The sequence below is a fragment of the Oncorhynchus clarkii genome, chromosome 5 (genome assembly GCF_045791955.1).
Source record: "Oncorhynchus clarkii lewisi isolate Uvic-CL-2024 chromosome 5, UVic_Ocla_1.0, whole genome shotgun sequence".
Classification (NCBI taxonomy): Eukaryota; Metazoa; Chordata; class Actinopteri; order Salmoniformes; family Salmonidae; genus Oncorhynchus; species Oncorhynchus clarkii.
Window position 1 is genome coordinate 45104159 of NC_092151.1, and position 144179 is coordinate 45248337.

At 43.9% G+C, this 144179-nt stretch overlaps 4 protein-coding genes across 4 annotated transcripts in view; all 4 read left to right on the plus strand.

Annotated features, from left to right (window-relative positions):
* Nucleotides 1-331: 331 nt before the first annotated feature.
* On the plus strand, nucleotides 332-38400 carry LOC139408907 (SH2 domain containing 3Ca). Its single transcript, XM_071153357.1, has 11 exons — nucleotides 332-522; nucleotides 19377-19505; nucleotides 22380-22532; nucleotides 24593-24870; nucleotides 25789-25916; nucleotides 26147-26688; nucleotides 27127-27242; nucleotides 31519-31690; nucleotides 31781-31892; nucleotides 32132-32350; nucleotides 37170-38400. Exons 1-11 carry the CDS (start codon nucleotides 442-444, stop codon nucleotides 37343-37345), a joined length of 2106 nt encoding a protein of 701 aa, XP_071009458.1. The 5' UTR covers nucleotides 332-441; the 3' UTR covers nucleotides 37346-38400.
* Nucleotides 38401-43035: 4635 nt separating this feature from the next.
* LOC139410060 (ubiquitin related modifier 1) lies at nucleotides 43036-57946 on the plus strand. Its single transcript, XM_071155496.1, has 5 exons — nucleotides 43036-43103; nucleotides 48470-48540; nucleotides 55461-55542; nucleotides 56597-56645; nucleotides 57053-57946. The coding sequence occupies exons 1-5, from the start codon at nucleotides 43069-43071 to the stop codon at nucleotides 57119-57121; spliced, it is 306 nt and encodes a 101-aa protein (XP_071011597.1). The 5' UTR covers nucleotides 43036-43068; the 3' UTR covers nucleotides 57122-57946.
* A 41121-nt stretch (nucleotides 57947-99067) lies between these two features.
* On the plus strand, nucleotides 99068-113656 carry LOC139408908 (procollagen galactosyltransferase 2-like). Its single transcript, XM_071153358.1, has 12 exons — nucleotides 99068-99386; nucleotides 100013-100123; nucleotides 102384-102501; nucleotides 102767-102901; nucleotides 103028-103232; nucleotides 103414-103533; nucleotides 103671-103747; nucleotides 103916-104022; nucleotides 104184-104316; nucleotides 108208-108335; nucleotides 108602-108808; nucleotides 111750-113656. Exons 1-12 carry the CDS (start codon nucleotides 99184-99186, stop codon nucleotides 111979-111981), a joined length of 1776 nt encoding a protein of 591 aa, XP_071009459.1. The 5' UTR covers nucleotides 99068-99183; the 3' UTR covers nucleotides 111982-113656.
* Nucleotides 113657-122278: 8622 nt separating this feature from the next.
* LOC139408909 (sarcosine dehydrogenase) overlaps nucleotides 122279-144179 on the plus strand; it is a 124975-nt gene continuing 103074 nt past the window's right edge. The window contains exons 1-7 of the mRNA XM_071153359.1: nucleotides 122279-122684; nucleotides 125995-126149; nucleotides 130980-131157; nucleotides 131834-132012; nucleotides 135993-136172; nucleotides 141613-141736; nucleotides 142076-142176. Coding sequence (XP_071009460.1) covers nucleotides 126000-126149; nucleotides 130980-131157; nucleotides 131834-132012; nucleotides 135993-136172; nucleotides 141613-141736; nucleotides 142076-142176 — 912 coding nt within the window. The 5' untranslated portion in view covers nucleotides 122279-122684; nucleotides 125995-125999. The remainder of the gene's footprint in view (nucleotides 122685-125994; nucleotides 126150-130979; nucleotides 131158-131833; nucleotides 132013-135992; nucleotides 136173-141612; nucleotides 141737-142075; nucleotides 142177-144179) is intronic.

Consider the following 144179-nt stretch of genomic DNA (forward strand, 5'->3'; position numbering starts at 1 on the left):
GCCTGTGCGTAGCTGAGAGAGAGAGAGAGAGAGAGAGAGAGAGAGAGAGAGAGAGAGAGAGAGAGAGAGAGAGAGAGAGAGAGAGAGAGAGAGAGAGAGAGAGAGAGAGAGAGAGAGAGAGAGAGAGAGAGAGAGAGAGAGAGAGAGAGAGAGAGAGAGAGAGAGAGAGAGAGAGAGAGAGAGAGAGAGAGAGAGAGAGGCGAGGCGAGATGACAGTAGCAGCAGAGTGCGAGGGGCTGGAGTCCTGACCAGCAGTAGCAACTGTAGTGTTAGCTAGCGTTAGTAGCATAGCAGCCACACGGTTTTGAGTGAGATGAGCCGCTGCCGGGGCTGCTAGCGAGGAGCGCTGCCTGCCTGCTGTGGGACAGTGACAGAGGAGAGCTGGTGCTGGGGTCCTCAGGGTGGGGTACAGCCGTGAGCTGAGCCGTAAGGAGAGGAATAATGACTGAACGCTGTAGCCTATGGAGCGCCCTGTCGGCAGCCGCCTGCTGTTTCTACAGAGGCTCCTTCATGCAGGTGCAGGTGAGTGTGTGTGTGTGTGTGTGTGTTTGTGTAGGTGTGTGTTTGAGAAATGAAAGTGAGCGGTTGTGATTCAAAGAATGTGTTTTTGTTGGAGAGTTTTGGGTTTGAACAGAATCTGTATATTGGCTCGTGAATTTCTGGACATTTCTGTTAGCGGTTTTGTCTTTGCGTGTGAGAGTGTGTACGGGTTGTGCTGGAGTGTGTTCATTCCTGTTTTGGACCAGCCGCTAACTGGTGATATCATAGATACGATACGACACGGGCAGGCATATCTAGTTGTGCTTGTCTAATTTAGAAGCCAGGGGGGAAACATGAGGCTGGCTGATTCCTGACAGATGATCTAAGGGTTGTACTGTTGGCAGGTTGTGGTCAGATCATCTATTGTAACAGAGGTGGACAGGAGAGAAGAGCAGGGAGGTGAATTCCATTCGATCACCACTGAAAGTCATACCGTTTGGATCTGATGGCATGAAGCATCGCTGAAGTATGTTGTTATTGAAAGTCATGCCGTTTGGATCTGATCGTACAAAACCTCAATGTAGTATGTTGTTATTGAAAGTCATGCTGTTTGGATCTGATCGTACAAAACCTCAATGTAGTACGTTGTTATTGAAAGTCATGCCGTTTGGATCTGATCGTACAAAACCTCAATGTAGTACGTTGTTATTGAAAGCTTTTGTATGTGATAGTATGAAACCTCACTGTAATATATTGCTACTCGCTGTTTAGTTTTTTTTGTTTTTCATCTCTTATCTGTGTGTAGTCTCTCTCAACTGTTCCTTGTCTGTTGGGAGACTCTCTGTGGCAGTATTCAGAGTTTGGTAACAGGATTTATAGCAGTGTGTACGTGTGTGTTGCTTTGGTGCAGAAAATGGGAGTATGTTCAGTGAGGGGGCTCATTTTGGTATTTGTAGTTGGGCCACCAGCCCCAGCCACTTGAGTCTGATAGATGGTCTGGTAACATCCTCCGTCTGTTGACCTGTGTGTCCTGTTTACATCACCTGATCTCAGACCAGCACCAGGACAGGAAGAAGTGCTGAGACACTGTCTGTCAGTGACAGTTCGAGTTGAAAAGAGCCTCGACTCCAGGGCGATGCTGGAGCATTTCAACCACTACATTCTCAAAAATAAGAATCTGATCGAGGTTCATTTCAGTGCCCCGGGCCAGGGAACAAAATAGCAGGCTTTCAACACTTCAGTTCAACCATTAGCTTGTTTTCAATTTCCAGCTGATATGGTGCTTTAAACTCCCAGCAGAGAGATTACTACTGATCGTATGGTCTATGAGTCTATGGGAGTGCGGCATGCTGGCATTGCTACCATTGTGTCTGTAATTAAGACCACTGCCGTCCCAGTCGGTCTCTAACTGGGACATTGTGACGTTACAGCCCTGTTTGTTCACAGAGCAGATCAGCGCTTGAACCCCATCTGCCCCTCGCTCCCCTCTCCATGCAGTTTGCACTTTGATGGTTTTCTCCTGATTTTTAATCCCCCCTTTCTGTGTCTGCCAGCCAGGCTAACTCCAACCATCCAGGCAGCGTAACCCCAGTTTATCTCCAAAGTGACCCAGCTGGGATAGGCTGGCAAGGCCACAGAGAGTGTCTGTCAACCCCAGAGGCCATGGCCTGGCACCACGGCCCCCAACCAGTGGGGCTGGTGTCACTTTAAATTGGAGGACCGGCTCAAAGGAATGAATGGTATCAAACATGTCCTCTGGATTCAAGTGACACTGTAGCACCTTCAATCGTGACGGGAGCTCTAAGGGCCACCACAGCCACCAATTATCCCAGGGCCCCGTACCACCAGTTACCGCGGGGGCTCTTTCAACCTCCACATAGTCAGTTAACCATGTTCAACCCCACCCGTCTGACATACGTAGCAGAAGCGGTAGCTGATACTGAAACGTTTTTTTTTGCGTTAGCGACGTTAGGTAGCCGATTAGCCGTAGCCGATTTGGCGTGCTGGAGTATTGTAATATGCAACCCTCTGTGTAATCCCCCCCTGCGCCACTCTTCTTGTGTCTCGTCTCGGGCGCTCCTCTCCTCCTCCGAATCCTTTTCACAGCAAATCCTCTTTGCAGCGCCTGCCTCGCCTCTGCCTCGCCCGCCTGCCACTCCCCCCGGGACAGCGAGGGGCTAAGCGTCTGTTTAACTGCTAAAGTTCAAGAGAAAATCAGCCTGTTACTGAGAGAGAGGAAGCTAATTACACTGGGATGTTTTCTCTAGTAATGAGACACACTTAGCCTGTTTTTTTGTGGGTTTTTTTCGGTTTGCTCGGAGTCCTAACCATTAGTGCCCTTTTCCAACAAAAAAAAACCTATGCCAGTGCATTGTAGCCTGGGTGCCAGTCTGTATCTACTCTCTTGTCATGAGAATTCCACAAAACGAGAGCATAAACAGACTGTTACCCAGGCTAACTGCTTGGAGTTGTAGCTGGATACAGCGAAGAGGGTAGACAGTGAAGCACAAGGGATTATACATGACCAGAGACTGAGGAATGGTGAGGAATGGTGAGGAATGGTAGGGGTGCTGGGATCTGAGCAGAGCAGAGACACTTCCACAGATCCATAGCCCCAGGTCAGGATTAGGGTCGGTAGCTGCTCCCACTCACTGGTTCTCACCTTTCTCCCAATTAGCCAATCTCTCCTTTGTCAGTTCAAAAACCTTCAGTTTCTTGTCGTTGGCTCTTTTCAAGCTTTCATGTCAGAACGTAGGATGCGGACTGCGTGTTTTAAGTGCCATTCGATAGTACCTGAAATGTATCCCACAGGAACCTTTTGATCCAAAGATATAATGGACCGATCCACCTCTGAGTATTTAGTAGGGGTTTAGAGGAGCTGAGGAGGGTGTCACCCTGGACTGTACTATAATGAACCAGTGGGAGGGTGGTTGCAGATGGCATTTTGGAGGGCATAGCTAACAGCAGAGAGAGAGAGAGCGAGAGAGAGAGAGAGAGAGAGAGATAAGAAGGGCTGAGGCACTGACTGGTGAACATTTGTAAATGAAATAGGTGTGCTGGATACTGCTGGAACCGGGATATCTACCACTGTACCAGGTAGAGTTGTGGAGGTGTGAGTGTGTTGACAGACAGACTAACCTCAGTCACTCTACTCACACTACTGCTACCCACACTAACTGCTCCACTCCAGAGAGACTGTGTGTGTGTGTGTCTCAGATCCAGGTGCTACATAAAGGGATTGGAGGTTGTTGCATGCTTCCGTGTATGTGTGTGCCATACAGAGAGATCTAAAGGACCCCTCGTGGTGCCTGCATGGTTCCCCCTCAGAAGTCTTTGTGTGTGTGTGTGTGGCTCTTTTAGGGAGCAGAGCAGCACAGCACTGCTGAGATCACAGACTTGGTCTGGAACTTACTTCTACCCCCACCTGCTCTGTACACTCCCCAACCCCCGCTCTCCAACTCACTATACACGGCCTCACAAGCTATTCATCTACCAGTAGGTCTATATCCTGTTAAATTCCTCATTATTGAACATTGATAAACATCATTTCATTGTTGACGTGGTAGACCGTTTGCTGCTATGGATGTCAGCGGACTTCTGATCCTGTATTTTTCTGACGGCGTTCGAGAGCGAGAGGGAATCCGGGGTGAGGATTTAGGCAGGAGGGGTCAGGGGGAGGGGTTCTATTGTGCGTCCACTTGGCCTTTGACCCCGGGGGTCAACGGTTTTCGGGGTCGCCAGCAGGAGGCCAGAGTTCAGCCGGACAGATATGACTGAACCACCCCTACTGAGCCTCTCTGGTGAGCGCAGAGGCCTGAGGATAAGTGGGCCGAGGGTAGGGAAGGTTATGGTAACCTGGTGGTCACAGCTCTCGACGTGCTTCTTACCCGTTTCTGTACCTCTTCGGAGCACCGCTTGCATTCAAACCAGCACTGTACACGGCTTTAGCAGTAGAATGGGTTGAGGTGTAGCAGTACATCAACTACAGATGTCGGGCCCATGCTAAGGTTTAAGGCACGAGTAACCTAGGTCTTGTCTTTGTCTGTTGGGTCTCTGATAAGATGGGTGTGAGGATTTAGTGGGTCAGCCAGGGGAGGATGAGGTGACGTGGTCCCAGTACTCCTCAGGCTAGCATTGTTATTTATGGCACGACGGGACACCAGGTCTCCCCTCGTGAAAGACCGTCTTCTAACATCAGTGGGATAGGTAAAGGTTGAACAGAAGGCACGAGTAACCTAGGTCTCCCATTTACGCTGTAGGTTCTCTGGTATCAATCTACCTCACTGGCATTTATACCATAAATAAATCTTCTTCCTCTTCCCAGCGATGGCCCCCCCAAAAAAAAAGGTCTTTGTGAGTTACTGGGTACCAGAGTCCCGGTGGAATTCTTAATGTTTCAGTTTACTTTATGAAAGGACCCCAGGCAATTAAAGTGCAACTAGGTGATTTGCGGCGTAGGACAGAGAATAGCTCCACAGCAGCAGACAATATGTTTGATCATGGTGGAAGAGAAGATATAGGAGATGGAGAATGTATGTTTTTCACAGACGGTTACTGATAACATCGAAATAAAACTAGTAGAACCATTTTGAAAAATGTAAATCAGAAAACGTTTAAACAACCGTTTCTGTGATGGATTCAATTTCATTTAGAAAAAGATGAGACTAAAGATTAAAATGTTGACGATACCCAAACGATTAAAGTAATCGAATCTAACATAAAGATACGTTAGGGATTAATGAATAACGTTTCATTAGTTCTCCAAAGATGAAACAATTCAATTTGAAAAGCTTTGAATGCAATTCAATTTAGATGAGACTAAGAATTAGACTATCCTTGATTAGATCGTGTTCGGAGGGAACACACACACGGAGAGAATTACCCTGATTAGATGGTTTTCAGCGTTCAGAGAGGCAACGGTATGCTCTGCTGAAGTGTTGAGCTGACTCTGAACGTTTAGGACTAATTTAGTGTGACTGAACGGCAGACGCTGATGCTGCTGGTACACACACACACAAAAGAAAAACCATGGCATCTTCATGAGCTGTGCCATAGGCTACACCATCGTGGGGGGTGGGGGGGGGGGGGTCCCCTCATGCTCCTGAAAAGATGAAGAGACTAACCACATAGCAGTCTCAACATAGAGATGGAGGGATAGAGAGAGGGAGGGATGACTGTCCGTCTCTTTAGATACAGTATGTATGCGTCTCATCGGAGCTTAGGCAACAGCAACTACAGAAAACGATTACATAATTCTCTGGATGAAAAAATGGACAGAGGAAGGTGAGAAAAGGGGGGTGAGAGAGGGAAGAAGGAAGACGGGTAAGGATGACACCACAGCAGGGTATCACAGGCTAATTTCCCATGAGTGTCTCTCGGAATAACACGTCGATCTTGTGCAGGCAGGGCTAGTGTTTCCCCCTGGGAGTGTACACACACACACACATACACACACACACACCCACACATATTTTAGGCTGCTTTCGGTGTGCTATGAGAGTCCGGACATGCAAGGGCATTGCTGATCTTAAGGGATGTGTGTTGTGTTTTGGAAGGCTCTCCCCCTCCTCCCTCCTCTCCAACAGCGCGAGTTCAAGCCAGCAAGAAGGGCTCCATCTGAACATCACCATGGTGACAGCCTAGTACACACACAAGGACAACACCCACCTCCCCGATATCCCTCTATCCCTACCCCCATCAATGATTATACTGTCTGTGAGGAAGAAAGAGCGTGTGTGTGTGTTTAGGAACATGAGTACTGTACCAATACTATCTCAGTCTGTCAATTTAATGGCCCTCTGTGTCGGAGGTAACCGAGGGGTTACTAGCTGTCCATCAAAGCTTTGCCCCGCCCTCAGACACTGTGCAAGAGCTGTACCGTAATGTGTGTGTGTGCGCCCGTGTGTGTGTCTGTCTGTGTGTGTGCGAGATGTGTGGCAGCGGGTACACAGAGCTCTGCTCACTCTCTCTGCTCTGTATGAATGAAAGTGATACCTCAGCGCTCCCGCACTGTCTAGCCTTTCTGCCCTGCCAGCCAATAGCACTCAGCGCTACCTTGCCTCCTGGAAACAATGACATCATCTCTAGCCAATAGCATCGCAGCTCTGGGGCTTGCTGCCTGCTGCAGCTCCAACGATGATCAGTTGGGACAAGGGGAGAGGGAAGGATGGAGAAAAGAGAGAGACTATTGTACTGACAGTGCAAACGGAAGATAGCAGGGCCCGGATTTGAAGCAGGCTATAAGGCTCAGAGGTATTCCTGTGTGCACTCTTCAAAATAAAGGTGCCAGTTGGAACCGAATAAGGTTTGTGAGAGCGATGCCATAGTGGAACCATTTTAGGGTCTCTGAAGCACCTTTTCATGGGATGGTTCTTTTGAAGAACCATACAAAAATCCATAAACCAGACAAGTTTCGGCCCTCCGGGACCAGAATTCCAGAATTCGATATCCCTGCTGTAGGGTTGAAAGTCTTAATTGCATATTCATATTGCATATCCTTGGTGACTTTCGAGTTAAATGTAATTATTCGAGACAACACAATAGATATTTCATAATGCCTTCTTGTGAAGGCGTAGTTTTACCATAATACAGTGGCCTGAAACTCTTGGTTTACAGGCCACATCAGGCCTGCAAGCCACATTATGCCGGCTAGCAAAGTGATGTGTAATTTCTATTGGAATCCAGCCAGAGTGGGGATATCCAACATTTGGAATTTTGGGAAGACTAAGATATGAGACTACCTTAAATATCCAAACTGGAACAACCATTTTAGTAACTGGTGCAGTAACAGATTGGTATAGTTTAGGAAAATGTATGTCATTTATATTTGAGTAGCGTGAGATTAATTAATCAATCAGTGTACATGCAAAAACAGAGATATTAAAACACAACAATTCTTAAAATCAACTTACAATAGAGCATGCTGGGAAATATGATAAGGATGGGCGTGATTAGGCTTCCTCTCTGGTTATTAACGCCAACACTGGGGTACTTTTACACCACTGTGTTAATTTAACTATTGAATCAACGCTAGAAATATTACACTGAAAAAGCAACACTAGTTAACATAGTGAAAGGGACACATCTGCAGGCTCCCATACATTTCAAGAACCTTTTAGAATTCTGAAGAACAGTGGATGTCAAGAACCCCACACTCAATGTTCTTTATCGGGACCAAGACATGGTTCTATCACGGCCACGGATACTATAACAGCCAGACAGGGCTGTGTGTGTGTGTGTGTGCGTGTACTCGGCCCATCAGAGGGCCTGGCTAATTCACACCCCTGATTTATATGCATCACCAGTCCACCTATCAGATCAAACGCTGCCTCATTACCATATCATTATCAGCAGTGGACATGGGGAGAAGAGACCGTATGTACGTGAGGACTTTCTCTAATCTGTTTATTTTATATGTATCATATAGGTATGACAGCTTTTATATATTTAAAAAAATATTTTTTAACCTTTATATTTAACTAGGCAAGACAGTTAAGAACAAATTCTTATTTACAATGATGGCCTAGGAGCAGTGGTTTAACTGCCTTGTTCAGGGGCAGAAAGACTGATTTTTACCTTGTCAGCTCGGGGATTCGATCCAGCTACGCTCTAACCGCTAGGCTACCTGCCGACGTCTCTCTGGTCCCCCCCCCCCCCCCCCCCCCCACCCCGTTATCTCTCTCCCTCTCCTCCCCGTCTCTCGTACGACCCTGGTCTGTGTGTTTGTGTGCAGAGCCCGTCAAGCCCGTCAATAGGTCACCCTGTGTTTGTGTACTGACAGACTGAGGACTGTATAGCGTTGGGTGTCCGCGTCTGACTGTCGACTCCGGGCGGACCACGTCTAGTCAGCGACATTGATGCTTTTCCTCTTTTCGACCCTCACAAAGCAAAACGTCCCACCGCAGGGTGTGTCCAGGTATCGATTAGACTGGCGTTTGCGTGTGTGTCTGCGTGTTGTGCATGTGCTTGCCTGTCTCTTCCTGTGTGCTCATCAGCATGTATACACACACACACACACACACACACACACACACACACACACACACACACACACACACACAGGAGATATTTTCCAACGTTAGCCTTTTGTATGCACTGGAGGGCGGTTACACCGTCGACCCACAAAGGCCCTTGACCACACCAAAAGCATAAAAGCACAACTGAAAGTAAAAGGGTGTGACGATCCGCTATTAAGACTATATCAAATATCAACACTTACAGCCAAAGCTACAAATAATGCTGAGGCCGTCAGGGGCTCCCTATATTAAGTCATATTGCTTTGTATCTGCTGTTGTCTTTTGTTGTGGCGCATCGAGACTACTGTACGAGCAACAATAGGCGTGCTGCTGTTCTCCGCTGCTGCTGTTGTGGTTTGATGTGATGGATGATGATTGATGTGACAGGCCCATCCCTCCGTTCTCGCTTCCTTTCTCTCCTCTCCCTCTTTTCCCTCCGCTCCTTCCTCCTCTCTCTGGTCCATCCTTTCCCTCAGGCCTGAAGCCAGTGGCTGGGATTGGGAGTGGTCAGTCATTTGATGAGGGATGAGATGAGGGAGGGATGAGATGCTGTTACGATGCTCTCATCAATTTCCTCTGAAGGATGGGGATGGGGATGGGGGCAGGATATATTACTGACCATCAGAGAAGAGCCATTCATTCGGTGTCTGAATCAGAAACAATCCTTCAATCTGTGTTTCGCAATCTATTTATCCTTAATTTCACCAGGGAGTCTCTAGAGATTTAAATTTTTTAAAAAGGGTTTCTTAAACTATGGGTCGGGACCCAAAGTTGGCCCTGGGCATGTGAGAGATGGTTTGCGGGTTATGAGAATACATCTATAATACACACTATTTCGACTTAATTTGAGTCATTAAAGGATGATTTGGGTCACAGAAGGATGGTCAATTTCTCATTTGGGTTTCAAGCTGAAAAAGTGTACGAACCCATGATAGACTGATAGTGTGGTAGGCCGATTTGTCTCTAGCCAGCCCCTTTGCTTCACCATGAAACGGTTCAGTTTGGATTCCAGGCTAGCCAGCCCCTTTGCTTCACCATGAAACGGTTCAGTTTGGATTCCAGGCTAGCCAGCCCCTTTGCTTCACCATGAAACGGTTCCGTTTGGATTCCAGGCTAGCCAGCCCCTTTGCTTCACCATGAAACGGTTCAGTTTGGATTCCAGGCTAGCCAGCCCCTTTGCTTCACCATGAAACGGTTCAGTTTGGATTCCAGGCTAGCCAGCCCCTTTGCTTCACCATGAAACGGTTCAGTTTGGATTCCAGGCTAGCCAGCCTCTTTGCTTCACCATGAAACGGTTCCGTTTGGATTCCAGGCTAGCCAGCCCCTTTGCTTCACTATGAAACGGTTCAGTTTGGATTCCAGGCTAGCCAGCCCCTTTGCTTCACCATGAAACGGTTCAGTTTGGATTCCAGGCTAGCCAGCCCCTTTGCTTCACCATGAAACGGTTCAGTTTGGATTCCAGGCTAGCCAACTCCTTTGCTTCACCATGAAACGGTTCAGTTTGGTTTCCAGGCTAGCCAGCCCCTTTGCTTCACCATGAAACGGTTCAGTTTGGATTCCAGGCTAGCCAGCCCCTTTGCTTCACCATGAAACGGTTCAGTTTGGATTCCAGGCTAGCCAACTCCTTTGTCGTTGCCATAAACGCTATGTAAGATGGTGACAAAGGAGTTGAGTCTAAAACGGAAAGCGATCTTGTGTCTGTCTGGCTGTAGCATCAAAGGGAGTCCGTTCAGTCAATGTCTGGTCTCATCTGCTCAGTCTCTGTCTGTCAGATCCCTCATGTGTTCCTGACTCATCATCAGGGACATAAGTCTCTGTTTTTGGGAGGAGATGAAATCTCCCATCTTTTATTGGCTTTCTACATCTTCATAATTCCAGCCCGCTGTGTCTTTTAGGCAGCAACAATTAATTCAGGCCTGGCGTTTATCGATTAATCAATGGAAGGGATGCAGCATCTCTGTATTTCTCCACCGCACACACACACACACACACACACACACACACACACACACACACCACACACAAACACACACACACACACACACACACACACACACACACACACACACACACACACACACACACACACACTTTCTGCTCCTCTTGACTCTTTCCTCCTGCTGCTTCCTCCTCTCCTGCCTTGGGGTGGTGGGGAGAGAGAGGAGCATCGTGGGACTTGTGGTTTATCTGACAGTGTAAAGGCCTCCATTTATAAAGAACAACAAAAAGATCCCATGGCCTCGGCTTAGCACATTACCGCTTGTCACCGTGGTAACAGATAGCCTCTGGCCTCGGCCTCTGGCTCCCAGCCGACACACCACACACACACACACACACACACAACGTCCCACACACTGACACCGCTGGGCTAGAGGAGCAGAAGCAGGTTAGTATTGATGAGGCACCAAGACCCACAATCCATCAGGGCCCTGACCCCTGACCCTTGAGAGCCTTTAAACTGGCCATTAATGGGCCATTCTTTCAGTGTGTGTGTGTGTGTGTGTGTTTTTCTGTGTGTGAGGAGAGGGGCTTAAGCACTGTCTATTCCTGACTACTCCTACATGCCAACACACATTTATTTTGATATTCATCTCACACAGACGGGCAGGTTATGCTTTCACCCAGCAGAGTGTTATATAATTTCTGCGGTCGATATGTCTGTAAGCAAAATGAATCCATACCAATTTGTGAACCGGGAATCTTTCTGAATAGGAAAAATATAATAAATCCCAGTGAGAGGAGGTTTGTGGGTTTTTGGGAACCTCATATGACCTGAACAATGAAATTCAGCCGACAGCCATCCAGGGTTTAATCCGGCCAATTTTCTCATTCTCTGGTGTGTGGATTATCCACCCGTATCCCTGTAAGCCTGTTCGCTCTCCTCCTCCTCTTCCTCCTCCTCCTCTCCCCCCTTCTCCTTTCTCCTCCCTTTCTCTCCCCGGAGCCCAGTCATCAGTGTGTTGCTCCTGTTCTTGTCAGTGTAATGGGCCGACCAGTCTCACTGCTGCACCAAACACACACACTCACTCACACACACACACACACACACTCTGATACAGGCTGCTACACCGAGCACACACACTGACAGGCAGGGAGCAGGTGGGAAAGATAGATGGGGGAGGGAGGCGATAGAGAGACAGGTGGAGAAAGAGAGGAGGATGAAGGAAAGTAGAGGAGGAGAGAGAGAGAGAGAGAGAGGAGGAGAAGGCAGAGGAATGGAGAGACCCGAAGCAGGTAAGTGAGACAAGTGCCCTTTCATTTGCCCTCCCTCCATCCTTGCCGTTCCTGGCAGATTACTCACTGCCTGTCTGTACTGAGGAGGTGGACCGGAGGCTGTTGCTGGGGCTGGAGGCTGGGCAGTGACAAAGCAAGGTTTTGGGTAGAGGAGACGGGGCCGTGTTATCTCAGTGCTACAGAGAAGTCGAGTAGTTGAGATATGTTGTTGGTAAATGGAGGACCAGGGAAGTCTTATCGGGTCGTATTGTAGTGCCGCGGAGAGAGCTGTACCTCGGACGGTAGTGTTATGAGTCCAGGTTGACGGTGCATGTATGTAGTCTACTGTTATTGGTTAGTGGAGACCCAGACCATGGGGTAGCAGATCAGAGGATAGCGTTGGCCACACCCAGCTGTGTTTTCCCCTTCAGTTCACCCCACTGCACATTGCAGGATCGTCCCCAGCCCGGCAAGGCCCAGCCCGGCAAGGCCCAGCCCGGCGTGACGGTGCACATGAACCCTTTCAGTCTCCTCTCTACCAGCTTCGAGGGAGGAAGGTAGGGAGGAGGGAGCCACCATGGAGTGGGAGGGGTTACCAAGGCAGTGTCTCCCAGGTGTGGCCCTGCTGAGTAGGCTAGGGAAGGGAGGGAGGGAGGAGCCACCATAGAGGGGGAGGGGTTACCAAGGCAGTATCTCCCAGGTGTGGCCCTGCTGAGTAGGCTAGGGAGGGAGGGAGGGAGGGAGGGAGGGAGGGAGGGAGGGAGGGAGGGAGGGAGGGAGGGAAGGCGGTGGGTTGGTGGTAGGTGCTGGTTCATGATGGAGTGGTCGTGCTGGGTCTCCTGAGACGGATAGGGAGGAGGGAGGAAAGGGCTTGGTTGATGATGGTAGATGTGTTGCGTGAGACCTCTAGCCTTGCGTTTTGTCAAACCTCTCAGCTGTCCTCTCCTAATTGGGTAGTCATGCCCTGATGGAGCCTCCAGTCCCCAGTCCCCAGTCCCAAAACCCCAAGCCCCCTCCCTGTTCTTTCCCCAGCCCCTGACCCCATTGTGGCCTTGCCTCAGTCTCATCCAGCAGCCCCCAATCTTCCAATCCTGGTCTTTCCCCAGCCAGCAGCCCCCCAGGGCCAGGGAAAGGATGGAAGGGGGGGGTCAGTGGAGGGAACACAAAGTGACTCCCACTGTGGGGTCTGTGGGGTGGGTGGAGGCTGTAGAGTAGAGGCTGATTGCCCCTGACAGGTCTGGCTCTGTGAAGAGTTTATCTAAACGCAAAAAAGGACCTGTTCCCTTTTGGTAGGGTCACAAGGCTGCCTAGCATGGACACACACAGACACACACTCACACACACACACACGCACAGACGCACACAAAGAGTGAGTTAAAGATGACCTATTTTCTATACCAATATGTTTCCAGATGTAGGAGGGAAGCAGCTTGGGGGCATGTTGTGGCCATCCAGAGGCATTCTTTTGGGGGGGGGGGGGGGGGGGGGTGTGTGTGCGCGTGCGCCCTTACCTCTGAACATACTATGCTACCCTACAGGCGTGTTTAACAGTAAAAACAGAGGTTGAGAGTCAGGGGGAAGAGAATCAGCTCCGAGACATACTTGCAGTCCGAAATCATTAGAGCTGAGTGCATCTCTGTACCTCTCTCACGTTGTGTGGTAGTGGGGTGGGAGGCACACACAGCAACTCATTCTTACCCGCTCAGTTAATATTGTCTTTTCCTTATCATCATAAATCACACCCATCAGGTGCAGTATCTTAATCAACTGTCATTAAGAAACCACAGAGTGGGACAAAGAAGGCTTTGATGAGAGAGAGAGAAGGGGGGGGGGGAGAAAGAGACAGACAGACAGACAGAGAGAGAGCGAGAGGGAGGGAGATGGAGAGAGGGAAAGGGAAGAGAGAGCAAAAGAGAATAGATGGATGGTCCACAGTGGGAGTCCAGGAGTGTGTCATATCCTGTGGCCCAGCTGTCAGTCAGTGTGGGGGTAGAGGCACTGAGACCATGCTGAGTGACAAGCTCTAGAGGGGATTGTGTGTGTGTGTGTGCGTGTGCGTGTGCGTGTGTGTGTGTCTGAGAGCTAGCACTGAGCAGCCCTAAGGGGGGTAGACAGGGCATGACAGAGGAAAGGAATGAGGATTTTTCTGCCACTCTGTCGCAAGCCAGTAGCTTTGTGTGTCTGTGTACCAGCAGTAGTAGGTGTGGTGGAGTCGGTGTTGACAGCGGAGGTCCCAGTTATCAGTCCCACCTCCAGACCCCAGCCTGCAGATATATCAGCCAACAGAGGGGATGTAAACTATAGCCTGCAGAGGTGATCCCTACAGAGGGGGGGGGCACAGTCGGACAAGACACCCACGAGGAGTAGGGGTCGACCGAAGAGTGACTGGAGGATGGAATTCATACAATGTAACTAGATGTATATCTGGTTGGCGGGATAGGAGGAGGAGGGAGGGTGAGGGATACGTTGCTCCTCTGCGATTCCTTAGCTAAGCGTCTACATGGCGCAATTACTGTATGTGAATGACGTTACCGGAGAAATGAATCAGATGAGCTTTGGTGGTTATCATAAAGCTATGGGATTTACTTTGGGTTACAGTCTGTGCCAGGCTAACTTAAGCCTTGTATGTCCTTTTAACATTCCTGACACTGCGACGTGGCTTCTCATAGTACCGCGAGTCTGTGGAAGGGGAGTGATGGTGTTTAGGACTAAGAGACTAGGAGGAGAGAGAGGAGATCAGGTAAGATAGGAGCATGTGAAATAATGGGATACGGCTGAGATGGTGGGAGACAGGGTTGGGTGGGAGGGTTTTAAGCAGTAATCCAGGCCCCTAAACCCCTTAGAGGGGGGCAGATGGAAAGAGGGAGGGAGGGATAGAGGGTACAGAGAGGGACCTCTGCTCTGGCCCAGCGGATGGGGAGGAGGTGGGGTCCCCCAATCTCAGGCTGCTACCATAGCAACGGGGCTGGGGTAGGGGCAGGGGGAAGCTGAAAGAGAAAGGCTCTACATTCTATCATGGGTTTGGATCTAAGAACACTTCATGTCTGTTTCAGTGCATCCCTTATTCCTTGCTTTGCATTGTACCATTTGGGCCAGAGAGGGGGTTTGTTTTTTTTGGTAGTAGATTGCATTTGGTAGATTGCGCCTGGTAGATTGTATGTATCTTGGATCCAGTCGAAATTTCTGTGAGTTTGACTGATGGTAACGCCACCTCTGGTTTGGTGATCTGCTGGAGGGAGTGGGGGATGTCATTAGTTGGTGCGATTTGATTGGTCAGCAGTGAGTAAGTGGGAGGGTAGTAGGTGTCTGGGTAAATGAGGTGATGGATCATCCGGTGTTATTATTCATAACATCAAGGAGTGCAGGGACACAGTCCAACCCTCCACCTGCACCCCCATCCATCCCCAGCTAACCCCCGTATCTCCCACCTGCACCCCCTAACCCCCCCCCCATCTCCGTCCGTCCCTAGCCCTGCGTCGCACACCCAATCTCCAGCCCAACCCCCATATCCCCTAATGTCCTACTCCAGAATCAGCTGGGGGAAAGAACCAAGACCCAGCAGTCTGTCCCTGTCCTAACTATCCCACCTCTTCAATAAACCTGACACCTCTGTGCCTCCAGTCCACAGACGAAATGAGCAACTTAAAAATAATGATGAAGTTGGTATGCACTGTAGTCCGTTGTTTTTTTACCTCCAATGTGATGTATTGTTAGTGGTATGTACTATAGGTCGACCAATTAATCGGAATGGACGATTATTTTGGGCCGATTTCAAGTTTTCATTACAATCGGAAATCTGTATTTTTGTGCGCAGATTTGACGATTAAAAAAAATATATATATATTATTTTTTAAATTGTATTTTTATTATTTTTTTACACCTTTATTTAATCTTTATTTAACTAGGCAAGTCAGTTAAGAACATATTCTTATTTTATTACGGCCTAGGAACGGTGGGTTAACTGCCTCGTTCAGGGGCAGAAAGACAGATTTTCACCTTGTCAGCTCGGGGGATCCAATGTTGTAACCTAACAGTTAACTAGTCCAACGCAATAACTACCTGCTTCTCTCTCGTTGCACTCCACAAGGAGACTGCCTGTTACGCGAATGCAGTAAGCCAAGGTAAGTTGCTAGCTAGCATTAAACTTATCTTATAAAAAACAATCAATCATAATCACTAGTTAACTACACATGGTTGATGATATTATCTAGCATGTCCTGTGTTGCATATAATCTGACTGAGCATACAAACATACAAGTATCTCACTGAGCGGTGGTAGGCAGAAGCAGGCGCGTAAACATTCATTCAAACAGCACTTTCCTGCGTTTTGACAGCAGCTCTTCGTTGTGCGTCAAGCATTGCGATGTTTCTGACTTCAAGCCAAAAACTTCTTAGCTGGGAATATTGAAGACTCATGTTAAAAGGAACCACCAGCTTTCATATGTTCTCATGTTCTGAGCAAGGAACTGAAACGTTAGCTTTCTTACATAGCACATATTGCACTTTTACGTTCTTCTCCAACACTTTGTTTTTGCATTATTTAAACCAAATTGAACATGTTTCATTATCTACTTGAGGCTAAATTGATTTTATTGATGTATTAAATTAAGTTCAAATAAGTGTTAATTCAGTATTGTTGTAATTGTCATTATTACAAACACATGTAAAAAATAAAAAATGAATCGGCTGATTAATCGGTATCGGCTTTTTTTGGTCCTCCAATAATCGGTATCGGCGTTGAAAAATCATAATCGGTCGACCTCTAGTATGTACAGTAGATATTACTGTATGGTTAGAGTGTTACAGTAAGCCAGCCAAAGCTAATGGCTTTCTGGCTCAATATTGAGGTGAATGAGCTGCTGTGTTTAACATCTTATATACATGAGGAGGACTGTGTGTGTGTGTGTGTGTGTGTCTCAAGACTCCCAGCTGCGTGCTGTTGGAGCCAGGAATGCTGCACTCACTGTACATCGCCCGGCACCTGGCCTCTTCACACACAATGAGACGTTTCCATAGCAACCAAGGCTGCAGTGGGGGGGGGGGGGGGGGGGGGGGGGGTTAGATGAATGGCATAGTCTTTCGCACTCCATTGTAGTTCCTCTATTACTCTCTCTCTCCCTCTACCCACCCTGTATCAATGAATGTCACCTGGCTATTCTCTACTTCTCTGTCTCTCTCTCTCTCGCTGTCTCTCTCTCACTGTCTGTGTCTGTCTGTCTGTGTCTGTCTGTCTGTGTCTGTCTGTGTCTCTCTGATGTTGCATTAACAAAAAAGTATTGGGTTTGTGCTTTCCAGGAAAGTAAGGAGCGTGAGGCTGTTACTCCAACCCACCAGGGAGGCACTGTAACTGGGCCACAGAACATGGGGCTCAGCCAGAGGTTGGATGGGTGTACCACCCCTCTTTGGGAGTCGGAAGAGAAAAAGTTTGAAACACTGTTTCTCTCTCACACACATCCTGGTCCCTCTGACTCTTTCTCTCTTTCTGCCCCTCTTTCTCTCTGTCGCTCTCGGTTTGTCAGTCGGTCTGTCTCCGTCTCTGGTCTCAGTCATATCATAGAGAGCCTGGCTATTCCAATTTGCCCACCACCTACTCACCTACACACACACACACACACACAGTGTGTGTCTACTGTAAAACCCAATTACAGGATGGTCCGTCAGCTCAGCAGCAGGGCTAGTCTCTCCTGGGTCACCACAGAGACGGGGAAAAGCAATAACTCCGCACTTGACCCTGCTGCTCTTTTATTGCCCAGAATCCCTTTCACACAGACACACACTTCACGCCCACTTCACTTCAGAAACGTGACGTCAAATCTAATCTGAGTGGAAACTGCTGCGGTTTTCCTGCCCTCCTCCATCCCTCCATCCTTCCCTAGAGGAGGAGAGGCGAAAGAGGAGGAGGTGAAGTAGAAAGTGGGGGTTTAATCAACTTATCTCAGAGAAGAGGAGAGAAGGGGGCGGGTGACCAGAAGCATACAGTGACCCGGGGCGATATGGTATTGATTGTCTGCCTTCTGGAGCCCCCTCATCTCTTTCTCTCACTCATACAGACAGATAGACAGCTTCACTGATCATGGATGGATGGATGGATGGACGGACACACGCGCGAAGAGATGCAGTACTTTCAATGATAGTCTCACTTGTAGTTAAAAATCCTGCTTGTACAGATGTAGGATCTTAATTTTCTACGGTAGGAAAATAATCCTGCAGCAACAGGAAATGTGAATATTTACATGGATTATAATTAATGGAAATGTTTGTAGGGATTGTTTGTCACGGCTGTTGAAGGAAGTGGACCAAGGTGCAGCATTTTGAGCGTACATTTTCTTTTGTTATTAAAAATGATGCCAACAAAGCGCCAAATGAGAAAACAACCGTGAAGCTACATGCTATAAACAAAAGTCAACTTCCCACAAAGACAGGTGGGAAAAAGCTGCCTAAGTATGATTCTCAATCAGAGACAATGATAGACAGCTGCCTCTGATTGAGAACCACACCCGGCCAAACACAAAGAAATAGAAAACATAGAAATAAAGAAACTAGAATGCCCACCCTAGTTGGCAGCTGTCTATCATTGTCTCTGATTGAGAATCATACTTAGGCAGCTTTTTCCCCACCTGTGTTTTGTGGGTAGTTATTTTTTGTTTTGTTTTTCTGCACCTGACAGAACTGTTCGTTGTTATTTTGTTCAAGTGTTTTTTGGAAAATAAATCATGAACACTTACCACGCTGCGCTTTGGTCCACTCCCTTTTCTTTTAACGGCCGTGACATTGTTACAGTTTCTGAAATGTCAAAGTGGAAAGTGGAACTTTAGAACCCTTTTTAAAACTCAAACACACTACAGGAATAATCCCTGTAACAAAAGGGTGATCAAATTAAGATCCTACACCTGTAGAAGTGTACTTGGATAGTGTTTACTCCCAGTGGGTGTCAGATAACGTCATATCTTTCCATTTAGCATCTCATCCCTGTGTCCATAGAGACCGTGTTGTTATTGTTTGTTTTGGTGGTTGTGCCTCTACTGGTAGTATAGAGATGCTGTCAGTGTGTTTACTCCTCTCTCTCATCTCTCTCTCGCTCTCTGTGTCTCTCTGACTCACTCTCTTTCCCCCTTCTCGCTCTCATCTCCCACTCCCTGTCTCTCTCTTTCAGTTCCTCTCTCACTCTGACCCTCTCTCTGTTCTCCCTGGCCGCGTATTTCCTCATAGATCTGGACTCGAATGTAAATGTCTTTGTCGTCATGGTGATTTCAACATAACTTCAGAACAGTACTGTTGAAATGTGTAATACTGTAAAGTCTTGCATTCTGATTGTGTAACTACGGTTGTTGGTGGGACTGTGGTGCGTGAGTTACGCTGTGCTGTGTTTGTGTGCGTAGGAATGGAGGATGTTAGGTCATAGATTACTATATAACAGACATTTTAAAGACAGGCAGAGTACTGTAAGCCTACACACACACACACGTAAGAAAGAGTTTTATTTAGAAAGGTTTCACAATGGGGGAAATCAGACCTTCTTTGAAATCAGGTCAATGAGTGTTGGATTCCACGTACTACATTGTACTGTGTGTGTGTGTGCGTGCGTGCATAGTACCAGTATCACTGCTGTCCTGCTAGCCTGAGGGGTGAGCAGCTGTCTCACAGGGGTGTGTTTCCTGTTCCCTCTAGTTCTCCAAGGAGAAGTACCTGCTGGAGTCTCCACCGGAGAAACTACGGAAGGAGCTGGAGGAGGAGCTGAAACTCTGCAGCAGCGATATCAGGAGCCATGGCTGGTACCATGGACACATCCCTCGAGAGGTACACACACACACACACACAGAGAGTACACATACAGAGTACAAACACACACAAAGAAGAGTGGTTATCTACGTGCATACTGTTGTCTTCTTAGTTAGTGATGTTTCATGCACAATAAAAGTCCCATGCGTGCATTTCTTTGCCAACTTATACCTTCCGCTGTAGTATTTATTGACATTCTTACTGACTCATTTGCATAATGAACAGCCTTCCATATGCTCTTAGTCCAAGACAAAACGGCAAAATCCTGAACTTGTGAAACGTTCCACACACACACACACACCGGTGTGGCCGCACAGTCCTCCTGACACCCATCCGCACTCCTCCCTCGCTTTCTGTCTGTAGTGTGAGTTAAACCATCTGTGAGTCTGTCTGTCTCCCTCCCTCCGTCTGCGATGCTTCAGCACATTAACATAATGCTACATTCACACTGGAGTAAACAGACAGAACAGGGGGAACCCGTGGCTCACCCTCACTGCTAAAACAATGCACTGTCTCCATGGTGATGGGCTCCCACGCAGCCAGCCACAAGCAGCAGCACCCCTGTCTGTGTCTGTCTGTCCCTGCTGGTGGTGGTGGTGGTGGTGGTGGTCTGGCCTGTAGTAACAGCGCTCCCTGCTGGCCATATGGAGAAAGGCTTTACTACGGAATTATACCTTTAGACATTGTGTACTCCTATTATAGCATGCCTCTTCATAACAGTTCTCACAGGAAATCTTAGTTGTGTATAAGCTGTTTCCACACTAGATGTGTGCTTAACATTGACTTCGAGTCACTTTGTGTACTTTTCAGGCGTATAGAATAAAGGGTACCAATGTTGTACAGTTGAAGTCGGAAGTTTACATACACTTAGGTTGGAGTCATTTAAACTCGGTTTTCAACCACTTCACAAACTTGTTAACAAACTATAGTTTTGGCAAGTCGATTAGGACATCTACTTTGTGCATGACACAAGTCATTTTTCCAACAGTTGTTTATAGACATATTATTTCACTTATAATTCACTGTATCACAATGGGTCCAGTGGGTCAGAAGTTTACATACACTAAGTTGACTGTGCCTTTTAAACAGCTTGGAAAAATCCAGAAGATGATGTCATGACTTTCAAAGCTTCTGATAGGCTAATTGACATAATTTGAGTCAATTGGAGGTGTACCTGTGGATGTACCTTCAAACGCAGTTCCTCTTAGTTGACATCATGGGAAAATCATTAGAAATCAGCCAAGACCTCAGAAAAAAAATTGTAGACCTCCACAAGTCTGGTTCATCCTTGGGAGCAATTTCCAAACGCCTGAAGGTACCACGTTCATCTGTACAAACAATAGTAAGCAAGTATAAACACCATGGGACCACGCAGCCGTCATACCGCTCAGGATGGAGACACATCGTGTCTCCTAGAGATGAACGTACTTTGGTGCGAAAAGTGCAAATCAATCCCAGAACAACAGCAAAGGACCTTGTAAATATGCTGGAGGAAACCAGTACAAAAGTATCTATATCCACAGTAAAACGAGTCTTATATCGACATAACCTGAAAGGCTGCTCAGCAAGGAAGAAGCCACTGCTCCAAAACCTCCATAAAAAAGCCAGACTACGGTTTGCAACTGCACATGGGGACAAAGATCGTACTTTTTGGAGAAATGTCCTCTGGTCCGATGAAACAAAAATAGAACTGTTTGGCCATAATGTTTGGGGGGAAAAGGGGGAGGCTTGCAAGCCGAAGACAACATCCCACCCGTGAAGCACGGGGGTGGCAGCATCATGTTGTGGAGGTGCATTGCTACAGGAGGGACTGGTGCACTTCACAAAATAGATGGCTTCATGAGGGAGGAAAATTATGTAGATATATTGAAGCAACATCTGAAGCAACATCAGTCAGGAAGTTAAAGCTTGGTCGCAAATGGGTCTTCCAAATGGACAATGACCCCAAGCATACTTCCAAAGTTGTGGCAAAATGGCTAAAGGACATTAAAGTCAATGTATTGGAGGGGCCATCACAAAGCCCTGACATCAATCCTATAGAAAATGTGTGTGCAGAACTGAAAAAGCATGTGCGAGCAAGGAGGCCTATAAACCTGACTCAGTTACACCAGCTCTGTCAGGAGGAATGGGCCCAAATTTACCCAAATTATTATGGGAAGCTTGTGGAAGGCTACCCAAAACGTTAAACAATTTAAAGGCAATGCTACCAAATGCTAATTGAGTGTATTGTTACGTCCATCGTGGAATGAATGAGACCAAAGCGCAGCGTGGAAAGTGTTCGTGATAGTTTATATTTAGTTGGTGTTTCATTATTAAATGAACGACAAGTTCTGCAGGGCTAGACAGCTACTGTGCAAAAACAAGATCTCAGGTGGAAAACAGGCTGCCAAAGTATGATTCCCAATCAGAGACAACGATAGACAGCTGCCTCTGATTGGGAACCATACCAGGCCAACAAAGAAATAGAAAACTAGAACGCCCACCCAAATCACACCCTGACCTAACCAAATAGAGAAATGAACAGGCTCTCTACGGTCAGGGTGTGACATGTGTATGTAAACTTCTGACCCACTGGGAATGTGATGAAAGAAATAAAAGCTGAAATAAATCATTCTCTCTTCTATTATTCTGACATTTCACATTCTTAAAATAAAGTGGTGAACCTAACTGACCTAAGACTGGGAATTTTTACTAGGATTAAATGTCAGAAATTGTGAAAAACTGAGATTAAATGTATTTGGCTAAGGTGTATGTAAACTTCCGACTTCAACTGTGGATAAAACAGTCTTCTAAAAATGTCACTATAACAATGTTATGGACCTCATAACAATCTAACAATGTTATAAGAATGTTATGAAATAACCCTCCTAATTCCTTTCTGTCAACCTCCAGCTATCGGAGACTGTAGTCCTGCAGAACGGAGATTTCCTGATCCGTGATTCGCTGATTAACATGGGCGACTACGTCCTAACGACCCGCTGGAACCACGAGGTTCTGCATTTCAAGATCACCAAGGTCCTGGTCAAGTCCAGCACTGAGTCGAAGGTATGTATTGTAACTTGCAGACCTGGGTTCGTGTACTATTTCAGGTATTTGAATGACTTTTCAATACATTTCAAAACAAGTATTTCAATCCAATGTATTTGAAAAACAAGTTGCTGAACATGTAAATGCATTTGAAAATACTATTTGAAAAGTATTGTTATGGATTTACAATTCCTTCAAAGACATATCATTGGAAGTGTTTGAAATACAGTATTTTCTAATAAATATTTGATTTAATTTTATTTGAAATAACAAACAATTTACAATTATATAGGTCTATTTTCACTGTTTAACCTCTAGCGTCGAGCAATCCCGTATCCGGGAGCGTAATCATAGCCTCAAGCTCATTACCATAACGCAACGTTTCCTATTCATGAAAATCGCAAATGAAATGAAATAAATATATTGAAACACAAGCTTAGCCTTTTGTTAACAACACTGTCATCTCAGATTTTCAAAATATGCTTTAACCAAAGCTACACAAGCATTTGTGTAAGAGTATTGATAGCCTAGCATAGCATTAAGCCTAGCATTCAGCAGGCAACATTTTCACAAAAACAAGAAAAGCATTCAAATAAAATCATTTACCTTTGAAGAACTTCGGATGTTTTCAATGACAAGACTCTCAGTTAGATAGCAAATGTTCATTTTTTCCAAAAATATTATTTGTGTAAGAGAAATAGCTCCGTTTTGTTCATCACGTTTGGCTAAGAAAAAAAAACGAAAATGCAGTCACTTACAACGCTACAACTTTTTTCCAAATTAGCTCCATAATATCGACAGAAACATGGCAAACGTTGTTTAGAATCAATCCTCAAGGTGTTTTTCACAATTCTATTCGATGAAAAATCATTCCTGGCTTCTGGTGCGGCTTCTTCTGCTCATAAACAGTCAGGCACTTCTCAACTACTTCTTTCAGGTTTTTGTTATACCTGGTAAACCAATTGGTGAGATGTTTAGTCAGTCCTCTGATGCATGGAATGATGTAGCTGGCTGTGACGATATCAGATCCTTGCACACAATCTGTGGCAACCTCAAAGGGGGTTAGGATGTCCCCAGCATCAGCACTGACATACTTCTTGTGCATGGATAGCTTGGTGACAGGCGGTGTGTTATGCTTTCCTTCATCCGCATTGAGAGAATCATTTTCGGTTGAGTTCCACCTTGTGACAGTGGCTGGTTGGCAGACAATTCTTCTCTTTCAGGAGATCCTGTGCAAATGTTAGTGGGAGACAATGTTGGAGGATTTGGAAATGGCTGTGTTGAGGTTATCTGCAGATTTAAGCCATATAAACATATTCAAATACACAGAAAAAAAGTATTTTAAATAACAAATACTGGTCACCAGGCCGGTCAAAACTCCAGCCCATCAAAACAGGCTTTTCAAACAGCTCTTACACTAAAAGGGCATTATCATAATTTTCACAATTTCAGAGTGTTATTCCAACCTCATCATGTGGAAATACCGGTCAAAAGGTTTAGAACATCCCCTCATTCAGAAGGCACACCTGTTAATTGAAATGCATTCCAGGTGACTACCGCATGAAGCTGGTTGAGAGAATGCCAAAAGTGTGCAAAGCTGTCATCAAGGCAAAGGGCGGCTATTTAAAGATTCTGAAATATTAAATGTATTTTGATTTGTTTAATACTTTTTTTGGTTACTACATGATTCCATGTGTTATTTAATAGTTTTGATGTCTTCACTATTATTCTACAATGTAGAAAATAGAACAAATAAAGAAAAACCCTTGAATCAGTAGATGTTTCTAAAACTCTTGACCGGTAAGTGTATAAAACAGGAAAATCTAGTTTTTGACTGCACTTAAAGATTTAATGACAAGTCTAGTGAGTAAGGTGACTATGGATAAACTATTTATATATTTTTATGATCTATTGATTATTATTATTATTATTGTATATGAATTGTATATGAACTGTTGACTGTTGCTGTTTTATGCTGCTATCTGATTTTACTCCTTATATTGTTGGTCATTGTCTTTTTGTCCTTGTGACTGTGTTGCAATGATTTGACAACTAAGTGTTTCTTATTTTATCTTAAGGTCCAGTACCTGTTAGAGACGGACAGCTTCGACTCCATACCTGAACTGGTGAGGTTCTACGTGGCCGGCCGGCGGCCTGTCTCCCAGCCCAGTGGAGCCCAGATCTACTGTCCAATCATACGCACCCTACCCCTGCGCTACCTGGAGGCCACATTTGCCTTAGCCAATAGCAGGCACAGCCTGGCCCACTCACCGTCCAGTCAGAGAGGAGCGTACATCAAGAGGCGGAGCGTAACCATGAACGACGGATTGACCACAGAGAAGCTGATACCTCACAGGTGAGAGACAGACTGACATGGTATCATTGTTATATTATTTTCTACGACATTCTTGTTCTGTGTGTGTGTGTGTGTGTGTGTGTGTGTGTGTGTGTGTGTGTGTGTGTGTGTGTGTGTGTGTGTGTGTGTGTGTGTGTGTGTGTGTGTGTGTGTGTGTCTCTCTCAGTGTTGTAAAGCAGATGTTTCATTGCCCATTCATTCCCATTGTGCGGTCAGTGATGTGGAGTCCATCAGTCCAGTGGAACCACCAGTTCTCCCAGTACCAGTCCCAGTAGCTACACCCGTACCAGTGGTACCAAAGCCAGAAGTGAAAGCTGCTGTCGTGGGGTGCAGGTGGTGTGTGTAAGCCCATTTGGGTCAGAACACCGGTGTTATGACAGAGTACTGACCCCTTCTCACTCTCACCCCCTGCCTCTGATTCACTGAGAGCATGCTAGATCCGAGCCATACTTTAGACTCTGCACAATATGGCTCGGTGTTAAACTAGTTGCTACACCGGTCACTCTGACACTGAACTGTCTGCACATCCTTATAACGCATGACTGTCTGTTTCCTCCTCCTCGGCACAGCAACCCGAGGTCAAGCTTAGCCTGGTCACAGATCTGTTTGTGCTTCCTTCAAATCAAACCTTGTCAACTCGTATGGTCATTGTCATGCCAAACATGACATGACATGACAGTGACCATGTGGCCATGCAGCACAAACAGATCTGGGACAAGGATAAGGTTGACCTGTGTTTCACCTCTTCTTAGTAGACCAATAAGGGAAAAATGTTTATCTGGCACTTAAGGTAAAATATAGACTTTTGGGGCATTTAATCAAATCAAAATGATCCTATGACAACTCTCACACGGTTCATGGGAACCCAGCCACGTTACAAAACAATTGGAAATGACTGTGTTGGTTTGTGTTTTTCAGCCCTTCTACTATTCACAACCACAAGGATGCGATGAGGAACTGTGCCGTGAGTATGGATCAGATCCAGGAGTATCGCTGTCCCCTGTCTCCAGTAGGAGAAACACCTCTCTCCCCAGCATACAGCCACAGTGAGTGTTTCTGTCATGGAGATATTTTACAAGGTGGTGCTGTGGTGCATTTGATTGAGCATGCCTGTCTACAGTGTAAGATGGGTAGGATTTGCACTTTTGAGACAATTCCATTAGCTCCATTGCCCCCAGGCGAGCTCAATCAAGCACAGCTAAACAGAAACATTACGAATTGAACCCTCATATTGAATATACAATACATGTGTCTAACCCCCTGCTTATCTCCCCAGTCCACAGACACAGAACCCAGTCAGGGGGTAGAGTTCTGGCAGTGGTTCCCCCCTCACCAGTCCTGAGACGCTCCAGCGAGCCCCAGCTCAGCCCTGGCTCCAACAACAACCTACCCGACATGCTAGCTGCCAGCTCCCACTCCACCCCGGCCCACTGCTCCTGCCCAGCCCCAGCAGGGGGCTCTGGAACAGAGGGAAGCTACTGCGACCTCAGGCCCTCCCCGGCCCCATGTCCCGGGGCTCCATGTGCCGCTGGTATGCCCCCCACGCCTCCAGCTAAGAGCTACGTGGAGCGGCTGCGTGTGGAGGAGGGCCGAGGGCCTGCCCCAGGGAGGGAGAACGGAGCAGGGGCTGGGGGAGAGGCGTTCAGCGCCCCCCTGGTGGAGACTGCCTCCTCCTTCAGACCAGGGAAGTACCTGTCACCCCTGATCCCCCAGGAGAACAAGCCCTTGGAGATGAGCGTGCTGAAGCGAGTCAAGGAGTTGTTGGCTGAGGTGGACGCTAGGACGGCTGCTAAACACATCACAATGGCCGACTGCACGGTATGGACACACGTGCATACAGTATGGACCCATAGGACTTTGAATAGGGTTATAAGAGCAGCATTCTGGCACTGTGCACCTTGGACCCCTGAACGTAACTCAGTGATGTCACTAATCCCTTACGGTCAGCCACACTACTCCGTCACAGAGTGTTGCTCAATTAACTCCTGTTAATGGTAGAGCAGCAAAGAGCAACCTGAGGTTAATACAGGGACGACTATGCTACTCTCAACACTATTTACTCAACTCATTATTTGAATTTGAATTAAGAGCCAATTAACCACATGTTGCAGTGACCATGAATACATTAAGATAGAAATGACAATAAACCCTTCCTATCTCCTCTCTCTCTCACCTCTCCTATCCTTCCCGACCTCTCTGCTTCCTTCACTCACTCCTTCCCTCTATGTTGTGCTTCCTCCTTCTGTCTGTCTGCAGGTGGCAAGGATACTGGGCGTTACCAAGGAGATGCAGAGGATGATGGGAGTAGGTTCAGGACTTGAGCTTTTGACTCTACCTCACGGACATCAGCTGAGACTGGACCTACTGGAGAGGTAAGGGTTAATATTAATATAATATGTAGGGTTGTGGTTGAGGCTAGGGTTGAACTGGGATGAAGACATGAAGTTAGAGTTAGGGTTGTGATTGAGGCTAGGGTTGAACTGGGATGTAGACATTGTCGTGTCTTTGGCTATGCCGGATTAAGTGATATGATATGCTATTCTATTCTATAAAATTATTTCTCCGTAATTAATGTTACCTGATTGAGCTAATCATGTAAATGTAATTAACTAGAGAGTCGGGCACCACAAAATAATATTTATAGAGCTGTTATCTTCCGAATAAACTCTTAAAGACCTAGTCATATTTTACATCAATAGCAGTCAATATTAATCGTCATCTTAATTCAGTCTCATCTGAAAGTTGTAAATTCTTAGTTATCTGCACGAACCCTGGCTAACAAGTTGAATCAGCAATACAAAATTGGGTTTAATTATTTATTTACTAAATACCTAACTAATCACACAGAATTACACATACACATAATTAAATCATAACTTGATTACAAATTACGTCATAAAGGAAAACGTCCCTAGTGGGAGGAACAGATATGACAGCTTGTTACACAAAAGAGAAGGGCTGGGTTTGAATGAAAGAGCGGGAAGACTGAGGAACAAAGGGAAGAAGCTGTGCTATCGTAAATACAGTATCTTATTCCATGTGAATCCGATAACTCTGATGTATAGACTTTCCACTGTAGAGTTTATGTCATCTTATGATTGTGGTTGAAACGATGTGGACATGAAGCTAGGGTTAGGGTTGTGGTTGAGGCTAGGGTTGAACTGTGATGTGGACATGAAGCTAGGGTTATGTTTGAGGCTAGGGTTTAACTGAGATGTAGACATGAAGACTGGGTTGTGGTTGAGGCTAGGGTTGAACTGGCATGTAGACATGAAGTTAGGGTTGTGGTTGAGGCTAGGGTTGAACAGGGATGTGGACATGAAGCTAGGGTTAGGGTTGTGGTTGAGGCTAGGGTTGAACTGTGATGTGGACATGAAGCTAGGGTTATGTTTGAGGCTAGGGTTTAACTGGGATGTAGACATGAAGACGGGGTTGTGGTTGAGGCTAGGGTTGAACTGGCATGTAGACATGAAGTTAGGGTTGTGGTTGAGGCTAGGGTTGAACTGGGATGTGGACATGAAGTTAGGGTTGTAGTTAAGGCTTGGGTTGAACTGGGATGTGGACATTAAGCTAGGGTTGAACTGGGATATAGACATGAAGTTAGGGTTGTGGTTGATGCTAGGTTTGAACTGGGATGTTGACATTAAGCTAGGGTTAGGGTTGTGGTTGAGGGTTGAACTGGGATGTAGACATGAAACTAGGGTTAGGGTTGTGGTGGAGATTAGGGTTGAACTGGGATGTAAACATGAAGTTAGGGTTGAGGCTAGGGTTGAACTTGGATGTAGACATGAAGCTAGGATTAGGGTTGTGGGTAATGGTAGTGTTGAACTTGGATGTGGACATGAAGCTAGGGTTAGGGTTGTGATCAGGCTAGGGTTGAACTGGGATGTGGAAATGAAGCTAGGGTTATGTTTGAGGCTAGGGTTGAACTTGGATGTGGACATGAAGTTAGGGTTATGGTTGACGCCTTGGTTGAACTGGGATATAGAGGGTTTAGGGTTGTGGTTTAGGGTTGTGGTTAAGGGTAGTGTTGAACTTGGATGTGGACATGAAGCTAGGGTTAGGGTTGTGATCAGGCTAGGGTTGAACTGGGATGTGGAAATGAAGCTATGTTTAGGTTTGATGCTAGAGTTGAACTGGGATGTGGACATGAAGCTAGGGTTGTGGTTGAGGCTAGGGTTGAACTGGGATGTAGATATGAAGTTTGGGTTGTGGTTGAACTGGGATGTGGACATGAAGCTAGGGTCATGGTTGAGGCCAGGGTTGAAATGGGATGTGGACATGGAGTTGGAGTTAGGATAGAACTTGGCTGTAGACATGAAGTTAGGTTTATTGTTGATGCTAGTGGGCTAGGGTTGAACTGGGATGTGGACATGAAGTTAGGGTTGAGGTTAAAGTTAAACTGGAAAGTGTGGACATGAAGTTAGGGTTGTTGCTGAGGCTAGGGTTGAAATGGGATGTGGACATGAATCTAGGTTTATTGTTGATGCTAGTGGGCTAGGGTTGAACTGGGATGTGGACATGAATCTAGATTTATTGTTGATGCTAGTGTGGAACTTGGATTTGGACATGAAGTTAGAGTTGAGGTTAGAGTTGAACTGGGATGTGGACATGAAGTTAGGGTTGTTGCTGAGGCTAGGGTTGAACTGGAATTTAGACAGGAAGTTAGGGTTATGGTTGTGGTTGTGGTTGAGGCTAGGGTTGAACTGGGGTGTGGACATGAAGCTAGGGTTAGGGTTGTGGTTGAGGCTAGGGTTGAACTGTGATGTGGACATGAAGCTAGGGTTATGTTTGAGGCTAGGGTTTAACTGAGATGTAGACATGAAGACTGGGTTGTGGTTGAGGCTAGGGTTGAACTGGCATGTAGACATGAAGTTAGGGTTGTGGTTGAGGCTAGGGTTGAACTGGGATGTGGACATGAAGCTAGGGTTAGGGTTGTGGTTGAGGCTAGGGTTGAACTGTGATGTGGACATGAAGCTAGGGTTATGTTTGAGGGCTAGGGTTTAACTGGGATGTAGACATGAAGACGGGGTTGTGGTTGAAGCTAGGGTTGAACTGGCATGTAGACATGAAGTTAGGGTTGTGGTTGAGGCTAGGGTTGAACTGGGATGTGGACATGAAGTTAGGGTTGTAGTTGAGGCTTGGGTTGAACTGGGATGTGGACATTAAGCTAGGGTTGAACTGGGATATAGACATGAAGTTAGGGTTGTGGTTGATGCTAGGTTTGAACTGGGATGTTGACATTAAGCTAGGGTTAGGGTTGTGGTTGAGGGTTGAACTGGGATGTAGACATGAAACTAGGGTTGAGGCTAGGGTTGAACTTGGATGTAGACATGAAGCTAGGATTAGGGTTGTGGGTAATGGTAGTGTTGAACTTGGATGTGGACATGAAGCTAGGGTTAGGGTTGTGATCAGGCTAGGGTTGAACTGGGATGTGGAAATGAAGCTAGGGTTATGTTTGAGGCTAGGGTTGAACTTGGATGTGGACATGAAGTTAGGGTTATGGTTGACGCCTTGGTTGAACTGGGATATAGAGGGTTTAGGGTTGTGGTTTAGGGTTGTGGTTAAGGGTAGTGTTGAACTTGGATGTGGACATGAAGCTAGGGTTAGGGTTGTGATCAGGCTAGGGTTGAACTGGGATGTGGAAATGAAGCTAGGGTTATGTTTGAGGCTAGGGTTGAACTTGGATGTGGACATGAAGTTAGGGTTATGGTTGACGCCTTGGTTGAACTGGGATATAGAGGGTTTAGGGTTGTGGTTTAGGGTTGTGGTTAAGGGTAGTGTTGAACTTGGATGTGGACATGAAGCTAGGGTTAGGGTTGTGATCAGGCTAGGGTTGAACTGGGATTTGGAAATGAAGCTATGTTTAAGTTTGATGCTAGAGTTGAACTGGGATGTGGACATGAAGCTAGGGTTGTGGTTGTGATCAGGCTAGGGTTGAACTGGGATGTGGAAATGAAGCTATGTTTAGGTTTGATGCTAGAGTTGAACTGGGATGTGGACATGAAGCTAGGGTTGTGGTTGAGGCCAGGGTTGAAATGGGATGTGGACATGAAGCTAGGGTTGTGGTTGAGGCTAGGGTTGAACTGGGATGTAGATATGAAGTTCGGGTTGTGGTTGAGGCTCGGGTTGAACTTGGATGTGGACATGAAGCTAGGTTTAGGGTTATGGTTGATGCTAGGGTTGACCTTGGATGTGGACAGGAAGTTAGGGTTGGGGATGTGGTTGAGGCTAGATTGGAACTTGGATGTGGACATGAAGCTAGGGTTAGGGTTGTGGTTGAGCCTAGGGTTGAACTGGGGTGTGGACATGAAGCTCTGTTTAGGGTTGTGGTTGAGGCTAGGGTTGAACTTGGATGTGGACATGAAGCTGGGTTCGGGTTAGCTGAGACTGGACCTGATGGAGAGGTTAGGGTTCAGCTCAATGCTGGACATAAAACAGCCAGAGAGTACACGCTGGGAAATTGAAATGTCCCTCCCGTCATATTCCCGTACACCCCAGACGACCTCTTTCTTTGTCGCAATTAGCCTTGGGACGAGTGAACTCTCGTCATGGTAAGTCAATTGGGCTCCTCAACCGTGACTGTATCCTCATCTACTCTATCTACTCATCTCTTGCTTCCTTAATCTCCCATCCCGCCCTTCCCAGGTTCTACACCATGTCTATAATGATGGCTGTGGACCTGCTGGGGTGTACAGGCAGTACAGAGGAGAGGGCTGCTCTGCTCCATAAGACCATCCAGCTGGCTGCTGAACTCAAGAGCAATCTTGGGAACATGTTCGGCTTTGCTGCTGTGATGAGAGCACTGGAGCTGCCACAGGTATATGGACATAAAGTATGCACACACACACACACACATCATAATTATATTTTAATTGACATTACTCATGCTGTTCTACCTCTCCGTCAGATTTCTCGTTTGGAGCAGACGTGGATGACGTTGCGTCAGAGACACACAGAGGGAGCCATCCTCTATGAGAAGAAGCTCAAGCCCTTCATGAAGAACATGAACGATGGCAAAGGTATGAAGCTGGAGGCTCAGATAGCACTTTTTTACAAGGCACTCTGTCACAGGAGAGCACAGCGCACAAAGCATGATGTATATCTCATGGTGAAGGAATGAAAAGATGAATCACTATTGAAAAGTCTCAAGATAGATGAGTCTGAGTGTCTCGCTACCTGTCTACTAGATGTTATATAGTATTTCAGTGACCAGTGTTTCTAACTCTCTGTATCTGTGTGTCCTCGGTGTGTATTTAAGAGAGCAGTGTGCTGTCCAACACGTCCTTCCCTCACGTGGTTCCTCTGCTGTCTCTGTTGGAGAAGGGTGTGGCCGTGGGGGAGGGGCCAGGGGCAGGGATAGAACCCTGGGAGAACGTGGAGGCGGGTGTTGATGTGGTGATGTCACACCTGGAGGCGGCCCGGACCATCGCTCACCACGGGGTGCTGTACCGCACCAATGCTGAAACCAAACTACAAGGTAAGGTGTGTGTGTGTGTGTGTGTGTGTGTGTGTGTGTGTGTGTGTGTGTGTGTGTGTGTGTGTGTGTGTGTGTGTGTGTGTGTGTGTGTGTGTGTGTGTGTGTGTGTGTGTGTGTGTGTGTGTGTGTGTGTGTGTGTGTGTGTGTGTGTGTGAGAGTGTGAGAGAGAGAGAGAGTGAGAGAGTGAGAGAGAGACTTGCACACACGAGGCCAGTTTCCTGTACCCAGATCACTGTCAGAAACGAAGAGAATCTCATTCACAGAGTTGAGAGTCATTCAGGACAGGTGGGGCTCTTAAGTTCTTGCCTGTTATTTATTTATTTATTTAACTAAGTCAGATCAAATTCTTATTTTACAATGACGGCCTACCCCAGCCAAACCCTCCCTTAACCCGGGCGACGCTGGGAGAATTGTGCACTGCCCTATGGGACTCCCGATCATGGCCGGTTGTGATACAGCCCGGGATTGAACCAGGGTCCGTAGTGACACCTTTAGCAGTGCCATATGCAGGGAGCCTGTTTTGCATGTTATTTTGCCATTAATACATGTCACATACCAGTTTGCAAACAATGTAAAAAATACAAAAAATTTAGCGGAAAAAAACTGCATAGAAATGTTATCTTTTTTGCTTTCTTGAGTACTGCAGCTCCAAAAGGCAGATGTTTCAGCCTAGCTCAGTTTTTAAAATGTGTTTTTATTTAACCTTTATTTAACTAGGCAAGTCAGTTAAGAACAAATTCTTATTTGCAATGACGGCCTAGGAACAGTGGGTTAACTGCCTTGTTCAGGGGCAGAACGACAGATTTTTACCTTGTCAGCTCAGGGATTCAATCTAGCAACCTTTCTGTTACTGGCCCAACGCTCTAACCACGAGGCTACCTGCCGCCCCAAGTGCTTTCTGTGGTGGAGGGGCAGCCAGCGGAAAATACAGAACGTAGGGGTTGGTATTCTTCTCTAGTTGCGCCTTGATTGGCTCAGTGTTCTGTCACTCATGGGGACACTACGTCGCTGCAAAATCTGACAGCTTGAAAGTTCAAGCCCTTTTGGGTGCTGCCATTGAATTACATTCGATGTGCCCATCTAAGAAAGCTCAAGGTCATTGGCCACAGATCAAATGACGTCAAATCACGTTATAAACTAAAAATAAACGTCCCTTTTTCAGGACCCTGTCTTTCAAAGATAATTTGTAAAAATCCAGATAACTTTTCATTGTAAAGGGTTTATATACTGTTTCCCATGCTTGTTCAATGAACCATAAACAATTCATCAACATACACCTGTGGAACAGTGGAACAGTCGTTAAGACACTAACAGATTACAGACGGTAGGCAATTAATGTCACAGTTCTGAAATCGTAGGACACTAAAGAGGCCTTTCTACGGACTCTGAAAAACACCAAAAGAAAGATGCCCAGGGTCCCAGCTCATTTTGTGATTGTGCCTTAGGCATGCTGCAAAGAGGCATGAGGACTGCAGATGTGGCCAGGGCAATACATTGCAATGTCCATACTGTGAGACACCTAAGACAGTGTTACAGGGAGACAGGATGGACAACTGATCGTCCTCACAGTGGCAGACCACGTGTAACAACACCTGCACAGGATCGGTACATCCGAACATCACATTTGCGGGACAGGTAACAGATGGCAACAGCAACTGCCCGAGTTACACCAGGAATGCACAATCCCTCAATCAGTGCTCAGACTGTCCGCAATAGGCTGAGAGAGGCTGGACTGAGGGCTTGTAGGCCTGTTGTAAGGCAGGTCCTCACCAGACATCACCGGCAACAACGTCGCCTACGGGCACAAACCCACCGTTGCTGGACCAGACAGGACTGGCAAAAAGTGCTCTTCACTGATGAGTCGCGGTTTTGTCTCACCAGGGGTGATGGTCGGATTTGCGTTTATCGTCGAAGGAATGAGCGTTACACCGAGGCCTGTACTCTGGAGCGGGATCGATTTGGAGGTGGAGGGTCCGTCATGGTCTGGGGCAGTGTGTCACAGCATCATCGGACTGAGCTTGTTGTTATTGCAGGCATCTCAACGCTGTGCATTACAGGGCTGACATCCTACTCCCTCATGTGGTACTCTTCCTGCAGGCTCATCCTGACATGACCCTCCAGCAAGACAATGCCACCAGCCATACTACTCGTTCTGTGTGTGATTTCCTGCAAAACAGGAATATCAGTGTTCTGCTATGGCCAGCGAAGAGCCCGGATCTCAATCCCATTGAGCACGTCTGGGACCTGTTGGATCAGAAGGTGAGGGCTAGGGCCAATCCCCCCAGAAATGTCCGGGAACTTGCAGGTGCCTTGGTGGAAGAGCAGGGTAACATCTCACAGCAAGAACTGGTAAATCTGGTGCAGTCCATGAGGAGGAGATGCACTGCAGTGCTTAATGCAGCTGGTGGCCACACCAGATACTGACTGTTACTTTTGATTTTGACCCCCCTCTTTGTTAAGGGACACATTATTCCATTTATGTAAGTCACATGTCTGTGGAACTTGTTCGGTTTATGTCTCAGTTGTTGAATCTTGTTATGTTCATACGAAAGTTTGCTGAAAATAAACACAGTTGACAGTGCGAGGACGTTTGTTTTTTCGCTGAGTTTATCTACTATAGCTTTGATTAGACTGATCATGTCAACATCATACGTTCAAAATCTTAGCTGGCAAGCTAGACAAGCAGTCATCATTATGAATCACGTTGACAATCTCCTGGCAAATCCTTTTCAATTCTTGTCATATGAAGAGAAATTATAGATAAAAGGTATCGGTGCTCATCGGCCATTGGACATTAACATTACACAACAAGTTGGAAATCACAAATTCAACGAGTGGTTGGGAAAGAATCAGTAGCTAACTGCAAGTGCTGCAAAGCAATCACTATTTTGCTTCCCCTGCCTGCTATTCGGTGGAGAGGGTTTGTGGTCTAGGTTTAAGAGTCTCTTTTCCAAGCTTAAAAGGATAAACATTCACACCCAACACCATGGGCCAGAAAAGGTTGAATACATTGGCCATGCTGTCAATCCATCATGACTTCTGCTATGTTCAAAACAACTGGAACTCGGAACCCGGAAATCTCAGACTTCAGTGAGTTCAAGACAACTGGGAACTCAGGGGGAAAAAAATAAATAATTAGCTCCGACTGGGAAAATACAATTTGAAGTGTCATCCAACTCTGAATTCCAAGTCGGGAACTCTGGCCTCTTTCTAGAGCTCCGACCTGAAGATCACTGAAGTCATGACTCAACCATGTTTTTCCGAGTTCCCAGTTGTATTGAAAGCACCATAAATCCAGAGAATCCAGACTTTGATGACAAAGTTTCATGACCACATTTCCCCACAAGAAGGACCGCTGCGCCACTTTCCTGTTCAAGTGAGCACAGCACAACTGTGAGTCCAATAATGTCTTGTATGCTGCTGCATAATTGATGTAATATGCCAGGGAGATACAGTATGTATACTGTAGCTAAGAAAATAATACTAAGTATGTTTGTAGTAAGTTGTTAGTAGCCCATGTGCCTCACCTTAATAATTTGGTCCCTTTCCACCTCATAATTTAGCCTACTGTTCTGACTTGGTAGTGCACATGTAGCCTATAACCTGTTTTAGAGAAATGTAATCATTGAATAACGTAAGCGCTTTCATTGTCTGCTTATATGCCCCCTTTATTTATCCTACGGTTCTGACTTGGTGTACAGGGAGAATACTGTAAGAACGGCCCATGCTCTGAATCGCTGTCGCTGTACATTTCAAAAGTGCTGAACAAATAGTTATATTGACTACATCTGTCTTAGCTCGCTCATTAATGTCTTAATCAAAATCACGGATTGCCTCTCATCTGGTCATCGTCCCCTTATGCCGTAGTTTGTACATCTCAATTGTCAGTAGAAACCACATTTGTTTAAGCAAGTCAGCCATACAGCTATGTTTTTTTTAAAGGCAGTAAATGAGGCTGAATGAACGGTTTCGCTGCCAGACAATAGCCAGGTCTAGCGGGGATAAGGATTCACTCCATGGTTACTGATAAGAAAGCTCTGCTGTTGGGACAGCTTTATGTAGGCCCTGGCCCTAACAGTGGGCACCGTTTGTCACCATTATCGTGCAATTCATGTATTGTTTAGTGTCGTGTTGTGTAGTGTAGTGGCTTTGCTGGCATGCATCCAATTTTTTGTTGTTGTTGAGTTTGCCCAACCAAGACTTACATGCTAAAATCACCACTGCTCATTCGTCAGTCGAGAATCACAGACTCAATCTCCGTTGGGTGTGTTTTTTAGCCTCGTGATGGGATTAGGCTTAATCCAGGTCCAGGAGACCGTCCATAGAGTATATAATAGTATTATAGAGTAGTGTGTGGTGTCGGCTTTATTGACATTACTATGGACTAACCACTAAGGCCTTGTCTGAGTAGTGTCTGGTGTGCATTGATTTATTTGACAGAGTAATAACTGTAGTTATTGCGTTACATGTTCAATTGTTATGTTGCTCCCTGATGCTGAGGCATCGTAATATCTGACGGTGTGGGTGTGTTCGATATGATGTGTTATGCTTCATTGTCATTGATCTGAAATAACGATTGAGGTGTTGCATTGTGTACATCTGTGGTAGGGTGATGGTTACAGTGTGTTTACATTGGCCGTGTGTTCTTATTGATTCCAGTCCCTGGTGATGACTGGTGTTTTGAGCAGGATGTCAATCACTACCTTAACTAGCCTGTTTTCCACTTTGTCTTTAATATTAATTTATTCTCTTTTATCTTCTCTCTTATGTTCTGTCCTCTCTCTTTCTTTCTTTCTCTCTTTCTTCCCCCCTCCACCAGGCTTCCAGGAGAGTCAGGAAGTTCTGGAGATCTTCCGGACAGAGTTCCAGATGAGGTTGCTATGGGGAAGCAGGGGTTCGGAGGGCAGCCAATCGGAACGCTATGAGAAGTTCAACAAAGTCCTGACCGCTCTGTCTCACAAGCTGGAGCCTCCTGTACGCCACAGCGAACTATAGCACCCATCTCACTGAACACCCCTATACAAAGCACTGCGCTCACAGTGGTACGACCCGCTTCCCCATACTGCAAGGCACCTTGATGTGGATGTCCAAAGTGAATAAGTGGGGAGGAGGCCGACTAAACCGAGACAAAAGAGTGTACTTAGAGAAGACAGGAGGCGAGAAGGAGCATCTCACTGTATATCCCCCCCAAAAAAGGCACAAAGGGCTTTTTTCAGAGCTCTTCAATAGGCTGTAATATTTCCCTCCCTAAATGCTGAAAGACAGAGTGGGTCGAGGAGGAGTGGGAAATTGGGCATTCTTCTACCCATCAGCAAGCTACAAAGAACTACAGGTATGGTGTGCGCTGAGGGTCAAACAGTGCATGAGAAGTTGGATCTAGCTGATCTCTGGTAGATCACATGAAGCTCTGATCAGTCTTCAACACCTTCATTATTACCTTTACTATTACGTCTGTACTTACTGGCTCATTGTCACACACTGTTCTGTCAGAGAGTAATAGTAAACACAGTGTGTGTGTGTGTGTGTTCTGTCTGACTTGAAGAGAGAGTCCTATTTAACACAATGTGTGTGTACTTCAGGACACCAGTACCCCAGAGATACATCGGCATCTATCTCTATGACCTCTGACCTGTCTCATCGGACCTCAGCTTCTGACTGAGAGGTTGTGTGTTCTAGAATCTGTTCTTCTTGTATAGACTCTCTGTGTGGCTGCCATTCCTTCATCACATAGTCCATCAGGTCCCCTGTTGTTGACACACGCAGTGTGCTCATACAGACAGACACTTATCCGCCCCCACAACACACAATAATGTATGTTGCCAAGTCATATCAGCTGTTGGGGGCATACTAAGCAATTCTCTCTGTGGGTTTTGTTTGTGTGCTGTTCAGAAGCAGTTCTCTTATTGAGGCTCTTCTGAGAAGCATCCCCTCTCCTTATCTCTGGCATGTCATCCATTTTTCATATGACTCTGATTTTGTTTGAGTACCGTTTGGTATCCTTTATTTTAATAGGAGCTATTTTGGGAAGCATTCCTCTCCCTCTCCCTCTCCCTCTCCTTATCTCTGGCATGCCATTAATGTTTCATAATGACTCCTGTCCCATTGACATCATATGAGCATGTTTGCCTTGTCCTCACTTGTCACAAACACACCATTAGAAATATCCTTAAAGCACTCTGACCTGTTTGAGTGAATTAATGTGCTTTTTTACATGTAAAAACACTGACTACTATTTTCTTCAACTTTATTTAGATAACATTTTTCTGTGTGGTTTTATTGCTGACCGGCAGATTTTGTTGACATGTTTGAAGACTTTGTTGACATGGTAACATAACATGTTTGAGCCTCTGCTGTTGCCGTATAGGATTCAGGTTTTAACCAGTGTGAATGAATGTGCTTTAGTCTGAAAGTGACCAGAATGTTCTCAGGGCAGAATGGAGGCCCCCTCAGATCTAGCCTGGTCCCAGACCTGTTTGTGCTGTCTTCTTGCCAACTTCTCTGGTCATTGTCAGCCAAAGAAACTATACGAGATTGCAAAACAACATAAATAGATGTGGGATCAGGCTACCTCAAACCCCCTCAGTGACTGTATGATGTGTTTTGCTTTGTATGTATGATAACGTGTGTTTGATATGATATGGACAGAGTGTTGAAAAGGACATTTAGATTTTAAAACCATCAAAAGCGTTTTTGATTTCACATATTCACTGTAGGATCGTGCGATTTTCACTCGCTCAAATTCATAAAATGTTCTCTTTTAAATTGTATTGTTGCTGAAATGCTTTAGTAAAATGCAACATCAAGATGAGGGCTTAAAGGAATCTGTCAACGTCCTTGGAACTAAATACAGTGTGATCTTTGACCTTTTGATCAAATAATACCTGGCAACCTTTCCTCTGCCGACTCCTAAGCAGTGTTGCGTTGAAACACAAAAGCACTATGAATGAAGATGACGATTTATTTTCGATCTGTTTGTTGAAGTGTCAGTGTCTGCTGATTGCTGATTGCTTTCCAATCCATGATGTATTTAGGCCTGAGATAGAGAGCTGACTCTCAGATCTATGCAATCACTTTTAAATCAATTAAGAGTCCCATAGAAAACAAGCAGAGTAGACACTGCTGCCCCTGAGGATGTGAGTCGTGTCCTGCTGGGAACAATCCACTTGAACGCCCCTCTAACTGGTATGTACTACTGGGAAACTTGTCTATCGTCCCTGAGCTACAACTTCTCCCACATGCTGACCTCTGACGTCACCTACTAAGAAAATGACCTTGATAACAGCATTTGACAGTTCAATGCAACAACAAAACAATTTATAAAAAGCAATCAATTAATATGGGTTTTGAATACTATAATTGGTTTACAAGCATGATAGCTGTACTTTTAGTTTATGGTTGAGCAGCTTGTTGGCCATTAGCCAATCAGCATTCCTCAATGAGTTCAAAGCACGTGAATGCATCCAACTGGTATTTATCACTTTACAACTGGTAATGACCACCTTCCTACTTGGTTATGAATGCAGCATAAGTGCCAGCCAGCCAGAAAGTGCATTGCAGGTCGTATTCATAAGGCACCAAACAAAGGAAAACATACTGAAACGGGGAGGGATTATCAATTTTGTTTTCTGTTGCAAAACGTTTTGCTACAGTGTGCCCTAATGAACACGACCCCAATCAGCCAGTGAGAATAAAGGGGAGAGCCAAAGTCCAATTGCCTCTCTTGTCCAGTAGAGGGCACTATAGTTCAGTCAGCAAAAAAATAAAAATAGAAGACACCTTGATTTGAATTTTTGTGATTTATTAATAAAGCCTACTGGTTTAGGAACGATTTGATGATGTACTGTATGTAATTATGTTTGTCTCACCTTATGTTGTACAGATTACATGTGTGCTTTTTTTCCTGTTGTAAATAATCATTCTGAAATGATGAACCTATAAAGAAAAATGACAAAAAACTCCCATGTTTGTGACCCCATGTTTTTTTTATGTACTGTACATAATGGTTCACTTGTTTTTCAAATAAAATAAAGCTCGAGTCAATGACGCTTGTATGACTTGATTCTATTTACTCATTGCATGTGTTCATGGTACTAACCGCTAGATGGCAGCACTGCCTCACTAACGCTGATGCAGAGTGAAAGTCAAGTCAGCATCCCTGAATTGATCCTTGTCTTCTTACTTGTGGATACAGTGTTTCAGCTAGCTTCATGGGTACAGACATCAGTGCAGTTAAGGTGATGCATACTAGTGCGATACTTAGAACTACTTGACATCAAAGAGGATGTGATGATTTTCCATTTTAAAATGTCTGTCGAACTGTAAGATGTCTGGCTATGCTGTTATCTCTCTCTGTGTGTGTGTGTGTGTGTGTGTGTGTGTGTGTGTGTGTGTGTGCGTGCGCTCGCCTGTGTTTCAGCTACGGCGCATGTGCACTGCAGCTGAGGGCAGGGCACGAGTATTAGATAACAGGGGTGCGTCAGGGTCACGTGACTATGGTCAGGGCGGGTGGGGACAAGATGGTGGAGATGGGGATGAACAGAACAGGCAGAGCAGTGTGTGTGCGTGCGTGCGTTAGAGTGAGGTGGTGGTAGAGATGCGGGGGGAATGTATAGTACACAGATGTTCAGAGTCAGACTCAGACCATGCAGCTGTGGGCCAGTGCCAGTCAGAGAAGGGGCGCGCTGAGCTGCACTCTCTGGCACAATGACGCAGCCATTCCCTCCGCCCTGGTTAGGACGAGACGGGAGAGACAGGGGCACTGCCGCCGATGTCCCCCGTGCAGCCCTCTCTGTCTCTCCCCCCTCCCCCACGCCAAGAAGACAATGCGGTCAGGCTGTCTCTCATACGTCAGTGTGAGCCTGTGCGAGTCACAGGCTTGGGAGGCAGAGAAACAATCTCAAGCATAAGTTTTATTCTGGTAAAACTATTAAAAAAGGCCACGAGGAAATGCCAGCTAGCAAGTGTTTTACTTGTGAGGAAAGGAGTTTATATATTTTCATATTAGTTATATAACCTACGCAGCAATAACTATGGGGGGTGTAAATGACAATAGGCCACACAGAGTGCATTCTCTCTGCTATCCCCTGCCTCCAAGATCCATGATCCATGTAACATGTTAATTCTTCTATTTCTTTATGTGATCACAGACAGACCATGGCTCCTTTTTGCCCCAAACCCATCCAAACCTCACCAATTCACTACTAATCTAATCCTCTCTGCCTCTTTTCACTGCAAATCCATTGTGTTCTCCATTGTCAGCTAGCCATGTGTGACATAGCTGCACGTCCATGGGAGTATATCACAGAATGTATCACAATTTATCACATAGCAGCATCAATTGTGTTGTGTCTATGCAGGTTCAATGCGCCACCATCAAACGCATCTGATCAAATGTGTTGATGAGATACGTGAAGTTGGCTTGAGATACGTGAGCGCGTGTTTGCAATGTTATGGTAAACCAGGAACCATATTCATAAAGTGTATCAGAGGAGGAGTGCTGATCTTGGATCAGGTTACAACGTCCATGTAATCTTATTCATTGTAATCTAAAAGGCCAAACTGATCCTAGATTAGCTTTATGAATACGGGCCTAGGTTATGTTCTGGTCTGGGATCAGTGCCAGTGTGTTATGACGGGATGGTGGTAACAGCTGAGGAAGAACTCAAGCAAGCCTAGCAAATGTGAAGTGACATCACACTGATGGGTTAATACTAATATGGTAATACTTAGCTATCTAAATCTATGGGGACTCCTTGTAGCCGCCCCTCCTGTCACAGGCACGCCACATGCGACACACATGGCCTGAACCACTGCTCTCCAGTAGAAAATGACTGTGTCACTCTATAATATTGTTAAAACTAGTCTGCAAATATGTAATTAGTTTGGTCTGGCCCTGTAAACCAAGTGTTACATGAGGTGTTCACAATTTTCGGATTGGAAGCATTGAGTTGTGAGGAGAGCCGGGACAGTTCCACCGGCTACAAAAACCCCATTTAAATCTTGCCTGTATATAATTATAGGTCCCTAAAAGGATCGTGCTTGTTTAGCCCTAGAGGATGTCTTGTTCACTCCCCTGGACATCAGTCAGTCTGTGATCTCCTTTTCTCTGGACATCAGTCAGTCTGCAGTCTACGTTTCCCCCGTTTTCTGAACCCCCCCCCCCCCCCAGCATCCTCACTCATCCACCCAGCCTCTACTCCTGGATTTTCTCATTACCACATGAATGGTGACTGGAAAGGGCCACCACAGCCTTGGACGCTAACAGAAGGCAGGAGATTTGCAATTCAATCTCCCCCACCCATATCGGGACAGGGCTGTCACCAATGACAGAGAGGACAGGGGGAGGGGGGTTGCGCCTTTGACATGGCACGCACACACACACACCTACTACTACTTCAACCACCCATATTTCTCAAAACATAACGTATGAGTTTTCTCATTTTGTTGCACGTGGTGTAGTTATGAGACAGTTAGTCAGATATTGTTACCTCCATTCAACTAGTAGGCTATTAGAAATATCCCTAAACAAAAAGGCAAAGAAAAAAAAAGCTTATTTCAGACTTACATCTTCATTTTCAACAGACAATGCTGGGATAGGCAACAATAAATGTAACACTAGAAGTGTAGTATTTGGGATTGAAAGCATTTTTTCAAAGAGGAGAAGATTATTGGACAGCGTCACTTCCAGCGCTGGTGTGTAAACTTCCGGCAACAACAATATGGCGGCGCCCATAGCGATACACCTGGAGTTTGGGTTGGTATAAAATACGTTTTTTTGTTAGTTTGACGCAACCTTTGAACATTTTCAAACACATTTAACAAGACGTCGTCTGTTCCCAGTCGTCGTATTACTTTCAAAAGGCAGGAAATACGTTGTTGCTTTTAACTATCGCAAATGTGTCGCTAGCGCTACAGTGCATGAGAGAATGACTCGTGCAGTCGCAAACTAACGTTAACGCTAAACCAATGCATGACTATAGTTTAACAAACGAATGCTAGTTATCTAGCTAGCTAGGTTGCTGCGTTTAGGAATAGATGATCGCGAATTACTAGCTTTGTTCTGGTTCATCTCGTGACGACAATAAATAGTTGCCTCTGTTTTTTAAAATCTTTTTACATTTATTTTTTACAATTAATGTACTTTCACAACTCACCAAGTAAAGATGTTGCTAGAGTGCAGGGTGTAAATATTTTTAAAATAGTGTAGGGTGTATGTCAAGAGATTAGCTCCGGTACTCACATACTGCTGCAAGCGCGTGGACCAGAGCTAGTCTCTAAGGTCTCAAAAATCGATCATTTTGTATTTTTGAGAAATTACACCCTGAGCAGACAAACAAGTTATCTAACACTAGCAACTGTGCAGTAATAATAAGCATTTCTGGACAGGTACCTCAAGGTTGCTGTCACAAGCTAGTGCACGACTCAACTGAGGGCATCACATCTCTGACTCTGTTATGCAGCAGCAATTGTCACATGTAATTACAGTGTTGCATTCTGTAAAAGAATACTGCTTCACAGTGTGTGAAACACTGCACTAAGAAAATGCATACAGGACGTCTGTGATTGTAGCCTAAAGGCATTTATTCTGTCTTGACTGGGCTGCCATGAGATGACAGCATTTGTCTTGTCATATAGGGAGAGGAATGAATGCTTTAAGCTGTTGTAGGAGATGAGAGAAGTAGTGTTTGAGACTGAGAGAACTGGTTGACCCCAGTGAGTGAGTGTTCCAGTAGGCATACAGGAACTTTGCTCAATCGTATATAGGATAAATGCAGTTCTCTGGCATAGACTATATAGGATCGGGATGAATGCTTTAAAATGTTGTAGTAGATGAGCGAACATGACCTCAGAGAGTGAGTGATTCATTACTAGGCGTGCTTCTCTCGCTCAATCTCCCTTTGCATAGATATACTGGGCTCTAGGCCAGCTCCGCACCAGAGCATCTGAATGACAACTCTGCATTCTCCAGGCGATGTGAGCTCTCTTTATAATGGCCCGGCCTGCACCTGCAGCAGCCAAACACACACACAGTCTATCTTTGCTTCTGTCGCTCTCTGATCTGTCCCCTTTCTATCTCTTGTGCTCACCCTATCTTTGCACTTGACTTGCTCTCTTTCTATCTCTTGCGCGCTCATATGTTTACATTGTTTATTTCACTTGCTCTGGCATTTTGCATATTAACCGTTAACATTAAACACACACAAAAGTTTCAAAAGAGAAAGACGTTTGAAATGTCATTAACGCTCCTCTCTCTTTCATGCTGGGAGAGAGGCGACTAATGTTTGTCTCGTGCTGGCAGGCTAGTCACTGCTGGTCTGTTTACTAGGATGTGTTCACTATCTGCTTACTACGTGGGTTGACGGTAGAGCTGGGCGATATATCAAATAAACGTTGTTTCTGTCGCAAGGCAATGTGGCACCATGTACCATTGTCAGCATTTTAGCCACCGACTGTTATGTGTTCACTATCTAGTCTGTGTTTTATCAATGTGCAATGAACATAGACACACGCATGCACATAAGGAATTAGCAACTCGTTCTCCACTTGATTTCAATGTCTAAACAAAGTGGACAGGCTAGCATGCTGCTCAAACAGTTGGAGACGGACAGGTGGGTGTGTTCATAGCAGATCAACTGTTATCCCTTGTCAGCTATGAAATAGATCAAAGTTGGCTAAACTTGAAATCTAAATATTAGCTGGCTATGCACTAGCACGTGGGCTTGTTCTTGAGATATTGTTTATGAGACCTGTGTTCATTTTCTATAATGCCCACTAAAAGAAGTAGGTCATTATTGGTGGCGATCTGCATGGTTCTGGATACATTTGTAACAAAAAGCATTTTCATGAACAGACTTGAAAGCCAGATCAGTCATTATTGCAAAAAATAAAAAACAGGTTAAACTATTTTGATTAAATAATTAGTGGTTTTAGAATGGTTTTATTTAGCTTAGGTATAATTTTCCAAGTTTTGAATTCATTAGATTTTTGCTGACTGTTTAAATGCAGTGTATTTAGCTTTAATTGTGCAACTAAGCTTTTATTTATATATATATAGGGCCAAAAGTATGTGGACACCCTTTCAAATTAGTGAATTTGGCTATTTCAGCCACACGCGTTGCTGACATTAAAATGGCCTGTACTGAATGGCTCGGTGACTTTCAACTTGACACCGTCATAGGATGCCACCTTTCCAACAAGTCAGTTCGTCAAATTTCTGCCCTGCTAGAGCTTCCCTGGTCAACTGTAAGTGCTGTAATGTTGAAGTGGAAACGTTTACGGGCAACAACTGCTCAGCTGCAAAGTGGTAGGCCAAACAAGCTCACAGAACGGGACCACCGAGTTCTGAAGCGCGTAGCGTGTAAACATCTTCTGTCCTCGGTTGCATCACTGACTACCAAGTTCCAAACTGCCTCTGGAATCAACGTCAGCACAATAACTGTTCGCCGGGAGCTTCATGAAATGGGTTTCCATGGCCGAGCAGCCGCACACAAGCCTAAGATCACCATGCGAAATGCCAAGGGTTGGCTGGAGTGGTGTCAAGCTCGCCGCCATTGGACTCTGGAACAGTGGAAACGCGTTCTCTGGAGTGATGCTTCACCATCTCACACTACCTGCTCGAATGCATAGTATCAACTGTAAGATTTGGTGGAAGAGGAATAATGGTCTGGGGCTGTTTTTCATGGTTCGGGCTACACCCCTTAGTTCCAGTGAAGGGAAATCTTAATGCTACAGCATACAATGACATTCTAGACAGTTCTGTGCTGCCAACTTTGTGGCAACAAAGCCCTTTCCTGTTTCAGCATGACAATGCTCCCGTGCACAAAGCTAGGTCCGTACAGAAATGGTTTGTTGAGATCGGTGTGTAAGAACTTGACTGGCCTGCACAGAGCCCTGACCTCAACTCCATCTAACACCTTTCAAGTTAATTAGAATGCAGACTTCGGGCCAGGTCTAATCGCCCAACATCAGTGCCTGACCTCCCTAATGCTCTTGTGGCTGAATGGAAGCAAGTCCCCGTATCAATGTTCCACATCTAGTGGAAAGCTTTCCAAGAAGAGTGGAGGCTGTTATTGCACCAAAGGGAGGAACAACTGCATATTAATGCCCATGATTTTGGAATGAGATGTTCGACGAGCAGGTGTCCACATACCTTTGGTCATATAGTGTATATTGTGAATAAGTTTAAAAAAAATTGAGATATGAGAGGAGGTTACCAAGAACCCGATGGTCACTCTGACAGAGCTTCATAGTTCCTCTGTGGAGATGGAAGAACCTTTCAGAAGGACAACCATCTCTGCAGCACTCCACCAATTAGGCCTTTATGGTAGAGTGGCCAGACGGAAGCCACTCCTCAATAAAAAGCACATGACAGCCCGCTTGGAGTTTGCCAAAAGGCACCTAAAAGACTGAGACCATGAGAAACAAGATTCTCTGGTCTGATGAAACCAATATTGAATTATTTGGCTTGAATGCCAAACGTCTCGTCTGGAGGAAACCTGGCACCATCCTTACGGTGAAGCATGGTGTTGGCAGCATCATGCTGGGGGGGATGTTTTTCAGCTATAAGGACCGGGAGACTAGTCAGCAAATCCTTGTGAAACCCAGCTCCAGAGCACTCAGGACCTCAGACAGGGGTGAAGGTTCACGTTCCAACAGGACAACGACCATAAGCACAAAGCTTCTCTGCTGCCTGTGACTGGAACAAATTGCAAAAATCGCTGAAGTTGGAGACTTTTATCTCCCTCACCAACTTCAAACATCTGCTATCTGAGCAGCTAACCGATCGCTGCAGCTGTACATAGTCTATCGGTAAATAGCCCATCCATTTTTACCTACCTCATCCCCATACTGTTTTTATTTATTTACTTTTCTGCTCTTTTGCACACCAATATCTCTACCTGTACATGACCATCTGATCATTTATCACTCCAGTGTTAATCTGCAAAATTGTAATTATTCGCCTACCTCCTCATGCCTTTTGCACACAATGTATATAGACTCTCTTTTTTTACTGTGTTATTGACTTGTTAATTGTTTACTCCATGTGTAACTCTGTTCACACTGCTATGCTTTATCTTGGCCAGGTCGCAGTTGCAAATGAGAACTTGTTCTCAACTAGCCTACCTGGTTAAATAAAGGTGAAATAAAATAAATAAAAAGCCAAGACAACGCTTCGGTTCAAGTCTCTGAATGTCCTTGAGTGGCCAAGCCAGAGCCCAGACTTGAACCCGATCAAACATCTCTGGAGAGACCTGAAAATAGCTGTGCAGTGATGCTCTCCATCCAACCATCCAAACTCCCCAAATACTGGTGTGCCAAGCTTATAGCGACATACCCAAGAATACTGGAGGTTGTAATCGCTGCCAAAGGTGCTTCAACAAAGTACTGAGTAAAGGGTCTGAATACTTAAGTAAATGTGATAGTTCATTTTTATTTTTTATTAGCAAAAAAATGTTACAACTGTTTTTGCTTTGTCATTATGGGGTATTGTGTGTAGATTGATTGAGGATTATTATTATTATTATTTTAAATAAGGCTGTAACGTAACAAAATGTGGGAAAAGTCAAGGGATCTGAATACTTTCCGAATGCACTGTTTATAGCCTAGTCCCTCGCAAATAGATGGTCTCCTTATTGTCCCTATTCTTGGGTGGTGGCATTCAGTCGCCTCTCGGATGTCTGTCTCTGTCCTTGTTGAGGGAGGCCAGTGGGACCTGTCGTAACGGTCTGAAGGGGAGGCTCACAGCCGTGATATGATAAGCGTCCACTCGTGCTTTATTGAATTATCTCTGCTGGCGTCCGATGCCACACACTCGTTCACTGCAGGGGAGCCCCATCTCCATATTCTTCAGTGTCTCACCTCTCTCCCCATCTCTATTCTTCCCTTTTTTCTTTACCATATCTTCTCCTATTCTTCAGTGTGTCTAGTCTCCACAGCCTGTTCTCCTTTCCTCGGGGATTAACTCGCCACCATGCCCTCTAATTCCAGATTATGTAAATCTAATACCACCCTGGCTGCACTTTTTATTTTACCAATTCAATATGACACTGCAAAGTTACTCTACCAACCTATGTGATAACTATGGAACAGATATGTAATTAAATGCCCTTTACTTCCTAGGGGAGGGGCGGAGCTACTGTTTGGCAGCGTGAAGGAGCATCATGTGACCCTGCCCAACCAATCAGAACCCTGTGAGTACAAATTGTTTAGCAACATTTTTGTTGATCAATTGTCAATGAATATTTACTTTCATTTACTATATATATTTTTTAAGAGACATTACTTCAAGCCAAGGATAGGCCCTGATTATGCAGTACAGACTGATTCTGCACAGTTCTGTTTTAAAACAGACCTCTAACTGAATTCAGTTTAAATTCAGCGACTGAAGGATGATGGACGTGTGGTATTTCTGCCTCCTCTGATTGCCTCCCCTCCCCCTCTTAATTGATCCTGAGAAAATAGCCTTTCTCTTCCATGTGACTAAACAAAACTCAACTGTCACGTGCATAGATGACTTCATTAGTTCAATATATCTCCTCCCTTTCTCCTCTAACGCCGGCTAAAAGGGAGGAGGGGGTTGTGCGTTAGCCGCTCTTATGGCCCCTACTCAGCGGGGGCTAATATGCAGACACAAAACCCCAGTACAAATCCTACTAAATCATGCTGCTCTATCTTTCTGCTCTCTCTCTTTCTCCTGCATCCATCTCTCTCTCCCACCACTGGTGTCCTTGCGTCTGCCCTCTCCCTTCTCTCCCCCTCCCTCCATCACTCTCTCTCTGACCTCTCTCAGCCCGTGTTCACATGGTGCCTGGACAGCTGTTGAGCTGGCCATGCTAGCCAGTGGCCTGCCTGCCTTTCTGGTTGCCTTGGCCCCTCAGTTCGGCCAACCCCCCCCTTCTCCATTGAAAATCGGGTATAAAACAGTCCACTCACCCCCCCTCATCTCCCCTCTCTCATTCCAGTCTTTCCTCAGTAACCATGGTGTTGGAGCGCCCTCCTTCCTTCCCTCTCCAGCACCACCAACATCTGTGAGCCACCCCGGGCCTCGACCCATTCTTCTCCTAACTGTTCCATTATTAGGCCTCATTCACTTGTAAATGCAGCCAGTGATACTGTTGATGGGTCTTCCATCCACAACGCAGAGTCAGGGAGGAAAGGAGAGTTAGGGGTGGCTGTGGAGGAGAAGAAGAAGAAGGAAGGGGGCCCAGGAAGGGATGTTTGGGTATTTGGGGACAATTGTGACAAAGCCTCCCATTTCTTTTTGTGTAAAATCATTTTGGGGGGTTGGCGGGATGGACGAGTGGCCCTGTTTCCTCTCTCTATCCACCTGTTCCTGTGCTCTCCTGGTGGAAATAAGGAAGTGAAAGTAGGTAGAATGGAGGAAAAGGTCTCCTAAAACTGCAGAGCTCATCCCCAGAGGAGGAGGCCTACTGCAGTGGAACTGCAGCTCAACACACTCAACTGGTTTTACTCCTTTCGTTCATAGTACAGCACCTCAGTCATCTCCTGTGATTTACTCCTTTCATTCATAGTACAGCACCTCAGTCATCTCCTGTGATTTACTCCTTTCATTCATAGTACAGCACCTCAGAGCCATCTCCTGTGATTTACTCCTTTCATTCATAGTACAGCACCTCAGAGCCATCTCCTGTGATTTACCCCTTTCATTCATAGTACAGCACCTCAGAGCCATCCCCTGTGATTTACCCCTTTCATTCGTAGTACAGCACCTCAGAGCCATCCCCTGTGATTTACTCCTTTCATTCATAGTACAGCACCTCAGAGCCATCCCCTGTGATTTACCCCTTTCATTCGTAGTACAGCACCTCAGAGCCATCCCCTGTGATTTACTCCTTTCATTCATAGTACAGCACCTCAGAGCCATCTCCTGTGATTTACTCCTTTCATTCATAGTACAGCACCTCATAGTCCTCTCCTGTGATTTACTCCTTTCATTCATAGTACAGCACCTCAGAGCCATCTCCTGTGATTTACTCCTTTCATTCATAGTACAGCACCTCATAGTCCTCTCCTGTGATTTACTCCTTTCATTCATAGTACAGCACCTCAGAGCCATCTCCTGTGATTTACTCCTTTCATTCATAGTACAGCACCTCAGAGCCATCTCCTGTGATTTACTCCTTTCATTCATAGTACAGCACCTCAGAGCCATCTCCTGTGATTTACTCCTTTCATTCATAGTACAGCACCTCATAGTCCTCTCCTGTGATTTACTCCTTTCATTCATAGTACAGCACCTCAGAGCCATCTCCTGTGATTTACTCCTTTCATTCATAGTACAGCACCTCAGAGCCATCTCGGGTCTAGATCTAGATGAATCAGTGACATTGAAATCATTCTATTCGTAAACAGAACCAAAGTAGGAGGGACGGTGGAAAATGTTTTTATAGTGGAGGCCAAAGGCACATCTTTTTTGTGTCCTGTTTTGTCAAATCCTTTTTAGCATACTACCGTTCAAAAGTTTGTGGTCACTTAGAAATGTCCTTGTTTTTGAAAGAAAAGCAATTGTTTTGTCCATTTAAAATAACATCAAATTGATCAAATATACAGTGTAGACATTGTTAATGTTGTAAATGACTATTGTAGCTGGAAACAGCAGATTTTTTTAATGGAATATCTACATAGGCGTACAGAGTCCCATTATCAGCCACCATCACTCCTGTGTTCCAATGGCACGTTATATTAGCTAATCCAAGTTTATAATTTTTAAAGGCTAATTTATCATTAGAAAACCCTTTTGCTGTTATGTTAGCACAGCTGAAAACTGTTTTGCTGATTAAAGAAGCAATACAACTGGCTTTCTTTAGACTAGTTGAGTATCTGGAGCATCAGCATTTGTGGGTTCGATTACAGGCTGAAAATGGCCAGAAACAACAAACGTTCTTATGAAACTCGTCAGTCTGTTCTTTTTCTGAGAAATGAAGGCTATTCCATGCGAGAAATTGCCAAGAAACTAAAGATCTCGTACAACGCTGTGTACTACTCCCTTCACAGAACAGCGCAAACTGGCTCTAACCAGAATAGAAAGGAAAGAGGAGTGAGAGGCCCCAGTGCACAACTGAGCAAGAGGACAAGTACATTAGTGTCTAGTTTGAGAAACAGACGCCTCACAAGTCCTCAACTGAGCTTCATTAAATAGTACCCGCAAACACCAGTCTCAACTTCAACAGTGAAGAAGCGACTCCGGGATGCTGGCCTTCTAGGCAGAGTTGCAAAGAAAAAGCCATATCTCAGACTGGCCAATAAAAATAAAATATTAAGATGGGCAAAATAACACAGACACTGGACAGAGGAAGATTGGGAAAAGGTGTTATGGACAGACAAATCTAAGTTTGAGGTGTTCGGATCATGAAGAACATTTGTGAGACGCAGAAAAGATGATGGGAGGAGTGCTTGACGCCATCTGTCAAGCATAGTGGAGTTAATGTGATGGTCTGGGGGTGCTTTGGTGGTGGTAAAGTGGGATATTTGTACAGGGTAAAAGGGATCTTGAAGAAGGAAGGCTATCACTCCATTTTGCAACGCCATGCCATACCCTGTTTCCTCCTACAACAGGACAATGACCCAAAGCACAGCTCCAAACTATGCAATAGCTATTTAGGGAAGAAGTAGTCAGCTGGTATAATTTTGTCTATAATGGAGTGGCCAGCACAGTCACCGGATCTCAACCCCATTGAGCTGTAGTGGGAGCAGCTTGACCGTATGGTACGTAAGAAGTGCCCATCAAGCCAATCCAATTTATGGAAAGGTGCTTCAGGAAGCATGGAGTAAAATCTCTTCAGATTACCTCAACAAATTGACAACTAGAATGCTAAAGGTCTGCAAGGCTGTAATTGCCGCAAATGGAGGATTCTTTGACGAAAGCAAAGTTTGAAGGACACAATTATTATTTAAATTAAAAATCATTATTTATAACCTTGTCAACGTCTTGACTATATTTCCTATTCATTTTGCAACTCATTTCATGTATGTTTTAATGGAGAACAAGGACATTTCTAAGTGACCCCAAACTTTTGAGCGGTAGTGTAGGTGTGTGGTGTGCGTCAGAACGTATTGTTGTTTTTTTCTTTCTTTCTTTGTTTGTTTGTCGATATGTGTGTCAATGACTGTGTGTGAGTGACCGTGTTGAAGTGTGTGAATGTCCACTCCCTTGCTAGACCCCATAGTAGAACTGTGAGGGATTGATAGGAGTCGTTTGGGTTGTTCTGACCTCCTACAAACAAAGATTTGGTCTCCGTGGCAGTGTAGTGTCCAGGACAACCTTAACACAAAAGTTGGCCAGAGCAGAGAATGCGAGCCTAGGATGACCTTGTTGATCTGCTGTCCGCTGGACGTGTGTGTGTGTGTGTGTGTGTGTGTGTGTGTGTGTGTGTGTGTGTGTGTGTGTGTGTGTGTGTGTGTGTGTGTGTGTGTGTGTGAGATAATCCCTTTCTGAATCCTCAATATTTCTCTTTAACCCCTGTGAGTGATTGATGACCCTGGCTCTGAATTCCCCCCTGCCTAAGACCCCCCCCCCCCTCCCTCCCACACACATCCCAGCAAGATGGATGATTTATTTCCTCCCACCCACAGATAACCACCATATCAATAGTAGTGCAACGCACTGAGAGAATGAGGGGAATTAAGAGGAAAGAAAAAGAGAGGGAATGCTTTGAGCCTGCCGTTCAGACGCCCTCTCCCCTCCGACCCAGACAGCGCTATCCCATAATGCACCTGCATGGAGCCTGTGACGCACATTCCTCATTTTCCTCCTCCTCTCCATTGTTGTCCTCCATCATCCTCGGCCCGCCCCACCTGCGCTCTCCTACCCCTACAGCCTATGGGTGGGCTGAAACACAAACAGGGTCGTATTCACTAGGCACCAAACGACAGAAAACTGGCTGAATCGGGGAGGGACTACCTGAACTCGTCCAATAAGAAACTCTTGTTTTCTGTTGCATATCCTAATGAGTACTACCCGGGACAACGAAAGCAGACCAGAGTCCAGGAGAACCTTCATCTCAGCCACCCTGACCTCTGTCTCTCTGAAGGAAAATCGACAGTCAGGGCGGGCGGGGGGGGGGGGGATAGACTTCAGCAGCTTTTGCGAGAGAGTAGAGAGTATCTTGCTCCCACAAAGGCGAAATTATGAGAGTGGAGTGATTGGCTTCTTTTTTTAGAACTGTGCTGAGGTACAAGTCAATATTCATTGCCTTTGCTCTGCATCACTCTTCTTTATAGGTGCTGGCGAGAGGGAAGTGGGAGCGGGGGAAGAGGAGGGAGAGAGAGAGAGTGGGGGTTCTAGGCAGGGGGGAGGAAGGAAGGTAGGCCAATCATTACACTTGTGAAGAGGTCTGACAGCCATCCAATTAACCTGATACTGCCCCCCCCCCCACACGCCTCAGAGGTGCCATATAAAGCCCCACCAAACACCTACAGTACCCCCAGGTACTAGGACTGTTTTGTAACGAGCAGAGAGCCTCGATGTCTTAGACGGACTGGGTTCCACGACTCCCATGCATGGTTTCCGCTTTATCGATGTCCGCAGAGTCACTGGTGTAGAGTAAGGGGGGTGTTAGCTCTGTGAAGAGCTTTCTCTCTGTCTCTGTCTGATGGGAAAGGGGTTGGCTGTCTGTGGACTGGCCCCTATGCTTCTTTTACACGTCCTTTCTGTGACATGCCCTGTTCAGAGGTTATGGATCTGAAATAGCACATCAGTGGGGATGGCAATAATGAAATGATTCTACGCTTTAGTGAGCATCGAGCACAGCCTCGTCACATTTCATCAAAAGTCCTGCCTCGGATATTATTTCCGACCGCAGCGTAGACTTTGCTATTTTATACATCCTTTCGCTTCTTTCTCCCCTTCTCTCTTTCCCTCCCTCCCTCTCACATCCATATCAGCACTGAGCGAACTGGTTGGATCCGGTGAGAGAGGCTGATGATGCTGTGTTAGGGATGGGGAGGCTGGTGTGTGTGTGTGTGTGTGTTTCTGTGATATGGGGAAACTGCAGTCCCAGTCCTGCTCTCGTATGCCATCGCGAGGCCTTGTCCTTCTGTACATCTGCAGACGGCCATGATCTTATAAGAACACATGGTTTTTCTTATAAGGAACCACACATTGCATTCACACGCACATTGACGGACAGTAATGAACGCTTAGGTTACAGTATATGGAATCGTATCGAATGGCGGCGAGAGGATATTATAATTGTCTGTAGTGTGTGTGTGTGTGTGTGTGTGTGTGTGTGTGTGTGTGTGTGTGTGTGTGTGTGTGTGTGTGTGTGTGTGTGTTGCTCTCGTAACCCGATGGTTTGGTATATGTTGTTCTCTGTAGCCTGACAGTTCAAGTAGCTCAAGCCATTGTTAATGCGAGGTCGTTTTCCCAAACAACAACCGATTGCTCCAGAGGTCAGACTCATGGAAAATGTTTAAATATCACTGACGTTCAAGTTCTTAAAAAAAAGACACGGATGTGTTTTATTTTCAAATGCATATAGACACAATCATTTGAATTCCTTATTTTGGGCTTTGCATTTTCTGTCAATCAATTCCTAATCTCTGTTTAGGAGCTGTTTCCTGGACAGAGATGAAGCTATTATTTCTCTCTTTTTCAAAAGGCAGAAAACAATTTCAATCAACAGAAAATATTTATTTCGTTATTAATCCAGGAATAGGCTATATCTGAATCTGGGAAACCGGACCTTTCGGGTTTACGAGGACAGCACTGCATGCATACCATGCTCACCTCCACTTAGGAAGTGGAGGATTGTATATGTCAGGATGTTATCCATTTAAAAGCTCCTTTTCTATTTGAACCTCTTTGTTTACCAAGAGACCCTAATATAAAACCTAATGTCCCTGAGGTGAATGAGGGCGATGGCCGGCTTCGAGACGTCTGTCTCGCCATCCCCCTCAGCATCTCACACACACACACACACACACACACACACACACACACACACACACACACACCGTGATCTCTGGTGATCCCTGGTCCCTCTGTCGCGTCACATCGACCGGCTGGGACTTGGGGGCTGGACCATGCACCTTGAACTCTGACCCCTGTCTCTGCTTCTGTCTGTGTACCTGTGTGTGTGTGTGTGTGTAGGGGACATGAAGCAGCTGCTGGTATGGATCAGAGGGAACATGCTGAAGGAACGGCCAGAGCTCTTTGTCCAGGGAGATACTGTGTGAGTATTATACACACACGCACACCGCAATACATTTTTTTAGTGATCGACTGTTTATTCTTTTTGGGGTGAAACAGTTACAAAAGGAGCGCTGCAGACATGTTTATATTTGCCCAAAATGTGTCCGAAAGGCACAGCCATCATTAAAGGAGGTGGATACTACCGGACAGACAGGAGTTGTGGTTTGTGGATGCCCTGTCCTCCTCACCCATTATAGACTTTTATTGTTCCTTTTTTTATAGGGGTCTATTTATAGGGGTAACTAGCTAATGAAGGGAGGACATGTGAGAGAGGGAGGAAATCTGTGCTACTACCTATAGATCTGTCTACTCTTAATCATTGTAAGGTCACATTGTATTCCAAACGGGGATTATTTTCTTTTAACCTGAAAAACTGACATTTTTAACAGCTGCACCACATTAGTGGAGTCTGTTTTTAATGCTTTAATTTTTGAAAAACATTCTAGTGATTTAGCAGACGCTTTTATCCAGAGCGACTTCCAGTAGTGAGTGCATAGATTTTCATACTGGTCCCCCGTGGGAATCGAACCCACAACCCTACCAACGGAGTCACACGGGACTATGTTTTTTAAGGTGTACTGGCCATGTCAAGGGGAGGTTATGTATTTTATGCAGTATGGAAAGGGGAAGTGCGTTTTGAAGGTAAAGCAGCCTATCAGAGCATTGCGTGTAGGTAGCCCTTTGACTCTGTGACGTCGAGAGCTCACCGACCGTGGTGGGGATGGAGGCAACTTCATACGTACAGCAAGAGAGGAAAAATAAACTACCTGCAGTTGTGCCGCATGTCGCTACGTCTTCAGCTAGCATAGTCCGATTTAAGCGGGCTACCGCAGTCTCCAACACCCCGTCTACAACACATGATCTCACACACCCGATCCGCGTCCTCCTGTGATGTGTAAAACACATGCATGTGATTTTTTTTATATAATTTTTCTTCCTTGTGTAGAATTATCTTCAGACTAGATTGCCTTACTTGTGTGTCTGAGGTATTCTGAGGTGTTCAATGCAATGTCTTTTCCCCTTGATTTTAATAGGAGGCCTGGGATCTTGGTACTTATCAATGATGCCGACTGGGAATTGATGGTGGGTGTTCTAACAGAGTGTGTATTGGGTGTAAAAGACTAAACACAAAAAGCTCACGCACATTGTTCATTTGCACGGTATATGCTACAGCGTACATCTAAAAACTATACCGGTCTTTTGAGACTAAATGCATTTAAAAATATATATATATAGTTATGAGCACACTTTTGATACCATTTCTGTTTAGTTTTTTTAACAGGAGCAAATCCACACTCCCTTTTGTCTATTTCCTCCATGTCTTTTCTATTTACCTGTTATAGCATACGTGTGAATGTCTGACTGTTTGTGTGTCTCTCTCTCTTTCCTTATTTAAACATTAAATATCCCTAGCATGCATGTGTGTCTCTCTCTCTCACACACACACACCTTTTATATAAATTCAATTGATGAAATCTCTCTCTCTGAAGGGTGAGTTGGAGTACGAGCTACAGGACAAGGACAACGTAGTATTCATCTCTACTCTCCACGGAGGTTAGAAAATACTGGGTGTAGATGTCTACAGGCAGCCTCCACACACAATTCCCCTCACTTTCTCCTACTCCTATTGTTCCACCACAAAACAAAACTCGCTGGACTCTTAGACCTCTCCGGTCCAACCAACCAACCACTGAAAGAACGCTGGGATGCTATGATTTATGTTTTCCCAAGACTTCAGCCTGTATTAATTCCTGATCTAGGATCATTTTTTTTTCTCTTTTTTTTTAGATCATAATTATTACAATTATAAGGACAGGGTGGGCCTGATCCTAGATCAGCACTCCGACTTGTTTTTTTGTTTTTTTAAATATGGGTGCTGGTCCTCCAGAATGATTTTTTTTGTTTGTTGTGGAGTGAGGAGAAGATTTTGTCTACGGAGAGGGACTCTATGGTGATGGCGTGAGTCTTTTCAGGGCAACAGTCATTAATATTCTGCTACAGTTCTGTCTCCATTCAAATAGATTCAGAAGAGACAGTAGGACTTGAGCTGATACTTTTTTGCCTTGAACTCTGCATGTGATTGGTCAAGAATCATAATAATTTACCAGCTTTTAAACTTTTTTTTAATTCACTGACAAATTGCTGCTTCAATCCTGCAATGTATGTTTTGAGACAAAATGGGTATTGAGACAATTAATCTGTCATAAAAATATGTATTTGGCTTGCTGCAATGTAACCATAAACAAATGTATTTAATTGGCTTACTAGATCAGATGAATAAAAGGATTGCATACTTTAACTCATTTATTACCTATCAAGTCTAACTTTCCCTTTCAACGACATCTTTCTGTTTGCTGCAGTACAGAATAAAATAAGTTGAATGATATGGTCACAGTTTACTATGCTTCGCTCTACATGTCTAAGCATACACAACCTGTTTACATCGTTGCTTATGTTGTCTATCCTTACCTATTCCTCTATAGTTACACGCATTTGAATGATTTGTTTGACAATGTTATTATTATGTTTTATTATAACGGTCCATATAGGCCAATAATAAGCATTTGAAAGTGTTAAATCGTGATTTAAAACTGATCGATGTAAATGGGGTATCGGATTTGGAGTTATAGGCTGATTACAGCGGGGATTTAAAGGACTATTTCTCCTCAGAGCCTTCACGTAGAATATTCATAAGGTCAACCTGAAAGAAAGACCACGGCGGTTGTGGACTCGGATTTGTAACGGGAAACCATCTGATAATAGTAGCTATAATGCCAATGCAAATTAGCTTTGCGAGAGGGAGAAATGTGGTGTGTGTCAGTCGGTGCTTGGAAGGTTGAGCTGCAAATTTGAGTGTGCGTGTGTGTGGCGCTAGTGGAAGCCTTTTTTTTTTTTTTTTAAAGGGGAGAAAGGGCTGAGAAAAGAACACACGGTGCACCCCGCGGCGTGACCTGTCGAGAGGCCATGAGTCGGTTGGGCTCCACAAAACACTGGATAATTATCAAAGACTCAAAGCCAGCCAAAGAAACGGCTTGTTTTAGCACGACGTTTTACTGTGTGTATTTATTTATCCAAGTGATTTGTAGAATAGCAGCACATTTGAATTGAGTTTTAATCCCAAACTTTTTAATGGAATTTTATGGAACCATGAATGAGTGGGAGAAGTAGACTAGGGCCCTAAATAAAATAACCAACTACATTTGACGATTGCATTGGTTGTTCTAATTAAATAATTATTTCTTATTACCATTTTTTTTTTATCAGTTGATTGTGTTAATTAAAGCCTTTATGGATGGATTCTTCTAAATGTAAGAGGAAACGGGATTTTTTGGATTCCTTGCATAAGCCTGGTCTATATGTGAGGTGATTTTTATATTTCAATTGCTTTATCTCCATAAACGAGCTTTTCACACCTTTCCAGTTATGCACCGTTTCCCAAACTCGGCGTGAACGTTTGGTTTTTGCCCCTGCACTACGCAGCTGATTCAAATAATTATCTAATCATCAAGCTTTGATCATTTGATTCAGCTGTGTGTGGTGTCAGGGTGAAAACCAAAACGTGCACTGCTTGGGGTCCCGAGGACCGAGTTTGGAAAACGCTGCATTTATGGAAGGTGAATAGGGTTAGGTTTAGAAATATAAATCCATTTTAAATGTCAGTCTTCATAAGGAACTTATGCACGTTTTTTTGTTTTAGTATTTAGACCTATACGTTTTCATGATTGCCCCCCCCCCCCCCCCCTGTCAACTTAAAAAAATTATAAAGCATTTATTTAGTTACCTCCTTGCGTCGTTTTTAGTTGACAGCTAAAATAACACTCCCAAACCAACCATAGTAGCAGGTGAATGGTGGGGCCTTAATATACATCAATGCACCCTCGGTCTGAGGATACAGGGGATCGGGGGGATGTGAGATGATGCCCTGCACCGTGCGTTGACCAGCAAAGTTAAGAATCAAGGTTGTAGGCCTCTCCTATGTTTTATGGTTAGAAAACGACCCCAATTCTACCACATTACTCAAGTCTTTGGCTAAGATGATATAATATTGTCTATTATAAATATAAGCGTATTACTAACACGGTTTGAACGTTACAATACATAGCCTAATATTTATAGTTGTATGAAATTACTATTATAATTGCATGATTTTTATTATTAATAATGTTATGGTTCGTTTTAGTTTTTTTTACCAATGTGTAAAACACAAAAACGTATTTCTCAAGTCTACTAAATATTAAATAACAAAAAACAAATATCTCAGAAAAAAAATATTAAATTGTTTTTAAATTCACAACCATTAAATTTGTATTTCAGCCAAACTGCAGGCAAATGGGTGATGGGGCTGGAGAAATATAACCACAATTCATAAATGGGCCTGTTGTCTGTCGGATATTTGTTAAGCTATACATTGTTGTACAAAAACATTGTTTAATCTTGTGTGTGTGCGTGCCTGTGTGACAGAGAGACCTCAAAAATGTTGATCTTCATATACAATCAAACAGGCATTGTGCAACTTATGAAGGCATGCTTATTTACCAGTTTTCTCATACACATTCAGCACTTCTCAGGATGTTGATAATAATAATTTATTTAAACGGATCTAAAACATCTTTAAATATACTTTTTTAACCAAACGTTTAATTTAGAAACTACAACTGACCGCCAAATTACGCCAAGGACTGTTTTACGTGATTCAAGTGTCATGCAACTAAATTCAGGCCAAGTGTTCTGGCCCCTAACGTCATCAAACGGTCCCTAATACTGGCATTCTACTGCTCTCTATCCAGCCAAACTCTCTTGACACCTAGTGTACTGCAAATCCATGGGTTTACAGTTGTGCAATCAACTATTATGTAAAGATTACAGGTCAGATTTGTTAGGTTTTAGGCCTATAGTTATATTTCAAACCAAATAAAAATAAGATATTCTACGATAATTAAAATAGGCTATATACCTATAAATCCTAGGCCTGCCCTAAAATATCGGAATTTATTTTGTAATTAGCGGTATCATTAAAAACACGATCATCCCTCTTGTAAAATGAGATCGTTTATGTTTACATATTAGTTCGACAGTTCTGTAATTAATGCAAATAGCTACATAAACAAGACTGATACTTTGATACTAAATCATGTTTGATATTGCCATGATCAAAGACAACATTTATCTAGACTTTATTATGAGGATTATTATCTCAAAGATAATGGTTAAACCAATAGATAATTTTTTTAACTATAAAATAAATCAGGCCTGTTTCCTTGATTTACAGCAAACCGAAACCGTCGTGAGGTCAGGTTGCCCAGTGGCATAGTGAAGAAATAACTAATATCCAAACATTTTAGATGCAAGACCTTAGGATGGCTTGATCGTTTTAGCCATTTAATGATGTAGAGCCCTAAAGTCACCGTTCATTATTTTGATAACTTTTGTCCTTTGAATAGGCTAATTTTACAGATGACACGAATCTCTCGGAAGGCTTATGTGGCTAGTCAAGTAACTGCATTGTACAAATGGCCAAAGCACTCGATATATCCATGACTCCAATCGATAGTTGCCATTTAAAACAAACCGATTTAATTAGATTTTCGACTAAGTGTAACACCAATTGGTGGATCCATCGGGCCTACACAAAACATACACCAGGAAACATACAGTACATTAGTCAGTCATATTGGTTTTCTTCCCTTTATTGGCCCAACATAATCTCATATGTTTATATCGAATCAAACTCATATTAATCAGCTGAAAAATGGTGGATTATTCTTACCTGCAAATGAGACATTTTTATAAAATGGTTATATTTTGTTTCTTGAATGTTCTGGATTTTTCGTTTGGATAAAGCCAGGATGAATTTGAGTTTTCAGCAACAGATGTCCATGCACAATTCTTGGGGTTTCGTTTGATTTTGCTCAAGAATTGCGTTTGGACAATCAGTCGCTAACACTCTAAAATGGCCTTCTCGGAAAAAAACACATCCAGACGTTAATTCGATTCAACACAAATGCATATATTAGTATTAGGCCTACAGAATGCACATACTTCCATTTCAAAATGATTTGCTAAATGTATACATTCATTGTTGGAAAACAACCCATCATTTTCTAAAGACAAACGAGATAGAGGGAGAGTGGTTAAAAGAAGTTGCACTTGTGCATATTTTTGTTCCATTCCTTTCGCTGCGTTGTATATGGTCACATGCTTCCATGGTCCTGCCATGTTCAACCATCGGAGCCACAGACGAGCCCGAATTCAAGTTATAAATGTGTATTTCCAAACATTCAATAACAAATACAGTAGCCTGTAGCCAACTAAAAGCCTTCTAACTGAGCAAGTGTCTCGTTTCGATGGAAAATGTATATAGAAAGAAATACACATTATGGCATCAAAAGTTGAATGCACTTGCTGTTTTCATTCATTAATTCATTCCCATCGGTTGGAAAAGTAGGCTTCACAATTCAATGTTATGTGGTGGCCTAGGCCTAAAACTGTCACTACTCATATTTACCAGTCTACCACAGTTCAAACCCTCAAATACTTGCAGGTTGATTTTTCTTTCCTCGCAAAAAGGAGATTTGTGCGAGGCAATGTAAACGCACTTTGCCTTTCACTAATATATTTTTATGTGTCCCTAAACTGATACAAACATCATTTACGAAATATCGCCTATTCTCAATTCATTATATAATGAGTCATGTAAAATAGTTTTAAATTAACCAAGACACCCTTCTACAAAGTCCGGGCTGTGTTGATACAACAAAAACGTTTTCGCCATCTCTGCTGCACCTGTTAAGGGCGCACATCCACGTAGTTTCCACACCGCGTCAGGAAAGAGTCAGAATCTTGATGGTCATCTTAAAAACAAATCTGCTGCAAACAAACCATTTCCAAAAATTCAAAATAATGAACAATATGAGGATTTGGAGTTGTAGTGTTTCTGTCCTCTGGCGATTGTGAGACGAGGTGATGAAATCGAGAAAACCACTCAGTCCTGCGTGCGTTCTCTCCTCTATTCCCACGACGTGCGTAGCCCAGCCTGGATCATCATTCCTAACGCTCTAGGCAAGATGGGAACGCGTGCAGAGGAAGAATGATGCTCGGAGCGGGTTTGCTGGTTGCATTAAGCTCGCGTCTCGGCTTGCAGTACCTCCGCAGCAATTGACTCTCTGGGACCGTTGCTCCTCTCCTGGCTCTTTTCTTAGACTGGCGTAACAATACGGACGGCGAGAGAGAGTGGGGATGCTCTTCGCTTGGTACTGAATTTGAATAACACCACAGGGTGGGCGATAAATGTCCATTGTGCTGTAGAAGTAATGAATCTCAACCGTCTTCTATGGGCACACACACAAGCCAGCAGCTGCGAGCGAGGGGACCAGCAAGCTCTTAAAGACACAACAGCCCTATTTTCTAGCCAAAAGGGATTACAATTCGTACACTGTTTATTCAGCGCCAAACCACTCTGACAACTCTGCACGACGCTTGTTTGCTCTGTGCTCTCTGTTTTTTTTTGTAAGAACACAAGTGTAATGCAGTATCCAGGCACTTGGACATAAAGCAGTCCCTTGAAAGCATTTTGTAGCGTTTTGTTAAAGTGTAGAAGGCCAATATGAAGAATGGCATGCAAATGTATGAAAGGATGTGAATTAGTACAATTATTGGCTTTTAAATGTCACAACATTTACAAACAAAGTCAACTAGTTAAATACATATATTATAGATCACCCATAATCACATTCTGATTGCATTGTGAATGGGTTACGCCTTCATATTTAGTTTAAATCTTATATTATGAGTTGAAGTTATTTCAAAGGTTATTTGGAATAAAATCTGTTTTTTTCAACTAGGTCTATGGTGTACCTCTAAGCCTATAGACTGACAGGGTTAGGTGAATCAATCAATAACATTCTATTATTGAATCTGAAAACATGTAGTAAAGTACTCTTCTACTTTTGACAAAGGATATAGATTTTACATGGGTAGCACTACAGTTATAGCATGTTGTTTTACGGTAGTAATCGTGTAGAATTTAGATAGTACTGTTACGTAAACTTAAACCTTCATGACATTTAGCATAAGAGCCGTCTTAGCTGGTCATTTCAAGTTGATCCAACTGAAACGCTTTCACATAATAATAGCAAGCAACACACAGTTAACCCTTATAGGTAGGCCTTCCACCTGCACCCCCTTCACCCGTGACAACTATTCCATCCACTTGTTCTAAACATCACCACATTAGCCAGGGGCGCGTTCAGGAGAACGCAACGTTACGGAACGTTCAGAAAGAAATGAGTTATGTAGAACAAACACGCCTCTCCTAAACGTAGAACAAGGAATAATGTTGTCTCTATTCATGGCATTTCTATCTGTAACGCTCAACAACGTTTGTCAACTGAATGTGGCCCTGTGTGTGAGTGTGCGTGCAGCATATATGCTCAGTAACATGCTAGAGAAGGAACCCCAGCCAGCGCATAGCCACTCTCCTCTAGCAGATAAATCACTGGGCAGAACCTGCCCTCAGGCATGGGGGTCCTCCTCCTTAAAGTAAACCCTCTTCCTTTTCATTCGTCTCAAGGAGGAGAGTTAACCTCTCCTGATCGGCTGCTTGGTGGGCTCTCCTCTCTCTCTAACACACACACACACACACACACACACACACACACACACACACACACACACACACACACACACACACACACACACACACACACACACACACACACACACACACACACACACACACACACACACAATCTCCCTGGACAAAGAGCTTGGGCCATTCCTACAGCATGTTCTCTCTGATCCACACCAACAGCTGCTTCATGCCCCCCCCATTTTCATGTTCTGACTAGAGAGAAGGAATCCTGAGAGGAAGTAGGCTAACAGTGGAGCCTCCTCAGGCCTGGTCCCAGATCTGTGTGTGCTGTCTGCAGTTGTCAAGTCATCACACAGATCTGGGACCAGTCTACCTCAGGCCTTGTTTATCAACCATCTATCCTCTTTCAGAGACTAGTCTGTAAATAAATGTGACATTTTCCTCAATTCTCTTTTCTACTGAAAGGATGATTGGGTGGCTGAAGAGGTCAACTTCTATAGAAATGGAGTAAGCCCAGATGTGGTAGGACAGTTTCTGTCTGATATGAGGAGGGTTTTAATAAAGAATATGAACTGCTCCAGATTATCCTGTTTTAAACATCAGAGTTTTGAGGATTCATTTAGCCCTCTCATTGTTACCCTTCAGAAGTAGCCGACAACTTAGATCACAGACAATCCCCTATATGGTGGTTCATTTCCTTTTAATAATACAAAACAAATACCTAAAGGGACACAGATTAGGCCTAGTGTTTAGTGGGGGGACATCCCTTCCTCAGTGTCACTGGGCTCCTCTCCATTCACAAATGAATGTTCAGCTCACTGGCAGAAAGGAGCAGTGGGGGGGCTGAAGCAACAGGGTTGCCAATGAACTCATCCCTGAGGGAGATGGAGAGGAGGAAAGTAAAAGTGGAGGAGCGGAATCCTCTAATATTTTACTGAGAACATATTCTCATTTACAGCAACAACCATGATGGTATGAGGGACAGCTTGGGAATTTAGCCAAGGCACCAGGGTTAACACCCCTACTCTTACAATAACTGCCATGGAATCTTTAATGACCTCAGAGAGCCAGGACACCCATTTAATGTCCCATCCGAAAGATAGCACCCTACACAGGGCAATGTCCCCAATCACTGCCCTGGGGCATTGGGATATTTTTTTAGACCTGAGGATAGAGTGCCTCCTACTGGCCCTCCAACACCACTTCCAACAGCATCTGGTCTCCCATCCAGGGACTGATCAGGACCAACCCTGCTTAGCTTCAGAAGCAAGCCTGCAGTGGGATGCAGGGTGGTATGCTGCTGGCTACTAATAATAATAAGCCTTTTCAGATGAAGGCATCTCTACCCTGCTGCTAACGCAATGTGATGCTAGTGCTATGTGCTGCTAGAACAATGTGCTGGTAGTGAAATGTGCATGGGGCAGACTGCAGTTTGAAACGTCTCTGCTCCTTTGCTGACCTGGTAGTTACTAGTAGTCAAGTAGTCTGATCTTTCTCAGCCCTGCTGCTAGTGCAATGTACTGCTAGTGCGATGTGCCGCTAGGGAAATGTGCTGTTAGAGTATTGCTCTGCTAGAGCAGGGGTACTCCAGTACTATTTGAGAAGGTCCAGTCACACATTTCCTAGGTGGCAAAGGTCCGGATGGATATTGTCATTTATCGGTGTATTAACAAACCCCCATCTCACAACCCATGCAGCACCAAACTGTTCATACCCTTCGAGTTGGCGGAGAGAAAATGTTGCTAATTTCCTATATTTCTACACATTTTGCAAGGGGCAGCTCATTGTTTTGCTGTTTTACAGCTAATCTACTACAATCCTACAAAGTCTTCTATGTCTTATTTGTGTTTACATGATACCACGACTGAGCCCCCCCCCCCCCCCCCCGGCTGATGTCCACTAGTTGAGTGTGAGGGTTCTAGAGCTAGTAAAATGTGCTGCTAGTGAATGTACTGCTAGTAAATGTGCCCCTAGGAAAATGTGCTGTTAGAGCTATGTGCCGCTAGGCAAATGAGCCACTAGGTCTATGTGCCGCTAGTTCAATGTGCCGCTAGTGCTATGTGTTGCTAGTGCTATGAGCCGCTAGGTCTATGTGCCGCTAGTGCTATGTGCTGCTAGGAAAATGTGCCGCTAGTTCTATGTTCCGCTAGGGCTATGTGCCGCTAGTTAAATGTGCCGCTAGTTAAATGTGCCGCTAGTGCTATGTGCCGCTAGTTAAATGTGGCGCTAGTGCTATGTGCCACTAGTTAAATGTGCCGCTAGTCCTATGTGCCGCTAGTTAAATGTGCCGCTAGTGCTATGTGCCGCTAGTTAAATGTGCCGCTAGTGCTATGTGCCGCTAGTTAAATGTGCTGCTAGTTCTATGTGCCGCTAGGGCTATGTGCCGCTAGTTCTATGTGCCGCTAGGGCTATGTGCTGCTAGTTCTATGTGCCGCTAGGGCTATAAGCCACTAGTTAAATGTGCCGCTAGTGCTATGTGCCACTAGTTAAATGTGCCGCTAGTGCTATGTGCCGCTAGTTAAATGTGCCGCTAGTGCTATGTGCCGCTAGTTAAATGTGCTTCTAGTTCTATGTGCCGCTAGGGCTATGTGCCGCTAGGGCTATGTGCCGCTAGTTCTATGTGCCGCTAGGGCTATGTGCCGCTAGTTCTATGTGCCGCTAGTTCTATGTGCCGCTAGGGCTATGTGCCGCTAGTTCTATGTGCCGCTAGGACTATGTGCCGCTAGTTCTATGTGCCACTAGGGCTATGTGCCGCTAGTTCTATGTGCCGCTAGGGCTATGGTGCAACCAAATACCTTCAGAAGTCACATAATTAGTTAAATACAGTCCACCTGTGTGCAATCTAAGTGTCACATGATCTGTCACATGATCTAAGTATATATGCACCTGTTCTGAAAGGCCCCAGAGTCTGCAACACCATTAAGCAAGGGGCACCACCAAGCAAGGGACGCCATGAACACCAAGGAGCTCTCCAAACAGGTCAGGGACAAAGTTGTAGAGAAGTACAGATCAGGGTTGGGTTATAAAAAAATATCCGATACTTTGAACATCCCACGGAGCACCATTAAATCCATTATTAAAAAATTGAAAGAATATGACACCACAACAAACCTGCCAAGAGAGGGCCACCCACCAAAACTCACGTACCAGGCAAGGAGGGCATTAATCAGAGACGCAACAAAGAGACCAAAGGTAGCCCTGAAGGAGCTGCAAAGCTCCACAGCTGAGATTGGAGAATCTATCCATAGGACCATTTTAAGCCGTACACTCCACAGAGATGGGCTTTAAGGAAGAGTAGCCAGAAAAAAGCCATTGCTTGATGAAAAAAATAAGCAGACACATTTAGTGTTTGCCAAAAGGCACGTGGGAGACTCTCCAAACATATGGAAGAAGGTACTCTGGTCAGATGAGACTAAAATGTAGCTTTTTGGCCATCAAGGAAAACGCTATGTCTGGTGCAAACCCAACACCTCTCATCACCCCGAGAACGCCATCCCCACAGTGAAGCATGGTGGTGGCAGCATCATGCTGTGGGAAAACTGGTCAGAATTGAAGGAATGATGGACGGCGCTAAATACATGGAAATTCTTGAGGGAAACCTGTTTCAGTCTTCCAGAGATTTGAGACTGGGACGGAGGTTCAACTTCCAGCAGGACAATGACCCTAAGAATACTGCTAAAGCAACACTCGAGTGGTTTAAGGGGAAACATTTCAATGTCTTGGAATGGCATAGTCAAAGCTCAGACCTCAATCCAATTGAGAATCTGTGGTATGACTTAAAGATTGCTGTACACCTGCGGAGCCCATCCAACTTGAAGAAGCTGGAGCAGTTTTGCCTTGAAGAATGGGCAAAAATCCAAATGGCTAGATGTATCAAGCTTATAGAGACAAACCCCCAAGAGACTTGCAGCTGTAATTGCTGCATCTTTAAAATGGTAGGCATGTTGTGTAAATCAAATGATACAAAACCCCCAAAACAATTTTAATTTCAGGTTGTAAGGTAACAAAATAGGAAAAATGCCAAAGGGGTGAATACTTTCGCAAGCCACTGTACATACAGTACAGTATGTGACATACATTAGTGTCCGTGTCTTTACATAGTAGGTGTTTGATTGCAGGATTGTGGTTGCTTTGCTTTGCCCTCAGGACTCTAAAAGACTCACTTCCTGTTCCCAAAGTGGTGACTTCATAGAATGTTTTGGGGACCTTGTCTTCAGTCCTTTTGGTCTCCTGCACTCCTAACCCCCGTACCCCAAATACACCCCCACCCCCAACCATGCCACTGCCTAAATGTCTCTTGGAATACGTTGACATCACTGCTGAGTAAGAATGTAGGTGCCAGCCATGGGAGTGTGAATGACAGTTATTGACCCTTCGAGCCCTGAGACGTCAGTGTGAGAACGAGGTTATTGATTGTCGCCACGGCAATAAAGATTCCAGAGGATTTTCAGAGCATCCCGACTGGGGCCACCTGGAGGGATTGTGACTTGGGGTTGAAAAGAGAGAGAAGGAGATTGGTAGACAGTGATGGGGGGTGGGGGGCAGTATGTATCAGTAGGGGCCCTGGCTGGCAGACCCCCCACTACGTGTCACGTGTGTGTGTGTGTTGCGTGCTGGGTGCGTGTGTGTGAGCACATTTGTCTGTGAGTGAGGGACAAGGGCCCCTCAACCGAGTTCTCCCCTTTCCCCTCCACCCCCTTCCATTCACTGAATAAATATTTAGTCTCTCTCCATCTAGCTCGGCTGTGAACCTATTGGCCCGGGACCCCTCGGCCCTCTCTCCACACCCTGCCACCCCACCACACCACATTACTGACCCTTAACCCTGACCTCTAACCCAGCAGTGAAAAGTTACTGAACTCTTCCAGACCTGCTACTGCAGAGGGTGCTGGGAAAGTGGCCACCGGGTCATGGGGGGTCAGGGGGTGTGACAGGGTGTCATGAATAGAGGTCCCTTTGACCTTCTTGGTCCCCTGTCCAGAGAGCAGGGCAACACTCGATTGTCCCTCCAAACAACCTGAGTGCTGTGCCTGGCCCTCCCAAAGCTTCCTAAATTCATTTTAGATCGCTGTCATCCTTCCTTTCTTCTTCTCCTCTGATCTGTGCCATGCCGTTCTCTCTTTCTTTCTGTCTGTCTTTCACTCTCTGGCTCTGTTTTCTTTCCCGATTATACCTTCTTTCACGGTGTTGCTTGGTCTCTCTTCCTGTCCTTGAATAACTAACTGTTCATTGATTAACTGATTTTGGAATGTTAACTCAATGCTTCCCTCTACAGGCAATAAGCTGACATTTATAGAAACAAATATTGTTCTAAATTTGTAAATATAATTTCTCCCACATAGACAATAAGGAGTGTGTGCTGCTAGATTATGCCGACTATTCGGCTGTTAAATAATTCATATTCATACATTGTGTGTTGTAGCCTAAATTGTAAAGGTATAAAAATATGAAAGTGTGTATTCTTATTTAAAATGTATGTAATTCTGTACCTGTCTATTAATGCTATGTATTGTTATTTCATGTTTTTTTTTTCATTTGTCTTTATTCATGTAGATCTTTACTTGTGTATTCATGTATCGTGTGTTCATGTCATTTGATGTTGTTCTGTCCACCAGTTGTAAATGGTGGAGGCAAAATGGTGAACAAGCATTTAAAGTATGATTTGCACATGTCAAACATGAGTTATGTAGTTGCAAAAGATATTTGCAAACGTGTAACTTCTTTGGAGAATAAATGCATCAACACTTGACAGCACATAGCGTGATGTGTGAATAAGTACACCAACACTTGACAGCACATAGCGTGATGTGTGAATAAGTACAACAACACTTGACAGCACATAGCGTGATGTGTGAATAAGTACAACAACACTTGACAGCACATAACGTGATGTGTGAATAAGTACAACAACACTTGACAGCACATAACGTGATGTGTGAATAAGTACAACAACACTTGACAGCACATAACGTGATGTGTGAATAAGTACAACAACACTTGACACCACATAACGTGATGTGTGAATAAGTACAACAACACTTGACAGCACATAACGTGATGTGTGAATAAGTACAACAACAATTGCAAACATGTAAGCTGATATGGGAAAACACTCAATAAGATTTGCAAGCATGCTGCCATTCGGCTGCATCTTCATCTAGCTCTTCAACAGCATCAGGTAAGATCGAGGGTCAAGTCTGCCACTCAACCATGACCCTGAATTAGCCTAGTGGTGCTTGTATAATGACTCATAAAGAAACACAAGTAATTCACTGATTATTAATGTGTAATTAACATTTATAACGAACAAGTAAATACCTACTAATTTCTTTAAACCAAGGTCAACACGGCCTCTAAGCAAGGAGATGTAATCTGATTGATTGTTGAGTATTTTCTAAACATTTTATCTCACCAGACGTACTACATGTTTGGTTTCCTGTTCCTGGTGTTCATCATTTCCCTCCTCACCTGTTCCAAGGCCACCATGCGGCTGTGCTAGTTCCACTTGTGTGCACCCATACGTACACAGATCACAATAATGGCATGCTGTGCTCTCTCTCTCTTTGTATGTAAATGCGTTGTGTAATATTTGTAACACGTATTTCCAACATTTCCAGATTATCTGTGCCGGTATGTTTAACCACCAATTGTGAAGTCTTCGCGTCAACAGTAAATCTGTTTAAAGTTTTATGAAAACATTCTGAATGATGCAAATGCTTCTTTCCCATATCACTCAATTAATCTCTGCTCGTCGATCCAAAGCACTTAACACAGTGTTAACAAAATTGTATTGAGCCGAACCTAAAAGAGTGTTCTTTGCTTTGCATATAGGACTCGCTGGTGGTGGCACTCCTTCCTGCCCAGCCTCTTCATGGCAGTCTACCAGTTTGTCTATGACATGCACTACTCCTTCTTCAAGCTGCCGGTCATCAGTGTGACCACTACCATCCTCTACTTCACTGTGATCATGGTGCTCATATTCTTCCTCTTCACAAGGGAGCCAACAACAATGCCACACTACGCAAGGCTAGACTCTGTAACAGCTTTTTTTTGCAGAGGAGCTTAATTAAACAAATAGGGTATCACCTGATTTTCACTTTAAATCAAATCAAATAAAATTTTATTTGTCACATACACATGGTTAGCAGATGTTAATGCGAGTGTAGCGAAATGCTTGTGCTTCTAGTTCCGACAATGCAGTAATAACCAACAAGTAATCTAGCTAACAATTCCAAAACTACTACCTTATAGACACAAGTGTAAGGGGATAAAGAATATGTACATAAAGATATATGAATGAGTGATGGTACAGAGCAGCATAGGCAAGATGCAGTAGATGGTATCGAGTGCAGTATATACATATGAGATGAGTATGTAAACAAAGTGGCATAGTTAAAGTGGCTATTGATACATGTATTACATAAAGATGCAGTAGATGATATAGAGTACAGTATATACGTATACATATGAGATGAATAATGTAGGGTATGTAAACATTATATTAGGTAGCATTGTTTAAAGTGGCTAGTGATATATTTTACATCATTTCCCATCAATTCCCATTATTAAAGTGGCTGGAGTTGAGTCAGTGTGTTGGCAGCAGCCACTCAATGTTAGTGGTGGCTGTTTAACAGTCTGATGGCCTTGAGATAGAAGCTGTTTTTCAGTCTCTCGGTCCCAGCTTTGATGCACCTGTACTGACCTCGCCTTCTGGATGATAGCGGGGTGAACAGGCAGTGGCTCGGGTGGTTGTTGTCCTTGATGATCTTTATGGCCTTCCTGTGACATTGGGTGGTGTAGGTGTCCTGGAGGGCAGGTAGTTTGCCCCCGGTGATGCGTTGTGCAGACCTCACTACCCTCTGGAGAGCCTTACGGTTATGGGCGGAGCAGTTGCCATACCAGGCAGTGATACAGCCCGACAGGATGCTCTTGACTGTGCATCTGTAAAAGTTTGTGAGTGTTTTTGGTGACAAGACACATTTCTTCAGCCTCCTTCAGCCACCCACACCACGCTGTCTGTGTGGGTGGACCAATTCAGTTTGTCTGTGATGTGTACGCCGAGGAACTTAAAACTTACTACTCTCTCCACTACTGTTCCATCGATGTGGATAGGGGGGTGTTCCCTCTGCTGTTTCCTGAAGTCCACAATCATCTCTAACAAACAGTGCTGGAGTTTTCGGCAGATTCATTGGCTGTTTCCAGCCACCCCTCTCAATAGGAATTTTATCCGTCTTTAATGGACAGATAAAATAGCGAGCCGAGCCAGTTGAGCCAGTTGAAAATATTGATGCCAGAGATATTTTTGGTGTCTGTGTGCTCTTTCATTCGTTTTGTGTTTCTATTCATTTATTTCCAGTACCCTCTTACCTGAGTGGCATGAGTCCTGTGTGGCATCGCACCGTTTCCATAGCTAGGACTAAAAGGGAGGACTTGTGAAGAGCAGAATCGACAACCTCTGCATAATCGAAACAGTTGCTTTGTGAGGTGTTAAAGTTCACAGTTGTTATGGAAACGCAGGCTAAAATGTACCGGTGGCCTGGCTTTGGCCCCAAGGGACAGCAGGTCCGCCGGAGCCATGGCCCAGTGAGACACTGAAATGTCTGAGCCTTTTGGGTTAAACACTGATGTACGGTCAGGTGGTCCCACCAGTCAATATAATTTGATTCATTATTGATCTCAAAGTAAAAAAGAAAAGTAAAAAACGAATCCTAGATCAGCAGTACTCTAAGATGCTTTATGAATATGGGTCCAGATAAGACAAGTTGACCTTAGCGCATCCGAAAGAGAGGCACAACATTATTTGAATGGCAATTCAGTCGACTTGACAATTCAAACTGAATTCAGTATTCTTCATGCTGATGATTTCTACAACTTGAGACAGATAGCAATACGGTTTTAAAAAAATGTAATAAAACATAATATGGAATGTAACACAGGTACAGATGACGTGCGTGTGGCGGTTTCAAATAATATAATCACTACAGATAGCTAGATCTCCATGCTTTTCCTGAAAATGGGTATCTGATATTATTGCTAGCTAGTTGATGTTGTTCTAGCTAGCTCACCCAAAAGCAGGCGTTTTCCCTCCTCGCTGGGATGGGCAACTTTGATGGGGCTGGGGGCCACAAAAAAAGTAACTCATCATGAGGGGCCACAGTGGCTCGTGGGTCTGCGTACACACAACTATACAATTTCCTGCAATTCTACACATTTTGCCATAGGGTGGAGGCAAATATTTGCAGTTTTTAATATGATTACTGATGAACAAACGGGCCTCACCCCAATCGGTAATTCGACCATGCTTACTACAAGTTTAGATAGCTGTCCGCTAGACTCATTTACTAATCTATTTTTTTTTAGCTGACGTGCTGATTGAGTGACTGCTGATGCACAACTACATTTCGAAATTGCACCTTGTATATTCTATTATTCTAATTCTCAACAGTAAGTTGAGACCACGACAGAGTTCCAAAAATGAAAACATTATTTACATGTTTTTTTTTTATTGGTCCACGGGCCTACAAAAGGGGGCCTCCAGTTGCACATCCTAATCCATCTCTCAATTCAATTAAATTCAAGGGGCTTTATTGGCATGGGAAACATGTGTTACCATTGCCAAAGCAAGTGAGGTAGGTAATATACAAAAGTGAAATAAACAATAAAAATTAACAATAAACATTACACATACAGAAGTTTCAAAACAATAAAGACATTATAAATGTCATATTATATATATACAGTGTTGTAACAATGTACAAATGGTTAAAAAGCACACAAGGGAAAATAAATAAGCATAAATATGGGTTGTATTTACAATGGTGTTTGTTCTTCACTGGTTGCCCTTTTCTCGTGGCAACAGGTCACACATCTTGCTGCTGTAATGGCACACTGTGGAATTTCACCCAGTAGATATGGGAGTTTATCAAAATTGGGTTTGTTTTCAAATTCTTTGTGGATCTGTGTAATCTGAGGGAAATATGTGTCTCTAATATGGTCATAAATTGGGCAGGAGGTTAGGAAGTGCAGCTCAGTTTCCACCTGGTTTTGTGGGCAGTGTGCACATAGCCTGTCTTCTCTTGAGAACCATGTCTGCCTACGGCGGCCTTTCTCAATAGCAAGGCTATGCTCACTGAGTCTGTATATAGTAAAAGCTTTCCTTAAGTTTGGGTCAGTCACAGTGGTCAGGTATTCTGCCACTGTGTACTCTCTGTTTAGGGCCAAGTAGCATTCTAGTTTGCTCAGTTTTTTTGTTAATTCTTTCCAATGTGTCAAATAATTATATTTTTGTTTTCTCATGATTTGGTTGGGTCTAATTGTGCTGCTGTCCTGGGGCTCTGTGGGGTGTGTTTGTGAACAGAGCCCCAGGACCAGCTTGCTTAGGGGACTCTTCTCCAGGTTCATCTCTCTGTAGGTGATGGCTTTGTTATGGAATGTTTGGGAATCGCTTCCTTTTAGGCGGTTATAGAATTTAACGGCTCTCTTCTGGATTTTGATAATTAGTGGGCATCTGCCTAATTCTGCTCTGCATGCATTATTTGGTGTTCTACGTTGTACACGGAGGATATTTTTGCAGAATTCTGCATGCAGTCTCAATTTGGTGTTTGTCCCATTTTGTGAAATCTTGGTTGGTGACCTCACAACCATAAAGGGCAATGGGCTCTATGACTGATTCAAGTATTTTTAGCCAGATCCTAATTGGTATGTTGAATTGTATGTTCCTTTTGATGGCATAGAATGCCCTTCTTGCCTTGTCTCTCAGATCGTTCACAGATTTGTGGAAGTTACCTGTGGCGCTGATGTTTAGGCCAAGGTATGTATAGTTTTTTTGTGTGCTCTAGGGCAATGGTGTCTAGATGGAATTTGTATTTGTGGTCCTGACGACTGGACCTTTTTTGGAACACCATTATTTTGCTCTTACTGAGATTTACTGTCAGGGCCCAGGTCTGGCAGAATCTGTGCAGAATATCTAGGTGCTGCTGTAGGCCCTCCTTGGTTGGTGACAGAAGCACCAGATCATCAGCAAACAGAAGACATTTGACTTCAGATTCTAGTAGGGTGAGGCCGGGTGCTGCAGACTTTTCTAATGACCACGCCACTTCGTTGATATATATGTTGAAGAGGGTGGGGTTTAAGTTGCATCCCTGTCTCACAGGTTTGTTTGATTGTCAATTAGGTGGTGCAGGGTGAATACATGGTCTGTTGTACGGTAATTTGGTAAAAAGCCAATTTGGCATTTGCTCCGTACATTGTTTTCATTGAGGAAATGTACGAGTCTGCTGTTAATGATAATGCAGAGGATTTTCCCAAGGTTGTTATTGGGGTCAAATATGTCTCCACTTTTGTGGATTGGGGTCATCAGTCCTTGGTTCCAAATATTGGGGAAGGTGCCAGAGTTAAGGATGATGTTAAAGAGTTTTAGTATAGCCAATTGGAATTTGTTTTCTGTATATTTGATCATTTCATTAAGGATACCATCAACACCCCATGCCTTTTTGGGTTGGAGGGTTTTTATTTTGTCCTGTAGCTCATTCAAGGTAATTGGAGAATCCAGTGGGTTCTGGTAGTCTTTAATAGTTGATTCTGTCACGACTTACGCCGAAGTTGGCTCCCCTGCCTGTTCGGGGCGCTGCTCGGCGGTCGTCATCGCCGTCCTACTAGCAGCTACCGATCCCTTTATCGTTTGTCTGTTGGTTTTGTCTTATTAGTTTCACCTGTGTGTATTTTGGTTTAATTAGCTTCCCTATATGTAGTAGGTTGACCCGCCCTTGTTTTGTGCGGGAATGTCTTAATGTTACATGTGTGCATGTTAGGTAGTGGTGTATTTTCTTTTCTTTACTTGACACCCTGTGGTTTTGGGTTGTCTAGTATAGTGTCCTGCGCCCTGTATTGTGTCATTTTGGTGTGCAAAAGTAAATCATTTTACTCCATTACTCTCTCTCTCTGCGTCTTATTCCTGCACCCACCTGCGTGACAGATTCTAAGATTTGTATTTGATCCTGTATATGTTTTTGCTCTTTATTCTTTGTTATAGAGCCAAAAAGATTGGAGAAGTGGTTTACCCATATATCTCCATTTTGGATAGATAATTCTTTGTGTTGTTGTTTGTTCAGTGTTTTCCAATTTTCCCAGAAGTGGTTAGAGTCTATGGATTCTTCAATTTCATTGAGCTGATTTCTGACGTGCTGTTCCTTCTTTTTCCATAGTGTATTTCTGTATTGTTTTAGTGATTCACCATAGTGAAGGCGAAGACTCAGGTTTTCCAGGTCTCTATGTTTTTGGTTGGATAGGTTTCTCAATTTCTTTCTTAGATTTTTGCATTCTTCATCAAACGATTTGTCATTATTGTTCATTTTCTTCAGTTTTCTATTTGAGATTTTTAGATTTGATAGGGAAGCTGAGAGGTCAAATATACTGTTAAGATTTTCTACAGCCAAGTTTACACCTTCACTATTATAGTGGAATGTTTTACCCAGGAAATTGTCTAAAAGGGATTGAATTTGTTGTTGCCTAATTGTTTTTTGGTAGGTTTCCAAACTGCATTGCTTCCATCTATAGCATTTCTTAATGTTACTCAGTTCCTTTGGCTTTGATGCCTCATGATTGAGTATTGCTCTGTTCAAGTAGACTGTGATTTTTCTGTGGTCTGATAGGGGTGTCAGTGGGCTGACTGTGAACGCTCTGAGAGACTCTGGGTTGAGGTCTCTCTCTCTCTCCATCTTCCCCTACTGCCCGGCCACTGGGCTTCCTCTCATAACCATATTTGGTGGTGAGTGGAAATGCCAACCAGATGCTTCAGATTTATACATTCAGTGAAACATCTGGCTCATTGTTCTATCTGTGGTGAAAGCACGTTCCAGAATGACAACACCTCAACTGTGTTTTCTCTGCTGCTTGCTTGCAGATAATTGTTTTTACAACTACAAAACCTTTTGGCAGAGGTTAGAGTTGCTAAATTAGTGCACAGATTCGACATCAGCAATGGATTCACAGAAGATTCGCAAATTTAGTAAATGAGTTAAATACATTTAGTTGAATGCTTGCAAATTTAATTGAATTCATTCACATAGCACTTGCTTGCAAGTGTTGTATTCATTCACACATCACGTTATACAAAACTGATTATGCAACTCATATTTGACATGTGCAAATCATACTTTACATGCGTGTGCACTTATGTCACTATTTTACCTCCATAGCTAATGTTATGCATTATGTCATGTTTTATGTTTTGTGTGGACCCCAGGAAAAGTAGCTGGGTGATTCTCATGAAACCAACTGAAACCATGTCTGTGATGAATTCAGCTATAAATTCATTAAAAATCCTACAATGTGATTTTCTGGATTTCTTTTCAAATTTTGTCTGTCATAGTTGAAGTGTACCTATGATGAACATGTACAGGCCTCTCTCGTCTTTTTAAGTGGGAGAACTTGCACAATTGGTGGCTGACTAAATACTTTTTTGCCCCACTGTATATAGTCTCTAAAAAATATATATAATTTACTATCATATTAAGGCTCACTATGCTTGTTTTGTGGCTCTTTTACTTGTTTTGGGCTTACATCTTATTGAGGTGTTTTTTAAATAAAATGTTTACTCAAAATCTCATTACCGTAATGTGCCCGGGTCAATTTTGTAGGACTTTACATGCATTTCATTTATAAAATTATGCTGAGTCATAATGGCTTCTGCTTTTATTAGCTACATTTGCTAAGGGCTTCTCATTACCGTAATGTCCAATTCTCATTACCATATGGTTGTTTGTTACTGTAATTGGAAGTTCAGTTACAGTAATCATAAAAACTTTCTGATGCATGTACAATCTAACTCCATCACACTATGTGCACAACAGATACACCGCTAACCAATCATTGCTAGGTGCATGGACACTTGAATTAAAGGGTAACAACATTCAAAATGGTCTCCTGCTGTGGTTTAAGCCTTGTTAACACATCCAATTGTCTTGTTTTTCTAATAGAGAAGTGAGATTTCTCTCCCCCATAAGACATGCAGTCTCTTCACAGTCTCCAAGTCCAGAACAGTGGCTGGGAGGCGCACAGTATTGTATAGAGCAATGACTACATGGAATTCTCTTCCGCCTCAGGTAATTTAGACAAGCAATAAAATCTGTTTAATAAAACAACACCTCAAGGAACAATGCGGACAAACATACACACACACACACGCACACATTCTTATTGTTATTTATGATTGTTTTCCTTTATTTTCTCTTGTTATTGCTTTTTAAAATAGTTGTATTGTTCTTTAGTGTTCTTAGTTAAAATGTTTGTTGCCGTTCCTGTCCATTAGTGTTCTGTATTTTTTCATGTTTTATGTTTTGTGTTGACCCCAGGAAGAATAGATGCTGCTTCTTCAACAGCTAATGGGGCTCCCAACAAAATAATTTTAAAAAAAAACTAAAAACCATTTAAGGTTCAGAAAGTATTCATGTCCCTTGACTTATTTCCACATTTTGCTGTGTTACAGTCAGAATTGAAAATGTATTAAATAGATATGGCCTTTCACCCATCTACACGTTTTTTTATTTAACCTTTATTTGACTGGGGCAGCAGGTAGCCTAGTGGTTAGCGTGTTGGGCCAGTAACCGAAAGGTTGCTGGATTGAATCCCCGAGCTCACAAGGTAAAAAGCTGTCGTTCTGCCCCTGAACAAGGCAGTTAACCCACTATTCCCTGGTAGGCCGTCATTGTAAATAAGAATTTGTTCTTATTAACTGACTTGCCTACTTAAATAAAGGTTAAAAACCTTTATAATTAACTAGGCAAGTCAGTTAAGAACAAATTGTTATTGACAATGATGGCCTACCCTGGTCAAGCCCTAACCTGGACAATTGTGTGAACCAGGGTCTGTAGTGACGCATCTAGCACTGAGATGCAGTGCCTTAGACCGCTGTGCCACCCAGGAGACAAAGTGACAAAGTGAAAACATGTTTTTAGACATTTTTGCTAATTTACTGTAAATTAAATACAGAAATATGTAATTTACATAATCTACAAAACTTTGTAGAAGTACATTACAGCTGTGAGTCTTTCTGGGTAAGTCTCGAAGAGCTTTCCACACCTGGATTATACAATATTTGCCCATTATGCTTTAAGAAATTCTTCAAGCTCTGTCAAATGGGTTGTTCATCATTGCTAGACAACCATTTTCAGGTCTTGCCATAGATGTTCAAGTATATTTAAATCCAAACTGTAACTTGGCCACTTGGGAACATTCACTGTCTACTTGGTAAGCAACTCCAGTGTAGATTTGGCTGTGTGTTTTAGGTTATTGTCCTGCTGAAAATGGAATTCCTCTCCCAGTGTCGTGGAAAGCAGACTGAACCAGATTTTCCTCTAGGATTTTGCCTGTGCCATTCAGTTTCTTTTTTTATCCTGAAAAACTCCCCAGTCCTTAACGATTACAAGCATACCCATAACATGATGCAGCCACCTCTATGCTTGAAAATATGGAGATTGGTACTCAGTAATGTGTTGTATTGTATTTGCTCCGAATATAACACTTTGTATTCAGAATGTCAACGACTTTGCCAGTTTTTTTTGTAGTATTACTTTAGTGCCTTGTTGCAAACCTGGAATATTTTTTATTCTGTACAGGCTTCCTTCTTTTCAGACTGTCAATTAGGTTAGTATTATGGAGGAATTACAATGCTGTTGATCCATCCTCAGTTTTCTCCTATCACAGCCATTAAACTCTGTAATTGTTTTAAAGTCACCATTGGCCTCAAGGATGAAATCCCTGAGTGGTTTCCTTCCTCTTCTGCAACTGAGTTAGGAAGGACTCCTGTGTCTTTGTAGTGACTGGATCTCTTGATACACCATCCAAAGTGTAATGAATAACTTCACCATGTTCAAAGGGATATTCAATGTCTGCTTTTTATTTTACCCATCTACCAATAGGTGCCCTTCTTTGCGAGGCATTGGAAAACCTCCCTGGTCTTTGAGGTTGAATCTATGTTTGAAATTCACTGTTCGACTGAGGGACCTTACAGATAATTGTATGTGTGGGGTAGAGAGATGAGATCGTGTTTAACATGATTTATTTACGGCTATTATTGTACACAGAGTCCATGCAACTTATTATGTGTCTTGTTAAGCAGGTTTTTACTCCTTATATAGGCTTGCCATAACAAAGGGTTTAATACTGGACTCAATATATTTAAGATTTTCATTTTTTATTAATTAGTAAAAACTCCCCTTTGACATTATGGGAAATTGTGTGTAGGCCAGTGACAAAAAAGGTCAATTTAATACATTTTAAATATAGGCTGTAACACAACAAAACATGGAAAAAGTCAATGGGTGTGAATACTTTATGAAGGCACTGTAGCATGATGTTCTAATTGTTAGCATGCGATGTGGACATTACTTTTGAGGTCTGAAAACATCTGACAAACTTTGATATAAGCTGTATGCCTCAACACCATCAGGAAAAGATTAACACCATATCATTTCCAGATCTTATTTGGTGCTTATTTTTTTTCCATTCATTTTTTTTTGTATATACTGTAGATGTATCTACCATGTCAGGACTTCCGCCGAAGTTGGTCCCTCTCCTTGTTCGGGCGGAGTTCGGCGGTCGAAGTCACCGACCTACTAGCCATCGCTGATCGATCCTCTTTTCATTTGCCGTTGGTTTTGTCTGGTCTTCCATCACACCTGGTTCCAATCCAGTCAATTACATGTTGTGTATTTAACCCTGTTTTCCCCCTCATGTCCTTGTCGGTGATTGTTTATTGTAAGTGCTTGTGCCCGTCTGTCCTGGTGTGCGTTGGGTTATATACCCATTTATTTTATTATTCTGTTTTCCGGCGGGGTTTGTTAATCAACTGCGCTGTTGGAAACAGTTATTTCTCTCCTACGTCTGACTTCCTTGCCGCCAGTTCGCAACCCTTACATACCTTACACAATGAACGGCCTGGGATGTGGACTTAAAAAGATAGTTCACATAAATTACGCATTGATTTCCTTACCCTGTAAGCAGGTCTATGAACAGGATAAGACAGCAATCCATGCTTGGGTTTTGTTTACCTGGTCACTGTGCCAAACTTAAGCATTTATAGCACAAAACCTATGTAAATGAGTATCCCTGATATTAGAATTGTTCGCATTACTTTTCCAAATCATCTTAAAGTAACTTTACTGAGCCATACAATCCATTTTTTACACGTTGGAATGATTTGGACATGGAACGTGAAAATGCTTATTTCTGGGATATCCACTTGCATTGAATTTGTGATATAAATGCTAAGCAAAACCACAAAACATTTTTTGGGGGGTGAACTGTTAGAATCGTAGATATAGAATGATTATTCTAATTCTATGGTTGGTGTTGTTTGGCATGATGATAAATTAAAATCCAGGTAGGATTTATGACAGGGTAGGAACCAAAGTGTTTCCCAGGGGATCCTAATCATATTTTAATAGCATTTAGACCAAGATTTTAGAATAGCCTATCTGATTCAGAACATGCTGTTGCCCAAACAACATGCTGATCTTCACCACCACTGTTAGAGCTAACATTTGCTTTGCCCTAGCTAGTGCATTTAGCATTATTGATTCATATTATTTTAGACACGGGTTGTAAAACTGTAGTTAGCCTGAAGTAGTAACACTGTAATCATATTATTGCATTGTAATTGCATACTAATGCAGTTTAGCTGTTTAAGTAATTACATAAGAAGATCAAAAAAGACTGGCTATCATGAAATGTAATTTTATTAATTTCCAAATTTCACAGGTACCAAAAACGAAAGAGAAAGTCTGACAGACTTAACTCCTAAAGAACACAAAATAAACATGAATCAGTGGGAGGGAGGGGGAGATGTGGTGGAGCTGGGCAGTGGTGGGGAGTTAATGATTCATTTGTTGTTCTTAATGCTTCAGATGGTTAATATGTTTCAAATGATATGTTTTGCTCTTGATGAAGTACGTAACGCGGTCTCGCATCTACCAAAACATGTATCTAATTACCGAAATGCATCAATGATAAAATATTCCTTGAATAATATTACAGAATTACAAATATTTCAGCTGTGCATAAAATTTCGCTGTGCATAAAATTTGTATAACTTCTGTATTTTAGGCAATTCAAAACATTTGCAACATTTTCACGATGCTAAGTTTTTTTTCCCTTCTAACTTTATAAGTGTTATGGTAATTTGAGTTTTTTGTGCATGGTCTTGGGAAATACTTTAAAAAAATCATAAAATCTGAAAGGTTAAGATGATTGATTTAACAGACAAAAATTTGAGATAGTATTTTATCCGTTACAAAATTGAAAAAAAGTGTGTCTTTTCAGTCTTTAACAAGAGCAATACCAAGTACGTCAGAATCACGGATGCGGATCTTATAACAAAATACTAAATGCACTTGTTACAATGGCAGTAATCATACACCACAGCTACTATTTCTACATTTTTAAATGCACACCAGTAGGCTATCAATTCCATTACATCTCAACATAAATAGTATAGTAGCAAATAGTTAGATTGTAACATGCCGTTCATTTCCAGTGTTGAGGAAGCTACTCTGAAAATATAGGTTACAAAGCTACCAATTACTTCACACTGGAAGAAGTTAAGATACACTAAAGCTACCCTTAAAGCTGCAATATGTAACTTTTGGGGCGACCTGACAAAAGTCACATCTACATTTCTGTTATAGAGCTGTCATTTTCATTGAAAGGAAGTCTAAGAAGTGGTAGATCTGTTCTATGTGCGCTATTTCCATGCTTAATGTTTTTAAGTTTCGTTTTTGCACCTGTTATTTGAGTTTTTTTTATACACCAAATCAAATTGTGTTAGTCACATGCACCGAATACAACAGCTGTAGGACCTTACAGTGAAATGCTTACTTACGAGCTCCTAACTAACAATGCAGTTGAAAAAAATTACGGACAAGAGATAAAAGTAACAAGTAATTAAAAGAGCAGCAGTAAAATAACAATAGCGAGACCATATACAGGGGGGTACCGACACGGAGTCAATGTGCGGGGGCACCGGTTGGTTGAGGTCGTATGTACATGTAGGTAGAGTTATTAAAATGACTATGCATAGATGACAACAGAGAGTAGCAGAGAGTAGTCTGGGTAGCCATTTGACTAGATGTTAGAGAGTCTTACGGCTTGGAGGCAGAAGCTGTTTAGAAGCCTCTTGGACCTAGACTTGGCACTCCAGCACCGCTTGCCGCGCGGTAGCCGAAAAAACAGTCTATGACTAGGGTGGCTGGAATCTTTGACAATTTTTAGGGCCTTCCTCTGACACCGCCTGGTATAGAGGTCCTGGATGGCAAGAAACTTGGCCCCAGTGTTGTGCTGGGCTGTTCGCACTACCCTCTGTAGTGCTTTGCGGTCGGAGGCTGAGCAGTTGCCATACCAGGCAGTGAGGCAACCATGCTCTCGATGGTGCAGCTGTACCTTTTGAGGATCTGAGGAACCATGCCAAATCTTTTCAGTCTCCTGAGGGGGAATAGGTTTTATTGTGCCCTCTTCGACTGTCTTGGTGTGCTTGGACCATGTTAGTTTGTTGGTGATGTGGACATCAAGGAACTTGAAGCTCTCAACCTGCTCCACTGCAACCCTGTCGATGAGAATGGGAGCGTGTTTGGTCCTCTTTTTCCTGTAGTCCACAATCATCTCATTTGTCTTGATCAAGTTGAGGGAGAGGTTGTTGTCCTGGCACCACACGGCCAGGTCTCTGACCTCCTCCCTACAGTCTATCTGGTCGTTGTCGGTGATCAGGCCTACCACTGTTGTGTCGTCAGCAAACTTAATGATGGTGTTGGAGTCATGTTTGGCCATGCAGTCGTGGGTGAAGAGGGAGTACAGGAGGGGACTAAGTACACACCCCCGAGGGGCCCCTGTATTGAGGATCAGCGTGGCAGACGTATTGTTGCCTACCCTTGCCATCTGGGGGCGGCCCGTCAGGAAGTCCAGGATCCAGTTGCAGAGGGAGGTGTTCAGTCCCAGGGTCCTTAGCTTAGTGATGAGCTTTGAGGGCACTATGGGTTTGAACGCTGAGCTGTAGTCAATGAACAGCATTCTCACATAGGTGTTCCTTTTGTCCAGGTGGGAATGGGCAGTGTGGAGTGCGATTGAGATTGCATGCCAATTGCATGCTCCCTCAAAATTTGAGACATCTGTGGAATTGTGTTGTGTGACAAAACTGCACATTTTTGAGTGGCCATTTTTGTCCCCAGCACAAGGTGCACTTGTGTAATAATCATGCTGTTCAATCAGCTTCTTGATATGCCACACCTGTCAGGTGGATGGATTATCTTGGCAAAGAAGAAATGCTAACTAACAGGGATGTAAGCAAATTTGTGCACAGAATTTGAGAGAAATAAGCTTTTTGTGCTTATGGAAAATGTCTGTATAGGTTATGTTAAACTTGACAAAAATAAGAATATCTAAAAACAGATCAGATTCGTTAGATGCATTTGATATTGAAAATTCATGTTTTGTTTGTGTCTAACTTATGTCTTTCAGGTTGGTGTATTGGGGCGGCCTGTTCTGCACTATATTTCAAACCAAAGCAAGACAATGTTTAAAGCTCACTATGGATCTACAAACAGGTGAGCCTCTGTAATGTCTTTGGATGTATTTGCAGTGTGATGATGGTGTGTTCTGTGTTATTCCTTTGTCTATCCAAAACTAACTGAATGTTTGAATGAATGTATTTACTGTGTGATTATTGTTTGTTCTGTTAGTCCGATGTTTTGTCTATTCAAATACCAACCGAATGGTGAATGAATGTATTTACAGTCAATTAATAAATCAATCAATACGTTTAGATTATTGTGTCTTCTGTATAATTCCTTTGTCTTTTCCAATAGTGAATGGTGAATGAATGTATTTACAGTCAATCAATCAATACAGTACACTATGTAGACACCTCTTCAAATTAGTGGATTCGGCTATTTCAGCCACACCTGTTGCTGACAAGTGTATAAAATCGAGCACACAGCCATGCAATCTCCATAAACAAACATTGTCAGTAGAATAGCCTTACTGAGGAGCTCAATGACTTTCAACGTGGCACCATCATAGGATGCCACCAAGTGGTAGGCTACACAAGCTCACAGAACGGGACCGCCGAGTGCTGAAGTGCATATCGCGTAAAAATTGTCTGTCCTCTGTTGCAACACACACCACTGAGTGGAAGCAACGTCAGCACAAGAACTGTTCGTCGGGAGCTTCATGAAATGGGTTTCTATGGCCGAGCAGCCACACACAAGCCTAAGATCACCATGCACAATGCCAAGTGTCGGCTGGAGTGGTGTAAAGCCATTGGACTCTGGAGCAGTGGAAACGCGTTCTCTGTAGTGATGAATCCTGCTTTACCATCAGGCTGTCCAACAGACAAATCTGGGTTTGGCGGATGCCAAGAGAACACTACCTGTCCCAATGCATAGTGCCAACTTTAAAGTTTGGTGGAGGAGGAATAATGGTCCGAGGCTGTTTTCAAGTTTCGGGCTAAGCCCGTGAACGGAAATCTTAACTCTACAGCATACAATTACATTGTAGACGATTCTGTGCTTTAAACTTTGTGGCAATAGTTTGGGGAAGGGCCCAAGCATGACAATGCCCCGTGCACAAAGCGAGGTCCATACAGAAAAGGTTGGTCGAAATCAGTGTGGAATAACTTGGATGGCCTACACAGAGCCCTGACCTCAACCCCATCAAACACCTTTGGGATGAATTGGAACGGCGACTGCAACCCAGGCCTAATCGCCCAACACCAGTGCCTGACCTCATTAATGCCCTTACGGCTGAATGGAAGCAAGTCCACGCAGCAATGTTCCACCATCTAGTGGAAAGCTTTCCCAGAAGAGTGGAGGCTGTTATAGCAGCAAAGGGGGGAACAACTCCATATTAATGCCCATGACTTTGGAATGAGATGTTCGACGAGCAGGTGTCCACATACTTTTGGTCATGTAGTGTATGATTATTGTGTGTTCTGTGTTATTCCTTCATCTTATACCATCTGATTGGTGAAAGTCTGGTGTCATTTCATCTTCTTTTTGTATGTGAGAATAGAAATTGTTTCTTAGGAGGGGAAGGGAAATGTTTCTTTTCCATTCTGTATTTTTGATCAAAATTCAACTCCAGTTTAACTGGGATAAGCTACAAAAGTAATAATTGAGGGGTAGGCCACATGTTATAAAGATGGTTATAGCTCTTAAACTGAATCATATTATCAGCATGTTTCCACTGTCCATATCTGCCTACACCTTTAACGCCATAGACAAAATTATTACTCTGTTTATTTGGACTATTAAAAGGGCAAGGATGAAGCTATCGCAACTCCGGATATGACCCAGATGTAGACACAGGAGGTAGATAGTACAGTTTATCACATTTATTATACAGGGCGAAAGGCCAGGGCAGGTCGAGGGCAGGCAGAGGTCAGTAATCCAGGGCAGAGTCAATGACAGAACAGCATGCTCAGGGTCAGGGCAGGCAAAATGGTCAGAACCAGGAAGACTAGAAAACAGCAACTAGGAAGACTCGAAAAACGGGAAAACACGCTGGTAAGACTTGACGGAACAAGATGAACTGGCAACAGACAACAGAAAACGCTGGTATAAATACACAGGGGATAATGGGCACAAATGGGAGACACCTGGTGGGGGGTGGAGACTAGTACAAGACAAGTGAAACAGATCAGGGCATGACAGAACCTTCAGGCAAAGACTTAGACGAGAGGATTAAAGCTCCCTAACATGTCATTATATCAAGAAGCATTTATAACTGTCCAAAATGGGCTCTCTTTATTAAGAACTCCAATAGGCCAATTTGGGTTGACACGGAAGAAGAACGTAATGCCCCATTTGGCGCATCATATTATCTGAGTCAACACTTAAACGTGGGACTGCAGAATCCCATAATGTCCCATACTAAGAAATGTGGCGTCAGATAAGAGAGAGACATCTTCACCTTTCCTGAAAAGCTCTGCTTCATTATGGAACAACCATAACTACAAATTAGGAGGACAGGTGGTGTGTCTAGAAAGAGTGGTGTAGGTTTTGTTTTAGCCTCAACACTTATACATTTCACTTTTGCTTTTAGTGTCAACTTGAGTCTGGCTGTGGAAGACTGGTCCCTTAATGACATCTGCAAGTGGCTGAGAAGCAATGATCGCCATGATTCCATCCCGTCATTCCAAGGTTCACAATCTGTCTGAAGAATGTCAACTCTATTCGATTGTCCACAACAAACATACTTTATCTGTGTCCAGACTACTCACACATACTGGCCTCTATCACCAGCATGAACCCCATTTTCTAATTATCTGTGGACTTAATGGGTGTGGAAAAACAAATAGATGTTTCAGTGCCTATCGGTCACACATCTGCCAAAACCACAGAGAGCTTTTAAGCTCCAAGTTAGATGAGAATTGGCCATGATGAATTTGAGACTGGGACTGATCCCATTGAAGATGACGAGAGCAATGTAGAGAGTCTGCCAGAGGCCGAACATGTTCAAGCCACAGAGATCAACACTGAGCAGCTAATTGAAGGTCTCAAAAATAATCTGTATTTTTATTTTGAAAATCAGGGTAGAACACTGAGAATGCTGTTCATTGACTAGAGATCCGCATTCAACACCATAGAGCCCTCAAAGCTCAGCACCAAGCTAAGGACCCTGGGACTAAACACCTCCCTCTGCAACTGGATCCTGGACTTCCTGACGGGCCGCCCCCAGGTGGTAATGGTAGGTAACAACACATCCACCTTGCTGATCCTCAACACCGGGGCCCCTCAGGGGTGGGTGCTCAGTCACCTCCTGTACTCCCTGTTCACTCATGACTGATGGCCAGGCACGACTCCAACACCATCATTAAGTTTGCCGATGACACAACAGTGGTAGGCCTGATCACCGACAATGATGACACAGCCTATAGGGAGGTCAGAGACCTGGTCGTGTGGTGCCAGGACAACCTCTCCCTCAATGTGATCAAGACAAAGGAGACGATTGTGGACTACAGGAAAAAGAGGACCGAGCTCGCCCCCATTCTCATCAACGGGGCTGTAGTGGAGCACGTTGAGAGCTTCAAGTTCTTTGGTGTCCACATCAAAAATAAACTATCATGGTCCAAACACACCAAGACAGTTGTGAAGAGGGCACAAGGAAGCCTATTCCCCCTCAGGAGACTGAAAAGATTTGGCATGGGTCCTCAGATCCTCAAAACGTTTGACAGCTGCACCAACCTGACTGGTTGCATCACGGCCTCCGACCGCAAGGCACGACAGAGGGTAGTGCGTACGGCCCAGTGGGCCAAGCTCCCTGCCCTCCAGGACCTTTATACCAGGAGGTGTCAGAGGAAAGCCCTAAAAATGGTCAAAGACTCCAGCTACCCTAGTCATAGATGACAAGCGGTACCGGAGCACCAAGTCTAGGTCCAAAAGACAGCTTCTACCCCCAAGCCATAAGACTCCAGAACAGCTAATGAAATGGCTACCCAGACAGTTTACACCCCCCCCCCCCCCTCTCTTTTACACTGCTGCTACTCTCTGTTTATTATCTATGCATAGTCACTTTAACTCTACCTACATGTACATATTACCTCGACTAACCGGTGCCCCGGCACAGAGAGACATCAAAGATTGTAACTTTCTTTGTTTTACGGAAACGTGGCTCACTCAAGACACGCTATCGGAGTCGGTACAGCCACCTGGTTTCTTCACGCATCGCGCCAACAGAAATAAACATCTCTCTGGTAAGAAGGGGGGGAGGGGGGTATGTCTCATGATTAACGAGACGTGGTGTGATCATAACGACATACAGGAACTCAAGTCCTTTTGCTCACCTGACCTAGAATTCCTTACAATCAAATGTTGACCGCATTATCTACCAAGAGAATTCTCTTTGATTATAATCACAGCCGTATATATCCCCCTCAAGCAGACACATCGCTGGCACTGAATGAACTTCATTGGACTCTATGTAAACTGGAAACCACATACAGTGGGGCAAAAAAGTATTTAGTCAGCCACCAATTGTGCAAGTTCTCCCACTTAAAAAGATGAGAGAGGCCTGTAATTTTCATCATAGATACACTTCAACTATGACAGACAAAATGAGAAAAAAAATCCAGAATATCACATTGTAGGATTTTTAATGAATTTATTGGCAAATTATGGTGGAAAATAAGTATTTGGTCACCTACAAACAAGCAAGATTTCTGGCTCTCACAGACTGTAACTTCTTCTTTAAGAGGCGCCTCTGTCCTCCACTTGTTACCTGTATTAATGGCACCTGTTTGAACTTGTTATCAGTATAAAAGACACCTGTCCACAACCTCAGTCACACTCCAAACTCCACTATGGCTAAGACCTAAGAGCTGTCAAAGGACACCAGAAACAAAATTGTAGACCTGCACCAGGCTGGGAAGACTGAATCTGCAATAGGTAAGCAGCTTGGTTTGAAGAAATCAACTGTGGGAGCAATTATTAGGAAATGGAAGACATACAAGACCACTGATAATCTCCCTCGATTTGGGGCTCCATGCAAGATCTCACCCCGTGGGGTCAAAATGATCACAAGAACGGTGAGCAAAGATCCCAGAAACACACGGGGGGACCTAGTGAATGACCTGCAGAGAGCTGGGACCATAGTAACAAAGCCTACCATCAGTAACAAACTACGCCGCTAGGGACTCAACTCCTGCAGTGCCAGACGTGTCCCACTGCTTAAGCCAGTACATGTCCAGGCCCGTCTGAAGTTTGCTAGAGAGCATTTGGATGATCCAGAAGAAGATTGGGAGAATGTCATATGGTCAGATGAAACCAAAATATATATTTTTGGTAAAAACTCAACTCGTTGTGTTTGGAGGACAAAGAATGCTGAGTTGCATCCAAAGAACACCATACCTACTGTGAAGCATGGGGGTGGAAACATCATGCTTTGGGGCTGTTTTTCTGCAAAGGGACCAGGACGACTGATCCTGGAAAGAATGAACGGGGCCATGTATTGTGAGATTTCGAGTGAAAACCTCCTTCCATCAGCAAGGGCATTGAAGATGAAACGTGGCTGGGTCTTTCAGCATGACAATGATCCCAAACACACCGCCCGGGCAACGAAAGAGTGGCTTCGTAAGAAGCATTTCAAGGTCTTGGAGTGGCCTAGCCAGTCTCCAGATCTCAACCCCATAGAAAATCTTTGGAGGGAGTTGAAAGTCTGTGTTGCCCAGCAACAGCCCCAAAGCTTCACTGCTCTAGAGGAGCTCTGCATGGAGGAATGGGCCAAAATACCAGCAACTGTGTGTGAAAACCTTGTGAAGACTTACAGAAAACGTTTCATCTCTGTCATTGCCAACAAAGGGTATATAACAAAGTATTGAGATAAACTTTTGTTATTGACCAAATACTTATTTTCCACCATAATTTGCAAATAAATTCATTAAAAATCCTACAATGTGATTTTCTGGATTTCTTTTCTCATTTTGTCTGTCATAGTTGAAGTGTACCTATGATGAAAATTACAGGCCTCTCTCATCTTTTTAAGTGGGAAAACTTGCACAATTGGTGGCTGACTAAATACTTTTTTGCCCCACTGTATTCTGAGGAACCATTTCCCTGTTTGACCGCTAGGTTTTATGGGTATTATGACACCTCCACTGTGGGGCTCTATGTCCATTTTAATGTGCTGATCTAGTGATGGTTCTGTACCGATGCTGTTCATTTCATGGCAAAGTTTGCAAATAACAAATAATAGGTTTTGGGGAAAGTATTTCTGTCAACCCACAAGATGGTTATCACTGGTTACACACACAGAGTGATAGACAAACGCACGTACCACACAGACAGGGGTGGGATAATGTCAATGTTGCGTTGATTATATAGTAGCTGGGAGCGCATAATTGATTAACGGTTCGAACACACCGACTGCGTCGTCACATCAATGCTGCATAACATTTTGCAATAGTAATATAAATAATGCTAGTTACTACCCCTGATAACTTGGTCAGATAACCGTGTGTGTGTGTGTGTACAGTAGGTGACATGACCATGATAGCTATCTAATAAGTATAGTTATGCTAGGTAATGATTTGGCGTATCATGTTCATGTCTGTGTAAAATAAGACTGTAGGAGGAAGTGGAGATGACTCAGGGACAGGTATCAGAGAGAGAGAGAAGGGAAGAGAAAGAGAAGAAGAGGTCTGGGTCAGCAGCTTCAGGCCAGCAGCACAGGAGCTTCTGCTACATTCTTTCTTTTCTGGATCCATTTATTGTGCCTAGGGCAGCGAGTGGCAATTTTACAGCCAGACCCTCTACTACATCATCCACAAGTGTGGGCGCCACCGGTGCATCAAGACCCTCTATGTCATCTACTAGTGCGACCACCGCCTCCACCGGTGCAAGCAATACCCTCTATGTCATCTACTAGTGCGACCACCGCCTCCACCGGTGCAAGCAATACCCTCTATGTCATCTACTAGTGCGACCACCGCCTCCACCGGTGCAAGCAATACCCTCTATGTCATCTACTAGTGCGACCACCGCCTCCACCGGTGAAAGCAATACCCTCTATGTCATCTACTACTGCGACCACCACCGGTGCAGCGAGACCTTCTGTCATCTACTAGTGCGACCACCGCCTCCACCGGTGCAGCGAGACCCTCTAATGTCATCTACTACTGCGACCACCACCGGTGCAGCGAGACCCTCTGTCATCTACTACTGCGACCACCACAGGTGCAGCGAGACCCTCTATGTCATCTACTACTGCGACCACCACCGGTGCAGCGAGACCCTCTGTCATCTACTACTGCGACCACCACAGGTGCAGCGAGACCCTCTATGTCATCTACTACTGCGACCACCACCGGTGCAGCGAGACCCTCTGTCATCTACTACTGCGACCACCACAGGTGCAGCGAGACCCTCTATGTCATCTACTACTGCGACCACCACCGGTGCAGCGAGACCCTCTATGTCATCTACTACTGCGACCACCACCGGTGCAGCGAGACCCTCTATGTCATCTACTACTGCGACCACCACCGGTGCAGCGAGACCTTCTGTCATCTACTAGTGCGACCACCGCCTCCACCGGTGCAGCGAGACCCTCTAATGTCATCTACTACTGCGACCACCACCGGTGCAGCGAGACCCTCTGTCATCTACTACTGCGACCACCACCTCCACCGGTGCAGCGAGACCCTCTATGTCATCTACTACTGCGACCACCACCGGTGCAGCGAGACCTTCTGTCATCTACTAGTGCGACCACCGCCTCCACCGGTGCAGCGAGACCCTCTATGTCATCTACTACTGCGACCACCACCGGTGCAGCGAGACCCTCTATGTCATCTACTACTGCGACCACCACAGGTGCAGCGAGACCCTCTATGTCATCTACTACTGCGACCACCACCGGTGCAGCGAGACCCTCTATGTCATCTACTACTGCGACCACCACAGGTGCAGCGAGACCCTCTATGTCATCTACTACTGCGACCACCACCGGTGCAGAGAGACCCTCTATGTCATCTACTACTGCGACCACCACCGGTGCAGCGAGACCCTCTATGTCATCTACTACTGCGACCACCACCGGTGCAGCGAGACCCTCTACAACGTCTACATCATCCACAAGTATGACCTCTGCTGCAGCCATGGAAGATGATGAAATGGAGGAAGCACCTCTGGATCTAGGACCCCCTGAGATTAAATCAAATCACATGTTATTTGTCACATACACATGGTTAGCAGATGTTAATGCGAGTGTAGCGAAATGCTTGTGCTTCTAGTTCCGACCATGCAGTAATATCTAACAAGTAATCTAACCTAACAATTTCACAACAACTACCTTATACACACAAGTGTAAAGGAATTAATAAGAATATGTACATAAAAATATATGAATGAGTGATGGCCGAACGGCATAGGCAAGATGCAGTAGATGGTATCGAGTACAGTATATACATATGAGATGAGTAATGTAAGGTATGTTAACATTATATAAGGTGGCATTGTTTAAAGTGGCTAGTGATACATTTATTACATAATTTTTTCATTATTAAAGTGGCTAGAGATTTGAGTCAGTATGTTGGCAGCAGCCACTCAATGTTAGTGATGGCTGTTTAACTGTCTGATGGCCTTGAGATAAAAGCTGTTTTTCAGTCTCTCAGTCCCAGCTTTGATGCACCTGTACTGACCTCGCCTTCTGGATGATAGCGGGGTGAACAGGCAGTGGCTCGGGTGGTTGTTGTCCTTGATGATCGTTTTGGTCTTCCTGTGACATCGGGTGGTGTAGGTGTCCTGGAGAGCAGGTAGTTTGCCCCCGGTGATGCGTTGTGCAGACCTCACTACCCTCTGGAGAGCCTTACGGTTGTGGGCGGAGCAGTTGCCGTACCAGGCGGTGATACATCCCTACAGGATGCTCTCGATTGTGCATCTGTAAAAGTTTGTGAGTGTTTTTGGTGACAAGCCGAATTTCTTCAGCCTCCTGAGGTTGAAGAGGCGCTACTGCGCGGGTGTGGGTGGCCCATTTCAGTTTGTCCGTGATGTGTACGCCGAGGAACTTAAACCTTCTCCACTACTGTCCCGTCAATGTGGATAGGGGGCTTCTCCCTCTGCTGTTTCCTGAAGTCCACGATTATCTCCTTTGTTTTGTTGACATTGATTGTGAGGTTATTTTCCTGACACCACACTCCGAGGGCCCTAACCTCCTCCCTGTAGGCCGTCTCGTCGTTGTTGGTAATAAAGCCTACCTCTGTAGTGTTTTCTGCAAACTTGATGATAGAGTTGGAGGCGTGCATGGCCACGCAGTCATGGGTGAACAGGGAGTACAGGAGAGGGCTGAGAACGCACCCTTGTGGGGCCCCAGTGTTAAGGATCAGCGTGGTGGAAATGTTGTTACCTACCCTCACCACCTGGAGGCGGCTCGTTAGGAACTCCAGGACCAAGTTTCACAGGGCGAGGTCGAGACCCAGGGTTTCAAGCTTATTGACGAGTTTGGAGGGTACTATGGTGTTAAATGCTGAGCTGTAGTCAATGAACAGCATTCTTACATAGGTATTCCTCTTGTCCAGATGGGTTAGGGCAGTGTGCAGTGTGATTGCGTCGTCTGTGGACCTATTGGGGCGGCAAGCAAATTGGAGTGGGTCTAGGGTGTCAGGTAGGGTGGAGGTGATATGGTCCTTGACTAGTCTCTCAAAGCACTTCATGATGACGGAAGTGAGTGCTATGGGAGATCAGATTCTGAAAAGGTTTTACAGCTGCACCATCGAGAGCATCCAGATGGATTGCATCACTGACACCGCCTGGTATAGAGGTCCTGGATGACAGAAAGCTTGGCCCCAGTGAAGTACTGGACCTACATGTACATATTATCTCAATACTGGAGCCCCCCCGCATATTGACTCTGTACTGGTACCCCCTGTATCTATTTACTGCTGCTCTTTAATTATTTGTTATTCTCTTTTTTTGTATTTTCTTAAAGCGGCATTGTTGGTTAAGGGCTTGTAAGTAAGCATTTCACTGTAAGGTCTACCTGTTGTATTCGGCGCATGTGACAAATAACATTTGATTTGATTAAAAAGGGATTTTAAACTAACTTTGGGAAAAGTTAGTCATAATGAACATTCTGTAAAAGTACAGTACATCTGATGTCACATAGGGGTTATTAACTAGAGAGCCCTTTAGCTAGCTAGGTTGCACATAAAATATATCTAATATCAATCAATTATGGTATCAAAGGCTTTAAAAATGTACTAGAATGTAGCTTACCAGAGACAAATCGCCAGGCGTTAAACTGGGCTGATGGACTCCCGGTAGTTGGTATCCATCCAGGCGATCCTGGCTCCAACCATCTGGAGCAGGTGATCGAACTGGCTTCGGCCCAGATGAAAGTAACTTCGGAATTCCTCTACAAACAGTCAAAGCTCTTGAATGAGACGGTGGAACTCCCCTGCCTGCTTTCGGGACTTCTACCATCTCTGGACCCACACAGAACTGCGCTTTCGGCGGGTCTGGTCCTGCCTGGCCCAACAGCGCGATCAAGACCACCTTTCTCAATGTTGGTCTTATTGTTTAAAGTGCCTACTCTCTACCATCTTGACTATTTCTTACTGCATTTCACACCAAAACTATGCATTTTGGAAGGAAATTATATTATAGGCTCTCACAATTAATTTTTAGATATCAATCAAATAAATAATATGCTACTTGGCAAATAAATGAATAAAAAAATGTAAAGAAATTCTACCGTCAAACTGTTTTGATGTAATCCCACATTTTGTTTTACTGGATATGTGTGCAACAAAAATTCAACATTAACATTTTTCTACTTTCTGTCAAGTCTACGCATACAATTTGATGCATAAGTTGCACCACACAGAACGCACTGCAACGGCCTCTGCAACGCAATGCCGCAAGGCACACGCAGGGGTCCATTGGAAATTAATGTACTTCTGGTGTACCAAAACGCAAGACACAGTCGGTGTGTTTGAAGCGCTGGAGTTGTTGAATGGGAGTGAGAAGTGTTTTGATATTTATTTTTTATTTAAACCTTTATTTAACTAGGCAAGTCAGTTAAGAACAAATTCTTATTTACCATGACGGCCTACCAAAAGGCAAAAGGCCTACTGCGGGGACGAGGGCCTGGGTTTCAAAATTAAAAATAAATACAATATAAATATAGGACAAAGAGAGACAAAGAAACACTACATAAAGAGAGACCTAAGACACCAACATAGCAAGGCAGCAACACATAACACAGCATGGTAGCAACACAACATAACAACATGGTAGCAACACAACATAACAACAACATGGTAGCAACAACATAGTAGCAGCACAAAACATGGTACAAACATTATTGGGCACAGACAACAGCACAAAGGGCAAGAAGGTAGAGACAACAGTACATCACATAAAGCAGCCACAACTGTCAGTAAGTGTGTCCATGATTGAGTCTTTGAATGAAGAGATTGAGATAAAACTGTCCAGTTTGAGTGTTTGTTGCAGCTTGCTCCAGTCGCTAACTGCAGCGAACTGAAAAGAGCGACCCAGGGATGTGTGTGTTTTGGGGACCTTTTACAGAATGTGACTGGCAGAATGGGTGTTGTATGTGGAGGATGAGGGCTGCAGTAGATATCTCAGATAGGGGTGAGTGAGGCCTAAGAGGGTTTTATGAATAAGCGTCAACCAGTGGGTCTTGTGACAGGTATACAGAGATGACCATTTACAGAGGAGTATAGAGTGCAGTGATGTGTCCTATAAGGAGTATTGGTGGCAAATCTGATGGCTGAATGGTAAGTAACATCTAGCCGCTCGATGGGCACCCTTACCTGCTGATCTATAAACAATGTCTCTGTAATCTAGCATGGGTAGGATGGCCATCTGAATCAGGGTTAGTTTGGCAGCTGGGGTGAAAGAAGAGCGATTACAATAGAGGGAACCAAGTCTAGATTTAACTTTAGCCTGCAGCTTTGATATGTGCTGAGAGAAGGACATTGTACCATCTAGCCATACTCCCAAGTACTTGTATGAGGTGACTACCTCAAGCTCTAAACCCTCAAGAGGTAGTAATTACACCTATGGGAAGAGGGGCATTTTTCTTACCAAACCACATGACCTTTGTTTTGTAGATGTTCAGAACAAGATTAAGGATCTACCTTGTTGGACACTAAGGCTTTGTTATAGAGCATTTAACACAAAATCCTGTGAGGGGACAGCTGAGTATAAGACTGTATCATCTGCATATAAATGGGTGAGAGAGCTTCCTACTGCCTGAGCTATGTTGTTGATGTAAATTGAGAAGAGTGTTGGGCCTAGGATTGAGCCTTTGGGTACTCCCTTGGTGACAGGCAGTGGCTGAGATAGCAGATTTTCTGACTTAAAACACTGCACTCTTTGAGAGAGATAGTTAGCAAACCAGGCCAAAGACCCCTCAGAGACACCAATACTCCTTAGCCGGCCCACAAGAATGGAATGGTCTACCGTATCAAAAGCTTTGGCCAAGTCAATAAAAATAGCCGCACAATATTGCAAGGGCAATAGTGACATCATTGAGGACCTTTAAGGTAGCAGTGACACATCCATAACCTGAGCGGAAACCAGATTGCATATCCGAGAGAATACAATAGACATCAAGAAAGCCAGTCAGTTGATTATTTGACAAGTTTTTCCAACACTTTTGATAAACAAGGCAACATAGAAATAGGCCTATAACAGTTAGGATCAGCTTGATCTCCCCCTTTAAATAAAGGACACTTTATTTAAACTGTGGCTGTCTTCCAAGCAATGGGAACCTCCCCAGAGAGGAGAGACAGGTTAAAAAGGTCAGAGATAGGCTTGGTGATGATAGGGGCAGCAACCTTAAAGAAGAAAGGATCTAAACCATCTGACCCAGGTGTTTTTTGGGGGTCAAGTTTAAGGAGCTCCTTTAGCACCTCAGACTCAGTGGATGCCTGCAAGGAGAAACTTTGTAGTGGGGCAGGGGAAAAAGAGGGAGAAGCATCGGGGATAGTCGCATTAGAAGGGTTGGGAGATGAGAAAATGTTGGATGGGCAGGGAGGCATGGCTGAGTCAAATAGGAATCCTGACTTAATGAAGTGGTGATTTAAAAGCTCAGCCATGTGCTTCTTGTCAGCAACAACCACATCATCAACATTAAGGGACATGGGCAGCTGTGAGGAGGGTTTATTCTCCAGGTCTTTAATCATTTTCCAGAACGTCTTGGGATTAGACCCACAGAGAGAGAACCTTAAAGATCCTTAAAGTAACTAACTTTGGCCTCCCGGATAGCCTGAGTGCACTTATTTCTCATTCACCTGAACCGCATCCAGTCAGCCTGAGTATGCTTGTGCCGAGCCTTTCGCCAAATGCAACTCTTGAGGTGGAGTAACTCTGCAAGATCACGGTCAAACCAGGGGCTGAACCTGTTTTTAATTCTCATTTTCTTTAAGGGGGTGTGTTTGTTAACAATACCACTGAAAATATTTAAAAAAAGAAGGTCCAAGCGCCTTCGACAGAGGGGATCAAGCTGATTCTATACCAATATACAGAGGCCAGTTCATGAAGGAAGGCTTGCTCATGAAAGTTTTTTAGCAAGTGTCTATGACATATCAGGACAGGTTGTTTCACTGTGAAGCCATTACGAACACAGGCTGTATAACAATGATGAGTAAGGTCATTGCAGAAACACCATAAAAAGGTAATACATATTATAAAAATCTCAACATGATACTGTGATTCAAATAAATGGTCAGAATTGGTTAAATAAGGTTATGCATGCCAAATAAGAGTAGGCAAAGTTATCGTGTCAGGCGAAATGTGTAGCTATCAAACGTTTTACCATTGCAACATTTGATGTAGGCTACAATGACATTCACCATGGTAGTGCTTAAGAGTTCACAGGTGGCGATGCCTCATCGCGATTGTTACAAATAGTGGGGAATAACCAATGTCATTGAGTGTCATCACTATCTTTCCTTTGCCTTACCTCAAACCGTTACGATTACCAGCTGAGAAACTTTTATGAGTTGATTTTACTCCTGATTCCGAGTTGGTCTGAGCAGTGTCTTAACATCACCCTAAAACCTACTCCGAGCTGGGAGTTGGTGTTGTCTGAAAACAGGTTAACATGACCTTTTATCTAGCCTAGTTCACCAATATTTTATTTTTGCAACAAAAAAAAGTAGTGTGTATTTCCAGTAGTTTGCTAACGTTACTTGTACATAGCAACAAAAATATGAACTACTGAAAACCCTACTTAGATGTGAATTAAAAGCAACTACCACTATGCCACTAGTTAAATTACTAGCTAGTTGCACTACGTGTGTAGTTCCTCGCCAACATTTCTGACAGATTTTAGAAGAAGAAGAAGAAGAAGATGTAATTTAAAACCTTTCGCCGACACACGTCGGATTTGGGCACGGAAAGAGCCTCATCTGCTGCATTTTAAGGGGAGGGTTAAACATTTAGGAGAAAGACATTTTTTTAAACTTAGTGCTGACGCGGACTGGGAGCTGGAGCAGCCGACTGGGCTGTGAACTCCACCATGTTTCTTTGGGTTTTAGTTTTAGTGGCCTTCGTTTCTAGAACAGAATGTTATTTTTCGGAGGAAAAATATCAAGAAGAATCGAAAATTCAGCCGCCAACGATTATTATTGCGATCATTGCTCGGAACGCGGCGCACTCTTTGCCATACTACCTCGGGGCGTTGGAGAGGCAGAACTATCCCAAAAACCGCATCTCTGTATGGTAAGTGGCAGCCATCCCGCCAGCGCTGTTTCCCTGGACGCTATTTGTTCGAATGTATCAAACTCGCCGGCGATCAAAGGTCAATCGCATTTAGTTTAGATAAAAAAATACCACCCCTCTTCTCCCCAGTCCCCACAATCCCTTTAGAACCCTCATATAAAATAATGAGTTCTTCTGCTGATGTAGGCTACTCCAACTTTGTTTTCCAAGTTAGTCTCTAATGCAGAGTTTATGAAAGTTAAATTGTAGGCTAGGCCGACTGTTGCACTGCATTACGCAATTATATGATTTTCATTATAATAGCCTATACTTTACACTACTGTCTGCATGTTACTGTATGCTTTGCACATATGACATTTCCATGTGATTCCACTGTAGCCCTAAAGGGATTTCCTCTTGTGCATATTATGTTTTTCATACGGAAATCTTTCTGCATATTCATGATCAACTCCTCATTAGGGCAAACGATATGCGTTTTTCTCTTTTGCATGTGTAATGTTACCACATCGGTTTATCCGATTTGCAGTGTCTTTGATTCCTAGTTGTGTGGTGCTTGTATGCAAACCAAGTGGTCACGGTATACACTGTATAAGTGCCAGACAGTGTCTTTATTCCCATGTCTGCAGGGCAGCAACAGATCACAACGCTGACAACACTACAGCTGTTCTGAAAGAATGGCTGACCGTCATGCAGAAGTTCTATCACTATGTGGAGTGGAGGCCCATGGAGCATCCTACGTAAGTTCTGTTTCTGTTCAGCATTATCTTGTATTTTCCCCGAAAGTCTGTGAGATTGGAGACCTATAGAGCGTCCATCCTTCATGAGTTCTGTTCAGCATTATCATGAGTTCAACATTGTCACCCAAAAAGTGCATGTTGTTGATAGTTGTGCACCTCCCAGAACCTAAGGCCAAGGGCTTAAAAACATCTGGTCAACATCAGCCCCTGCTTTGTTGTAAAGCCTTGTTAGCACACACAGAGTAATATTTAAAACATGCTGTTTAAGGAATGTAACTTTAAAAAAGGATGAAGAGAAAAGAGAGCTTCAAAAACAATGTTAGGTGGTTACAGAGTATACTGATACACAGTGCTACCTGACCTCAGTGGACTACACTATACACACACATACACACACACACAACAGTATGTGGACACCCCTTCAAATTAGTGGATTTGGCCATTTCAGCCACACCGGTTGCTGACAGGTGTATAACCTCGAGCACACAACCATGCAATCTCCATAGACAAGCATTGGCAGTAGAATAGCCTTACTGAAGAGCTCGGTGACTTTCAAGGTGGCACCGCCATAGATTGCCACCTTTCCAACAAGTCAGTTCGTCAAATTTCTGCCCTGCTAGAGCTGCCCGGGTCAACTGTAAGTGCTTATTGGGAAGTGGAAATGTCTAGGAACAACGGCTCAGCCGCGAAGTGATAGGACACACAAGCTCACAGAACGGACCGGCAGGTGCTGAAGCATGTAGTGTGTAAAAATTATTTCCTCGGTTGTAACATTCACTACCGAGTTCCAAACTGCCTCTGGAAGCAATGTCAGCACAAGAACGGTTCGTCGGGTTGGGTTTTCATTGCCAAGCAGCCACACACAAGCCTAAGATCACAATGCGCAAGGCCTCCCGAGTGGCGCTGCGGTCTAAGTCACTGCATCGCTTGAGGCGTCACTACAGACCCGGGTTCAATCCCAGGCTGTGTCACAACCGGCCGTGACCGGGAGTCCCATAGGGCGGCGCACAATTGGTCCAGCGTCGTCCGGGTTAGGGGAGGGTTTGGCCGGGGATGGTGGCTTTATTTGGCTCATTGCGCTCTAGCGACTCCTCGTGGCATGCCGGCCGCTTGCAGGCTGACTGCGATCGTCAGTTGAACAGCATTTCCTCCGACACATTGGTGCAGCTGGCTTCCGGGTTAAGCGGGCGGGTGTTAAGGAGCTCAGTTTGGTGGGTCATGTTTCGGAGGATGCAAGACTCCGAATTGCAGCGATGAGACAAGATCGTAATTGAAATTGGGAGAAAAAGGGGGTAAAAAAAACATTACAATGCACAATGCCAAGTGTTGGCTGAAGTGGTGTAAAGCTCACCGCCTTGGACTCTGGAGCAGTGGAAACACATTCTCTGGAGTGATGAATCACGCTTCACCATCTGGCAGTCTGACGGAAGAATCTGGGTTTAGCGGATGTCAGGAGTATGCTACCTGGTTCAATGCATTATGCCAACTGTAAAGTTTGGTGGAGGAATAGTGGGCTGGGGTTGTTTTTCATGGTTCGATCTAGGCCCCTTAGTTCCAGTGAAGGGGAACCTTTACGCTACGGCATACAATGATATTCTAGACGATTCTGTGCTGCCTTGTGGCAACAGTTGGATGAAGGCCCTTCAATGGTCATACAGAAATGGTTTGTCGAAATCAGTGTGGAAGAACTTGACTGGCCTGCACAGAGCCCTGACCTCAACCCCATCAAACACCTTTGGGAGGAATTGGAACACCGACTGCGAGCCAGGCCTAACCGCCCAACATCAGTGCCCAGCATCACTAATACGCTTGTGGCTGAATGGAAGCACGTTTCCGCAGTTTTTTTCCCCCAAAATCTAGTGGAAAGCCTTCCCAGAAGAGTGGAGGCTGTTATAGCCGCAAAGAGGGGAACCAACTCCATACTAATGCCCATTATTTTGGAATGAGATGTTCGACGAGCACATACTTTTGGTCATGTAGTTGGTACCTCAAAGCCATGCAGGCGGGGGTAGTGGGTGCCCCCCCACCCTCATTTTTACTCTGCTGCTACTCTGTTTATTATCTATGAATTGTCACTTTACTTCTACCTACATGCACATATTACCTCAATTACCTCGACCAACCTGTGCACCTGCAAATTGACTCATTGGCTTGTAAGTAAGCATTTCAATGTAAGGTTGTATTCGGTGCAAATTTGTTTTGATACTGTAGCACGTGTGCGCATGTGATTGATTGTGTGTGTCTTGTTTGGCCTGTGCAGGTCCTACCCAGGAGAGATGGGGCCTAAATACTGGAGCAACGGCAGATATGAATACCTGATGAAACTCAAACAGGCTGCTCTCAACTTCGCCAAGCAACGCTGGGCTGACTACATACTGGTACAGTCCCAAATGTCTACTCTGTCCACTGACTAGAAGTTCTAGGTTTATCGCATTAGCTTATCCACTGCCTAGAAGTTGAAATCAAGGGTTGTTGGGATAAATTCTATTTCAATTCGGGAAGTAAACTAAAATTGCAAATCTCCTCCATTGGTTTTCAATAACCCTGGCTCTCTATCGAGATCATCTCGGACTCTTTACTCGAACCTGAATACTCACAAAAAACACACTCTCTCTCTCATACTTCTCTCTCATACTCCTTCAGTATGCAGACACAGACAACATCTTGACCAACCCAGAGACCCTCAACCTCCTGATAGCAGAGAACAAGTCTGTGGTCGCCCCCATGTTGGACTCCCAGGGAGCTTACTCTAACTACTGGTGCGGCATCACTCCACAGGTACGAGTGCGTGTGCGCGCTTGGGTATGTGTCTGGTTGCACATGCCCGTGTGAAAATTACACGTGTATAACATTGCACACTGGGTTTTGTTTGAATGACAGATTGATCTGTGTGTCTGTACTCAGGGTTACTACCGGCGTACGGCTGAGTATTTCCCCACCAGACACCGCCATCGGCTGGGCTGCTACCCGGTGCCCATGGTCCACTCTACCTTCCTGCTGGACATGAGGAAGACAGGTATGAAGAAGCTGGCCTTCCACCCCCCTCACCAGGACTACTCCTGGCCCTTCGATGACATCATCGTCTTCGCCTTCTCCTGTCGCGTCTCAGGTAGGGGCCTACAGTACAGAATGTACAGTAAAGCACGCACACTTTCTCTCGCTCGAGTAACATATAATCGCAAATGTCGGCGAGTTCAAAGTAAGAGGCCAGATGGTTCCATTCACGTGTTGCTGGTACTCCCATGTCGACGTTAGCTGTTTTGATGACTGAGTTGACTGTGCGATTCCAGAGGTGCAGATGTACCTGTGCAACAAGGTGAGGTATGGATACCTGAACGTCCCAGCCAAGCCTCACCACACCATAGAGGACGACAGCATCAACTTCAGCCACCTCATCCTAGACGCCATGAGTAAGAAACTTTATTTCATAGTCTACAGTGATTTGAGTTTAGGTGCTATATGCTGTATGTTTATTATGGTCTATAACTAACAGTGAAAGATCTGTAATACCTTTATGGTATTAACAACAACTCTGTTCTCCTTCCAGTTGATGGACCCTCCATGGCCCCCTCCAAATATGTCAGCCTCTTCCCCAAACGGAGAGACCTCATGGGCTTTGATGAGGTGACAGAGCCCAGGGGCACCCAAACCTCTCAAGGACTAGAATAGAGCAAATAAGTAGAACTGGTTTGGGGGGAAACTGCTGTAGACGAATGGTGTTCTACTCGCTCACTCAATCTATGGATTATTGTGTCTTAGTTGACCTCTGACCCCGACTCTCCATTAATGTAGGTGTACCTGATCAACCTGCGTCGGCGTCAGGACCGTAGGGACAGGATGCTGTACTCTCTCAACGAGCTGGAGATCGACGTCAAAGTGGTGGACGCCATAGACGGAGGGTGAGAAATTAGCCTGATAATCCAGGCTGAATCATTCTAAACAGAGCTGAATTCAGTCTGATTTCCAGGCTGGGCGAGGACGCAAAGCTTGGCAGAGCTATAGCACTGAGGGACATGTACTTACAAGAGAAAGACGGACACTGTATGCGTGTGTCTTACAGAGCGCTGAACAGCAGTGATATAAAGATCCTTGGAGTGGACATACTACCTGGTTACTATGACCCGTTCTCTCGCCGTACCCTGACCAAAGGAGAGGTGGGATGCTTCCTCAGCCACTATTACATCTGGAAGGAGGTGAGGATCAGACACAAATATACATTCACAACAAGAAACCAAGAATTGTTGCTCAAACAGAACAGGGAACTAACAAACAGTCACTAACAACAACCAAAACAAAACAGGTGGGGTTCAAGGAGGGCTTTTCGAAGACACTCATGGGGGTGTCCACTGAATGTTGACTAGCAACAAGAATGACAATTTATGACTAAATGACAATGTACTAAATGTAACTGAAAGTGAGGCCTAAAAGACACCCACCATGTGTGCCCACAAAATTGGCCCCAGACCAGGCAAACCAAAATTAAAACCCACTCCAACTTATAATATGGAGTTAAGTGACGCAAACTAAACCCAAGACAGAAAGGCTTTGTTTAGCAACTTAAAGCCGCAAAGCTATATAACAAGAAAAAGGTGCAGCTCTTCCAACATCTCTCATGCCAACTGGAGCATTGGGCCAGCCGCTCTTAAATATCACCTGGCTAACGAGATGACAAGCCAGCACAGGTGTAACACATACTGACTGACAAGGTGACACCAATCAGTGCTAATGTCCAACCTCGAAATATAAATGGAAACGACAAAGCCTGTAATACCTTCCCACATATTTTTGTTGGACGAGTTTGCTCACAACCAACAGAAAATATTACATTTCACAAAATGGTTAACTTAAATGCGTTGCTACCTACCGTTCAAAAGATTGGGGTCACTTAGAAATGTCCTTGTCTTTGAAAGAAAAGCCAATTTTTTGTCCATTAAAATAACATGAAATTGATCAGAAATACAGTGTAGACATTGTTGATGTTGTAAATGTCTATTGTAGCTGGAAATGGCAGATTTTTTAAATGGAATATCTACATAGGCGTACAGAGGCCCATTTATCAGCAACCATCACACCTGTGTTCCAATGGCAGATTGTGTTAGCTAATCCAAGTTTATCCTTTTAAAAGGCTAATTGATCATTAGAAAACCCTTTTGCAATTATGTTAGCACAGCTGGAACATTTTTGTTCTGATTTTAAAGAAGCAATAGAACTGGCCTTCTTTAGACAAGTTGAGTATCTGGAGCATCAGCATTTGTGGGTTTGATTACAGGCTCAAAATGGCCAGAAACAAATAACTTTCTTCTGAAACTCATCAGTCTATTCTTGTTCTGAGAAATGAAGGCTATTCCATGTGAGAAATTGCCAAGAAACTGAAGATCTCGTACAACGCTGTGTACTACTCCCTTCACAGAACAGCGCAAACTGGCTCTAACCAGAATAAAATGAGGAGTGAGAGGCCCCGGTGCACAACTGAGCAAGCGGACAAGTACATTAGAGTGTCTAGTTTGAGAAACAGACGCCTCACAAGTCCTCAACTGGCAGCTTCATTAAATAGTACCCACAAAACACACTACGAACACTCTAGGGTACTTTTCTGATAACCCATCAGGTTCCTCTTCTTTGGGTTCCTTACAAACGACAAGATTTAGCACAAATTTCCCTCAAGCCAAATCGTTGGCCAAAATGAACGAGACCTACTTCACCGATAGGCTAGATCTCACTTGAGTCCCACATTATACAAAGGAACTTCCATGCACCCCATCTCCACACCTTAAACTACCAAGTTGCTGAAGTTTCAGACAAAGGCGAAACACCCTCCAATATTAAGGATTGGGCTGCCCCAGTGTCTCGCGGTATCCTCACATGCTGCTTAACAGCATCGCCACTCGGCAGAAACACGAACCCGTCTGAAACAATAAGTTCATACACATCTGAGATATCCCAACCAGATATTCACGGGTGTGCTCTCACAAGGAGAAGCTGCTTTCCCCCTCTCTCATCTTTCTGTTTAACTTAGGACACTGAGAGACCACGTGTCCTTTCTCACGGCAGTAATGACAAACTGCCGCATACGAAGAATCCGTTTTCTGCTGATCCTTGTCTTTGGTCACTAGGGGAAAAAGATTGAAACCTCACAGTATGAGGTGACGTCTCTGGATTGCTTTTGGGTTGGGGTAACTGCCGGGTGCTTTGTTTGTCAAAGACTCCAGCCACCCTAGTCATAGACTGTTCTCTCTGCTACCGCACGGCAAGAGGTACCAGAGCACCAAGTCTAGGTCCAAGTGGCTTCTAAACAGCTTCTACCCCCAAGCCATAAGGCTACTGAACATCTAATCAAATGGCTACCAGGACAATTTGCATTGCAAATAGTATTTTATTCTGCCGCTACTCTCTGTTATTATCTATGCATAAGTCACTTTAATAACTCTACCTACATGTATATATTACCCCGATTAACCAGTGTTCCCGCACATTGACTCTGTACCGGTACCCCCTGTGTATAGACTCGCTATTGTTATTTTACTGCTGCTCTGAATTTTTTGTTACTTTTATTCGTTATTTTTGTAGGTATTTTTCTTAGCTGCATTGATGGTTAAGGGCTTGTAAGAAAGCATTTCACTGTAAGCTCTACACCTATTGTATTCGGCGCCTGTGACAAATACGATTTGATTTTGAAGGTAGTTTTATGTGTCAACACTGCAGTTTTCTCAGGAGTGAGGTCCTTGTGCTCATAAATGTAGGTAGCAACCCTTTCGGGAAAAGGCAAATTCTTGAACTGTTTGAGTAGTAGGAGTGTCTTTTAAATCCTTGACCTCTTGAGAACCACACCACTGGTCAAAAAGACATGCTTGTTGCCTTGCGAAATTCAACATGGTTTTGTGATTCTGTCTTTTTTGTTATTTACGGAACTGTCGTCTCTATGCCTCTAGGACCAACTTGTAAGCCCGGAGGATAGAAGCTTGTAATCTGAACTCTGGTCAAGAGAGGAAGCGGCGTACACTTTTTTTTTCTTTCAGCATTTCCCACAAGAACACTTTGGGAGGAGCAGTGACCAAATATCTCACGGCCATTTTAGGGACGTGTCAAGTCCTCTCAAATAGAGGAAAATATACGTCCACCTCCTTTTCGTTGGAAGGCGGTACAAGCCGCCTGTTCTGACCCAAATCAAACTCTGACGGTACAGGATGGGCCTGTCTTGATTCTGAGTACTTCCATCTCTTTTTGTCATTCTTCCATCTCTTTTAATCGAATCGCATGTTCACGTTCTTGCTCTAGTCTGGGTGCGCGTTCTCTCTTCCTTTCCTTGTGCTAAAGTTACAATTTCTGTTGCTCCCGTTTTGCCTTGAGTTCCACCTCTCTCAGTTGCACGTCTACAGGGTGTCCTCTACCACCCGTAGAAACCCTTTTCATCATCCTCCCTCTCCAGGATTTCCTCCTCCACCAAAGCTGTATTGATTTAACTCTGACTACTAGCTTTTTGAATCTGCATGTGCCACTTTGATGTCATTATTCTTTGTTTGCATTGATGAGCAGATTCGCCTTCGGAAATGTATCTACCAACTCCCAAGTAAGGTTTTCCACAAATTCTTCCAACTTAAATTCCATGGCGTTAATTTTTTTTATTTTTTATTAACCTGTGTGTTTATGCAACTTTCTAACTGATCTCACCAATCTTATAACCCCTCTGAGTGGTTGTCAGTGACACAAACTCTAACAAAAATATGAATTTTGAACATTAAAATATCTGGCTACAGTAGAGCTTCAGAATAGGTGATTAGAGCGACTGCTATACTCATGGAAAACAAGATCCCGGAGGAACACACACACACACACACACACACAACAGACCTGGGGGTTATGTTAGCAGCAGCTTAATTGACTTGTTCAGTGAAGCAGAAATGCTTCTCTGGTCTGTCATTAGAGCTTTTCTTAACTATTAGTTATCACCCATTCTCATCCATCTCTGTCCCTCTCTGCTCTCATCTCCCCCTACTGTCTTTCCCTTCCTCCCCCTTCCTTTCTCCCCCTCTCTTCTCACCCTTCCATCTCTTCACCCCTCCATCTCCCCCCTCCCTCCCTCTCAGATGGTAGACCAGCAGATGGATAAGGCTCTGATCTTCGAGGACGACGTGCGTTTCCAGGCCAACTTCAAGCGACGCGTGCTCCGTCTGATGGAGGAGGTGGAGATGGTGGAACTGGACTGGGACATCATGTGAGTCAGTGTCACAGTCACCCAGGCGACAGCCGCCCACCCGCATTGTCATGGAGACGGAGAGGAAAGGGCCGAGCTGCCCTGGAGTCTGGGGGGGGGAATGCCGTTAATTGTTACATCAAATGTAATAATTGCATATTAAGTCGATTGTTTATTTTGTTATTACGCAAGTGGAATAAAGAATAGTCCCGTTCCACAGCAGTTACTACACTAGCAATACGTCATCCTCTGCCTGACCTGCCTCTCTCTCCGTCCTCTGTCCGTAGTTACCTGGGCCGTAAGCAGGTGACGCCTGGTGACGAGGAGGAGGTGGTGGAGAACGTGAGGAACCTGGTGGTAGCAGACTATTCCTACTGGACCCTGTCCTACGCCATCTCTCTCCAGGGGGCCCAGAAGCTGCTCAACGCCGAACCCCTCTCCAAGATGCTGCCCGTCGACGAGTTCCTGCCCATCATGTACGACAAACACATCAAGTAAGTATAATTTGACATTTCTTTATTTCTTAATTTCTTTAGCCGTTCGCAAGTCCTCCTTCAGTCAATGAGACCAAAAAACACCAAGTAAGTGGAACTGAAACCTGAAGAATTGTGTTAAGTACACCCAAAATAATCGCCCGACTTTAGCTCAAAGGGATAACAGTCTTGTGGATTGCGGAAGACCTGGGTTCAAAACCCAGTCAGTGAGAGAGCCAGTGTCACAAGTATCCAACCTGTCTTTGATGAATGCCAGCTCCAAGAGTCCAATACTAGGGTGAGTTTCCTGAAAGTTTTGTATCACTAAGAGCATCCTTCATCCATTGCCAACAATGGACATATAACGATCATGCTACAAAGCTGTAACTCTGCTTTGTGCCGCTCAATATTGCAGTGCATCATGAGAGGTAAACAATGTCCTGTTGAGGCTTGAAATATGCAGACAGACAGACAGATTGAAAGTAAGTTTACATTGTAATTCTTCTGACAGCCAACTCTCTGATCCGCCCATAACTTTTGGACTTTATAACATAGCTGCGGAAAGTAGGGGTGCTGAATCCGAATACATTTGAAGTATTATTATTTTAAAGTATTTTCTTTAGAATAAACATTTTTTTATTCACAAAAGTAGTGCACTGGGCCTTCTCTAGTCCTGTATTAGTGGACCGATATAGGCATCAGTAGCGCGGGCAAATTATAGCAGTCTGTAGCCCCCCCCCCCCCCCCTCCATCTATCTACATGGATCAGTCCAAAATGACTTTTTAACTCTGTCATGGAAATAAATGTATTTCCTGTTACCAAGGCATTTACGGTGTCTATGTCTTCCGTTTTCTATGTGGACCAATTTATCGATGAATTCTGAATATCTATCCAAGGATTGTTCCATAAGGTTGTGTTTTTAGGGAGTGATATTGATTTCTTGTACAATACATTTCATTTTCTTCCATATTGCCACAATTTATTCAACTTCATGACCTCTTTTTATCCCCAATTTCGTGATATCCAATTGCGATCTTGTCTCGTCGCTGCAACTACCCAAATTTGCTGGATAGAGGCGCTTCGTTTAACACCATTCCGCTTAACCTGGAAGCCAGCCGCACCAATGTGTCGGAGGAAACACAATTCAACTGACGACCGCAGTCACCCCGCAAGCGCCCGGCCCGCCACTAGGAGTCGCTAGAGTGCGATGAGCCAAGTAAGTAGTGACGCCTCAAGCACTGCGATGCAGCGACTTAGACCGCTGCGCCACTCAGGAGGCGTTATAAATGTTGTTAATGTGCCACAATTTATTACATTTCATGACTCCTTTCTATGCGCACCAAAAGTACGATGTGCTTTACTGATTTTTCCCTGTGAATGCCTAACACTGTAAGATCATATTTTAAAAGTTAGCTAGTCATGTTAGGAAATAGAACGAGCTTTCAAAGGATGCCCACCTGACCCAGATTGCGATTTATAATGGGCCGTTTTTGGATTGCGTAAACAACAACAGCAAGTGTGCTTTCTCTAGTTCCTCAATAGTTAAAAGACTCTTCTTTCAATCATTAAAGCTCGCTGAAATTACGTAGGAACTGTGCACACTTTGGAGAGGTGTGTGTGTGTGGCCACTTGGAGACGCCAGTTAGTCCTCTCACTCAAACCCTTGTCATTTCTTTGTTTTATGTTGCGCCTACACCACCTTTTCCGGGAATATTCTTATCATGTCACTGAATGTATGCGGTGAAAAGTACAGTCAAGCCCAATAGTGTAATGTTTGGCTTCAGTCTTGTCAGGTCAACTGTTTTGTCCTCCGCTTTGGTTTAGTTTTCCAATAATCTCCAAACGGTTCCTTTTCAATTGCTGCCATGCTTATGCATATGATTTTCACACTTCTTCTGAAGAAACATTTCAGTTTAGCCCTCTCCATATAGGCCAATTCACACATGTAGCGCATTCTCATTTAAGTTCAATCAAAAAGCGCTGCTTTGTTCATGTGAGTGTCTCCAGGCTTTCTGCAGACTGACTTGGCTTGTCGTAACATTCCAGTTTCATGTGGTCAACGCTCTCTCTCTCTCTCTCTCTCTCTCTCTCTGGCTCTCTGGCTCTCTGTCTCTCTCTCTCTCTCTCTCTGTCTCTCTCTCTCTCTGTCTCTCTCTCTCTCTGTCTCTCTCTCTCTCTCTCTCTCTCTCTCTCTCTCTGGCTCTCTTTCTCTGTCTCTCTCTGTCTCTCTCTCTCTGGCTCTCTGGCTGCTAGACCAAGTTAATAAAGCCCAGAGACTTTGTTCTGAGCCTTGGGAGAAGGCTGTTGGAATGCTTCGGTGTCCTTTTAAGACTGCCTTAGTGTTCCGTCATGCGTGGAAACCTGGCCAGCTGCCATAAATCCCTATTCCCTGCTCCACCTTTCCCCTCTTCCCATTCTCCTTTTTCCCCTCAGTGGTTCTTCTGATTTGATAAGCTTGACTTGTCCTGAAAATAATTAACTAGAACCACATGGATTTGAATCTGGGCATTCTGACACACTGACTCATTTCTTCCAAAGAAAGTTGTCATTCCTACAGAAGCCTGATATATCCATGGTACTTGTGTTATAATAACCTTGTTTCCACAAAATGTTGAGCGTGTTCTCACATGCTTGTATTAATCTCTCGGAATGTTCTTTTGTCATTTTTAGAGGTCACATTCAAAACTCTTATCCTGATTTAAGATTATAGTTTTGTTTAGAGTAGCAGTGAATTGTGGCCGACAATAGGCTTCTATACTAAACAAAGTATGCCCCATGATCTTGTAATCTGGACAGTACTCTCAACCATGTCACTGCTAGTTTTCTAGTGGGATTTTACATTTCTCTACGTGTTATCATTGTCTATAGCCTGTGACCGCTGGTAACCCTCTCAATTAGAGGTTTTAATATGTTAATATTGCTATCTGACCTGATATCTAATCTCCCTCTTCTGTTCCACAGTGAGGACTACAAGTCTCACTTCCCTAACCGTAACCTGCAGGCGTTCTCTACGCGCCCCCTACTGGTGCAACCAGCCCACTACGCTGGGGACCCCGAGTGGGTGAGCGACACGGAGACCTCCACGCTGTGGGACGACGACAACGTGCGAACAGACTGGAGGGGTTCCCACAAAACCCTGAAGGGGGCACCTCAATCCGACATGCTGCAGGCAACGTATAAGGATGAGCTCTAGTTCAACCATATTAGTGCTTGATTCACACTGTCGGGCCAACTCAAACCGCACTGGGCTGACTTGGGATGTTGTCTTTTCACGCTGTTCTTTTCCAGCACGGTTCCAGAAACTAAAGTAGCCAGCACAGATTGGATCGGTTTGGCTCCGTAGTGTGAAAAGTGTAATGGGTTCCTGGTTGTAAGTGCCACTGCTGACAGAGAGGAAGATCTCTGCTATTCACAAGTGCCTTCATTTCTGACTGTTTATTTCTATTTCGCCATTTTGTACTGGGTCTGTCTGTCCGTAGTCACTGGGAATGACTCGATATACATGCGGTGGTGACGCCGGCTGAGGCTCCAGAGACTTGGTCTGCTCACATCAAGTGACCCCAGATCTGTTTTCAAAGTGTTTGTGTGTGGCTTTGTCTGTGTACGGATGCTGACGTTTAAAAAAAATAATTTGACTCATGAACATTGTCCTTGGCTGTCCATCTGTGCATCCACTGAACATTCCAGGGTCTGGACTCACCTCTCTGTACACTTAGTCCCCGGGGGTCGGCCGACAGAAATGACCGGAGGGGGAACCCATTCTCTTTTATATCACATTTCACTCTTATTCAGTGTATTGTGAAAACAGTCTTAAAAGGTTTTTCTTTACTTTAGCAAAGTAACTATACTATACAAGTATACAACATACAAGTTGAACTGCGAGCCCTCACACAAGGTAAGGATCCTGTAGCTAGCAGTGTGACTGATCTACGACAGGAGCAGTGTCTCTCTCTCTCTCTCTATGCCTGACCTCGTGGTAGAGTCTCTCACTAGAGCAGACCGAAGTCAACAGACCAGAGAGAAGCCGGCCAACTTAGGTGTTGTTAATGGTGCCAATTGCTACAGCGATCATGTTACAGTCTGACTGAGCTCATTGGTGTCGGTTTGTGTTGGTGTTTTATAAATGCATACAAGTTCCATTATTTGTACAATTCTTATATACAGTTTTCCTAATTTATTTTTTAGCATTATATTGTGATTTTTGAATGCACAACATTAAACCCAGGTGCAATGTCTTAAGGGTAGGGAAATTCCCTTTTTTTGTTAAAGAAATGCATGTACACTCAGTGTACAAAACATTAGGAACACTTAGTATTGAGTTGCACCCCCTTTTGCCCTCAGAACAGACTCAATTTGTGCGGGCATGGACTCCACGAGATGCCGAAAGCGTTCCACAGGGATGCTGGCCCATGTTGACTCCAATACTTCCCACAGTTGTGTCAAGTGGGGTGGACCATTGTTGATACACACCGGCAACTGTTGGGCGTAAAACCCCCCCAGCAGGGTTGCAGTTCTTGACAGATTCAAACCGGTACACCTGGCACCTACTACCATACCCCGTTCAAAGGCACTTAAGTATTTTGTCTTGCCCAATTGTCTCAAAACTTTAAAAATGTGTCTTTAACCTGTCTCTCCTCCCCTTCATCTACAATGATTGAAGTGGATTTAACAAGTGACATCAATAAGGGATCATAGCTTTCACCTGGTCAGTCTGTCATAGAAAATGTTTTGTTCACTCAGTGTTTATGTCAAGCAAAAGTAGCACATTTGGCAGGAGCCTTGCTTGTGCCAAAAGTGTTAAAAATGGATGTGACAATTATGTAACTTAATTGTTTATACATTAATAAAAATCTACATCATTTTGTTTATTATGCGTTGATAGAAATGTACCCTTTAATTTTGAAGATACATTATGTGCTGACATGAAAGCACCACAAGAGGGCATACCCCTTTAACCAATCAACATGTTGGCCATAAAAAAAAAATAAGTTTAAAATATTGATTTAATCTGTTACTTATTAAAACTTTGCTGTGCAGTGATGGTATTCTGTAAACCTTGACTAGAATTTTGAAAAGGGAAATTCTCTTTTTCCCTTTGTAGGAAGTGTCATTTTTAGGGAAGTGTAGTAACTCTGAAATAAGAGTCTTCTACTCACACCCAACTTGGGCAGGAGCTGGAAAATAAATAAATATATATTTTAAATGTCCACTCACTGTTTGCTGTTTCCACAAGAGCTAGCTAGCTCTCTCTCTCTCTCAAACACTAACCACGCTGTGGAACAAGTTTGTCTATCCATCCATGTCACAATATTACCCCCCCCCCCCCCCCCTCTCTCTAGATAACAAGACTTGCCTAAGCTGAGCAGAGATGGTTCTGAAATAGGCGGGTACATTCCTGGGACTCCCCACACGCATGCATGGTAACCTATATGCCAGGGTTCACTGAACTGCACACATGCATAGTAACCTTTTAGTTAGGGACATTCTGTCAACTGCATACGATTCTGTGAACTCGATGACCTAATTTCTCCAGTGCCGATAGTCGGCAGAAGGTCCCGGAATAACATCTTCAAACGAAATCCGTCATCAGAACGTTCTATAATTGAATAGAAAATAACTGTAGCTCAAAGACATCCTTTTCAAGAACTGTTCTTCAGGAGGAACTTGATTGAACCTGTTCTGAGTGTTCCCCGGGGGGGGGGGGGGCAATACCTACCAGTTTAGGTGTGCGTGGGAATGTGTGTGCATATGGGCATAGTACGTATGTGCACGTGTGTTATTTCATGCGCGTGTGTGTTTATTCATGTGCATGTGTGTGTGGTTTGTGCTTACGTACGTTCATGCACACAGCGCGTGTGTTTCTTCAAGTGTGTGCACGTGGCACAGTTTCCCACAACCTCCTCTCGTCATACACCCTCGTCTCTATGCTGTATCTTATTCGTGCATGTGTGTTTATTCAAGTGCGTGTGTGTGTGTGTGTGTGTGTGTGTGTGTGTGTGTGTGTGTGTGTGTGTGTGCGTGGCACAGTTTCTATGTTGCAGCCAGTTCAGAGCTGCGAGTTCACTGCTTTGCACTGCTCTTTCATATCTGGCTAGAGGCTGTCTGGACTGGAGAGAACCCGCTTCCAGGGGTGGGGACATCACCAAGCTCTCCAATTGGTTCTGAGGGGAAGGCAGGGTTCCGTGAGGTCACAGAAATATGGGGCGGCATAAGGCAACTTTCTCCTTATATGATCACTGCAGAAAAATAATGCCTAAGCATAATGGTACTGTAGTATAGGTGATCCACATACCTTTGGAGGTTGTGATTGTAGGTGTAATCCATACCATATATTTATATACGTTTATATAATACACATGCATATATACAGTCAGGTCCATAATCATTGGCACCCTCGATAAAGATGCAAAATAATAGAAATACTGAGCTATATTGTATGCTCCAAAAAATTGGGAAATTATATTTTATACTAATACAATTGCTCAGAGAAAGTCATTTTGTTGACTTTCTGGGGAGGAAATGAAAAAGATAGGGGTTGAAATTATTGGTATGGGGGCACCCCTGTTGTCAATACTCTAGCACGTCCCCTTGCGAGGATGACACTGATCCTTTTTGCTAAAATGTTTTATGAGATTGGAGAACACGTTGGGAGGGATCTTAGACCATTCCTCCATACAGAATCTTTCCAGATCCTTCATATCCTTCATCTGCTCTTATGGACTTCCCCTCTTCAATTCAAACCACAGGTTTTCAATGGGGTTCAAGTCTGGAGACTGAGATGGCCATTGTGTATTGTTAATTTTATGGTCAATTAACCACTAATTTGTGGATTTTGATGTGTGGTCGGGGTTTTTGTCTCGCTGGAAGACTCACTTGTTGCTAAATGTCAGCCTCCTGGCAGAGGCAACCAGGTTTTTGGCCAAAATGTCCTGGTACTTGGTAAAGTTCATGATGCAGCTGACCTTAACAAGGGTCACAGAACCAGAAGAAGCTAAATAGCACCATAACATAAAAAAATGCACTACTATATTTTACTGTAGGTTTGAGGTACTCTTCTGCATATGTTTCCGTTTTTCCAACACTGGTGTGCGTGGCCAAAGATATCTATTTTTATGTCATCTGACCATAGCCAGTGCTTGACTTGGACATAAATAGGTGCTGGTACTCATTTTGGCATCTGGTACTGTTTATATTTAGGTGCAGGAGCGCCAAAATACTTTTGAGCTAATATTCTACAAGAGGAACAGGAGCTCAAGCAGTAGGACATTTTGAGGTGCCGCTACTCATCTCCGGTGAGCTCCTGCCCAAGTCAAGCATTTACCATAGCACCGCCTAGAGTTTGATAAACGGCATTGGTACTTGGATTGGAACCGGTGCTATGGTCAGAGGACTTTAAAAATATATATTTTTTTTTAAACAAATAATTTCAAATGAAAAGCTGAAAGTCCTTGAGTCTATCAATATTGGCTTAACAAGTCACATAATAAGTTGCATGGACTCTTGTGCAATAATAGTGTTTAACATGATTTTTTTATGATTACAGTACCTCAATTCTGTGCCCCACACATACAATTATCTGTAAGGTCCCTCAGTCGAGCAGTGAATTTCAAACACAGATTCAACCACAAAGACCAGGGAGGTTTTCCAATGCCTCACAAAGGAGAGCACCTATTGGTAGAGGGGTAAAAAAAAGCAGACATTGAATATCCCTATTAATTACACTTTGGCTGGTGTATCAAGAGACCCAGTCACTACAAAGATACAGGCGTCCTTCCTAATTTCTCCATGAGGCCAATGGGGACTTTAAAATGGTTACAGAGTTGAATGGCTGTGATAGGAGGAAACTGAGGATGGATCAATAGCAATGCCGTTACTCCACAATACTAACCTAATTGACAGAGTGAAAAGAAGGAAGTCTGTACAGAATAAAAATATTCCTGTTTGCAACAAGGCACTAAAGTAATAGTGCAAAATATTTGTCAAATCCATTCATATTTGGTCCTGAATACAAAGTGTAATGTTTTGGGCAAATCCATTACAACACATTACTGAGTATCACTCTCCATATTTTCAAGCATAGTGGTCGCTGCATCATGTTATGGGTATGCTTGCAATCGTTAAGAACTGAAATTGGCTTGCTGACTACAGGAATGTCCACCAGAGCTGTTGCCAGATAATTTAATGTTAATTTCTCTGCCATAAACTGCCTCCAACATCGTTTTAGAGAATTTGGCAGTCAGTCCAACCGGCCTCACAACCGCAGACCACATGTAACCACGCTAGCACAGGGCCTCCACATCCGGCTATTCAAACTGATCCGCCTGGCACCTTCTACCATACCCTGTTCAAAGGCACTTAAATCCTTTGTCTTGCCCATTCACCCTCTGAATGGCACACATACACAATCCATCTCTCAAAAATCTCAAGGCTTAAAAATCCTTCTTTAACCTGTCACCCAAAGTGGATTTAAAAAGTGACATCAATAAGGGATCATAGGTTTCACCTGATCAGTCTTGGTCATGGAAAGAGCAGATGTTCCTAATATATATATATATATATATATATTATATATATATATATATATATATATATATATATATATATATATATATATAGCTCTAGATCATTATGGTAACTGTAGTAATGGTAAGAACTTGATGGGCCATGTTCAGTGGGTAGATGCTGTGGAACGTTGTGGATAGAAACTTCATGAATAAAGAGGACACGATCCCTTAATCTACATGTCAGCGAACATAAACTCAGCAAAAAAAGAAACGTCCCTTTTTCAGGACCCTGTCTTTCAAAGAGAATTCGTAAAAATCCCAATGACTTCACAGATCTTCATTGTAAAGGGTTTAAACACTGTTTCCCATGCTTGTTCAATGAACCATAAACAATTAATGGACATGCATGCAAACAAGTTGGTTGTCACACCCTGATCTGTTTCACCTGTCTTTGTGCTTGTCTCCACCCCCCTCCAGGTGTAGCCCATCATCCTCATTATCTCCAGTGTATTTATTTATACCTGAGTTCTCTGTCTGTTGCCAGTTCGTTTTGTTTCGTCAAGCCTACCAGCGGTTTTTCCCGTGCTCCTTGTTGTCTGTAGTTCCTGTTTTCTAGCTTTCCTGTTTTTTTTTTACCATTCTGTCTGCCTTGTCCCTGAGCCTGCCTGTCATGCTGTACCTTGTCACACCACCCTGGATTACTGACCTCTGCCTGCCCTTGACCTGTCGTTTGCTTGCCCCCTTGTTTTTGTAATACACTTTTGTTACTTCAAAACTGTCTGCATCTGGGTCTTCTCCTGAGACTTGACATTGGTATTCCAGACCGGGTCAGGGATAGGTTGAAATGTCAGTAAAGACAGTTGGTCAGAACATGTTCTGAGGACGTGTCCTGGTATTCCATCTGGCCCCGCAGCATTATGAAGTTTAATCTGTTTAAAAGTCTTGATCACATCGGCTACGGAGAGCGAGATCACACAGTCGTCCCGAACAGCTGGTGCTCTCATGCATGGTTCATTGTTGTTTGCCTCGAAGCAAATATAGAAGGCATTTGGCTCATCTGGTAGCCTTTGCTTATTACATTTTTTTTAGAATAGAAAATGGTGGGAAAATGTATATATGCCTTATGTAAAAAAAATATATAGACTCTTAGCTTTCATTTGATAGACTATTTGACATGCTCCTGTGACCATGTTTTGTGCTCATGCGTCCTTTCACACTGAAGAAAAATATAAACGCAACATGTAACAATTTCCAACATTTTACTGAGTTTCAGTTCAAATAAGGAAATCAGTCAATTGAAATAAATTAATTAGGCCCTAATCTATGGATTTCACATGACAGGGAATACAGATATACATCCGTTGGTCACAGATATCGTTAAAAAAATGTATGGCCGTTGATCAGAAAAGCAGTCAGTATCTGGTGTGACCTTTGCCTCATGCAGCTCGACACATCTCCTTCACATAGAGTTTATCAGACCTGTGGAATGTCGTCTCATGCCTATTCAATGGTTGTGCGAAGTTTCTGGATATTGGTTTGAACTGGAACACGCTGTCGTACACGTCGATCCAGAGCATCCCAAACATGCTCAATGGGTGACATGTCTGGTGATTATGCAGGCCATGGAAGAACTGGGACATTTTTAGTATCCAGGAATTCTGTACATTACCATGCTGAAACATGAGGTGATGGTGGCACGACAATGGACCTCAGAATATCGTCATGGTATCACTGTGCATTCAAATTGCCATAGATGAAATGCAATTGTGTACGTTGTCCATAGCTTATGCCTGCCCATACCATAACCCCACCACCATGAGGCCCTCTGTTCACAACGTTGACATCAGAAACCACTCACCCATACAACGCCATCTGCCATCTGCCCTGTACAGTTGAAACCGGGATTCATCTGTGAAGAGCACACTTCTCCAGTGTGCCAGTAGCCACTGAAGGTGAGCATTTGATAGCATCATGGTATCATGGTACACTCATTTCCAATGGAACGCTCCGTTTGCCTTTGTGTTGCCAATGTGTGCAGAGGCAGTTGCAGTGCGTTCTGTTGCTGAGGTCCTTGATGATCTTCTTGGCCTTCCTGTGACACCAGGTGCTGTAGTCAGTGTGCCTTGGTGAAGCGTTAGGGTGTCTGCACCACCCTTTGGAGAGCCTTGCGGTTGCGGACAGTGCAGTTGCTGTGCAGCCCGACAGGATGCTTTCAATGGTGCATCTGTAGCAGTTTGTGAAGGTTTTACACCTTGATCACACCAATAGTGTCATTGAGCAAAATGGTACGCAGCATCATCTGGATATAGGTGCAACAAAAGTTCCACATGCTACCATTTCTGTCAAGCCGTCTACGCACACAGTCTGATGCATACATTCGATTAATCCAACGTATGCGCCACACCCGAGCCATGGCCTGTTCACCCCGCCACCATTTAGAAGGCAGAGAGAGTACAGGTGCATCAAAGCTGGGACCAAGAGAATGAAAAACAGCTTCTATCTCCACACCACCAGACTGTTAAACAGTCACCATTAGCTGGCCTACACCCAATACCCTGCCCTGAACTTTAGTCACTGTTACTAGACGGCTACCACCCGGTACTCTACCCTGCACCTAGAGACTTTTGCCTTGTGTACATAGTAATTGAACACTGGTCACTTTAATAATGTTTACATACTGTTTTACCCACTTCATATGTATATATTGTATTATAGTCCAGGCCTATCCTATATAACTACTGCCGTACACACCTTTTCAATTCATTTACTGCCCATAATGTCTATACACACCATCATATAGGTTACTTTTATATTTATATTCTGGACTCTGACATTGCTTGGTCTAATTTTGGGATTTGCATGTGTTGTTTTGTATGGTCAGGTATTACTGCACTTGTTGGAACTAGAAACATAAGCATTTTGCTACACCTGCGATAACATATGCTAAATACTGTATGTGTACTCGACCAATAACATTGCATTTGATTTATTTCTATTTGATATCCACAACTCTGGAGGGTACACACCTTGTGTAAACATCTCCCAATAATCTCCCGTATTCACAATACTGGTGTACTAAATACAATACACTATAGCCTACACCTTTAGCCTACACAATAGAGGTAATACAATGCACAATACACTATAGTCTACACAAAGCAGGTAATACAATGCACAATACACTATACCCTATACAATACAGGTAATACAATACACTATAGCCCACACCTTTAGCCTACACAATACAGGTAATACAATGCACTATAGCCTACACATTACAGGTAATACGATGCACAGTACACTATAGCCTACACAAAACAGGTAATACAATACACTATACTATAGCCAATACAAAACAGGTAATACAATGCACAATACATGATAGCCTACACAAAACAGGTAACACAATAAACAATACACTATAGCCTACACAAGTACACAAGACAGGCAATACAATAGACAATACACTATAGCCTATACAATACAGGTAATACAATATTTCCATTAGTTCTATGCTTCAACTACGTCCCTAGGTCTTAGCATATTCAGCCATTTTGTTATGATTATTCAGTCATGTTATGAGAGTGGCTGATGGTTTGGTCCGGACTCTGTATGATTTGGTCCAGGCTCTGAGAAGAGGAGGGGAGAAGAAACAGCTGTGGCCCCTGCTGGGGGCTTCTCATGCCATGTGCAGGGTTAACCCCATCTCTCATCAACCACACACACACTGCTCTGCTCTGGCTAGCAAAATTTGTTTTAATTAAAAATATATATATAAATATATATATGTTTTATGGTCACATGCAGTGAAATGTGCTGTTTTACAGGGTCAGCCATATTAGTACAGCGCCACTGGAGCAAATTATGGTTAAGAGCATCAACAGATTTTCACCTTGTAGGCCAGGTATTAAAACCAGCAACATTTCAGTTACTGGCCTAACACTCTAATCTTAGGCTACATGACACTAGGGGGATAGAGATCACATGCACGATGCATCCCTCCAGGGGTGTATTCATTTGGCCAATTCTGGTGGGGAAACGGGGAGGGACCTACCTGAATTTGTCCAAAAGAAACTCGTCTTGCTCTGTTTGCTTCCGTTTGGTTCATAAACAATAAACGGTTTCTGTAATGAATACACCCCAGGAGCCACAAATTATCCTGACTCTAACAATCAACCTTTATTTTTAGACGATTACTTAGATGGTCAAATAAGGTGTACAAAATGTTAAGTGTATTTAAGTGACAACTACATATTTCAAGATAGGCGATAAAAGGCAAATATGAATGAAAAAGCTGGTTGAAATAATGCAAAAGTGTTTCAGCAGTTGGTGCTCTCAGCGGACAACATTGTATCTTCATCCTTACTTCTTGTCATCGAATGTTTCAGTGCTGATTACCCAATATTCTCCTCCTGAAGTTGTCTGTGATGAACTAGACTCTACTGAGATATTAGAGAAACGAGACAGGAATCCCATTGCAATGAATGACGAGCATATAACGCTTCACCCAGCAGACTGTGGAATCGCTTTCAATCCCTTTTCAAAATCAGTCGAAAATAAAATATTTGTAATGTTGAACTTGTTGTTGACGAAATTTATGCTAATGTTGGGTTTTTGAGCTAACGCCCAATTGAGTATGGTTACATACACAAAATAATGTGATTATTGTAGATAGTCTGATTAATATAATAGTTCGATTAAAACGTTTAGATGCTTTGCAAGAACGATATCCCTAATAATCTTGTTTACATGGTCACATCTGAAAGCAGGCTACCAGATGTGACCATGTAAACAATATTATGATTTTGAGTTCGGACATATAAAGTTTGTATGTGAAAAGTACTTCAAAGACTCATACACGGGTTCCAAACTCACTCCACTCATGCTAGAGGCTCACCGAGCTGCAAATATATGATAGAACGCTCCAATAGGATCTCGCTAGCTCGTGCTTGGCTCTGCCAACTTCCTCTTTCTTCCGGTCACTATGATTAATTTGCTCCCATTGGAAACGACAGGCAAGTGGTCTATCTTGGGTTAGTTCTAAAAAATCTTTGTTATAACAAGGCGACACTCAATTTGAACCCCTCCTCCAAATTTACTGGATTGGTTGAACAGTGCAGAAGACGATCTCCTCGAAAGTTTTTTCTTCTCCTCATCGTCAGTACCTAGTGTAGCTAGTTCCAGGCGTTTATTTTACGCCTGCTTCGTTTTAGGTTAGGGATGATCAAACTGCTGCTGCCAGCGATAACCACACGTTGAGCTCGGGCTCAGACACCACACGGCCATTTTCGAGTGAGCTTCATATAAACGGTCTCCGCGCTGTATGCTTTTCCCCTGTTATTGCATTTTTGGGGGTCAACTTTAATCAAGAACAGAAGCGTATAGGAGCAAAGTAAGTGTTTGCGTGTAGGGGAGCACACAACACAGTTAACTAACTTTATATTACACAACGGGTGGGTCTAATCCTGGATGCAGATTGGTTAAAACCGCTTTCCAGCCTCTGTCTTTTCCACAAATTACCACCGGCTAAAACTATGAAGTTGAAATGCCTATGTCCTCTTCGATTTGACTGGTCAATTGTCATATCAACCAAACTAGACAATTTGTGAGCTTGGTCTCCAGTGTAAAACGCATCTAGACATATTCTCCCATTTATTTTAGACTAGCACTTGGCTTTCAATAGCGGAGATTTGTATAAACAAATGTTGTCGAATGCTTAATTGGCATGACACGGAGTATAAGGAAAACCGGTATCAGATTTCAGGCTAACAAATTCAGTCAACATTGGTAAAAATATTTACTGTTTATTTGCGAAGGCCTAAGTGGCTAATAACACATCAAACTCAAGTGGAACATTTTCACTAGGCTATTCCATTTAGACTAAAGTGAATGTTGTTTCTGTGGATGCACGATGCAGTGCTACAGGTTCTCCCATTAGAGCCCAGGTCAAGTATTGGTAGCTGCCCTCTGTTTAAATCAAACATGATTTAAAGTGAATTTTAAAACATAACACACTTTACAGTAAAAAAAACAACAACATTAAGGAGAAAGAAGAAAAACGTTATGTATTTATTTCACCTTTATATGTATGATGGCTGTGATGTCACTACTGTTACATTGCAAAGCATGATCATTGCAGCACCTTGTGCTGGGGACAATAAAAGGCCACTCTAAAATGTGTAGTTTTGTCATACAACGCCACAGATGTCTCAAGTTTTGCGGGAGCTTGCCATTGGCATGCTGACTGCAGGAATGTCCACCAGAGCTGTTGCCAGATAATTTAATGTTCATTTCTCTACCATAAGCCGCCTCCAACGTCATTTTAGAGAAGTTGGTAGTACGTCCAACCGACCTCACAACTGCAGACAATGTGTATACACGCCAGCCCAGGACCGCCACATCTGGCTTCTTCACCTGTGGGATGGTCTGAGACTAGCTACCCGGAGAGCTGATGAAACTGTGGGTTTGCACAAAATAAAGAATTTATGAAGAAACTGTCTCAGGGAAACTCATCTGCGTGCTTTTCGTCCTCACCAGGGTCTTGACCTGACAACAGTTCGGTGTCGTAGCCAACTTCATTGGGCAAATGTTCACCTTCGATAGCCACTGGCATGCTGGAGAAGTGTGCTCTTCACAGCTGAATCCCGGTTTCAACTGTATCGGGCATCGTGTTGGCAAGCGGTTTGCTGATGTCAACGTTGTGAACAGAGTGCCCAGAGGGGGTGGGGTTATGGTATGGGCAGGCATAAACTACGGACAACAAACACAATTGCATTTTATCAATGGCAATTTGAATGCACAGAGATACCGTGATGAGACCCTGAGGCCTATTGTCGTGCCAGTCATCTGCTGCCATCGCTTTATGTTTCAGCATGCTAATGCACAGCCCCATGTTGGAAGGATCTGTACACAATTCCCTGAAAATGTCCTAGTTCTTCCATGGCCTGCATACTCACCAGACCTGTCACCCATTGAGTATGTTTGGGATGCTCTTGGTCGACGTGGACGACGGTGTGTTCCACTTCATGCCAAAATCCAGAAACTTCGCACAGCCATCGAAGAGGAATGGGACAACAGACCACAATCAACAGCCTGATCAACTATGTGAAGGAGATGTCTCACTGCATGAGGCAAATGGTGGTCACACCAGATACTGAATGGTTTTCTGATCCACGCCCTTATCTTTCTTTTAAGGTATATGTGACCAACAGATGCATATCTATATTCCCAGTCACGTGGAATCCATAGATTAGGGCCCAATGAATTCATTTCAATTGACTGATTTCCTTTTATGAGCTGTAACTCAGTAAACTCTTTGAAATTGTTGCATGTTGCGTTTTATGATTAGTGTAATTGGTATTAGCTTTAAAATATTTTCCATGTGTTTTTTTTTGTAACAGAATGAGAAGACACTAGACAATATTTCTTAAATTTACAGAAGGCAAAACTAAATATAAATGTTTTTGTTTGCAGGGGTCTTTACTTCAACATTATTGTGCAATACCCTTTTTTTGACTTTTTCCAAGACCCCTTTTCCATCTGTTTGACCATAAATCAAAGCGTTTAATTATTCCACATTTTTAGGATGGAAATGTACATATGCCTTAATTTCTAAATAAATATATAGTCTCTTGGCTTCCAGTAATGTTTTTTTTGGCCAAAGTCTCGATTTTCAGAGTTTGGTGGATGTGTAACTTGGTTGGGTAATAAAAGATATGGCAATCGTTAAGCCCCCCCCCCGCCATTTCCTGTCTGTCAGTCAATGGTGGTTTTGGTCTCAGTCTCATGTAACCAGACAAAGATGTCTCTGAATATTGAGGAAGCACCCCTTACCTCTCTGATTCAGAGAGGTTGGGGTAAATGCGGAAGACACATTTCCGTTCTACAACTGACTAGGTATCACCCTTTCACTAGCTGTAAGTCTGACATAAGAGATTGGTCTATGGCTATAAGGTTTGTTGACATTGAGTATTGAGGATGCTTTAAAAAACGGCATCCTATTCCCTACATCGTGCACTACTTTTGACCAGAGCCGTATGGAACCCTTGTCAAAAGTATTACACTACATAGTGAATATGGTGACACTTGGGATAAAGAATAACACTTTTTCTTCCCAGATATGGGTAGTCAATGCCATGCAGCACAAAGAGAATCGGTGAAATGGCTTTGGCCCCGTGGCGTTTGTTTTACATGCTGTGCCTCACATCGAGACTCGCGTGATGGTTGTCATGGCACAAGGTTCAGGAGCAGGTTCCGGCTCAGGTTGGCTCAGACATCTGTATTGTCTTGCACGGATGACTAGGACTCGTGCGCGCACACTGTTGCTCCACCGTTCCTGCAATAGAGTGTGTGGGTCCTGTTCATCTCCCTATTTGTTTTCCATAGCCTAGAACGACCCCCTAAAGCACAGGCGTCACACTCATTCCGCGGAGGGCCGAGTGTCTGCGGGTTTTTTGCTTTTCCCTTGTACTTGATTTGAATTAAAGTCACTAATTAGTAAGGAACTCCCCACACCTGGTTGTCTAGGGTTTAATTGAAAGGGGAAAAAACTAAAACCTGCAGACACTAGGCCCCTCCATGGGATAAGTTTGACACCTTAAAGGGATGTGATTTTTGACTATATTTGACTGTTTGCAGGAGGCATAGCCCTGGTAGCTGTGTAGCCAGGCCAGAATCAGACCGATATGTGTCTCTGTGTGCAGGGGCCATGGCCTTCCTGGGGACAGCAGTGCGGAAGGTGGCTAGCTGCCGTCCGGCCCTCTCCCCGCTGTGCCGCTCTGCCACCACCTCCCGTCGCTACAGCTCCAGTTCAGAGCCCACCACGGAGAAGAGCGTCCCCTACGAGAACGTACTCAAGGTCTGTGTGATGGTTTTTGTGTCATCTTCTATGGTTATGTCCGAAAATGGTACCCTAATCCTTAGTCCCTATCGGCCCTGGTCAAAAGTAGTGCATTTACACTGAGTAGACCAAACATTAGGAATTAGGAACATTAGGAATTGCCCCCCGTTTTACCCTCAGAACAGCCTCAACTGATCATCCCTAAAGCCAACACCTCATTTGGCCGCCTTTCGTTCCAGTTCTCTGCTGCCTGTGACTGGAACGAATTGCAAAAATCGCTGAAGTTGGAGACTTTTATCTCCCTCACCAACTTCAAACATCTGCTATCTGAGCAGCTAACCGATCACTGCAGCTGTACATAGTCTATTGGTAAATAGCCCACCCAATTTACCTACCTCATCCCCATACTGTTTATATTTATTAACTTTTCTGCCCTTTTGCACACCAATATCTCTACCTGTACATGACCATCTGATCATTTATCACTCCAGTGTTAATCTGCAAAATTGTAATTATTCGCCTACCTCCTCATGCCTTTTGCACACAATGTATATAGACTCTCTTTTTTTTTTTTATCTACTGTGTTATTGACTTGTTAATTGTTTACTCCATGTGTAACTCTGTTGTCTGTTCACACTGCTATGCTTTATCTTGGCCAGGTCGCAGTTGTAAATGAGAACTTGTTCTCAACTAGCCTACCTGGATAAATAAAGGTGAAATAAAAAAATACAAAATAAAATTTGTCGGTGCATGGACTCTACAAGGTGTCGAAAGCGTCCCACAGGGATGCTGACCCATGTTGACTCCGATGCTTCCTACAGTTGTGTCAAGGCTGGATGTCCTTTGGGTGGTGGACCATTCTTGATACACACGGTGAAAGAACGGCTAGCAGGAGCTCGTCTGAGCGGTTGGCTTCTGAGCCCTCACCTGCTATGTCCAGTACTTAGTGCGGATTCAGACCCTCTACAGCAGCGTTTCCCAAACTCGGTCCTCGGGACCCCAAGGCGTACACTTCTTGGTGCACTACACAGCTGACCCCAAGGTGTACACTTTCTAGCACTACACAGCTGATTTAAAATAATCAAAGCTTCATGATGAGTTGATTAGTTGAATCAGCTGTGTAGTGATATGGCAAAAACCAAAACGTGCGCCCCTTTTGGGTCCCCAGGTCCAAGTTTGGGAAACGCTGCTCTACGGGATGTTTTTATTACCTTTCTTCCTCACCACCACAAATTAGGCACACACACACTTCAGGTATTTACGATGGATCTTGTAATAACTTGGGATCTTACTTGTTGTGGTTATTTCGATGTTCGCACAACATTGACATTCGTGTTACTGTCGACAAAAAAAATCCTCAGAAACCGTACTCTTTTCAGATGATGATAACACTCTGACCTGAGTGGGCGGTGCAGTGTCCAGATGCACATTTCCAAGCGCTCTGATTGGTTTGGAATAGCAGCACTATGATTTTTGAGTGACCACTAAGTTAGACTGAGCAGCCAAACTAATAGCATTGCAGTTCTTCACAAACAGGTGCACCTACTACCGTACCTTATTCAAAGGCACTTAAATATTTTGTCTTGCCCATTGAATGGCGCACACATACACAGTCCCTGTCTCGATAGTCTCAAGGCTTAAAAATCCTTCTGAAACTTGTATCCTCTAGAGGTTGACAGATTAATCGGAATGGCAATTAATTAGGGCCGATTACAAGTTTTCATAACAATCGGCATTATTGGACACCGATCATGGCCGATTACATTGCACTCCACGAGGAGACTGCGTGGCAGGCTGACTCTGTTATGCGAGTGCAGCAAGGAGCCAAGGTAAGGTGCTAGCTAGCATTAAACCTATCTTAACATAATCACTAGATCAACACATGGTTGATGATATTACTAGTTTATCTAGCTTGTCTTGTGTTGCATATAATCGATGCGGTGCCTGTTAATTTATAATTGAATCATAGCCTACTTTGCCAAACGGGTGATTTAAGTGCTTTTGTGAGAAAAAAAATCACTCGTTGCACCAATGTGTACCTAACCATAAGCATCAACACCTTTCTTAAAATCAATACACAAGTATATATTATTAAACGTGCATATTTAGTTAATATTGCCTGCTAACATGAATTTCTTTTAACTAGGGAAATTGTCTCACTTCTCTTGTGTTCTGTGCAACAGAGTCAGGGTATATGCAGCAGTTTGGGCCGCCTGGCTCGTTGCAAACTATGAAGACTATTTGTTCTTAACAAAGACAGACAACTTCGCCAAACGAGGGATGATCTAACAAAAGCGCATTTGCGAAAAAAGCTCAATCGTTGCATGAATGTACCTAACCATAAACATCAATGCCTTTCTTAAAATCAATACACAGAAGTATATATTTTTAAACCTGCATATTTAGTTAAAAGAAATTCAGGTTAGCAGGCAATATTAAACTAGGGAAATTGTCACATCTCTTGAGTTCATTGCGCGCAGAGTCAGGGTATATGCAACAGTTTGGGCCGCCTGGCTCGTTACAAACTAATTTGCCATAATTTTACGTAATTATGACATAACATTGAAGGTTGTGCAATGTAACATGACTATTTAGACGTATGGATACCACCTGTTAGATAAAATACAGAACGGTTCCGTATTTCAAATCAAATTTATTTATATAGTCCTTCGTACATCAGCTGATAATTCAAAGTGCTGTACAGAAACCCAGCCTAAAACCCCAAACAGCAAGCAATGCAGGTGTAGAAGCACGGTGGCTAGGAAAAACTCCCTAGAAAGGCCAAAACCTAGGAAGAAACCTAGAGAGGAACCAGGCTATGTGGGGTGGCCAGTCCTCTTCTGGCTGTGCCGGGTGGAGATTATAACAGAACATGGCCAAGATGTTCAAATGTTCATAAATGACCAGCATGGTCAAATAATAAGGCAGAACAGTTGAAACTGGAGCAGCAGCACGGCCAGGTGGACTGGGGACAGCAAGGAGTCATCATGTCAGGTAGTCCTGAGGCATGGTCCTAGGGCTCAGGTCCTCCGAGAGAGAGAAAGGAGAGAAAGAGAGAATTAGAGAGAGCACACTTAAATTCACACAGGACACCGAATAGGACAGGAGAAGTACTCAGATATAACAAACTGACCCTAGACCCCGACACAAACTACTGCAGCATAAATACTGTATTTCACTGAAAGAATAAACATTTTGTTTTTGAAATTATAGTTTCTGGATTTGACCATATTAATGACCTAAGGCTCGTATTTCTGTGTGTTATTATGTTATAATTAAATCTATGATTTGATAGAGCAGTCTGACTGAGTGGTGGTAGGCAGCAGCAGGCTCGTAAACATTCATTCAAACAGCACTTTTGTGCATTTGCCAGGAGCTCTTCACTGTGCTTCAAGCATTGAGCTGTTTATGACTTCAAGCCTATCAACTCTCGAGATTAGGCTAGTGTAACCGATGTGAAATGGCTAGCTAGTTAGCGGGGTGCGCGCTAATAGCGTTTCAATCGGTGACGTCACTCGCTCTGAGACCTTAAAGTAGTTGTTCCCCTTGCTCTGCAAGGGCCGCGGCTTTTGTGGAGCGATGGGTAACGCTGCTTCGAGGGTGGCTGTTGTCGATGTGTTCCTGGTTCGAGCCCAGGTAGGAGTGAGGAGAGGGACGGAAGCTATACTGTTACACTGGCAATACTAAAGTGCCTATAAGAACATCCAAAAGTCAAAGGTATATGAAATACAAATGGTATAGAGGGAAATAGTCCTATAATTCCTATAATAACTACAACCTAAAATGTCTTACTTGGGAATATTGAAGACTTATGTTAAAAGGAACCACCAGCTTTCATATGTTCTCATGTTCTGAGCAAGGAACTTAAACTTGAGCTTTTTTTACATGGCACATATTGCACTTTTACCTTCTTCTCCAACACTTTTTTTTTGCATTATTTAAACCAAATTGAACATGTTTCATTATTTATTTCATAAGTGTTCATTCGGTATTGTTGTAATTGTCATTATTACAAATAAATACATTAAAAAACTTTTTAGGCCATCCAATAATCGGTATCGGTATCGGCGTTGAAAAATCATAATCGGCCGACGTCTAGTCCCCCCCCCCCCATCATCTACACTGATTGAGGTGGATTTAACAAGAGACATCTATAAGGGATTATAGCATTAACTTGTATTTACCTTGTATTCACTTTGTCAGTCTGTCATGGGAAAGAGCAGGTGTTCTTAAGGTTTTCTATACTCAGTGTATACCGTTTTATTTATGTACGTTGCAAGGCCGTCATTGTAAATAAGTATTTGTTCTTAATTGACTAGCCTGGTTAAATAAATACATAAGTTAAATGAGGACCACAATGGTAATGTCTTGAACGTATGTGTTTACAGCTTCTGCCCCAAGCATTCGAGTCCTGAACATCTAATCAAATGGCTACCCAGACTATTTTCATTGCCCCCCCCCCCCCCCCCCCCCCCCTATGCTCATGCTACTCTGTTATTATCTATGCGTAGTCACTTTACCTCTACCTACATGTACATATTACCTCAACAAACCGGTGCCCCCGCACATTGACTCTGTACCGGTACCCCCCTGTATATAGCCTCACTGTTATTTTACTGCTGCTCTTTAATTAGTTATTTATTTTTTACTTAACACTTATTTTTCAGTAAGCATTTCACTGTAAGGTCTACACAAGTGCCAAATAACAATCTGTTGCTTGTAAAAAAATATATATATAAACTTTTCATAAAGAAAAAATCTAATAAGAAATGTAGTTTTACTATGTGTACCTTTAAAAAAAATATATATATATATATATATATACTATTTAAACAATTCTCATGGTAGGTGGAGGAGGGTGGCAGTGGGCCTACCAAGCCCCTTCCCAAGTCAGCAGAGGCTGTGGTAATCGGAGGGGGAAGCCTGGGATGCCAGACAGTCTACCACCTAGCCAAGATGGGCATGACCAACGTGGTGCTGCTGGAGAGAGACCGACTGACTGCCGGAACCACCTGGCACACAGCAGGTAGGTCGTACCCACCTAACCACCCAGAAGCCTATCCGGGCTGTGGCTTTTGCTACTATGGATTCATTCATGTGTAGGGTTGTTTTTGTAAATGGATCCGTAATGTATATCAGTGTTTTTTTAAATCCTGATCCTGGGGACCCAAAGGGTAATATGGAGGATGCATTCAAGGTAATGTCACATTAAATGCCGATAGAAAAATAAATGCATAATGACCACTGACCACTTTTAGGGTGTACCCTTACCATGCTTACAGATTTTTTTTCACTTTTGGTTACTTGACCTAAATCGCATACTCTATGAAAATAACCATAGAGCATGATTTATAGCCTCTGGGTGGTGGTGACAGAGGCATTCTTATGACATTTGCCAGCTGAAAATTTGAGCTCAATTTCCAAAAAGATAAGTTCTGTAGCTTTCGTGTTAAATGCCACTGATATTGACGCGCTGCGGACCCGAGACTGGGTCCAAAACAACCACGCAGTTTAACAGGTTTTAAAGGAGAAAAATATAACCTCTGGGATTGTTAAAGGGGAGTCTAATTGGCCGGGAAACACATTTACTTACATATTAGTCCCCCCCCCCCTCTCTCTTTGTCTTCGTCTATCTTTCTCTCCCTTTTGGGTTCTTTTTCGCTCTCCTGCTCCCTCACTAATCGTCCCTATCTCTGTCCCAGGTCTGCTGTGGCAGCTGAGGCCCAGTGATGTGGAGGTGGAGCTGCTAGCCCACACCAGACAGGTGATCAGCCATGACCTGGAGCAGGAGACCGGTCTAGAGACTGGCTGGATCCAGAACGGAGGCCTCTTCATCGCGTCCAACAAGCAGAGGCTGGACGAGTACAAACGCCTCATGTCGGTACGCTCAATACAGGACCAGACTACACTGGGGTCTTAGGTTAGACTGGTTGGGGTAGAGGTGTCCCTCTCTAACAAGCAGAGTACAAACTCCTCACGTCGGTACGTATTGTAGACTGGGCCCTGCTGCTCAAGACTAGACGACTCAACTGAGTGAACTTGTATAACTTGTTGGGGTAGAGGCTGGGTACTGTACCTATGTGCCAGACTAGACTGAGTCACCTACCTCTGGTCTATTTACTGAATTCGCTGGAGAGGTAACTTGTAGTGTGGGTGTGAGATGAAATGCCCAGTTTGATTTGATTAGGCTCCCCTTTAGCCGACGCCAATGGCGACAGCTAGTCTTACTGGGGTTCGACATACAGTGCCTTGCGAAAGTATTCGGCCCCCTTGAACTTTGCAACCTTTTGCCACATTTCAGGCTTCAAACATAAAGATATAAAACTGTATTTTTTTGTGAAAAATCAACAACAAGTGGGACACAATCATGAAGTGGAACGACATTTATTGGATATTTCAAACTTTTTTAACAAATCAAAAACTGAAAAATTGGGCGTGCAAAATTATTCAGCCCCCTTAAGTTAATACTTTGTAGCGCCACCTTTTGCTGCGATTACAGCTGTAAGTCGCTTGGGGTATGTCTCTATCAGTTTTACACATCGAGAGACTGACATTTTTTCCCATTCCTCCTTGCAAAACAGTTCGAGCTCAGTGAGGTTGGATGGAGAGCATTTGTGAACAGCAGTTTTCAGTTCTTTCCACAGATTCTCGATTGGATTCAGGTCTGGACTTTGACTTGGCCATTCTGGATATGTTTATTTTTGAACCATTCCATTGTAGATTTTGCTTTATGTTTTAGATCATTGTCTTGTTGGAAGACAAATCTCCGTCCCAGTCTCAGGTCTTTTGCAGACTCCATCAGGTTTTCTTCCTGAATGGTCCTGTATTTGGCTCCATCCATCTTCCCATCAATTTTAACCATCTTCCCTGTCCCTGCTGAAGAAAATCAGGCCCAAACCATGATGCTGCCACCACCATGTTTGACAGTGGGGATGGTGTGTTCAGCTGTGTTGCTTTTACGCCAAACATAACGTTTTGCATTGTTGCCAAAAAGTTCAATTTTGGTTTCATCTGACCAGAGCACCTTCTTCCACATGTTTGGTGTGTCTCCCAGGTGGCTTGTGGCAAACTTTAAACAACACTTTTTATGGATATCTTTAAGAAATGGCTTTCTTCTTGCCACTCTTCCATAAAGGCCAGATTTGTGCAATATACGACTGATTGTTGTCCTATGGACAGAGTCTCCCACCTCAGCTGTAGATCTCTGCAGTTCATCCAGAGTGATCATGGGCCTCTTGGCTGCATCTCTGATCAGTCTTCTCCTTGTATGAACTGAAAGTTTAGAGGGACGGCCAGGTCTTGGTAGATTTGCAGTGGTCTGATACTCCTTCCATTTCAATATTATCGCTTGCACAGTGCTCCTTGGGATGTTTAAAGCTTGGGAAATCTTTTGGTATCCAAATCCGGCTTTAAACTTCTTCACAACAGTATCTCGGACCTGCCTGGTGTGTTCCTTGTTCTTCATGATGCTCTCTGCGCTTTTAACGGACCTCTGAGACTATCACAGTGCAGGTGCATTTATACGGAGACTTGATTACACACAGGTGGATTGTATTTATCATCATTAGTCATTTAGGTCAACATTGAATCATTCAGAGATCCTCACTGAACTTCTGGAGAGAGTTTGCTGCACTGAAAGTAAAGGGGCTGAATAATTTTGCACGCCCAATTTTTCAGTTTTTGATTTGTTAAAAAAGTTTGAAATATCCAATAAATGTCGTTCCACTTCATGATTGTGTCCCACTTGTTGTTGATTCTTCACAAAAAAATACAGTTTTATATCTTTATGTTTGAAGCCTGAAATGTGGCAAAAGGTCGCAAAGTTCAAGGGGGCCGAATACTTTCGCAAGGCACTGTATATAGTGAAAAAGACATTCGACAAAAGGCTTTACACAATGTTTTTAAATGTACGCAAATTGTATCTATCAGTTACACATATCGGCACATACAGACAACGAGTAGGTCACATGGGGAAGAGGTTGCTTTATTTGTTTTTTGAAACCAGGTTTGCTGTTCACTTGTACTCATGGCCCTGTAAAATACTGTAGGTGTCCTTGAATTTGTTCTGGACCTGGGGACTGTGAAAAACCCTTGGTGGAATGTCTGGTGGGGTAAAGTGTGTGTCTGTAAGTTGACTATGCGAACAGTTTAGAATTTCCAACACTTTTGTTAATGTTTCTTATAAAAACAAGCAATGACGCACCCAGTCAGTCTTTCCTCAACTCTTAGCCAAGAGAGACTGGCATGCATAGTATTTATATCAGCCCGCTGATTATAACGAAGAGCAAGACGTGCCGCTCTGTTCTGGGCCAGCTGCAGCTTAACTAGGTCTTTCTTTGGAGCACTTGACCATTTTGATTATTGCACAAATAATCTAGAAATCAAATCACACAACTCCCATATGGGGCAGGGGGTGACAAGTTAGCAAATAGAGGATTTATGAAATGTAATATTGCTGCGTCAACATTTCAGTCTTTGAACTAGGGAAATTCCATGGTAACAGAATTATGCTGAGACTTTTCACTTGTATGCCAAACAAAAAAATGATTGCAAAGTTAGTCCTACTCCAGTCTCCTTCGTCACCTGATTTACTTAAGGCATAGCTCAATAGGTGGTCCAGGTATTCTCATGACATAGCAGATTTTTCTTCAAGCAAGGGGAGGCCGATGACATCCCAAATGCCCTAATCCTTGAAGTTAGCAGTTGTGTATAAAAAAAGACCCACAACGTTGTAGCAAGCTCAAGAGTGTGAGGTTTCCACGTCAAACAAGTTCAACAACAACAGGCACCAGTAGCCCAAATAGAAGGCAAAGGGGATGTTTTTAGGGATTTTGGTACACGGGGAAAGAAGGGGGAATTCACCAATCACCTCACCGGTCTCTTTGTATGGAACACAAGGGGGGGCGTAGTCCAACAGTCCAGGTCACAACGAGAAATCACACAGATTTTGCTCTCACTCTTCATAGCTCTCGTTTCTCTCACCTCCTCTGCCCCTTTGTCCCCAAACACTCCCTGGAATAATGAGTCAGTCTTGCCTCATTGAGGCAGGAAGTCCATATAAGGTTTGGGGGTTGAGCCAGTAAGATCTCTCTCCTCAATTATAACAAAATGACAGCTTTTTGTTTTTAAGCCCTGCATTTCTAGGCCCCTGATTATTATTGTTGGATCTGATTTTAATAGCTAACATTTTGATGACCATAATGAATAGATATGCCAATAGTGGACAACCTTGCTTTACTCCTCGACAGTTTAATGCTTTCTGAGAAGTAGCCATTATTTACTGTTTTACTCCTGAGGTTACTATACATAACTTCAACCCATTGTATAAGAGATTCTCCAAAATTAAAATAGTCCAGGCATTTATATATACATTTCAGTCATACTTTATCAAAAGCCTTTTCAAAGTCAGCTATGAATACCAGGCCTGTTTCCCCAGATTTTTCATATTGTTCTATTGTTTCCAGTACTTGTCTAATATTATCTCCAATGTATCGTCCATGTAAGAAGTATTGTCTGTTTTAGGATGAATAATATCCGACAATACCTTTTTTTCCTTTTTTCTATGCATTTTGCTACATTTTTGGCATCACAACACGGAAGTGTAAGGGATCTCCTGTTTTTTAAGTGGACTGGATCTTTATATTTACCATCTGGGTCCTGTTTCAGTAATGTTGAAATCAGACTTGCTGAGTATCTGATTGTCTAGCATTTTTAAGAGAGTGGTTAAAACATGTTAATAACAGACCTTTTGAGTGGAATTGCCCACAGTGAGAATAACCTGTATTTAATAGATGTTCCATGCAAAATGGAAGTGTGGTGCTGTCTCACGAGGATGATGTCATTTATTGTTTTTCTCTCCAGTTGGGGAAGGTGTACGGTATTGAGTCCCACGTCCTGTCCCCCGCTGAGACCAAAGACCTGTACCCACTGATGAACGTAGATGACCTCTATGGCACGCTGTACGTCCCCAAGGATGGCACCATGGACCCCGCTGGCACCTGCACCACCCTGTCCAGGGCAGCCACTGCCCGTGGTGCCACGGTAAAAATAACACTCATGCATGCATGCATACACAGGCTCATGGTCTTGTGATAAGTAAGCCTGGCCTGAGACTTCAGAATCAGTGTCACCCTCGGCCCAAGAGGGGAATCTCCTATTGGGCTAACGGTTTAAGACGTTGGTTTCTCCCATGGGAGACCAGCGTGACACGCACTCACACAAATATGCCAAGTTACTTAAGCGTTACATGGCTTGAGTATTGACAGTTATTTGCTTAATTATTCTCTTCCCACTTGTGTACTATTAAAGATGGAAACATTATCTTGACACTGGTGTACAGTTGCACCTTTTAATGGTCAGTAAAAGACATTGAGTGGGCTATAAATCTGCAGTTCCTTAAGGTATGTTTTTTTTCTAGACGGCTCAGGGGGCAGAGCTTCTGTCCAGTTTATCTGTGTAGTGTAGGGAGGTCGGTGAAGCCTGAGCATCAACTCGTGCAGGGTCCAGCCTACTGTTCCATATTCTCTTTTCTGCTATTAGTGATACTAATGAATATTAGACAGTAAAGCCTTTAGGTGGCCAGCGATAGATACCAAACTATGGCACTTTATACTCCGTTTTCACTACTGTTGGAATTGCTCCTGTAACACCTACCGTAATTGCTGGACTATTAAGCGCACCTGAATATAAACCGCACCCACTGAATTATTAAAAAATATGTATTTTGTACATAAATAAGCCGCAGGTGCCTACCGGTACATTGAAACAAATGAACTTGGTCACTATCTTCCTCCACCTGTGCACTGAAACCACTGAAGTCATCTCCTTCGGTGTCGGAGTTGAATAGCCTCAGAATTGCTTCATCCGATGTTGGATCGTTTTCATTGTCGCTCTCGTCACTTTCATCCGGAGGCAAATACCCCGCTGAGCTCATGCTGCCCCTTCAACACGCAGCAGTCCAGCCTTTCGAAACCCGTTGATGATAGTGGATTTTTTGACAATGCTCCACGCTGTCAGGACCCACTGGCAGACTTGACCATAAGTTGCTCTTCGCATGCGGCCCGTTTTAGTGAAGGATTTCTCCCCACTTGTCATCCAAGCCTCCCACTGAACAAGGAGCGCCACCTTTAATGCACGATTTACACTGATGTCGAGTGGCTGCAAATACTTTGGGCCATCTGCTTTTCTTCCCTCTGAAAGCTTTTGTTGTCTTTTTGCACTGAGTCAGTTCCTCACGCTGCTGTTTCCAACGTCTTATCATCGACTCATTAAGGCCAAGCTCCCGTGCAGCAGCTCTATTTCCTTTTCCAACAGCCAGATCGATCGCCTTCAACTTGAAAGCTGCATCATATGCATTTCTCCGTGTCTTTGCCATGATGAGGGTGACAAAATGACTACCGTAATCAGAATGATGGGAAGTTTGAGCGCGCTTGATTTACGTCACATTATGTGACGGTGCTCAGTTTTTTGGCGGCATGAATCTTGTGAAAGCGGGAAAAATCCATAAATTAGCCGCGTCATTGTATAAACCGCGAGGTTCAAAGCGTGGGAATAAAGTAGCGGTTTATAGTCCGGTACCCTCAATGGCACAAAAAGCTCCTGAAGAATTCACCTCTATGCTATTATGGTTTTACCATGTAACTATTATGTGATTGTATGTTATAACCAATGTTCCCTCTAAGCGGTGGCTGTAGCTCCCCAGAGACTGCCATGCAGAGTGAAAAATCAGCCCACGCAGAGAAGCACGAGATTTAACTTAACTCAACTTTCTCGAGTTTTCCCCGTTTAGGTAACACTATCAACTTTTCCCTTTTACTGTGGGAATTGTGATTGAATCAATGCAATATTTTGCCACTTTCAATGCAACATACCAAAACAAAACGAACTATGCAAGAGATTTTGTTGTAGGCAGAGCGTATCGGTGTATGATTCTATTGTATTGACAAGCATTACACAGACCGGTGCGCCATAACCAATCAGAGTTGCAGTAGGCCTATAAGCAAATAGACCATTGCCATATATGGATTTGTGCCATTCACTTTAAACTGGACTGTTTTACAGCATGAGCATCATGATTATTATGCATTTGTTTTCAGATCAAAGCGAGAGCAGCATGTAGCCACGTGTGCTCATGTGTTTACATTCTTTGCTAGTTAATGATTTAGTAGCCCAGTTATTGCTAATTTGTAGTCAGCAATGTGGGAGTGATTGCTTCCTACAAGACACAAAACGTGTAGATTTCTAGCCATCTCTGAAAAGCTAGTCTGGTAAATGCAATAAAAGGTATCTTAAAGGGGCAGTGTTTTATTTTGAGACCGGCTTGAATAAGCTAAGTAGCCAGGAGGCAGAGGGGAGCATCATTTGTCTGAGCCTCTGTAATAATGGTATGGAAATAATAATGAATTGTGGTTTCTTGCATCAAACAACACAACAAAATGTTCAGTCACCTCTTTGTCTGATAAACTGGTTAATGTCTTCACGCATGCCTGAAGATGCACAGAAATTTCACAAGGTTCAAGTTTGCGCTCAGCAGACCTGAAATTGGCTCCGTGCTTAGAAATATTAGAGGGAACATTGGTTATAGCATAATGGATCGTACCTGGCTCCACCAGGGGACTAAAAGGGGATTAGCCCCTTCAGTTCAAACTTTTGCACCCCTAAACTATATATATTTTTTATCCCTATATAAAAATGGCAAAAAAAGTTCAAATGATTTTTGAGTGACAGGTTGGCATAAAAAAACAAAAATCTCCACTGCGCTGTCAGCACAATGGACAGAGCACGCCATGGTGTGTGTAGGGGGGCTATGGAAAGCCACTGGGGTGGTTATGCATGATTCCTTTGGGTTTCCATAAAAGCGGGACAAAATGCTTCTCATCTCATCTGGTAGGCTAAATGAGTAACGTGATACTCCTCTGCTTGTAATATTTGATTTAGATTTTTTTAAGGGCGGGGTCGAACGGTCTCCTTTCTGCTCCTCTGCTGTTCCTATGGGCGGTGCTCTGCAGGAGTGTCTGACCTATGATGGGATGTGTAAGGTTTTCAACTCAACATTGATTGACACTGAATTGATTATGACTGAGCTCTCTTCGGTGCCTGGAGAGGTGTGCCGTGTCCCTTTCCCAATGCTTGGAGAGAAAATGACTCCACCGCAAATGTCCCTGGGTGTGGAACTTGTCACTGCTGGGGGGCGTCAGGAGACAACCCCAGTGTCCACTGTGCATCGTTCGGTTAGAGAATGCTCCCTTACCTGCTTCGACAAAGGCCCATACGGGGAGGTTTGGGCCCTAACATTGCCAAAAGGTTAGTGGACAGTGTTTAGGGCCTGGGCAAAGTGTTAATCTGCTATGGTGTTCCTTTATTTGCGCTACCAACATATGGACATACCATGTTGGTCAATATGTATAATGTACCCATTGCTCGGTTGGAATGTGACATTCTGCCCTGCTGATACATGTCTGTTAGTTTGTATAGTGTGCCTTTAACGGTGCTGGGTAGAAATACTGAGCTGTAATGATTTCAGTTAAAGGGAAAATGACCACTGCTACGTCCTGACAATGTTTTGAGGTTGCTGCTTATGAGTGAAGAACATGTCTCGAGCATCGTTAATAATGTCGAGACCAGAATAAGGGGAGGGGTATGTGGTGAAGACACGCTATAGGCACGTCTCTCTCTCCACTATTGGGCACCGACCCCTGCCAATTTGTTTCATTGTGTCAATTTTTTTTTTATCAATGCCCCGTGAAATATACACTGATCAAAAATATAAACGCAGTTGCAGCTCATATGGAAATCAGTCAATTGAAATAAATTCATTGGGCCTTAATCTATGGATTTCATATGACTGGGAATACAGATGTGTGTGTGTGTGTGTGTGTGTGTATATATATATATATATATAAGGTGGGGGTGTGGATCAGAACCAGTCAGTATCTGGTGTGACCACCATTTTCCTCCTCCGCATAGAGTTGATCAGGCTGTTGATTGTGGCCTGTGGAATGTTGTTCCATTCGTCTTCAGTGGCTGTGCGAAGTTGCTGGATATTGGCGGGAGCTTGAAAAACGCTGTCGTACACGGCGATCCAGAGCATCCCAAACATGCTTAATGGGTGACAAGTCTGGTGAGTGGGGGATGATGAGGTTATGGCGGCGGATTACTTGCACGACAATGGGCCTCAGGGTCTCATCACGGTATCTCTGTGCATTCAATGCAGTTGTGTTCGCTGTCCGTAGCTTATGCCTGCCAATTCCCTAACCCCACCACCACGGGGCACTCTGTTCACAACGTTGATGCCGGCCAACCGTCAGCTCACACGACACCGTACACGCTGTCTGCCATCTGCTAGGTACAGTTGAAACCGGAACTCATCCCTGAAGAGCACACTTGCACACAGCGTGCCAGTGGCCTTCGAAGGCGAGCAGTTACGACGCCGAACTGTAGTCGGGTCAAGACCCTGGTGAGGACAACAAGCATGCAGACGAGCTTCCCTGAGACGTTTTCTGATTTGTTTATTCAGATATTCTTCAATTGTGCAAACCCACAGTTTCATCAGCTCTCCGGGGATCTGGTCTTAGACCATCCCACAGGTGAAGAAGCCGGATGTGGAGGTCCTGGGCTGTTGTGGTTACAGATGGTCGGTCGGTGGTTGTGAGGCCGGTAAGATGTACTGCCAACTTCTCTAAAACGCCTTTGAGGCAGCCTATGGTAGTGAAATGAACATGTAATTATCTGGCAACGGCTCTTGTGGACATTCCTGCATTCAGTCATGCCAGTCAGCATGCCAATTGCACTCTCCCTCAAAACTGGAGACATCTGTGGCATTGTGTTGTGTGACATAACTGCACATTTTAGAGTGGCCTTTTATTGTCCCCGGCACAAGGTGCACCTGTAATGATCATGTTGTTTAATCTGCTTTTTGACATGCCACACCTGTCAGGTGGATGGATTATCATGGCAAAGGAGAAATGCTCACTAACAAATGTGAGAGAAATGTTTTTTTTGGGGGGGGGACCACCACTTTACGTGTTGCATTTTATATTTTTGTTCGGTGTATATATTTGTCATTATCACCGTCATCTTTGAAACACCAGCGCTGTGAAAATAAATCCAACACTCATTTGCACCTCTACCTGCCTGCCTCCTGATTAATCTTTTATCCTTGCAACTGCTAGAAGGACCCTATTTTATGCTGACACAGCGCAGCGGAGATGCATTAGGCTACAGATTCCACGCCTACCTGTCACTTCAAAAGCACTCAATGAACTTTGTTTATTGTGGTATGGCGTGGTTTGTGCCCCCTCACCGTTTTCAACTGCCCTCTTAGTCACTTTAACCTGACTCCGGGTCTGGTATGAATTAGGATCGTTTCTGGTCAAGTCACACAGTCAGAAAAAACTCCTGCCGATAACTATAGATACGTATGGGTATACAGTACATGGGGTTGTCTTTCACCTCATCTCTGATTGGCTCGCTCTTCTGTCAGGTGATAGAGAACTGTCCAGTGACGGGGATCCAGGTGAGCACAGACGACATGGGAGTGAAGAGGGTCAAGGCTGTGGAGACCTTCCACGGAACCATCCAGACCCCCGTGGTCGTAAACTGTGCAGGTTAGTCAGTCGTCTATCACAGTGATTCCCAACTATTTTTTTTTTTTATGGTTACTGTACCCCAAATTACATTTTGCTCTGTCTGGAGAACCCACAAAGTACCCCTCTTGTGCATTTTACCAGTAGGCCTATGTTCTGGCCTCCTATTTAAGCATCTGGACGCTATTCAAGATGACTGAACCATTGCAAAAAGCCCTTAACAAGAAGTAAAGTTGATTTGGACGGCTCATTGATGAGTGGTTATTTAGGGTTGCAAGGTGATTTTGTAGGTCAGGGATTCTGCACAGTCGGACTGCAACGTGGAGCTTAAGCACGCACGGTCTCTCTTTGCCCCGTCAGGAGTGTGGGCCGCTAAGCTGGGTGAGATGGCTGGAGTCAAGGTGCCACTCGTCGCCATGCACCATGCCTACGTCGTGACCGAGAGGATCGAGGGCATCCAGGTACGTCCGTAGGCACTCATGTTGCACTCGTGCCGCACACACACAGAAACACACACACACACACACACACACACACACACACACACACACACACACACACACACACACACAGCACCATGCAGACATAGGGATCGAGGGCATCCAAGGAAAAGGAAGAGCCTGTCAGTATTCATTTATTGATCCCAACTTGGGAAACTGATTTATCACCACAAACATATGCTCTGCCAGAGGGTAAGTCCAGGTGACACATGCTATTTGACGGGAACTTTGATCTGCAATATTATCCAGCTTGCTCATGCATGTCGTACTGCTGACTAGAGGGCCAGCTGAGGCTCCAGTCGGCTCTCTGTTGTCACTATCGGGCCAAGCTGCAAAGCTGGAGGTTCTACAATTTATCTTCTTAAAATGTTCAACCTAACCATAACCCCAACCACACTGCTAACCTTATGCCTAACCTTAACAAAAATAAATTTGTCTTTAATTTTTCATACATTTGTTTTACGATATAGCCAATTTTGACTTTGCAGCTTGGCCATATAGTGTGAACCAGTCCTTTCCTCTCTCACCACCACCAGGTCTCCCCAGCAGGGGGCACTGTGACACTGCAGGCCCCTGTCTTACTACTTCCCTTCAGTCTAGAGCCAGTATTCTCAAACTGGGGTATGTGTACCCACAGTACATTAGTGTCTAGTTTGAGAAACCGATGCCTCACAATTTCTCAACTGGCAGCTTCATTAAATAGTACCTGCAAAACACAGGTCTCAACAGTGAAGAGGTGACTCCAGGATGCTGGCCTTCTAGGCAGAGTTGCAAAGAAAAAGCCATATCTCAGACTGGCCAATAAAAATAAAATATTAAGATGGGCAAAAGAACACAGACACTGGACAGAGGAACTCTGCCTAGAAGGCCAGCATGCTGGAGTTGCTTTTTCACAGGTTTTTATTTTTTACCTTTATTTTACTAGGCAAGTCAGTTAAGAACAAAATCTTACATTTCTTATTCTTACTGTTGACATTGAGACTGGTGTTTTGCAGGGACTATTTGTCACGAAACCGGCTCATAGTCCGTAACAAAAAGGGAGACAACGTGGAGATCAGTTAATAAATATTTTGTTGTCCTCGAAGTCAACTAAATACAATTAACAATGGTGTGTGTAATCAGTAGTGTGAGTAGTTGTGTGCATAAATGTGATAATGAGGGGTGTTGAAAGGTGCCAAAGCAAAGAAACGGACAGAAAAATGAATGGGGAAGTGGTGCATTTATCCTGGGATACACCCGGGCCCAGGTGTGTCCCATGTCGCTGACGACCCTCCCAGCTCTGCCCGCCGAAAACAAGAGCAAAGAGAGAATACGGCAGACAGAGTGGGAGGGTCTCTTCCCCCCCACAAACAAATTGACCCGCCTCTGCGTCCCAAATTGATGAGGGGCTACGTGTTCACACTTTCACTTGCCCCAGCCAACCTCGTCCTCCCCAGACCTCAGCAACCGTTGTGCATTGGAAGCAACCTTTAAGAGGAAATAAGAAAATGGGAACAGACAGGAGCGACAGTACAGAACAATACCAAACAATGGTCAGTCACGTAGATATTCAGGAACAGGACAAAACCAAACAATGGTCAGTCACGTAGACATTCAGGAACAGGACAAAACCAAACAATGGTCAGTCACGTAGACATTCAGGAACAGGACAAAACCAAACAATGGTCAGTCACATAGACATTCAGGAACAGGACAAAACCAAACAATGGTCAGTCACGTAGACATTCAGGAACAGGACAAAACCAAACAATGGTCACTCCCGTAGACATTCAGGAACAAGAGAACGCGTCAGCAACAAGCTCCAACAAAAATAACATCTCAGGGTCCTTCTCATTACATTTTGGCAACATCAACATAACTGATTTAAACATCAATGTTTTTTTATTTTAATTTTATTTTTATCACACATTTCAATCTTGTAGTGTTAAACGATCTTCAACAGCTGTTCTTTAGTACAAAAATCG

Bases quoted from the DNA above. Each gene is read 5' to 3' on its own strand.
- LOC139408907 (XM_071153357.1), top strand. From the start codon at position 442: ATGACTGAACGCTGTAGCCTATGGAGCGCCCTGTCGGCAGCCGCCTGC. The intron at 22,533-24,592 runs GTATGTATTGTA...TTTTATCTTAAG, and splicing joins AGTCCAGCACTGAGTCGAAG to GTCCAGTACCTGTTAGAGAC. The intron at 32,351-37,169 runs GTAAGGTGTGTG...CCCCTCCACCAG, and splicing joins TGCTGAAACCAAACTACAAG to GCTTCCAGGAGAGTCAGGAA.
- LOC139410060 (XM_071155496.1), top strand. From the start codon at position 43,069: ATGGCGGCGCCCATAGCGATACACCTGGAGTTTGG. The intron at 48,541-55,460 runs GTGAGTACAAAT...GTGTGTGTGTAG, and splicing joins GCCCAACCAATCAGAACCCT to GGGACATGAAGCAGCTGCTG. The intron at 56,646-57,052 runs GTGGGTGTTCTA...CTCTCTCTGAAG, and splicing joins ATGCCGACTGGGAATTGATG to GGTGAGTTGGAGTACGAGCT.
- LOC139408908 (XM_071153358.1), top strand. From the start codon at position 99,184: ATGTTTCTTTGGGTTTTAGTTTTAGTGGCCTTCGTTTCTAGAACAGAA. The intron at 103,534-103,670 runs GTAAGAAACTTT...TTCTCCTTCCAG, and splicing joins CCTCATCCTAGACGCCATGA to TTGATGGACCCTCCATGGCC. The intron at 103,748-103,915 runs GTGACAGAGCCC...CCATTAATGTAG, and splicing joins ACCTCATGGGCTTTGATGAG to GTGTACCTGATCAACCTGCG.